Source organism: Folsomia candida, unplaced genomic scaffold, assembly GCF_002217175.1.
Source record: "Folsomia candida strain VU population unplaced genomic scaffold, ASM221717v1 Fcan01_Sc047, whole genome shotgun sequence".
Taxonomy (NCBI): domain Eukaryota; kingdom Metazoa; phylum Arthropoda; class Collembola; order Entomobryomorpha; family Isotomidae; genus Folsomia; species Folsomia candida.
In genome coordinates this window covers 388,897-531,475 of record NW_019091239.1, presented here as the reverse complement: position 1 = coordinate 531,475, position 142,579 = coordinate 388,897, and the positions used below count along the sequence as shown (strand labels likewise).

Genomic DNA, 142,579 nt, shown 5'->3' with positions numbered 1-142,579 from the left:
AAATTTCAAAAATTCAAAAGGCCAAACTTCGGTAACCAATAGAGATTAATGGACTTTTCCCATTTGAAAAATTTGTGAAAAATATTTTGCGAACTAAATACTAGCACTGGAGATGCGCAAGGCAAATCAATTTTCAAGCCAAAATTTTTTGCGAACTTGCGAACTTTATTTTTTTGCGAACGTTGCTAACGATGCGAACTCGAAATGAATACCCTCATTGATTGATAAATAATGTTTTTTAAATTAACAAAACTTTTCTATTTGTCTAATTAACGTATTTATGTAAATGATCGTCTCACTTTTTCCTCATCACTGGTGATGTAATTTTATCGCTAAAGACTTAAATTAGTAAAAATGTGAAAATCAGAGACGAAGAATAAATGCAAACCGGTAAATTTCATACAGTTTTATCAACTTTATTTTACATTTTTGATCAAAATTTTCCTGAATAAGGTTTATGTACATTATGCAAAAATATGAATCGCAACTAATCAGTAAGGAGCGTGTAGACCGAGCCGTGGCCAAGTCAACCGTTAGCCGCTAAGTCAACCGCAGCCGCGACCCCAAAATCTCAAATTATTGCAAACTATCGAATTTCCCTAAAATTTCCAAGTACCCCAAAAATCTTAAATTTCTCCTACATCTCAAATTGCCCCAAAATTTCAAATTACCTAAAAATTCGCATAATTGGGCTGGAAAGTGGAACACTTGGTCCGTCGGCGACGGACCGTCGCCCCCAAAACTTTGGGGGGGGGGGGGGGCGCCACATTTACCCTTCGAAAATGTATGATGATGCATCTAGGTGTGAATAGTTTGTTCGTTTCACGAAACCTTGTCAACTTCGGAAATGCGAGATCGAAACGAATAATAACACACTGGTTTGAAGGAGAATTAAAACGCGACTGAAAAGGTCTTGAGGATTGGATTCGCTCGCATCTTTTCGCTAGCATTTTCTGGACAAAATGTGCCAAAATAGAATGGAAACTAATGTCATAACTTTAAGTTTCGAAAAATGTAAAAAATGAACATGCATGCATTAATTTAAACATTAACGAAAGTTCTAACGTACAAATTATTGAATACCGATTACTAATTTTCAAACAAATGTATACATAAGAGACATTGTACAAATATGTATAAGAGACTAAAATACATTTACATCATTAACCACTAATATTCTTTTCAAAAGGGCAGCATTCAACGGGAAGGAATGTGTGACGTAGTTACTAGGTTTTTCATATAGCTCGCTAGAAAATCCTCGTGCAGCTTGAAATAAGTTCCATTGCTAGTTATTTATGTAATTATCATAATTTCAGTACTTACATTTATTCTCACGAGTAACGCATTGTAGTAACAGTTTACATTTACTAAGGTATCTATATTATAAGCTGGAAATGTCTCTTGGCAACGGAGGTGAAAGTAATTTTCCGGAACGGAAGTGAAAGTGGAGAAAGTTAAGTTCCCAATGGCGCGAGAATTCAAAAATTATAATTTAAAACAAAATTATTTTTCACTTACAACCACTCCCAAATAACCACACAAGATAATCAACATCAAACAACCACCCCCACATATTCACTTTCTGATAACTCCAGATAATCACTGTCTGACAACCACCCCGAGATAATCACTGCCTGACAACCCCCAAATAACAATCCATGATAACGACTCTGAGATAACAGCAAGTGCAGTGCATTCCACTGCACCAACAGTTCCTAGCAGTGTGCGCATGTTTGCACTAAACAAGATTGTGGTGTCATATAATGAACTATTTGTGTTTAGTGCACATGTTTGCACTGCATAGGATCGTAATGCCATGTCATGTCATGACTAGAATCGGCATATAAAGATGGGCTGTTGGTGCAGTGTGCACGACGCTTGATCATGGTTCGTGTTTGTGTCAGAGCATGCAATGCTCTACGATCCAAGGCAGAGCGCCCCACTAAATATATTGAGCCGACAGTACATGTGCTGACAGGGACACCAACGGTCAGAAAGGGTTATCTGGCAATAGTTATCAAGAGGGTTATCTGGAGGTGTATATCATGGGTGGTTATCTGAGGGTAATAATCATGGGGGCTTATCTGGTGGTGGTTAACTTGGGGGAGTTATCCGGGGAGATTATCTTGAAGTGGTTATCCTGGCCACTTTAGTTTAAAGTAAAGTTAAAGTGAAGTGGAAGTCAATCACTGGTAAGCAGGATTGGCCACTTTAGTCTAAAGTGAAGTGGAGGTGAAAGATGACCACTACTAGACAACCACTGTCAGATTACTACCATTAGGCAACCACACAGATATTTACATAAGACAACGACCATTAGACAACCAACTATGCTTCAAGAAGATAACTACCATGTGACATTTAGTTTATTTAGAATTTACGCTCCATTTGAAACTTGACTTTCTTTACTTTCACTTCCGTTGCGGAACATTTACTTTTACTTCGTTGCCGACAGACATTCGCAGTTTCTAATTCTTGCTCGCCCGGCGGGAGACGGGCTTATACGCTAGGATGTACATATGTAGATATGTAAATACATAATGTATGTAGTTAAAAGTGTGGGCATATATATGCACGTGAAAAATTAGTGCTAGTTACAGATGTACATACTCATACCTCTAAACATGTATCTCAACTTTCACTTCCGTTGCCAACAGAAATCCACGTCCACATAAATATGCATGCATATTATAATGCAATAATGTGCACATTATTTATGAGAATCCGAGCAAAACTGGATTTTTAGGGAATAATCTGGGGAATTATCGGCTAGTTTAACATTTGACGCCCCTTCAGGGGAGTGTGGCGGATTTACCTGGGTTCGCGGACCCTAACCTTCCTTCACCCTTTCTACACTCATACATATAACTGCACTGCATATTCAAAAGGCATCAAGATCTGGCATTGCAAAAATCTTTATATTCGTTAGTACATAGTCGGAAACACTCAAGTGTCAATGACATATAGCTTTATTACTTTTGTAATTCTCAACTTAGCAATTTTTGACTTATTTTACCGAAAAGCCAGATACATTTCAATTCAAAAACAATTTTTAGTCTTAAAAATTTCCTCCTCCTGCGTCAATGGCACGCTGAAGACGAGACGACCACTCCTAGATGGAATTACGCACAGATTTCAGGGAGATTGTGTGTCATTCCGAGGTCAGAAATTTTTTCCAAGCCTCTGCACTTCTACGTGGCTTAGAACACACCTTTGTCCCTAACTTGGACCATTTTTAATATTCCCGTGATTCAAATCCAGCAAGGATGATGACCATTTCTGATTGGAGATAAAGACCGGAATTTGTTTTTTTAGCTACGCTTGGGTCATTTTTTGCACTATAAATTCGTGCTGAGTCCTTCTGAGAGGTCCCATCGATTCCATTGAATTGGATCTCACTTAGGGGATGTACCACGAACTCAAAAACATATTTTAAGAAATTTAATTCCCCCACCTCCCCCCAAGTTTCAGCAAAATGTATAGAAATTACCCCAATTAGCTCCCACCTGCCAAAATCATCAAAAAACCTGGATAATGTGACGTTCTGACCTTTTTTCTGTATTGGGGGATGTCTCTGACCGATTTTGAGTAGATTAGGACAATTCTCTAGTTAAAATATTTTTCCGATGTGAAAATCTCCTCATTTGTAAAAAGAATCCTGCTCACTTTTTGGGAGCGTACCGCTTGAGGTAACTCCTGCATTTATTTAATCTGGTTTTCCTTTGGGGTAAGATCAGGATATGGCAAGTACCACATTTCAAACCCTTAAGCCTAAGCTTCAATTTGAGCACTCATTGGATAATTTTCATCGACACTGTCAGCAGTGAGCCCGGTTTCCGTTTGAATTTCGTGAATTCCTTCGGATTCCATGCTTGAGAGGCTTCACGATGGCTGTGGTCCTTGGAGGTTTTCAAAAAATTCTTCTTCGACTGTTCTTAGTCGATACGGTCCCCATGAACCATTTTATAGTCCGTTGGGCTAAATTAAAGTACACCTATGACTTTTTCAACACATGTCAAATTCACTATTTTTCTTCGATTTTTTTTTTGTGAAAAACTATCGCCGCCCGCTTCTCTTCAATTTCCTATATATTTATCCAGATGTTTAAAAATTACAAAGTCCATAGTGAATCATAATGTAAATCGCATGGCGAATCTAATGCACTTATCAGATTTTAATTATGCGGCGTAGTTTTTTAGCAATCAGCTGTTGACATTTGAGTGTTCCTGACTATGTAGATATATTTCATCGCCAAATAAGCCTCATTGCCATTTTCGATAAATATGTATATATACATATGTAAAGTCTTAACATTATTAATTCCTAATTTCGAATACCTTTTAAGAATCTCATTAAGTGATTGCTTTCCTATGCGTCATATTGATTCTATATTTTATGCATGTATATCTTTATATGTATCTGAATATGCATTTGTAAGTTGTCATCAGGTTAACATGCATCTTTACCAGGTTTATCACGTAAGTATGTACCCATCTTTATTTATTGGTCGTAATGTCAGAACACATAAATAAATCAATAACATTTAATAATTGCACTTGACAACATACTACATACATACGTATATAACCGTTATTGAAGCCAGGATAATATTTTTATGTTTCTTACATACCTTGGAAATTTTACGTACCTAATAAATATCCGATTAACTAACAATTTATTTATTGTCCAATATTCGAGATAATAATTATTATACGCTATTAAATAAGTAAGTATGTTCCTAAACTTATCTGGAAATTTTTACATCGAAATGTAGCTTTCTTCAGAGGTAGAAAGATATTTGCATGAAATGTTCCAAACAAGTAAACTCTCACGTAGTCAGTATTAACTTTGCAAAATCTGTTTTTCAAAGTTTTTTAAAATAATTTTACAAACTTTTATAGAATAAAAAGACGCCTTTGATCTGAAATTGCGTAAACTTAACCAAATTCAATATAATTTTCCTTCGAAATATTTACTTGCAAAAGTTTATTAGTTTACCGGAGTTTAAAAACTTAATCAAGATATGGGAGAATCGATACAAAAAATCTGAAGAAAAGTCTGCAAATTTCTGAATTCAAAATTTAATTAAAAAAAATCAGCTCACTCATACCTGAAAACTTTAATATGTGGCGTGACGAAGCATTTCTTCATTTTCGTCGCAGTATTCTAGCCACACATCGAAACTCTTTTCATGCGGGCTACTTTATTTCTTGGGACAAAAAGAAAAGAAGAGCCACACCCCTCGAGAATGGCTGGAAGTATAGAATATATCAGATTTTTGTCCTATTTTGCATACTGGTCGTCTTGCCAACGTTATGTCTCAATTGGGGTAATCTCATCGCCCTTGCTTTCAGTCGTGAGGGTGCGGACGTAGTGGAAGTTTGGTTCGCTTCTTTGGGCATAGTCTACCTTTTGATTGGGATCCAATTTATGTGGAACTTCGTGTGGCCCGAGGGTCCCAAAAAGTTTGTAAATGTGTACGAGTCATTGTTAAATTTGGAGAAGAAATTGCAAGGTGATGCCTTTATTTATTTACGGGATCTCTATTTACACCTGGTTTTACTTCGTTGGAGTTTTTGGGTTTTACCCAGTTTTGCCTCAATTTTAATGAATTAGAAGCCATTTTAACCCTTGCCTAATGTTAACCCCAGGTTTTATCAATTCTGGTTAAAGATTCCTATTTCTCCCATTTTAGGTATGATTCCCACCCAAGTTTTCACCTCTCGCCGAGACGTCATCAATTCCACGACGACACGAAATATTTCCATGGTCCTTACCGCATTCTTCTTTGCCTTTGACTATCTCGTCCCATGGTTCTGCTTCGTGGTGGCGTTTTCTTCCCACAATCCTATCACGTTCGTTGTCACGTCGACCAATCTTGTTCCCGAAAACTATCAATTTCTATCTCGAATAGTTTGTGGCCTTATCCTTGCCTTGGTTGGAACTTTTGTAGCGTCGGTAATAAGCATCGGAATCTTAATCGTCATGTATGGAGTAGTGACGCTCTACTTGTGGACACTTTTCCTCGTCCCTACCACAGAGTTTGGGATATCTTTCGACACAGGAGTCAAAATCTATAGGTCACTCAGGGTCATGACCGTGATCCAATTTGACCTCGCCAGAGACTTCGTGATCCTGCTGATGCACCACTTTTATGCCGTTGTTTGGGCAACGATGGCCATCTATTGTGTCATGATACAGGTCATTGTCACAAATAAAGTAACGCCTTTTAGCATGATCCTTTGTGTGACGATGGTTTTCGTTGCGGGGTCCGTGGAGTGGTTCGCGATTGTGTTCGTGGCCAAGGGCACGACGCTGTCGAAAGAGTTTATTCTTGAGGGGGGACGAAATCATGGCAGGAATAAGTATAGAAAACGTGTTTTGAGAAGTTTGTTACCGAATTTTATCAATTTGGAGTTCGTCAGTTTTGCTGAAACGATGCGGGAGGGGATTGAAATGGGATATTTTGCAAATTTTATGGAAAGAGTGACGCATAACACGATTAGTTTGCTGCTAGCGAGAAAATGAAGGTAATATAGATGACAATAAATTAATGTTGCAGAATATTAAAATGAATGTATTACATAAGCATGTAAATTGAATAGAATTAAATTATTAGATTAATTAGATTAAATTGCATATAATTTGATCCTTTGATTTATTCAGTATGTTTAGCTATTTATTTACATAAGCTTACATAAGATTTCTTATTCTTTTTACATATCACGATATAAATATCTGTGATGTATAATGTGCTATTAATAATTAAGCTTTGAAACACAAATGTTTTTGCACCAGTTCACCTCGCATTTAATGACAAAACTCGACAAGTAATAGAATTTATGCAAGTACAATAGATTTTTTAGTAAAATTTCCCTGCTGTACTAGATTGTAGTCATAATTAAACCTGATTAATTAAAATTTCAACCAGTTTACAATTATTGAATTTCATGATACATAACACAAAAAAATCTACTTTTTAAGATTGGTGGATATACTGAAACTTCTAAAATTTGTGAAGAAAATATCGAAAAACATGGATTTTTTACCATTAAGTTTTCCAAAACATTCCAAAGAACTACGTACACTTCTTTAGGTTCGTAACTTTAGGGAAATTTAAGCAATATACATATTTGTGTATTTCGCCCTGAACTGAAAATACAACACTGTGTAAACATGTGTACTTTGTGTACGAACCTATTAGCGACAGACAATACTTGGCAATACGAATTTAATGAGAACAACTTTTACAAATACGAGGAAAAGATAAGCTGAATTTTACAATATAAATATTTATATTTAATTTCCTAATTTTAGTTTTCACTCTCATACTCTCGAATTTTAGCCAGTCCTAAAAACTTTATTGTAGAGAAAGTTTGTCCGTTGAGTGACTCCTTTATCAAAAATTCTAGCAACGATTATTTGATCATTATTCGAAGTTGAAGAAGATCCCATGTAGAGGTTGTCCAACCCGATTGCATGTATTTTTAGTTGACCTGAAATACAAATTTTAAAATGTTTCATTAAATATCGCCAGTTAGTGAAAAACAATTACACATTTAAAACTGAATACTGGTGGCGTGGGTTCGAGTTGTTGTGCAAGCGTGCAAACGCGTTGCCGGGACAGTGGGAAAGTTTCCGGGAATTTTCGAACATTCTTTGAATATATTGAAAATTTCAGAACATTTATTCGGAAATTTTCTAGGAATTGTTCACAATTTTTAATAGGTTGGCAAACATTTCTTGAAAACTTTTGACGTTTCTCGCAATTGTCGGGCATTTTTAGGGTCACGGGAATTTTCCAGGGTTTTCTCCACATTCCCTCTTCCAATTTTTGGGGAATATGTAAAGCAGAAATCGGACCCACGAAAACCGGAGAAATATCTCAATTTGTCAAAAACAAATTGTAATTATTTTGTTTAACTTTGGTAATTAAAATTAGCAAAAACCTATAAATATGCATGACTGTACTTATGATTTCGGTCGCCGCGTCCCACTTGTTGACTTCTGGCTGCATTTGGAAAAACATTAAACTGCCAAGCAGGAATATGCCTCCGTCATATTGGGTTCCATTTATCTCCATGATGGACCCCACATTCGATCCGATTACTAAAATATCAGAATGAGGTTTTTAATAAACATAATACTTTCTACATATGTATGTATGTAGAAATGCAATTAGAGATCAATATTTTCTTACGCAGCACAACAGAAATTTTTGTTGCAATGCCGTCCCCCAAAAATTCCAAATTTGCAGACTCGCCAGTTCCTTTTCCCTCAAGTTTCTTAAATTCTACGCATGAAGTTTTCTCACAAATTTTTTCGCCCGAAATGGCAATACTGCGCCCAAACGCGGCATCCATAATTTTCCTACGAGGCTGGCACTTTTGGCAAATGTCTGCAAATTATTATCCCCCAGCTATAAATTAGCGTAATACTTATATGGATGGGTGGTTTACAAGGGAATTGAGACAATACTGTATAACTCGAATTTCAAAATTGCTTGGAAGTATTGAATTAGTATTGAATTGGTATTGAATTATAATAAATTACTTAAGTTGCCCAACCGCTTAAAAATTTAGAAACCTTTGACAAAACCTTTCAAGATTCCCTTGTAAACCACATATACTTTGTGTAAAGATTAATCCAACTTATGAATAATCAAAAATAATCAATATGAAAGAAGAATCAGCCAACTTACTAAAAAGTGTGATTTTCATGGTGCTCGTTGACAGCTTGACAATTTTGGAAACAGCTCCAATGGCAAAAACAAAATCTTCGATCTCTCTCTTTGTATGATTTAGAGGTTGACATTTTGCATCTGATTGTAAAACGTCTTCTAACTCTACACGTTCCACATGGGTTTGGAAAAGTATTAGTATTGGATCTGAAAAAAATATTCATTAATTTTGCAAATTTATTTACACATATGTACATACATGCATACATATTTACAACTAATCCAATCAGAAGGTGATGCTATGTGGAAAAATAAATTATTGCTTAAAAATACTTACGCAGAGAGTCAAAGTATTTTGAGAATTCTTTAGAATAGTTAGTCTTTAGAATCAGTTTTTACAATGTCCTCGTTCGCTTTGACTACTAAATCGAGTACTTCACACATTATTTTAGTAGTTACAGATGCATTTGCCACTTGGCACTCGGTACATTTACAACAATTGTTAGTTTGGTTATTTTGTTCTGGAAAATTTCCTAAAATTGGAGCAAAACTGAGATATGATATTAGAATGAGGACTATAACTGAGACAACTTTCATTTTAATTACTGAAAACAACAGCACAACACAGAAATATAATTTCCTTAAATTTCGTAATTAAATTTTTAAAGTATGTCTAGAGCAGCAATTTTATTCTCAGCATGTGATAAAACTAAATTGACTTAAATCCAGGCTTTCACAACTTGCAATTATTTATACATATGTACGTACATACATGCTTCAGCAATGCTGAACGGGATAGAATCAATGAAACATGAAATTTTGGCAGATACATTTATATGCAGGTTTTAGTCTCCTTCCTGGACAGGGTTCGCTACGTCGGGTTTTTGTGGGTTAGGGTTTTTGGGGTTTTACGTATTTTTTCTTGTTGTTTGAGTTGTTTTTGCGAGTTTTGTAAGATTTTGGCCACATTGAACCAAGATTATTTAAATTACAACTTATAGTTAAATCAATGAAAATTAAATTTCCGGATTTAGAATGAAATTTTGATCATTTTTAAATATGTACGACTTGAATCTCCACGTATCATTATATATATTTTTGGTTTCCTATTTGGGTAATGTGTTAAACATTAACATTTGACTTAGATAAAAATCCATGTCAATAAAAGTACGGAAAGTTTTGTGAATGTATTCCAATAAATGAACAAGTTCTGCTCTAAACCTCTACATAATGTGTAATTATATGAATTTTGCTTCAACCTGCCCCATAATCTACAAAAACCCAGAAAAATCCTAAGGGTTTGGTTTTTCTAGAAAAAGCCCGCGGTTTTTCCAGAAAACTCCCGTGGTTTTCTGAACCCTGTTGTTATACAATATGTATGCTCCACCGTTAAGGCTCATCGCACTTGAATTTTGTGCCAGATGCGTATAATATTTGTATTTCGCTCATTTATATTTTCCTGTAAATGCAACTTATTTACAATGGGACCAAAAAGTAGAATTAACTGTGGTGAGTTATATTTAGATGTCATTATGCAATACAGTTTAGTTAATCTCTTGAAGCTGAAATACATATATATATACATATATGATAACTTTGTGCAATTTTATATCAATTGGTAATGAAATTATGCGCTGCAAAAGTTACTCGGATACCAAAAGTTATCACAACTTAAATCATGAGAGTATTTGTGTAATATTTTGTGGAAAACTCTGTGGGGAAGCTTTCCAGTACTGCTTTGCGGAGTCTGACCTAAGGCACATATATATGTATGTATCGTGTCGTAAATAATTTGTGTGTATACATAATTTGTATGTATTTTGTACATATTAATTTTCTCATGGAACAAATCAATCAAAAAAATCAATATTCCAACCCCCTAACTTTGCAAACCTAAAACTTGTCGATATTTACACGTAATAAAATCTCCATTAAAAAAACCCACGGAGATGAACATGTTTAAAAATCACCAAATCTAAATTGAAAATTGGAAGCAAGGAAAGAGGAGGCAAGTGAATCTAAACTTAAACCCCGCATGCAATGGAACGTAAGATATTCTTTGGTAGACAACAGTTCGTTGCCACCGTAAAAGAAAGTAGAAATTCACAGAAAAAGGCCACAGACAAATATCAGTAAAAGTCCCTATAATGTTACTAATTGCCCTAGTAGCTCAGAGGTCAGAGCACTTGACATGAATTCAAGGGAGCCTTGGTTCGATTCCCGGCTGGGTAACAATTTTTGGCATTATTCGGGATTTACGTATTTGATTTCTAAGTAAGATATTCAATTTTAAGTATTTATATAAAGTTTACCCATTTTTGATTTCGACTCCGGCAATTTTGTCCAAAATGAACCCACTCAATTTTGGCACCGTGCATTTTATCCGCGACAAATTCAACGAGTTCCTTCGCATCTTGCTCTTTCGTGTGGTCAAGGGAGGCAAGAACTTGGCGAAACTTCTCCGTGCATAATTCAGTCACCAAAAGATTTATGTATTCCTCAACCGGTTCATCTTCCTCTTTATGCTCGGTGATGTAGTCGCCAAAATAAAGCATAAACAGCATCAATAGTCTGTCGGAATGTTTTTCGAAATTTTGATAACAATCAACATAAAAGTACAAGTCCTTTCGAGCAATTTCCACAAAATATTTTGCGTTTGCTTTCACCGTCTCGGCACAGTGCGTTAACAATTAATTGCTTTTCCACAATTAATTTTGGCCTGCGGGATTTCACAAGTGTGGGCGAGAATTGCGCTGGCAAATTCTGCCTGGGTGGGGTATAATTTTGCAGAAGAAATTTTTAAGTTGATTAAAACTACGGAGAAAATTATAAGATAAGAATTGAGACGAGGCATTTTATTTAGTTTTGGATGGATGTTTTGTACTATGGTTTGTTGGATGCTGACTAAAGAAGGATGAAATAAAGTTTTAGAAGGATTTTAGAAAGGGTTTAATTTGGGTGGGCATTAATTCTAAAAATAAATTATTTAACCCTTTTTCTTTATGAGAAATATGCTAATGGTTATTTTTTATGTTGCACATTTGTATGCATGTATATATGTACATATATATGTAGAACAATGTGATTTATTTAGTTGGAACAAATGCATGCATCGCTAAGTTAGCATAATATACATATTTTCGTCTTTCTCACCTCTCGTTTAATGACCCTCAAAATTCCCCATTTTGTAATCACACATTCAACCACAATAAACCCTTGCAAACGAATACATACAAAATAGTATCGCCCATGTGGATTGCAATTCAATTCAAAATGACATCTTATACGACAAGTTTGCCGTTTTTGACCTGTGACTTCGTTGATACAGGTCAGAGGCCGGATTCAATAAGTCATGACTTAGGGGGCAATGAATATTATTCAACCCTAATTGTTGAACCGGGGAATAATAAAATTCCAATTATTTTGAAATTGAACCAAGCTTTGATATTGGATGATTATCTACCTTCATTAGCATCGCGGTAGACGAGTACTAATCAAATTTTATTTTAGGTAAGCTTTATAACTATTGGACCATATGCACACAAAGTCAGAAAAGAAAATCATTAATAAACAAATTTAAGGGAAGATTGATTACAGTTATGGAAAGCAAAGCGCGATTAAAATCATATTTAAAATATCCGTCTTCAGAAAGCAATTTGTTCAATTTGTATTCATTACAAAGTGGCTTTCACCTGTATGAAATAATTTTGGTGGATTCAAGTCTTCAGGGTTTTTCATGGGTTTTGCTCAAAACAAGACTTTTCTGATGAAAATTCTCATCAACTCGTCAGAAGTAAGTTTTTATGTACCAAGTTTATTACAAATCCATGAGGGTATTCAAGATTCCTTCGTAACCTGAGTATCCTTCGTATCGTAAAATAAGTTACGACGGTTACGTGATTTCGTAAGTGTCTCAGATAAGATTTTGTCAACAAAAATCGTATCACTAAGGAGGGGAGCTTGCGAGGTTGATAATAACAGATCCTGATGCCCTTTGGATATGTGGTAGGGTCCTATGAGTGTACTAAAACCCTGAAGTGGTTTAACTCCATGGCCACATTTGCGCCCGCCACACCCACTCAAAAATACCCAAAAAACGCTTTCACACCAGTTTTCACTCACTCAAATCCACGCCAAAAATCCCATTTTACTCAGATTTTGCAATTTCTTTCACCATTACACTCCCAGATAGTTGCTTTCTTCAATCCAATATCAAACTTAATATTTTCGAAATTTTTAGTATTTTTAAAATTTAAAATTCTGAATGAGCATTGTTGTAGTAATCAACAACGCAAATTATCCCTGCGAAATAATCATCAGCAAAATTGAGTTTGATATTGGATTGAAGAAAGCAACTATCTGGGAGTGTAATGGTGAAAGAAATTTCAAAATCCGAGTAAAATTGGATTTTTGGCGAGGTTTTGAGTGAGTGAAAACTGGAGTGAAAGCGTTTTTTGGGTATTTTTGAGTGGGTGTGGCGGGCGCAAATGTGGCCATGGAGTTAAACCACTTCAGGGTTTTAGTACACTCATAGGACCCTACCACATATCCAAAGGGCATCAGGATCTGTTATTATCAACCTCGCAAGCTCCCCTCCTAAGGTTACGATTTTTACGATGCTCGACCCTCCTTTTTTCTTCGTAAACTAGATATTTCAAGACAATAAGGATACCAAGACAATTTTGAATACCCTCAATATTTTATTACTATTGACCAAATGAGTCGTCAACATTTGTACATGCATATTTCAACGTGCTATAACTACGAAATTTATTGTTTTTAATCAATATTATACTTGCCTGTTTCCCTGACAATTTATTCATAAAGTAATATTCTACCTAATAATTATTATTCCTATTAAAAAATGTCGTTGACATTCCTAGTCCCATAGAGCTTCCAACATCACGATGCGTGTATGCCTAACCGAAAGTATGATCTGCTTAAACAGTAGGGTAAAGTAAATCATCCCGAAAACCGAAGAAATCGTAAGGAAATTTTCCGGAGTATAATTTTGGACTCAATTTTTCTGCAAATTTTCACATTTTTGAAAATCCGTACACAGTTAGAAACCTGGTATAGTTAGCAGGGCCCGTGAGAGGGGCGGGCAAGCCGGGCGGTTGCCCGGGGCGCTGAGGCGCCGGGGGGCGCCTAAGGGCGCCAACAATTACATGATTATATGCTAAGTAATTTATTAGCAATTTATAAGCGTAGTAAATAAATTTTTGGACCTGACTGATGTAAAATTGATCTTTTGAATCTAAAGCAATGAGTGATATTTTTCAGTTGCCTTTGAGTAAGCCATCACTGGTTTTTGTGGCTTAGATTTCTGTGGTTCTTGTTATCAAACCCCCAAAGCTTATTCGGGATTTTGCTTTTGTGGGATTTTTGTACGTCTTGACGCAAATTGAAATAAACTTCTTTAAACTATTACTTTAGTATTAATCAGTGATAATTAAATGTTCAGACTGGAATTTTGAACATTTTCATCCATGACATGAATTTTTAATTTTTTAATGAATTTTTTTGAATTTTTTGTTCTAAAATCTTAGATTCTTGAATAAATCAAATTTTTTAGCCCTGAAGTACTGGTTTTTAGAAAAATCCGGGTTCTTTTCGAAAGTTGCCTTTGAGTTTAATATAGCAATACTCTCGACACCTTTACACAAAAGCACGTGCGCGAAAATTCAAATCCGTTTTCCCACTCACAATGCCACTGTTTAAAATGAAAAATTCAGATTTACATTGGATGAATTTTATTTTATCAAGGTGCGAATTGTAAAAAGTTTTCCAGTCAAAACCTCGGGGATTTTAAAACCCTTGAACTTTTCGAATTTTACTGTGTGTTAAAAAGTTCGAAAACATGTTTCTGTAGAAGGAATTGAATCCTTGATTAATAAAAATCCAACTTTAGCGAAATTTTAAATTAATGATAGCTTTGTAAGTTTATGAAATCTCTAAAAGCAAACTCTGGTGAACTTTTAAATTTCCAAAAAATATTGCGGACGAATTTCTACTGAGGGTCAGGCGAGATTATAGAACGTGTCGAAAACTATTAATTTCTGGGCGAAATATTCGTTACTGGATATTTTGAATGATTTCACCGTATTCCTCATCCTTTTCTCATGAGGAATGAAGTTATCATTTCCAAAACGCCGGGCTTTTAAAGCCAGCAGCTGATTTTCTTTGAACCACTGTTCATCTAAAAGATTACAAAAGGCATAAAAAAAATTGTATGTCCAATTGAAAAAAAGTGTCGATCTGAAGCCAATGTTGGCGTTTCAGTTAGTCAATTCCACATCAATTTTTCTCACGAGCGTCGGGTTTCTTCCAGTTCGGGGGGTATGCGTTCGACGAGTGTGGCACCATAAAATTTCTTGCCTGGTTCCTTTTTTCAACTGAATCCTTTATTGTATTTTAGACATTGGGCCATTAGAAATGATAATTTTTTCATCCTAGAGTTGGTTTAGTATTTTTTTGTACGTCATTATTGCTTGGCAAACTGTTTTAACAGCATGGAGCTCTTTGGGGTCCATTTTTGGATTCCTTTACAAAATTTCTAAGTTGAGTTTTTGGGTCACGACGCAGCTTGAACCAAGCTTCCAGATAAGTTTCAATATTTGGAATTAGCGCCATTGTTTAGCGTATATGGGCAAATAGCTACATGTTCTATAATCTCGCCTAACCAGCAGTAATACCATAGTCAAGTAACCAATCAACATTTTTCGAAATTTTCAAATTGGAAAAGTTCCAAAATTTAAAAAGCTACATGTTTTGACTAGAAAGCAATTTAAAATGAAAGCATTGGACTCAAATTAGCGAATTCTGAAATGCAACAAAATTGGGAAGGCTTATTTTTCTAATGAAAAAAGTAAAATTGGTCCCGTGTGGATCTGGATTTTAAATGTATATAAAAGACCTCCAATTTGATTTCTCTCGCTGTGCTCGTTAAAAGTCGAATTATTGGTTCTTAGACGATTTTAAAATACGATTAAAGCTTTTCGCGCCTGGGAAAAATTATTTGCATAAAATATACGAACCATATTAGACAAATTTGAGGAAATTTAGGGGCGCTCAAATATATTTTGCCCGGGTCAATATTTGGGGTCGCACGGGCACTGATAGTCAGGCAGGTATTGATTTCTCGGTATTAAGGTTGCTACTTATCGGTATTAATATTATGCTGGTCCCTAAGAATTTGGTACCCATCCGAGAAAATTTGCTAACGATATGGTAAAACTTTAATGCCGAGGTATTACTTACTTACGTAATAATATCAGTACAACTTTGGTAGTGTCATATATGAATACCGCTTGGTAGTATTATTTTATTTAATACTGGATTTCTAAGAGTGTCGCACTAAACTCCTTTTTGCTAGGATGTGGCATGAAGAAGCATTTCGGCATTTCCGTCGCAGTATCCACGCCACACATCGAAATTCTCTCCATTCCGGATATTTTATTTCCTGGGATGAAAAGTCGGGACGAGCCACACCCCTCGGAAATGGCTGGCATTACAGGATGTATCAAATCCTTGCCCTATTTTGCATCCTGGTTGTCTTGCCAATGTTGGTTTTCAGGTGGGCTCAACTCCTCTGGCAGGAGAGGGCGGACCTAGTAGAAATCTTTTTCGCTGCACTGAGCACGGTTTACCTATGGATTGCGGCCCATTTCTTGCGCTACTTCGTGTCGCCCGATGGTCCGAAGACGTTTGTAAATATGTTCGACTCAATCTTAAGTTTGGAGAAGACCTTAGAAGGTAAGGTCAAAGTTGACTTATTAAACGTTATCTAAATTCATTATATTATAAGTTTTATCAAAATTGTTATTTAAAAAATCAACCTTAAGATCATTGTTCTTGATTTCGGGACTGTTGATAATTGAAAACTTATTCAATACAATTCTGTACGATTAAAATACTACAGGTAACGGTAACAAGGTATCGGTAACGGCCACTATGGTAACGGTCACAATGGTAACCGTGTGGAAGATGTCCAAGGTAAAAAATGTCCACTTTCGTCTTTGTTCATACAATCAGCGGATAATATCGCATTTGCGATGGTAAAGGGTCAGCTTTTGTACTTCGTTATAGAGGTCAACGCCGACCAAATTTGGTGGTTTTTCGATAGCGCGGCGTAGGGTCAAAATGTATATCGCGGATAAAACTGAAAATCGGCGCTTAAAATCCTACAAATGTCCGGCGGCGCGTAAAAGGCAAGCGAAGTCCGACGAGGATAAAACAGTGGCGAAACGGGCGTAAATTCCTACCCGCCGCGTACCATCGGCGGCGTTGACCTCCGCTTCGTTATTCTGATAACCTTAAATCTTGGCTTAATTTGTGTTTAACTGGTTCCCGTAGGTATGATTCCAGCCGGAATCTTTACCTCACGCCGAGACATCATCAGTGCCACAGTGACTCGTAATATTTCTTTGATTCTTACCGCATTTTTCTGCGCCTTCGACTATATGATCCCCTGGTTTTGTTGGGTCGTCGCATTCTCTCCACTCAACCCAATTGCTGCCTGGACTGGTTTCTGAAAAAAACTTCCTTTTAGCCAAGCTATTTTCTGCCCTTGTTGTCTCCTTGGCGGGAACTTTCGTAGCGTCCGTCACTGCCATCGGAATCCTAATTGTCATGTATGGAATCGTGGCTCTCTACTTGTGGACACTTTTCCTCGTCCCGTCCCGGGACGACTTTGGGATATCTTTCGACACAGGGGTCAAAATCTATAGGGCGCTCAGGGTCATGACCTTGGTCCAGTTTGACCTCTACCGTGACTTCGTGATCGTCTTGATGCACCACTTTTACGCCGTTGTTTGGGCAACGATGGCCATTTATTATGTAATGATGCAGGTTATCGTCAATAAGAAAGTGACGATTTTCAGTATGATCGTCTGTGTGACGATGGTTTTCGTTGCGGCGTCAATAGAATGGTTCGCCATAGCGTTTGTTGCCAAAGGGACGGCATTATCAAAAGAGTTTATTATTCAGGCGGGACGAAATCATGGCAGGAATAAGTATAGAAAACGTGTCTTGCGGAGTTTGTTACCAAATTTTATAAATTTAGAGTTTGTCAGTTCAGTGGAAACGATGCGGGAGGGGATTGAAATGGGGTACTTTGCAAATTTTATGGATAAAGTGACAGGCAATACGGTCAGTTTGTTGCTGGCCAGAAAATAGTGGGTTTGTTAAGTATATAAATATGTTGGGAAGATGGGAGTAATTTCAATGTATATACGTATGTAAATTTATTTGTGTTCTTCTTAGGATGGTGATGATATGTAAATGTGTACCGTGCAATGAGTGTGTAACTAACAAATTACCGTACCTAATTTTTCTAAAAAATCCTGTCCTTCAATTTGTTAAAGTATTTTGGTCAATTTTAATTTTTCATGGTGTAGAAATATTGTCCATTGGCAACGTAGACGTAAGCAGATAATACAAGGTTGTGCAAATCAATAAATTATAAGTTTGTGTCGCACAGGTAAATATTTCGTAAATCGTATAAATATGTAGAATGTTAACCAACAAAATAAATTTAAATATGAACATGTAAAAATGTATCATACGATTATCCATCATGTAATAAATGGCTTCAATTCTGTCCACCACATGTGTTAAATACCTGTTTTCGTAAATGTATGTAGAGCTTTGCAAAGACTCCCATTTATAAAAATTGCGAGCAAAAAATTAATATTTCGTTTGAGGTACCGACTTTCTTTAAGAATTTTGGCGAATCTTGTCTACTCATCTTGTAATTAAATTACATCAGTAGATACATATTTTCATCAAAGATTTAAAAATACTTGTGTTCACGAACATATGAAACATATACCCTTTCAAAGAAATTTGCATTTAATTCCACATTTACTCTTACATAAATTAATACACACCCCAATTTCCTACATGTGTATATATAATTCACATTTGTCATTTAATCAAAATTATAAATAGTTTATTACGATCGGAAACCGGATAGATAAAAAATTTCGACGTCCGTTCAATAACAATAGGAATTTGTAGTACGTTCATGCATACATATGTACACTCTTAGAAAACTGGTATTAAAATATTACTGGCTCAAGTACATGCTTTTCTCTACCAACACGGTAGTAACCAGCATTACGGTTTACTAATGAAAAATTTACCGCTCAGAGACAAACTATTATCAAGCCGGTCGGTAGTTATTACCAGTACATACATACGTGCATACTATACATGTGACTTTACCAGATTTGTAACAGCGTATCAGAGGTCGACGCCGACAAATTTTCGGCGGCGGCGGCGCCAGTTTTTGAGGATTTTTCGGCGGCGGCGCCAGTTTTTGGGGATTTTTCGGCGGCGTAGGTGGCGCGGCGTCGCAATGTTAAAGGAATAGGAAATCAAATTTTTCGGCGGCGGCGGCGCGTAAAATGCATCGGCGTACGGCGACGCGGCGGCGTGAGATCGGCGGCGTCGACCTCTGGTACATATGTATGTATTATGCAAATTTTTAACTGATACATAATTACATACGAGAACTAGTCAATTGTTCTCAATCATGAGGATTCCACATTGAGGAACCTTACATCCTAATATCGTTTATGTTATCTTAATTTTCAGCTACAAATACCCCGACGGCGTCAACACTTTCATTCAGACAACAACTTTTCATATGGAAATCTGTTTTCTTGCCTCTGTGACCTCTTTATTCTGCAAATATTACGCCAAGCACGTACGTATCAAAGCCAGAAGGGATTTTTCACGTAAACAAAATTAGCAAAACAGGAAAAAGAATTGAGGTAAGATTTTGTACTTGATGTAAAGACACATTTTCAGAATTTTTTGCGACTAATAATACTAGATGAACATTAGGCTTAATCTCTTAAAAATCTCAAATTTCCATGAATTCCAGACTAATTTCCTTTATTTACAGGCCTACCTCATGAACTGGACAATCTTCCTCCTCACCCTCGTCATCGGATCCTCCTCCGCCACCTTCCGACGAAAAGATGACACCACGGCGTACACGCAGATGTGCGTCGCGCCGCGTGTCACGGGCGCTTATTTGCGCGGCCTAACCACCAAATGTGGACAAGAGCAGAGTCTCGAGTGCGAAACGTACGGAGGAAACGTGAACCCGATGGTAAACTGCAAAACGAACGGGGATGCCGACAAAAACTACAATTTTCGATTGTGCTGCCAAGGCGGGAAGGATGAAGAAAAGCCGAGCAATTTGAAATGGATGGATTGTCGCGGTGATAATGACGAGGCTTCAAAGGCGACGAAGGGATGCGGGGAAAAGATGGAGTTGACCTGTGACGACGAAGGGTACAAAGGGGAGCCCAGGTGCAAGGTGTATGGGTCCTTTTTGGAGCGGAAATTTAACACGTGCTGCTTCGAAGACTATGGAATTACGACGTATCCCTGGGGAAATGAAGAGGTCCGTCCGTCATACGGCATATAAATCAGACGGAAAAGATGTTCTACTGATTGATCTTAAAATAAATTCATGTTAAAGTTAAAACAATTTTTTTAAGCTTGGGCATTCTGAATTTTAATAAATTTAAGTAAGTGCATGGAGGATTGTTGGGTTAAAGTTAAAAACTTTGCACTAAATTGTTAACTTTTAAGGTGGGGAATGCCCACAAATGATGCCACGAAAAAATACCAATTTTTCAGTCCTTCAATTTGAACAGAGGGGACACAATTCTAGTTTCAAAATGGTAAAATTCCCACTTTCAAATTTTCTAACGATTTTTTATTTATTGTAATTTAACCAACTTTTATGCAAGTTCCACCTATTATTTGGCGAGAATATATAAATATTTACGTCGATAATTTTTACTGTTAGGTTATTGTTAGGTTATTTTTACTATTATTTAGGTTATTATTTATTGAATTACTTAATTCTTATTAAGGTTCCAAATTATAAGACTAATCTAAACCTAACGGCAGCATCCATTGCTCGTCTCTTGTGGACAACATCCCGCATTTCGACCGCAACAGTACCACCTCCCCGCCCACGAGTCCCAGCAACATCGTTCCGAACAATAAGCATTTTCCGAGCAGCGGTCCATCACTGTTTCATTGAGTCCACCCACCCTCAAGCCGGATAGGTTCTTCATACATGCATAAAACAGCCGAGAAATTATGCGCGGAATTTGGAAAAAAATATGGAGGCATTTCACCTCACCAATCTTACGAAACTTTCTGACGAAACTGAAGAACATATTTATGGAAATTTTTGCGTACAGGCTTACAAAACCTTACGATGATATATGTATGTTTTTTGCTCATAAGCTGATCTTTGTGAATGTACGTGGTTACAGACTTACGAAGGAGCACGTGAAATGCTTCATTATTTTAACTTCTCAATATACTTACCAAAGCCAGTTCAAATTCGTCGACGGGTGTGCCCGACGGGTGTTTCTGTGGGTGTGCCACCCACAGAAATATGAGTCCAGATGGTGATAAGTGCCACCAGGAGTAAGATGGAAGTCTGCTGCTTCATTTTTTGTGGCAAAATTCCCAGAAATTTTCCAGAGTTTAATTTCCAAGTTAAGTTTGTATGTATTGATGTGCCTAATTGGGATGAGTAGGTGGCTTTTTATATGGGCCTACCACCCGGAAAAGATTACCAAAGGTGGGCATGGCAACGTATTTAAGAAGTGATTGTATTTTATCGGACAATTTTATCTTAAACAAATACAGGACTTTATACATACATATTTATTCATACGTGGGTGTTTTATTATTAATTTTCAAAATGTATGTTCCACACTGTTTCTGACCAAACTTTTGATGAAATAACAAACTTCAAATACTTTTAGGATGCTGTGATTTTCTTCAGTTCTGTAGGTTAACATTAACACTAGCAATAACTCATTAAAGTTTACCTCGAAAATATGCCAAAATTTACGACTTGATTTCATTATCATCCGAAAACCGTTTTCCCCTGATGTTTTTCTTTAAGTTTCGAAACGAATAATAATCACTAAGGGACAAGTCCGGACTGCACGGGGTGTGGTTTGTGCAGGTAAAGCGATTTTCGTCTGCACTAACCCTCGCAAAAAGCCAGGTATGAGGTGACGCGTTGTCGTCTAAAAAAAGGCCAACTCTTTATTTTGACCCCACGTTTCTTTTCAACCGGAGGACGCAGCTCCTTCGGGGTTCCTGCATACACGGCCCCATTTATTGCAGTATTTCCAGCAATAAATTTTATAAGGAGGGGACCTTTGGTATCCTTGAAAATGGTCATCATCATTTTTTTGTCAGATTTTTGCACTTTTCAATTTACGGGCGGTGGCAACCCCTCGTGCTTCCATTGAGGGAATTATTATTTGGTCACCGGGTCATAATAGTAAACCCAAGTACCATATGCAACTAATAAAATATTGAGCAGGTTCAAGTCTTCATTTAATAGGTTAAAATTGGCATTGCAAAAGTCGACTCGATCCTGTTTTTGAGATGCTGAAAGCAATTTTGGTACCCAACGGGAGAAAACCATTTTCATACCTAAGTCTTCAGTTAACATGGAACAAATTGCTGGTTTTGGAACACCCATCTCATCTGCTAAATAGGACAGTTTCAATCGCAGATCTCTCATTATTTGTTCCTCTAGTTTCCGGAGCCTTTCTGTGGAAGAAACGGATTTTGAGCGTCCTGGCGACTTTTTGCCCGAGACCTCGTTTCGCCATCATTTAAAATTATTGACCCAATTGAATTTGTGTTTTGTGTTGGGCAGTCTTCATCGTAAATTTTAAGCATTCGACCATAAATCTGCGACACGTATTGCCGATCCAGCATTAAAAATTAAATCACACTACGATATTTAATTTGCAAATCTAGCATTTTTTCCGTCGAGGTAAAGTTTGCCGAGTTATTGCTAGTGTTTATGTTAACCCACAGAGCTGAAAAAAATCACAGCCTCCTAAATGTATTTGAAATTTGTTATTTCATCAAAATTTTGGTCAGAAACAGTGTGGAACATACCTTTTGAAAATTAATAATAAAACACCTACGTACATTGCAGATTGATGCTTTTATGCAGTTTTCTCAGATAATGGGTTGGGTACACATACATACATATGTACATATAGTATTTGTTTGGACATAACGGACTAAATTTGGCATTGCAAATTGAGGCGCGTGTGTCCTTTTGGTTAGAAGGTCGGGCTCTTCGGTGATATCGTGCTACCCTTCCGATAAACCTTTTACCACGCGGAACATATTTACATGTGACATATGTTGCACGTGTGCATGCAGTTACTTAACAAAATGGAGGTCGTACCCAATTCGGATTATCAATGGGAGGCTTTTTTCCTGATTCCAGAATCGCTAATTTACATATGCACATAAATCCATAGCTTATCGATGTATGTATGTACATATGTAAATGGAAATAAATACGTGTGTACATACATACCTACATGCAGATGTATGTGTGTAATTGCTTATGTAAACCCATAGCCAAAGGCTTGCGCAATGGTGCGGAAGTCATTCAGATCTTACCGTTTTTATCAATACACTCAAAACAAAACGGTGTCAATATATGACTTAACCGCCTTGGTTACAATTGTGATTCCGAGTAGCAATGAATTTTTTTCTTTCCGGTCATAACATTATAACGACCGGTATCAAAATCATCATAACTCGGATTCAACATTGTAACCAAGGCGGTTCAGTCATTAGGGTGTCCCAACTTTGTAAAAAAAATCGCTTTTTCCGCTCACGATTTTTTCGCTCTTTTTGTAAACCGCACTGCGCATGCGATTCCGATCTTTTTTCCGCTTTTTCTGCTCAAAAATAAAATCTACTTTAAGATGATTTTTTCGCTCTTTTTACTACTTTGAATGAAAAATCAGTCTCTCAGAGACATGTTTAAGGGGACATCGCCCGATTTTGATGCCCTATGGAATATATTGCAATATCAGGTGAGTGTATGAAAAGTGAGGGAGGATTTTATTCCAGTGCCCCACCTGCGCCCGCCACAACCCCTGAAAAGCATTGCAACCACTAAAACTACCGCATTCAAACCTTTGCCAAAAATCCTATTTTCATCCCATTTTGGTAATTTTTGGATTTACATGATCTTAGATAGTTGTTTTATCATATCAAACATGAAGCAAATTTAAATTTTAAAAGAAACTCGAAATTTTCCTGACCACCCATTCTCTGCTCCGGAGTATTCAAGCGATAAAAAATCGGGACAGTCAAGTATTGAGCGAAAAAAGCGGATTTCAGATTTTTTAGCTTTTCGCTTTTTCAGATCTTTTTTACAAACTTGGGAGACCCTATTATTGACACCGGCGGTGTTGATTCGACAAATTTTTATTTTGAGTGTATAAATACATATGTATGTATGTAATAAATACAGATGATTTATTCAATTTGACTGTGTGTATTTATGTATGGACAAATATTAAATAAGAATAAAGGTAACTTTTTTAAAAATAATTACATCCAAATTGAGAATATATGTACATATTTACCTCCTTGTATGCCTAGAAGATGGTGACCGTATTCACTATTATCCTCGTATCCTCAGTATCGTAATAGAAAGTTTACGAAGAAAAAAATCGCCAGCTAAGGCGAGGAATTTGTTTGTATCTGTGTATAACATAGGTGCATGATAAGGACATCGACTAACCATGGGGAAATGGTCCCCGTGCTTCCGCAGCCTCTGGAATTTGGACGTTTAGGTAAGGGCTTCGAATTGTTCTGGGTTTATCATGTGGATCACAATCACACTCAAGGCCGAAATTCTACTCCACATTTCTTAAAATAGATTTGTCACTACATCTTCTCAGTCGGTTGGGGATGTGTGTAAATATCTATGTACATATTTACATACACATTTATGCATAGCAGGTTCAAATACCTTCCCCTTCCACACGCATTCAAGTTACGCAAATAGGGTTCGTATCCTGTTGGTTTTTATGTAAAAAAAATCAAAGCCTGCTTCTATCATATGTAGCAAATCCGAACCCTTTCCCTACATATTTATAATTGAAATGCAATACACCCGCTGGCCACGTGGATTCAGTCAGACGAATTTATTCATTAATATAGGTTTAACATTAATGCCTTACGTACAACATTTAGAGATATTTATGTACATATGTATGTACCAAATTAATTATCAATCATGCGGTGCGTTGTATGTACATAAGTCCGTTAGAAAAATCTATTCAAATTAGCCGTGCAACAGATGTGCGTATATGTGTACATTGTCCAGAAATTTTCCATACATCCATGTCACCATATATGTAAATATTCATATTAATATCGTTTAGTTGGAACCCTTAAGTATGTACATATCTATGTAAATATCTATGTATCTAAAATAAAAATCCTCCCCTCGTCATAAAACTTTCTATATCTCCAGCTCCTCAGTCCACCAGAATTCACCCTCGTTAAAACATCTTATCGCCACATCTGTACCATGTAATACATTCACTCGTAAAAATAATGTTACCCTTTCGAAAAGTAACTTTAGTCTGAATTTTCTATTAAGCAAACTATGACAAAAATCCAGAGTAACGTTAACTTCTATCCAGAGTAAGGCAAAGTTTAGTCTGGATTTAAGACCGTTGACTTACATAATTTTGAATTTAGAGTACATTTACTTTCTAAAAGGGTAACATCATTTTTAAGAGCATTGTTTAAAGCAGGAGTACGACTACCTTGGGAACGTCCTTATATTATGTCATCATAACGGTGGGTAATTTTGTGTCACCCCTCTTGCTCTTCTTAAGCTTGAAATGAGTAGGATACCCGGGTGAAAATCGTATGTCGAATTTGACATAATTCGATAAAACTGCCCGGACTAAGGGTACGTGCAGAAATAGTATGGACGATTCTGCATAAAACTTCTGGCACTTATATTCTGCAGGAAGGTTTCGAACAATTATGCATAATTCTGTAAATTTTGTGCACAAATTGTTTCAACATAAATTTTTCTGCATAAAATCCAGCCAATTCTCTGCATAAAATTCCTTAGATTTTTCACCCGGGATATAGAAAGGGTTGGTAGATTGTAAAAACTCGATCTGATTTTTTGATGTCATAATATTTGGACGTTCCCCTCGATCACAAAATAATGGTCAGAATCCAACCACTAATACTCAGTAAATCTAATCTCATTACAGTTTTAAAAAATGAATCGTCGCACGTTAAGGCGTCTGATATCCGTTCCAGTCTTCCATTTTCTTCTCGCCTATAGTTGTATCAGTCTGACCGTTGAGGAGTTGTGGGGGCGCATACGTGCCAAAATATTCCCCCTTAGGAAACACAGCCTATGGCTGGATTCAGTTACAAGTGTAAATTTTGCCACCTTACGCGCCATGCAAGACCATAGGATAAATTCATACCTGGCATTTTTACAAGACGCCATAATCACGCCGTTCCTTAATCGCGCCTTGTACGAAATGTTGGGCGTTTCCCAGACAAAAATCCCGGTCCGGGTCGTCCTCTATGGGGAGGATAGGGAGACAATGTATCGCCTCGTGTGCGCCCTCAGGACCGAATTGGCGACTCAGTTAGGCGTAAAGGTGAAATATCTCGAGTCACGGCGCCACCATTGGGTCAGGAAGTATCTAAAATTGTGTTATTTTGGGGACGCTCAAATGCGGCAAGATATATTTAAGCTGTTCCATAAGGAGGGCGAAGTGGAGATCACCTTCGTGGAGAGTGCACAAGAAGGGTGGAACCCGGATGGTGAGTAATTATAATTTCTATTTTTGCATACTAAATTTCTTCAAGAATGGATTTTCTAATTTTTCAAAACACCAAGGTTTTGTAGTACCAAAAATTAGCTTTACATTAAAATATCAAAAGTCCCATTTATCTCAATTCTCAATACTCTTGAATTTGATGTTATTTTAGAAATTTCATTTAAAGACATTGAGCACGGGTTGAGTGAGACTAAACACTCGATGAGAATGAAGTAAATGGAACCTTAAACTCCTAACTCCTTTCTGTCAATTAAAATAAAGTTACACTTTTAACAGATGACAAACCTTGCAAGCCCTTCCTGGAACTTTACAAGTATGAAACGGGCCATGGTTTCTACATTTTCACAATGCCCCATATCGAGAGTCCTTTACTCGCCACCGTCCGAGCGGATAAGCATCAGGGTTCAGAAAACCCCGGGGTTTTTGTAGCAAAACCCAACCCCGTGGGTTTTTCCGGGGTTTTTGGGGTTTTTGTGGGTTTTTGGGTTTTTGTGGGTTTTTGTGGGTTTTTGTAGATTTTGGGGCAGGTTGAACCAGAATTTCTAAAATTATTTATTAGAGAAAAACTAATTTAATATACAATTTTAACATGCAATTTTAACCGTTATCATTGATTTGGACTGTTACATCCAAAATTCATGTTTGACATGTAAACCTGGAAATATGCTATGATTTTTGGAAATTCAAGTCGCAAATGAAAATTCTCAAAATTTCAAGATGAAGCAGGAAAGTTAATTAGCATTGATCTACGTAGTAGTTTAAGGGATTTTATTTCAATCTGCCTCAAAATCCTACAAAAACCCCGCAAAAACCCGCAAAAACCCACAAAAACCCGCAAAAACCCCATTAAGCATTAGGGTTTTTCCGGAGATTTGATACCCCAAAAACCCACAAAAACCCCAAAAACCCCAACCCACAAAAACCCGGGGTAGCGAACCCTGATAAGCATCACTTGACCAGATTCCTGCTGGTTTCGCGACTCACGGTGGAGCAGAGAATGAAAAACATTTTACAAAATGCGACCTCTTCCTGGAGGGTTGTTCCATGGGACGAAATTCTGGATGTAATCGCGGCAAAGGCGGCGGAATGTTTTAAGGAGGAGACTGAAAATGTGGTTAATGGATTAACCAGGATAAGCCGGGCTGCGTATTGGCATTGCGTAACGCGAACTTTTCCGGATGATAATTTTGAGCCGAGAAATATGGTGCGCATCGCCCCAACGCTGTCCGATTGGAACGTAGCGATCCACAAATTTGTAGAATTTAGAGGAAATTATGCCACAAAAAGGGAAAGAAAGAGGCAAGACGACGGTAAAAATGATGCACTCAAAGATTTTTTAAATTGTAAAGCAACTGATGCTGGTTTTTGAGAAAAGATTTTCATTCACATTCATTTAATTCGTCATGTATGTACATATATTAAGTAGTATAAGTTTTAGGTAATGAAAAATTTGAATCAGTTTCATTTTTTTAAACGGAATTTTCATTGAAAAACCTGTTCACTTGTACTTAATCCTCTTAATCTTCTGACGTCGAAGAATTTTTCATGAATTTTCACCGATATTTTAAAGTTATGACATGGCATTTACATATATATGACATGTACATATATTGAAATACCCATTAAATTGTAAGGGTGACGGTGTTTAAAATTTGCAGCGTAAATATGTTCAAGTATTTATTTACATATGTATGTATCTAGGTATCATATTTATGTACATATGTATTTATGTAAATACTTCATAAATCGAACTATAGTTATGTATGAGTGTGCATGTACACATGTAAAAGTATGCAGATAGAAGTACAAATAAATGTATGTAAACAAGCGAAATGTGTTTTAAAATGCGTACGTCTTAGTGCACTTGTATGAGTAAGCATTTATAAAGAAATTCCTGCGTAAATTGAATCCATCCCTTATTTTGATTTTTACATATGTAACATGTGCATACATACATACATATTTCCTGCCGAAACCTACCCCATAATTTTCTTAAAATAGAATTCTTACTGCATCCCCTTCGTGGGAGATTCATTCCCCTTTTCGCCATGCATACACAACTTACGCACGGAAACAGGGTGCTCAACAGTTGTCTATTGCGAAAAGAACACTGTGTTTTCTGCCCCGGGTAGTGGGAATAACTGATACCCGGCTACCCGGGCTTAGGCCTGAAATGTTTGTAAAGATGTACAATGTACATACAACATTTTTAAGCATTTTCGTTTAAACGTTTCCTCGCGAATGATTCTAGATAGAACACAGTAAATATGCACGTGTACATAGTTACTTACAGTCCTTAATTCGCTTCTAACTTTCAAAGTTTCAATATTTCTAAAAAGAACTTGAGCAAATTTAACATAATCTGTTCATAACGTACATACATAGATATGTATGTACTCGAGCCATCAAGGGAAGAAAATTATGTTGGTATTTTCGCCTTTAATTCATAAAAACCATCATAAAACTGCATAATTTCTTATGTTACGGAACCCTTATTCGAAATCCAGACGTATAATTCATCCCCTCTCCACACAAAGTTTTCTCGCTCAATATCAGTCTCTTGTCTCTCAGGATAAATTCTCAAAACATCTTCACAGGCCCACAATTTTGTGAAAAAATTCAGATTCTACAACCAAAAATCAATTTCACATTTCAAAACTCACCAGTTTTAAAATGTGCGACCTCTTTTTAATTGAAATCTTACGCATTCCAATTCACATCTTTCTCACCACCTACAGTTTTATCAGCCATGCTCTAGAAAACCTTCGGGACTACATTATTCCAAAAATATTTCCTTCCGCGAAACAAAAATCGTGGCGAGATACAGTTACCAACGTAAATTTTGCGACATTGTGCGAAAAGAGGGACGACAGGATAGACTCATACCTCACATTTTTACAAGACGCGTAATCACGCCGTTTATTAATCAGGATATTTTCGACGCTTGCGGAATTTCGGGGGTAAAAATCCCCGTGCGCCTCGTCCTCTATGGTGAGGATGGGGAGACAAAGGAGCTCCTCGTGGCGGCCCTTCGGACCGAAATGTCGTCCCAGTTATGCAAGATGATTAAATACTACGAATCTCGGGGGGACGGCTTTATGAGAAAATATTTGCGATGGGTTAATATCGCGGATTCTGCCATGCGATACGAGTTGGACGGTTGGTGGTGGGACCCGGAGACTGAATTGTCAATCAGTTATGTGGAGGATGTTTATGAAATGTGCGAAGGAATTGGTGAGTGGGGGGAAAAATCTTTTATAAAATACTGTTTTGAAAAAATCTGTCCCCTGAAAACTCCATTTTGTTCTACATTTTCATTTTTTTAATCACTTGCCTTATCAGAAATTTTTCAAATTATACAATTCATAATTTTAATTTCCAGAGAATTTTTGGTATTTTATCCCCCGTTTAGATCAGCTCGCGTATGAAATTGCCGGTTCAGGCATTTACGTCGTGACGTTACCTCACCTAACGGATAAGTTGTTATCCACCGTACGAGAGGAAGGTAAGGACTACTTGACCAGATTCCTGCTCGTCTCTCGACTCACGGTGGAGCAAAGAATGAAAAACGTTTTGAAAGAGGAGACCTCTTCCTGGAGGGTTGTTCCGGGGGATGAAATACTGGATCAGATAGCGGCAAAGGCGGCGGCATGTTTAAACGAGGAGAAGGAAGACGTCGTCGAAGGGATAAGCAAGATAAGCCGGGCTGCATATTTGGCCTGCGTGATGCGAGCTTATCCTGATGATAAGGGACCGCCGACTAGTGAAACTGCAGAAATCAGCCCCAATTTGGCAGATTGGGAGGACGCGTTCAATAAGTTTGTCGTGTGGAGGACAAGTTTTTTAAAGAAACGAGATAGAAAAAATCAGAAGGAAGAAATCGACTTACAAAGTAAAATGCTTAAGATTATTTTTAATATGAACTCGGACAGTGATGAATCCTCGGAAGAAGAGGAAGACGATAACTTTTGCGTAGTCAAGGTGGAAGAATAAGTAAGTGGAAAATGGAATGTTGCAAAATGCTGTATTTAAGTTCAAATTAGCGAAGAACTTTTTTAAGCACTTTAACATCCTTTGAGTGGATCATGTACCACATGTAATTATGTAACTGTGCGTAACTTTTTTCCCACATTTGTTTAGAGTTTGACAATATTTACATACATAAATACGTATACCCATAATTTTTGTCAGTATGTTCCATAGTTTGTTATGAACTAATATACGATTGCCCAAAGTTCTTGAGCTTTTCTAAATACAATGGGCGTTCATTCCCAAACTAGTGTTGCGTTAAACTTTGCAGAATTTCGGCTTAAAATGTTATGTCGGTAAAATCTCTCCGATAGTCGGTTAATTCTGTAAAAACCATGCAGTTGTATAAATGTGCATACAATTTTTGCTCTTTACACACAAAATTATAATTAAGTTTCTAAACTTCATAAACCAGTAATGGACAATTTTACATGTTTATACGCAAAAATAAATATTTACATAAAAAATGAAAAGTGTCAAAAATTTCGAGGAAATTATAACTTTTTACATCAAAACCCCGATTATATAAAAATTTAATCACGTGAAACATTTGCATCGTCGATTACTTAGTAATTTCATGCATACTTTATGGTTTTACTTGGAATAATGACTTCCATTAAGCTTAAAACAGCTTTTTTTACACCGGCAGTGGCCCATCTTCTTAAACCAGAGTCACATTAAGAACCATCAAGGAAAAAAAACCTTCGTGCGTCACAGATTTCATGGCTTGTTCATTAACGTCACATGACAGGACTTCATAAAAGTGACATATATGTACGTATGGATAGACATAAATATGTACAGAGATATATACATGTATGTAAATATGTTCATACTCGAGTAATAACTGACTCATGACCAGGGTTCCGTACTCCAAGTTTGTATAATTTCCTCGAATGTGTAAAAATTTCATGCACATAACACAAATATATTATGAATAACTCTAACAAGGGAACATACCGAGGTGTCCAACGAGTTAAGGGTCGACACCTATGCCAAAATGACCACAATACATGACTTATTAAACAAACTGAAGGAATTTCCGTGTAAAATTCACTTTTCGTCAAATTTTGACGATATTTGTGACGAGCGCATGACCATCGGGTTGCCAGCGGGAGAGGTCGGCCGCTGAACGATCAGGTCGAACACAGGGTTCGGAAAACCCCGGGGTTTTTGTAGAAAAACCCAACCCCGGGGGTTTTTCCGGGGTTTTTGGGGTTTTTGTGGGTTTTTGGGTTTTTGTGGGTTTTTGTGGGTTTTTGTAGATTTTGGGGCAGGTTGAACCAGAATTCCTAAAATTATATATTAGAGATAAACTAATTTAGTATACAATTTTAACATGCAATGTTAACCGTTATCATTGATTTGGGCTTTTACATCGAAAATTCATGTTTGACATGTAAACCTGGAAATATGCAATGATATTTGGAAATTTAAGTCGCAATTGAAAATTCTCAAAATTTCAAGATGAAGCAGAAAAGTTAATTAGCATTGATCTACGTTGTAGTTTAAGGGATTTTGTTTCAATCTGCCTCAAAATCCTACAAAAACCCCGGAAAAACCCACAAAAACCCGCAAAAACCCCATTAAGCATTAGGGTTTTTCCGGAGATTTGATACCCCAAAAACCCACAAAAACCCCAAAAACCCCAACCCACAAAAACCCGGGGTAGCGAACCCTGGTCGAACACAGAGAAGTGTCGTCGTCTTCACGTCAGAGATTTCAAATTCTATCAAATTTTGAAAAAAAATTGAAATTTCTTAAAAATTTCACAAATTTCTTCAAAGTTTCAAAATTTTCTCAAAATTTTTTCAAAATTTCAAGATGTTTTCAAAATTTGAAAGAATTTGAAATCTCTGAAGACGACGACGCTTCTCTGTATTGCACCTGATCGTTCAGCGGCCGACCTCTCCCGCTGGCAACCCGATGGTCATGCGCTCGTCACAAATATCGTCACAACTTGACGAAAAGTGAATTCCTTCAGTTTGTTTAATAAGTCATGCATTGTGGTCATTTTGGTATAGGTGTCGACCCTCAACTCGTTGGACACCTCGGTATGTTCCCCTGTAAGTTGCACTAATTTTCCTGTAAGTACATATGTATGACTATGACACAAATTTTGAGCACAACAACATACCTACGTATGTATGTACATGCATAAAAATGAAATTATTAAAGACATTTAACTAAAATTTCTTCAGGTTTTTAATCACATTGGTGAACAAATTAAATAATTAATACCACACCATACGTAATTACACCAAGTAAGCATGCACATAAAACACAACGTTGCAAACCTTGCTTGTTAAAAAAGTATATATTTTTCCTTTATACCAATCACGCTCATCTTTGTTTCTCATCCACCGTCTCGCTGTGCTAGACAAGCAGTGAAGGGCCGTTCTAACACAACGTCATCAAAAATTCGTCCAAGACCCACTGCAAGATTTCCAGATTTCGTGTGGTAATCAAAAACTAAATATTCGTTACGAAGGACTAAATAAGTAGATTTATATACTGACCAATTAATGACATCGCAGTTGCACGTCATCTCAACCCTAAACTTTTTCTATTTACTACCTGTACATAGTTTTACTACGTATGTACGGACCCAGAAAGGTTTAACTATGTTTGCATGTACAAGGTAACCCATTAACAATGAGATATCACCCCCGTGCAAAATTTTTCATTACAGGTGGATGTGGATGCATGTAGATAGTGGCAGGTGAGTCATTTTCGTTTCAAGTGTACTTACTGTAGTAAGATTGCATCACAAACGAACGTCTGGTAGAATTTTATTTGTGCCGTTGCAAATATATTTTGAACAAGGAGAAAGTTCACGAAAATATTTATTTGGTGCATAATTGTGATTGTGACCGGTTAACTAGACATAATTTCTTGAGCGACATTTTAACTAAATTGGATAATTAAATACTTGTAGTTGGAATGAACCATTTTGTGGAGGAGATAACGTAAATTAAGTATGTCACCAATCTCAAAAATATTCCAACTCTGCTCAATCGCATGGATTTCTGTGGTAACTTGTGATTCCAATTCGATAAGCGAGACAAAGTTTTCAGGTAAGTGGTGTGGAAATTTGTAAAATTATGAAAATTTGGTATTCACAATTGACTTTAGTATCGTAAAATAGTTTACGAAGAACAAACAAATGGGAAAGCTTAGGAAAAATTGCGTTACTAAGGTTTTTACGATTTTTACGAAGCTTTGCTCCCTATTTTATCTTCGCTAACTATTTTTACGATACTTGATAGAACTAATTAATATCATAAATGTTAAAATTCAAAGTTTTCAGAGTTAAGTACGTATTTAATATTATTGTTGTATTAAAGACTTGAGATTTTTGGAAATGATTCAATTTTCGGGGTTAAATTGATCATTTTCATATCGAATGCATATGTAATTGAAAATCTAGTGTAGTCACAGCGGTGTTGATTTTGTTTTGATATTTCTACCGCTTGGTATTAAAATTAAACGGATCTGTAAAAATTTGCTGCCGAAATGATAAAAATTTAATACCGAGCTATTAAGTACTACATACCTATACATATTTACACGGTATTGCTTATCAATATCACTTTGGCAGAGTCCTATGAATATCGATTGGTATGATTTTAATACCGGATTTCTAAGAGTGTATCACTTATAGTCGAAAAAAGCTTCTAAATATACATTTCGGAATTTTGACTTTTCCTAAAAATTTCAGATTCTCTGACAATTCCTACTCAAGAAATTGAGTCAACTACGCAGGAAGCACCTGCCCAAAATGGGTACAACTTTATGGACAACATTTTCATAAAATTTCCCTCCTTGTGGAAACATATCAACACGAGTACGACGGATTCGGGGACGAGCTACTATTTCCGGACTAATTTCAACTCGTCGAAATTCAACAATTACCTAGAGCCAGATCTGGAGCACAGACAGATTTACTACCAGGATGGAATTGGGTACACGTATCAGCGAAACCCGATCGAGTCGAGGTCGCCACTTCCGGCCTATGCTATCCTACCAATTATCGTCATTATCATCCTCCTCTGGTGAGATTAAGTTTCTGAATGATTTTTCGAAAGTTTAGATAAAATATACATGTTTGTATGACAATGTATTATGGTACGCTGAGCGTACCCACGTCAACTATCGCAAACATACTCTACAAATTGAGAATAAAAACATAACGTGCCGAGATTTCGAAAAAGTTTGCTATATAGGAAACGAATGAATTTTTTTACCCAACAATTATATGTTTTTAATTCGTAAAATTAATTAACAAAGTCTTCATCGCCTCCACTGGATTCTAGAAATCCATGGAAGCAACATAAAAAAGTATTTAGGAGTATCATTAGATTTGCGAGTTTAGTTTGCGAAGTTGTATTTTGCAAATCTCCTTACAACACAAACTTTATACAGAGCATCGCAAGTTTGCTAAATTAGCTGCGAATTGAGATGAGAAATAATATTTTGTAGTGAAAACGCTCACGATTTCGCTGCTGATGTACATAGATAGAAAGACTTAAAAGTAATAATTCTGCAGCTTTTTGTAAATTGTCGGCACATTTTTTTTCGAAATTTTGATTCTTCAAGTGTAAATTTATTTCTGTATTTAATAGAACAACAATTTTTTTACATATTTAATTTTATACGAATGTGTAAATGGAAATGATAAAAATTTTCATTTTTTTCAGGAAACGTTGCCGACGTCCACCCACCAACAGACCTTTTCTTCCACGACACTGTACAGAGCGCGACCGCGCAATTTCCACATATTTGCGCACGCTTGGTCGACGGGATGGAATTTCTCCACAAAACCCGATTGTCACCGGACCCACGACAATATTTGCACTATCGGGTGGACAAATTTGGCTCGGTGATGGGCCCAGTGCTAATCGCGAGGTGGATAACAAACCTCCCCCAGAATATTGGGAAACCGTGGGGAAGGAAACGACCGAAATTGCACCCCCGACGTATGAAGATGCCGCCAAAAATGAGCAGACCGAGGTGAAAATTGTGTGATAAAGGTGTGATTGTTGGATTTGAAACGAATTAATAAATTGAATACTCGATAATATAATTAATTAATGCAAATTGTCTTGCACATATGTATTAATTTATTTATGTACAAGCATCCCATGATAATTTCCCTGTCATATGTATGTACATATCTATCTATGTATGTATGTACATATGCTAATTTGCATAATGTATTCGTATCCTATTTATATTGGCAAAAACAATTCGATTACATGACAAATCAAACGCAATAATTTGTATTCCATTCCATTGGAGGGTGCGGCTTGGAATGGTAAAATTCGTGCAAATAAAACACACCCAATGGGTGTGTAGCATAGCCGTTGTGGTGTATATGTATGTATATGTATACAAATATTCATGTACATATGCAGATATTTGTGTATGTAAAGCAAATAATTATATAACTATTTATGTATTTACATTGTACATATGTACCTATGTATGTGCCCCTATTACGGGATTACATAACTTAACCACTAAAATATGGGTCGCGTACATTCATACACAACTAAATAGATATGCACTGGATACGTTATCCGGAAACAATTGCCAAATTCTGAACCAATTTTTCAAACCACCAATATTCTAGTTTTGTAAGCGTAGTACAAATATTTTTCGAGTTGTAAAATATCTTACGTAATATTTTGAAAATCTCATTGGTTATTAATTCACCAAACTTGCTTAACCATAATTTCTTCTCTACCTACAATTTAAATTTGATCAATGTATTTAAACTGCGTTGACTTTATATATATGTATGCTCCAATTTTATTCTTTGTTCATAAAGACTAGAAAAAATACAGTTCTCGGTAAATATCCAGAATGCGTACATTTCTTAAGTCCAGGATTCAAACTTTCACCACGTTCGAAGCCTTGCCGCATTACTTAAAATTTATTGGAACCTTTGTCTACCACCAATATTTAACCTGGGATAATAAAAATCAGCACCCAACGCCAACTCCGAAAATTAAATTGATTCCGTGGTACGTTCAATCCGTCCTCGTTCTTCTCATGGCTTGTGTCGTCGCGGTGAAAGCTATCTCGGAAATTTTGGCGTACACCAAAGATCCGGAAATTACGGTCATCACGTGGTTAATGTTTGTCCTGTATGAGGGCATGTTCGTACTTTGTGTAGCAAATATTTGGACATATCTCTTCAAAATGCACGAATTTTGCTTCGGACTACCAAATCTTTGGAGGATGAAGTACGCAGCGGATGCCGTAATTAGACCAAGTAAGTGAAAGCATATGTACAGGCATGTTCAAACGATATGTATTCATTCAAAATTATAATATAATAATATAATAATAATTTATTCAATGAATAATTCTTACAAGGCTCATGGCCCATAGAATTACAAGTTAATTCTCAGCATGTTTAACAATATAACAGGTTACATTGTATCAACTACAAATTTCAAACGAACAATTTACGACATAACATCATAACCGCAGAATAACAAGTTGCATCCCAAATTCGCCTTCTTTGTTGAATTGCTGAATATACCCACGTAAATCTAGAATTATGTAGGATTTTGTCACATTTTCAATAATTTTTCAGGTTCAGAAAACTTCAAGTTTGACTTTGTGGGTCTAATCTTTCACGGACTGATCCCTTCCGCCGTGACCTGTCCAATCACCGTGGCCGCGCTAACATTCCACCTTGAACGAGACGATCCCACATATCACATTTATCGTCACGTTACATTCCTCCCCCCTTATTTACAGTTATCCGTACGCGTCGCCACCATGTTCTTCACATGCTTACAGTGTGTCACAGTACTATTTTTAAGCACAATATTCTGTCTCACCATCGTCGAAGCCTTTCTCACGTGTCAAACCACGTTAGTTTCAAGTTCTACGAAAAATTTGTTCAATTTTGACACAGATTTTGCGAAATATCGACAATTGACCATTCTTGCCAAGGTTACGAACGACATTATGTACTACCCGATACCTGTCGCTTTTCTGACCATATTGCTATGCTGCATAGTGTGCGGGCACATGTTGCTCAAGTTGACGGGCGTTGTCCCAATCGAGTTGACATTGTTGGCAGGGATCGTCCTGACCATTTTGATCTTGATTCTGCTCTATGTAGTGCGCCAATTTGGAGATGTATTTTACCAATCTAGTGACATTATTAGGGCGTGGAAACTTAGGGCGGCGGGAGAATCAAAATGTAGAACTAGGCAGGTTCAGAGTTGTAGAAAAGTGACGATAGAAGTTGGGCCGTTCTTCTTTGTGAGGAAAGAGACGACATTGAAAATGATTTCGGAGATAGCGTATTACACGATTTCGCTCGTAATTTCGGTTTAATTTAAGGGTTGGTAATAGTTTTATTCTAAGTGGTGAGTTTTCATCACCGAAACGGTTTATATTTTTCACTATGCCGTGATGCCCGTTTTCACCGTGCCGGTTAAGTCATATACCTATTTACATATGCCCTCCGTTCGGTGATGATTCAATACCATTTCGCTAAGACTGTAGGTGAGAAAAATTGTTAACAATTTGTACAACATCACCCTTGCTAACGTGTCAAAATGTGAAAATGTGGTGATATCCGTAAATAATTCCACTGTATCTCCCGAATCCTATGCAATTTCGCTAAAATTACTTATTAGTCTAGAATATACTTGTGTGCAGAGGGCCGTGAAATGTATGTAGTTTGAAAACCGAACGAGTCAACTATGTAATAAATTCATTTGTACAACATGAAGTAACGTAAATTAAAATGAGATTTATTCAATAGTTAACCTACAAACTGTTTAAAAGCATAAGCATTTCAAAAAGTACTTGAATGGTATGGAATAAAAAAACATTAAATTAATTCATATGAAGAAAAATGCAAGGATTTTAAGGACATCGCATTTCTTGTAAATGTGACACTAACTTCCAGAATGCTTATTCCTTCATCAGGAGGTCTTTAAATTAATTAAACTTGTGGTTGAATTTCTAATTTTCAAAGTTACAAATTTTTGCAGTAAGAAGCTCTAACTTTATCGTTCCCCGGTAAAATAATTTAGTACAAAGTCAAAATTCGAAGCGGTTCTTATTCGGAATTTGCTGAAATATCTTAAACCTCCACATTTTCTTTGAGTCGATGAGTTTCCACATGTCTCTGGCGGATTTGTGGGTACACTGGAAGCAAAATGAATATTGGTAATAATATATCGAGGGTATTCATGATTCCTTCGTGTCCTTAGTATTCTTCGTATCGTAAAATAAGTTACGAAGCTTACGAGATTTTCTCAGCGTGGTAAGATTTTGCCATCGAAAATCGCGTTGATAAGGTCACGACATGAAGAAATAATGAATACCCTCATTGTAATATCGAATTCCTCAACATTATGTACATACTTATGTAAATGGAGTGTAGTGCATAATGAATAACTTACATAAAAGTTTTGAATTTCAACCTCGTCCATTCCATCCAACGCGAGGAGCAGTTGTTTAAACAGGTCCATCTCGAACTCGGTCAAATCGGATGGACAAATAAACCAGTAGTATGTCAACATTCTCAACGTTTTCAGCTCTAGTTTAGATCAGCATAAAATTAACAATAGCATTTAATCAGCGATAAAATAGAAGTCGGTCAGTTTGGCGAAAACACTTTTGGAGAAAAAATTTCGCCATAAAAAACCCCATTTGGCGAAAAACAAATTTGATGCATTTTTCAGTACATTACACTTAATGTTTTTAAAGTACCTTTTGGCGAAAATTATGTTGCATTTGGCAAAAATGAGGATTAGGCATATGAAAATGGTCACTCATGAAGATCTCCATGACTCATTTCATGCTATTTTTTACCACATTGGCGAAAAAGTTTTTTTCGCCAAACGACCGTCAATCGATGAAATAGTAACTAGGTATTCATACGTTTAGATATGATACACATATGTAATGCTTCATTAATAGATTTACATATGTATGTATGTATGTATGTACACTCTAAAAAGTATAGTTACGATTATAACCGCAAAGTTATAAACACATGTATATGACTCTACCGCCATGGTTATAAATTTCTCACCAACTGGTTATAAATCTATCCCCAAAATTTATGACCAGTCGGTGACAAATTTATAACCATGGCGGTAGAGTCATATATCTTTACTTTCTGGTTATAAGTGTAACCACATTTTTTAGAGTGAATATTGCATTAGACATATTAGCCAGAAGAGGGTTCGAGGTACATGCATGCATACATATTGCCTACCTACAATTTCATAAATCTGTCACCCACCTTTACACAATTTCAAGCAATCCAACACAGGCTGAAGGAAGTCTTTAGCTTCCTTCGGATACATTGGCAGTCCTAATTTCAAGTGTTTCAACCGTCTCCAACCCCCACACGTGTTAAGCACCACGCCCAACTTCATCCCACTCTCCTCCCCGCGGTCATCCTCGATATTATACGTGTCCACCTCAAACCTCTCCAAGTTGGGAAACGCTGTCTTCAATCCGGCAAAAAGAATGGCGTCATGTATCTCAAAGATCTTCAAAGTCTTCACATTCCCCAAAATCTTCCCCGCGGTGACAATAGCTTGCAAAATTTCGTGCAAACGTGCAGAATTTGTTGATTCTGTCTGTCCAATCACCAGCGTTTTCAGGGCGGGCATTTTCTCAAAATCTTGAAAGACGTCGTCACACTGAAAAACGTCGATCAGCAGGTTTCGATACTTTTTCAATTTTGGCATTTTTCTTGGCAACCGGAATTCTTTCCTTATCCAGGTTTTCGAACCGGAGATGGATTTCCGTCGATCGTATTCGCCAAAACATAGACTGACCAGTTCACCACCAACCTGATACAGCACACGTGACAGGTCTGCCGGGTCAAAGCGACCGATCTCAGCTGCGTCGAGGTTATCCAGGGAGATCGTTAAGTACGAGAGAAATTTAGAATTTTTAAAATCGGGATAGATTCCCCATGTAAACGTGACCTCCTTTAAATTTGGCGAGGCGCTGATAACGATCTGAGCAAAGTTTTGAAGAACATGTATCGGCGTCTCCGATGCAGAATTGAGTACAAACGATGTCAACTTTGGTTTTGGTGGTAGCGACTTGAGCAAAAGGTTGTAGAGATTGGGATTAATTTGGCAATAAATTTGCAACTCTTTCAAATTCGTGCAGCCTTTGGTTAAGATTTGATGAATACATTTGAAGTAGTGTTCGTTATCGAGGGAAAGCTCCAAAATTTCCACGTTATCGCTAAACTTATCACAAAAATGGGTAAGCTTGCAGGTGATGTCGTACATACCCTGGGAGCCATGCCTGGCGCTTATATGTTTCGCAAGCCGGGCATCGGCTGAGGAACATAATTCGTAAAAGGACAGAGGGTCCCCATTTTTGTCATATTTGGCGTCCAATCTTAAAGAGAGTCCTGTATTTGGAAGGGAGAGGACGATTTCATTCCAGAATTGGCAAACAAGTCGTGCAGTTTTCAAGGGGGCGGAGGTCTGGGTAAATATTTTGCTCAAAATCTGGAAATTTTAAATATTTTAATAATTAAAAATTTAACATTATTGTGTATTTATTTCAGATGTGTAGTAGTCATCTACTTTGTGGTACCCTAAATCCCAGATTTTGAAACTCAAATGACCCCCACATCAAATTGAAGGTCATTGAAGATCATTTGTACACACAAATTTACACCTTTTTCAGGAAAAATTATAATATGCACAAAAATCAGAAAAATGTGATTTTTGTACATATTTTGAATATGGATATTGGAGATTTATATTCTTTGGATATGTATGCATGTATATAGGATCATGACAAATTGTGCGAAACATTCGAATTTTGATGTTCTTAAGTACTTTGCAACAACTGAGATTTGAAGGATATTTTAAGATACGGGATTGAAAATTTGCAAGACTGAAAATATTTGGCTTACGATCGGATTATTTAGTGCGGTTTCCTCTACGCTTCTTTCCTCTGGTGGAGATTCGGGGAGAAATTGTCGGGCGATACGAGCAACCGAATTTTATTATTTAACAATGTTTATTAAGTATTAATCAATACATATAATGCGATGACGCCAGCGGTCACGCTCCGATTTTGACGGAACCATGACAATTATGTAACCTTAGATAAATAGTTAAACACGTGTTTCAGGATTTTTCATAATGCTCCCTTTAAACGAATTTATGACGCAATCCGTAAGCGACGATCTGTATTTCTCTCCATCGCGAGAATAATGTCATGGTAAAAATGGAAATTCTCGCTTACGGATTCCGTCATAATTTCGTTTAAAAGGAGCATTATGAAAAATCTTGAAACACGTGTTTAATTATTTATATAAGGTTACATAATTATCGTGGTGTCGTCAAAATCGGAGCGAGACCGCTGGCGTCATCGCATTGTTAGATAGATAAATATGTATGATTTTGTATTTCCATTTATAATATACATACTTTCAATAGCAAATACTCTGTATTGAGACAATCCACGGAGTGATGTTCTAAAATCAGTAAATTCTGTAAGCTTGCACACTAATAAAAAAATGTACAAATATTTCTAAGCAGAACTTGAAAATTTTTATAAGCTTGCTTAGATCAAGGGTGTATTTTATTTTACAAAAGTTGGCAAAATTATTGTACAAAACGTACATATTTTACAAAGTTACCAATCATTGCGTGAATTGCGTCATTATTTATATCTGAATGGTCTTACCAAGAATTAAAGTTTAATAATATTCAGATTAGTGAAACTAATTAATTTTAATTTATTTGAAATAAGTGGAAATACATATATTCCTACTTTTTTTATTCCCTTCAAACGAGAACACATGTTCAGTGTTGACTTGATTGTTTATCTACATTTGAGGGCTCGACATTGTGAACCTTTTTATTTGGGACCATGCATGATGGATTTGATTACGAAATACGGGTACATATTTATGGGGTTTGATTTCAAAGACCATGTTGACTTTCCAATGATATTGAGCATAATTACTAGGCACATTGCAGGGTAAAAAACATTGTCACCTGCCTTATGCATGACCCCCTTTACATGATTTTCCGGGAAGATTATGTAAAGGGAACGTTGGGTACATAAATGCAGAATGGCAGACCCTTATTATGCAGTTAGAAAGACTGGCCAAACTCGCATGCACTGCGAGGGTAGGGTACATATTTTATATTTCCGAACTTTCTGAAATTTCAAAAATGTATTTAGTTACTTAGTATTCTAAAACCGTTTGGTCAACAAAAATTGAGAACACACAAAATAAATTCATCCACGCCGACGGCAGTCTTAAGGTCAGTTGGATGGATGGATTCAGCTTATTTCTTGAACTTTTTCAGGCAAACGCCTATAAAGTTACATTCAGTGGTTGATCAATTCAATTACATGATAAACAAGTTACAAATCGTTACGTCAAGTTTCATATCACAATCTTACGTACAGTTACGAGATCTTAAATGTTATAACATTACAACGTAATATATACAACAGCGTAACTGGAGACGTGTGCTTTAATTATAGCTAAAGTCCAATTCTTATTCTCAACGAAGTGACGTGGTGGTGCGAAGTTGCTCATAATGTCGGTACAAATCACATTTTGCAAGAATACATATTCATGTAGGTTAAGTACGTATGTATCTACGTAGGGGTAGGCGTTATTCAGACGGTGTTAGGTTGCACATTCCAGACATGGTGAGGTCAGAATCCCAACAGAGAATGATCCACCCCCAGCTTCCGACAGAAATGATGCATGCCAGGTTCCATGGGTGTGACCAGGCGTCCTCAGAGACCCGATGGTTCCCAGCGGGTGACCCATTGGGCGTCCCCTCAAGGTCGAGGTGTGGAAGGCAAGGCGTCCCTGTCCCCGCCACACCCAAAAATATATCACGGTTTGTAGGACGGCAGCCAGGGAAGATAGAAGTGATGCGACGTATGTAGTTGACAAGAGTTTTTTACAATACAACAATTTGATAACAATTTTCGAATTCAGTTATAAAGATACATGAATATTCAACGTATTAACAGGGATTAATGGGATACATTTCTCACCAGCTTTTATGAAAATCTCAAGTTCAAAATTGATAACACAGTTGGAAATGTACAAACAGTTTCGTAGTATATTATCGACAAGATAACAATTGCAAAATTTTCAAACAGTGAGTAATTTCTTAATTAATTAAATATTCCCACTTATACAGTCGAGGAGAGCTGAAGATAGAGCAACCTCACACCACCACGTCTCGCATACGTCTCCTTAAGGTCAGTTCTCGTCCTGTTCAATAAGGATCTGTGATCCTCTGTATCCAAAGTGTGAATTAGATTGAAACTGTTCAAAAATTTCTTTAAGGTTATAGTTAATAATGATTTGGTGTGACATGCATGTAAGTATTTTACCTTTATTTAATGTCTTGAATGAAATTCAACTTTCCATACTTTATTGTTACGTTACCTTTTGATACTGCGAACTATCGAATAAAACGATCTATAGTTTTGTAGTTAATAATTTCGAATTGAATTCTGATGATTCTGAAGAAGAAAATACACCACCTCTCAAAACGCAAAAACATATCCATAACTGGAAGAGGACAAAAACTTTTTATACCTTGGCCGAGGCAAAACTTTATATTAAAAACCGTGGCCTTGAGTCTATTAACGCCTTAAAGAAAGATGGCACTTATCGCGAACGTGTACCACTACGACAATTTTTCGGCAGAGAGTCCAGACTACAAGTGCTTTAACTTGTCACCGTCGTTGTCTAATTCACTAATTTCTAAATCATACACCTGGGCAAGAGGTAAGAAAGGACTGTGATTTAGAATCATTATTGTGACTTTTTTGTAGAAGTTTTGAAAAATTCCAACACTAAAGTTTGGTATTGGACAAAATACGGTTTTACATGAATTTTAATTCTAGGATTTTTGATTTTTTTAAGCCAAAATGAACATTGCCGACGATCTTGGTTGGGGTTGTGCTACTGGGATTTTTCGGGATTAATGTAATTCCCGGGAAATGGGATCCCGAGATTTCAGAATTTTCCAATTTGTCGTTCACAATTTGAAATTACTGCTACTTATTACCGGGTTTTCTGGTATATCATTGGTGTTACTTCACGAGTCATGGTAATGGACCTCATGTCGAAAATCGATTTTTTCGAAATCATTCAAGTATGTGTTAGAGGACCTTAAAATGTGCCGAAAAATCATTTTCCCCGAATTTTTAAAGTTTCAATAGAGCTGATAGGAGGGGGTGTGGCTTCCGTTGAGATACCACCTTTTCGCAGCCGCTATTGCGCGCAGGGACTCCAAATTTCACATGTGGGTACCATGGGCCAATACAATTGCGGGTCTTTTTCTCTTTTTTTGAAATTAGGTCACGATGACCGTTTTCAGGTCAAAATTTACCGCATGTCAAATGAGTATGAAAACTTCAGGTCGCACATAACCCCACAAATGGGGTATCATTGGAAAGGTCTCGGCAAGAGGATTAAGAATATATCTACTTTATGGGGTCTGGGACCACTCCCTGGAGTTCCAGAGGCAGAACAATATTTTTGCGTTTTTGCCATCTATTTCTATGTTACCTCTCCTATCTGCCGCTGTGTTAAAATCTGGGAAATTGAAAATCCTCATTTTTCTGCCAGGGGATGGTCATACACCATACAAAGTATATATATTCTGAATCCTCTTGCCAAGACCTTTCTGATGATGCCCCATTTACGGGGCTATGTGAGACGATTTACAAAAAATTAGATATTATGCACATTTTGACCTAAAAACGGTCACTATGACCTAATTTCAAAAAAAGAGAAAAAGACCCGCAATTGTATTGGCCCATGGTACCCACATGTGAAATTTTGAGTCCCTGCGTGAAATAACGGCTGCGTAAAGGTGGTATCTCAACGGAAGCCACACCCCCTCCTATTAGCCCCATTGAAACTTCAAAAATACGGGGAAACTGATTTTTCTGAATATTTTAAGGTCCTCTAACACATACTTGAAGGATTTCAAAAAAATCGATTTTAGACATCAGGTCCATTACCATTTCTCGTGGAGTAACCCATTGGACAGTTTCGACGAAAATTTTTACTGATAATTTCCATTAAACTCTGAAATAAAAATTTTGGGAGACATTCGTGGCCAAAGTTTTCTAAGTCACGTGTTTGAATTTTATAGTTGGGTGCAAAATTTTATTGCAACTTTCTTATTTCCAAATTTAAATGTCAGATTATCCTTTGAAGGAGCAAATGAACTTTATTCTCGGCATAATTAGAGAATCTGAAATCAGCTACAGTGCCCGTTTAGTGCTCATTTCCAATATGTTGGACCGTAATTTCTAATAGACGAATTTGGGTGTAGAACCAGGTAATTTGTATATTTGAAATTTGAAATTTTGAAATTCCCAAAGTAGAACTACTTTTGGAATTTCAAAATTTCAAGTTAAAATAATTTTAAAACACGCAGCCCTGCTTGTGCAAAAATTATGTATGTACATATTTACATACCCCAAAAACTTAAATAATAGCCGGGGGCTACTATTTACAAAATTATAAAAATACAGACGGCTACTATTTGAGTTGTTACGGTATGTACAAATCTTGCCCGTTGTGTACAATTTAAACAACTGCACCTTTTTGTACTTCCCAAAATGACCAATTTCATGTTATAAAGTAATATTTAAATTTCATGAAAAATCCTGAGAGTTTGTTGAGACAAAACAAAGTGAATCAAATTAAGCATTTTTTTATTATTTGCCCCCGCATTGTTGTATGATTGGTATATTTTCACTTTCACTAAAATTTAGATTATAAAATCAAAGTTACCAAATTTTACCATGGATTTTTATCATAATGACATGGTAGTGGCGAGTGGAAGAGCTAGTAATGGACCCATGCCAACGTGAAATTTTGTGCATTTTTAGACTGGATATTATATTTATTGAATTCTTATTGAATTTGTTTCAAACCCTAATCAGATTACGAGTTAATCGCGGTGGCCAAAAAACTAGTAATCGTTTCTTGTCTTCGCTCACAAGCTGCAAATATCTGGGAAGGCTGAACTAGAAAATTTTTTATGCTTGTTAAAAAAAAATATATTTCCGTCTCAATGTCTTTGAAAATTTCATTTCAAAAACGTTTGCATGACTTGGTGTTTGGAAAAATTTTGCAGGGCTCGAAATACATAACCTATTAATTTTGGTACAAGTTTTAAATATTTTAAAGTACCAGAAAAAGAACTTAGAAACCCAAGCCCTAGAAACGGGATGGGTTTGAACCCCCGATTTCTACGTTTCATGTGATTTTGAAAATTTTTCTCTCGAAGCAAAGTTGGAGTAAAACAATTAAATATTTTTTTAAGCAACACCAACTTGATCAGGTAAGTGGTAGTCTGAAAATGTCGCTGTAACAGAACAATGATTTAGTTTAGTTGAAAAATTAGCAGTTCATGAACCGACTATCCTAAAATTATAATTTTGTGCTCGAATTGTGCCCAGATAAATTACGCAGACATCAGTTTCAATCTGATTTTAAATGGTAATCAAGGCTATCGATGAAAAATGAAAATAAAGCATTCAAACATGAAAAATCGTGATTAATGCTATGTAAACGGCTTAAAAACTTACTCCTACTACAAAAGATTGCCAACGATGTCTGCATAATTTATCTGGGCACAATTTAAGCACATAATCATAATTTTAGGACAATCGGTTCATGAACGGCCAATTTTTGAACGAAACTAAATCATTGTTCTGTCACAGCGAAATTTTCAGACTACCATAAAGGTCGGAGTTAATAAATATGCCTCCAAAAACTATTAAGACTTCATGCTAGTTCCAAACTTTTTTACATAAAAAATGTTTTAAGATTGAAAGTTTTTGAAAATTGGAGTTTTTTAATTGATGAATAACATTCTGAACGAACGTGTTGTTTTTGAACTCGAATTGAAATAAGAAAGTTTACAGCGTTCGAAAAATTTTCATTTCGCTGAAAAATTTATTTAAGAACTCCTCCACTGACAAAAATATTTAAGTGCATTAAAGAAAATTCAAAAATTGTCCTTCCTCTTTCTGAGCGTGAATATGTAATTTAAAATTAGTCAGGTCAAAATTCGAGATAACTACCTAAGACCTTCTCCTTGTGAGAAGAGCGCAATTTTCACACCTCTTTTTTTCTTTGCCCAAGTCTGAAAATATTCTAGCCTAATCATCAATCCTTGTTAATGAACCAAAATAAAAATTTGTATGATAAGAAAGTGCAAAGGCCTAATATTTATACTTGCATTTATTGTAATGTGCGAAGCGAATCGTGAGAAGATCTAGCAAATAGATAAGTTTCAGGCAACTAAAACTTGGAGTGATTAAGCCAACTGTGTCCTTATCTGGTAGAACGTTTCTTGTAGGAACTTTTGACTTTATGAACAAGTTACCAAATTGTTAATTTCGATAAATTTCTGGAGTAGTCCAAGGCAAAAAATAGAATTATAACTGAAAATTACAAAAATGTAGACTTCATTGAAAATTCAGTACCTAACGTAATAACCGCTGATCCTTTAATTTAATTTCCCTTGCGCACCACGCTGATTTGATAACTATAATTGTATGTACATTTGGCAAAAATCAAACGTATTCAAGATGGGGGATTTGAAGCACCTCATCTGGCAATTTTTTTTAACGAAAAAATCAAACAAACCAAGTTTTTACGATACAGTTTCCCACGAAGACGCATAGAAATTTGATTTTTTTTAGAAACTCTAATATCAGGGTCCCCTAATTATAGCAACGGGTAGGAATGAAGTGGATTTCCCCTATTTTGGCTAATTTTAAATTGTTCAGAAATAAGAACATGGGAGCCATTGAAACTCATGCAAAAATAATCACAAATGAAAAAGAATTTTTCACCTACCAGCCAACTAGCTTTCAATTGGTACTAGAATTATCAGACCTCCATCAGCCTGGAAATGTATTTTTTGTAATATGTCTATTACCACATATCAGTTATTATTTCTTTTGTATGTATATTTCGATCTTTATATTTTCGCTACCTAAATTAGTTGATAATGTTTTATGTATCACAAAGCTTGAGCTATAAACCAAACAAATTATTTGTCGATGTGCAGAACGACTTAATTGTTCGTATAATCGATACAAATATGGATGCATAGTTTATAAAAAAATAAATATGCATTAGCGAAAGAAAGAAACCTACATAAGTTAAATTATATTGAAGAAATTCTGACAAAGCAAGCATTCAAAATAGATTGATACTGCTAAAAAATTGCATCACAGGAGCGCCGCCGATATCTTACTAATTTCCAAGCTCGGACGCTGTATACCTATCCCCGTAATCAAAAATAGCCGTCAAGATCAAATGAGGATGGTCACGATCTAATTTTCAACATGGAGGTTTATTTAGCTTCGCCAAGTTAAATAAAGCTCCATGGCGTCAGCGGCTTAATAATGCTCCAGCGCTTTATTAATCTCCAATGGTGCTAGAATAATCTCCGCGGGCGCTTTTAAGCACAAGCGTTATGAGCTCTTTCGTAAGCGTATATTTGCTCGAACGATGCGATCCCTGCAATCATCCCTGAATTTAAGGGTTACACCATAGCTGCCCATCTGACGTATCGAGCGGGGGGGGGGGGGGAGGGGTGTTAATGATAATCTCGTTAGATTGGCGGACCTTTTTTTTTTAGGGTCCGCCATTTTCCGGGACGGGCTGTACTCCGGTTCCCGGGACAGACACAGAAATCGAACCCACGGTATATAACTTACATAAAGGTTTGGACTCTTGCGGGAAACTTGAATGTGTGCATACGTGAAAAAAGTGCTCTGCTCCCAAATTTTCTGGATTTTGGAGGAAACTGGCATTTTGAAGGTAAGACACACCCCCCACAGTCACCACGTAAGTGGGAGGCTGTGGGGAGGATGGGGAGAGTGAGAGTAGCAGTGGTGGGGGGTGGGAGATAGTGTCGGAGGACCTGCCGTGAAGGGAATATGGGAGTGAGTATGGTGGTGTGGAAGGGGGCGTTTTTCGCAACTTTTTATGCTGCCACCACTCCCACTTCTAGTACTGTCACCACCACCACCACTGTTGCTATTAAATATGTACATACATATGTACATACATGGAATTTAGCTGCAGGGAATGAAAAATCCCTGCAGAGAAAGGGTAATGAAACCGTAAAATACCACCGATCAGCACAACCATCACGGTGGGGAGCTGGTCGCTGGTGGAGAACGGAGGAAGAAATGGTAGACGTGAGGGTAGCAGTGGTGGGGGGTGTGAGGTTGTGTGGGAGGGCCTGTCACGAAGGCCAGATGGGAGGGTACATGGGGGTTAGGGTGGGGGCAGTTTTTGCACCCTCCTTCACCCTCGCTACTCCCACTTCCGGTGCGGCCACCACCACCACCACAGTTCCTCTCACAAAGATAAATAAATATGTAAATGAATTTGATGCAAGGGATGTAAAATACCTGCATCAAAAGTCTCACGAGGCGGATAGCGGCAGACTAGTCGCAGAAATATACTACTATAATGACCTGCTTACACTTAACTCTAAACCTCCCCCTCTTGAGGGGAGGGCCCTATAGGGGAGGAGTAAGTAGGGTAGCATAGGGGTTTAGTAGTATATTTGTTTTGATTTAATTATGAATCGAAGTAAAATTCATTCATTAGTGCAAATTAACCTGCACCATTCCAAAGCTGCATCGGCGAACCTAAGCCGGGTAGTATTTGATAAGGGGCAGACAGGTATATGCCTCATTCAAGAACCTTATGCCTACAAGGGCAAAGTGAGGGGTCTTAATGAGGTAGGAAACTTGTTTGCGTGTGGGGACTCAGAGAAGAACCCAAGATCATGCATTCTTACAAGTAAAAATGTCAAAGCATCGCTTATGCATGAATTTTGTGGGAGAGACCTTGTGTCAATTACCACTGAGTGGCGGCATGGAGTGATTGTGTATGCTTCGGTGTATATGCCGGGCGAGGAGGAGTGTCCCCCTAGAGGAGTGGTGGAGCTGGTACAGCATTGTAGGAACAATAACTTGTTATTGGTACTTGGCTGTGACAGCAACGCACATCACACTCTATGGGGTAGCTCAGATATTAACGTAAGGGGGGAGAAGTTGTGTGAATTCATAACGGAGAATGACATCTGTTGCATTAACAGGGGTCATAAACCAACGTTTGTGGTTTCGAATAGACAGGAGGTACTAGACGTAACTTTTGTCTCTTCGGGGGTACTTCCTTTGGTGAGGAACTGGAGGGTGGATGATGAGGAATCATTATCCGACCATCGGTTTATCAAAGCCGATATACGTATGGGTTCACCGGAACCAATGTATTATCGGAACAAAAAGAAAACGAATTGGGAGCTCTACGCGGAGCAAGTGAAACCGAAATTGAGCACTATGGCCGGCATGGAGATTTCCTCCACGGAGGAAATAGACATGCAGGTCGATAGGATCGTTCGGGTTCTGAAAGAGGGGTTTGACGTAGCTTGCCCTCTGAAACTAGTTAAACCACGGAAACGCGTAATTCCGTGGTGGTCTCGGGAATTGGACCTTTTACGGAAGGCATCGCGTGTACAATGGAAGGTGTACATGGGGGATAAAAATAGGGACTCGTGGGAGGCTTACTGCGCCGTCAGGAATAGATACACATCTGCACTCCGGACGGCAAAGAGGGACTCTTGGAGAACCTATTGTGGAGAAATTGAATCCACGCATGAAACATCTCGGCTACATCGTGTACTGAAAAATGACCAGGTCAATCGACTCGGGCGCATTCAGGACGCGAATGGTGGGTATACCGTGGATGTGAAACAATCATTGCAACTTCTGCTTGAGAAACATTACCCACCGGACCCGAAAGGGGATCAACGGGGAATGTCTCAAGTAGTAGAAACCACTGCGGGGATCGACAATTATGTCAACCCGGAGCTGGTGGAAAAGGCCATCAAGTCATTTGGTCCTTATAAGGCTACGGGAGTGGATGAAGTGTTTCCCCGAATGCTCCAAGTGGTCAGCGGAAGTGTGAGTGGACCTCTGGCTACGGTCATGAGGGCCTGCTTGCACTATGGCTACACTCCGAGGGCGTGGAGGGAGACTAAGGTCATCTTTCTACCAAAGCCAGGGAAGGATAGTTACGAGAGGGCTAACAGTTGGAGACCCATCTCGTTAACTTCCTTCTTTCTCAAAACATTTGAACGTCTGATTGACTGGCACATCAGGACTCCCGAACTAATAGGGGGACTGATGGACAACAACCAGTACGCGTATATGAAAGGTAGGTCAACGGAATCCGCAATGCACCAAATCGTTGCAAGAGCTGAAGGAACCCTGAGGACACGTGAGCACGCAATTGTTGTGTTCATGGACATTCGGGGGGCGTTCAGTGATGCAACGGTTCGGTCCATTGAAGATGGTATGTACAGGAATAAAGTCGATCCGGTGTGTGCAAGGTTAATCTCGCACATGCTTAGAAACCGGGTGGTGCGTACAGCATCTCACGGGTTAAGCAGAGTGGCGGAAAGGGGCTGCCCACAAGGTGGCGTACTTTCTCCCCTGCTCTGGAACCTAGTGGTGGATGAGGTACTCAAGAAATTGAGGAACTCTTTACCACAGGTGTATTCAAACGGCTATGCCGATGATATAAGTACTTTGAGTCGCGGACTGGATCTGGGGACAGTGGTACAGGATGCTCAGCGGAGCATCAATATAGTGAATAGGTGGAGTCAGCAAGTAGACCTCGGCGTTGAGAGCGACAAGGTGGCTGCCATTCTACTCACGAGCAAGCGGGTAGGGGGCGAAGCTTTACTTAGTATTGCTGGTAAACCTATTCCGTTTACTAAATCTGCAAAATATCTTGGGGTCACAATTGACAACAATCTATCTTGGAAACCACATTGTACGGACAGGGCTACGAAGGGTATGATGGCCCTGGCTGTCTGTAAAAGGGCGATTGGACCCACTTGGGGACTTAGACCTTCTACAGTGATGTGGATGTATAAAACCATAGTCCGACCGACAATGGAGTATGGGGCAGTGGTGTGGTGTAGTGCTTCGAAAGTCAAATGCCATATGAAACTCCTGGATAGGGTACAGAGGGTGGCAATGTTGTCGACCTCTGGAACCATGAGGAGTACTCCATCTGCGATTGGTTTATTAGAATTATTAGAATTTATATTAATTGGAATTATCTGTGTTTGGAGTGTCTATTCGGGCTTGAACCGATGGACATTCGGATTCAAAGAGTCGCACTTTCAACAATGTATCGTTTGCAAGTGAACAACCAATGGTTCGGATGGTATGGGAGGGGATTCAAAGGGCCTATGTCACACATGGACCTTTGCAATAACCTCTCTAGTAAAGTAACCGTTTGCGGGCCTGGGAAATCGGACCGTAAAAAGGCCTGTAGAGAGTGGGCTGAACAAGCACACAAATCTAGGTGGCAGGACACCCATCTGTGTAAGCAGACCAAACTCTTTCTTAAGGAGCCATACCAGGCAAACTTGGGGAACATTGTAAAATTAAACCGTAATTCACTGCGCCAACTGGTTCAGGTAATAACGGGGCATAATACTTTGAACTCACATCTGTATAATTTGAACCTGGTGTCGTCCCCTGGCTGCTTATGCGGACAGGGGAAGGAAACAGGGTATCACTTTATTACAGAGTGTGATTGTTTTGCGATGACCAGACTGGTAGTACTCGAAGGGCTTTATCTGACCTCCGAGGAATTACTTGAAATGCCGTTTGCCAGATTAGCAAGGTTTATTGCTAAGTCTGGAAGATTCTTAAAGGATCGCGAATGGCAGAATTCGCAATATTAAACGCAAGTGTTCTTAGGGGAGTCGGCAATTAGCCTTAAATGTGCTACCGCCGCTGGCCTGGCTATCTCTATTAATGAGTAGTCTGGTCACCCCACAAAGTACATACATACATAAAGGTTTTGAATTTCGACCTCGTCCATTCCATCCATCGCGAGGAGCAGTTGCTTAAACAGGTCGATCTCGGTATCGGTCAAATCGGATGGAAAATTGATATTATGGTATCTCACCATTCTCAACGTTTTAAGCCCTGAAGTTTAGATCAGCATGAAAATAAAGGAAATTAGCAATAAAGGTTAATTTTAGCGATGAAATAGTGACTAGGTATTCATATACGTAAATATGATACGCATAATGCTTCATTAATAGAATTACATACATGTAAATACATATGTACGTACACTCTAAAAATTGCAGTTGCGATTATAACCACAAAGTAAACACCTGACATGTGTCACATGTATATAACTCTACCGCCATGGTTATAAATTTGTCACCAACTGCTTATAAATCTGTCCCCACTAGTAACAAATGTATAATACTAGTGGTGATAAATTTATGAACAGTTGGTGACAAATTAATAACCGTGGCGGTAGATTCATAAATATATCTTTACTTATTACTTTCTGGTTATAATTGTAACCAAGTTTTTTAGAGTGCATGTCGAATTAGATGTATGTATTAGCCAGAGGAAGGTCCGAGGTACATGCATGCATACATGTTGCCTGTTGAATAAAGGGACGTCAATAAATTATGTTACCCCTGAGGGGGGTGTTTTGCGGACAGGCCTATTTGTGCCACATCACATTTTAAAAGGCGATATAACGTGCGACAGGCGGGGAGGGAGGGTTGGAATAATTTGAATTTTTCCCTTGCATCATTTATGGACGTTCCCTCACAATCTCAAAAATATGTTACCAACCTTTACACAAGTTCAAGCCATCCAACATAGTCTGAAGGACGTCTTTAACTTCCTCTGGATACGTTGGCAGTCCTAATTCCAAGTGTTTCAGCCCGCTCCACCCACCACACGCGTTCATAACCACGCCCAACTTCATCCCACTTTCTTTTTCTAAGAAGTGATCCTTCTTAGTACACGTGTCCACCTCCAAGCTCTCCAAATTAGGAAACGCAGTCTTCAATCCCTCAAAAAAAATGACGTCATGTATCTCAAAGATCTTCAAAGTTTTCACACCCCCCAAAATCTTCCCCGCGTCGACAACAGCTTGCAAAAATTCGTGCAAACATACCGAATTTGTTGAATCTGTCTTCCCAATTACGAGCGTTTTCAGGGCGGGCATTTTTTCAAAATCTGCCAAGACGTCGTCGCACTGAAAAACGTCGAGCAGCACGTTTCGATACTTTCTCAATTTCGGCATCTTTCTCGGCAACTGGAATTCTTTCCTCGTCCAGGTTTTCGAACCGTAGATGGATTTCCGTAAATCGTGTTCGCCAAAGCACAGACTGACCAGTTGACCACTAGTCTGATTCAGGACACGTGACAGGGCTGCCGGGTCAAAGCGCGCAATCTTAGCTGCGTCGAAGTTATCCAGTGTGATGGTTAAGTAGGCGAGAAATTTAGAATTTTCGAAATTGGGATAGATTCCCCATGGAATTGTGACCTCCCTTAAATTTGGCGAGGCATCGATAACAAGCTGAGAAAAACTCGTAAGAGTCTGCATCGGCGTTTTCATTTCAGAATTGAGTACAAACGATACCAAATTTCGTTTTGGGGGCAACGGTTGGAGCACAATGTTCTCGAGATTCGGATCAATTTTGCAAAAAATATGCAACCTTTTCAAATTTGGACAGCGATTAGTTAAAATTTTATGGATGCATGTGAAGTAGTTTGCGTCATCGATTAAGAGCTCCAAACTTTGCACGTTATCGCTAAATTTATCACAAAAATGTGTAAGCTTGCATGTAATGTCGTACATAACCTTGGAACCGTGCGTGGTGATGACCTGTTTCGCAAGCCGGCCATCTACTGTGGAAAATAAATCGTAGAAGGACAAAGGGTCCCTATTTTCGTCGTATTTGGCGTCCAATTTTAACGCAAGTCCTGTATTTGGATGGGAGAGGACGATATCATTCCAGAAGTGGCAAACTAGTCGTGCCGTTTTCAGCGAGGTGTAGGACTCGATCAATATTTTGTTCAAAATCTGGAAATTTTAAAAGTCCAAGACTTTTAATTAACCGAATTTAACATGGTTGTGTATTCATTCCAGACCGCCACCTACTGGTACCCTAAATCCCAAGTTTTAAAAGTAAATGACCCTCACGTCAAATTGGAGGTATTTACATATGTGCGTAGATCATTTAAACACAAAAATTTCCAACTTTCACGCTTCAACTTTTTCAGGAAAAATCATAATATGCATAACATTGAGACAAATGTGATTTTTGTGTATGTTTTGATTTTTTCTACATAAATAATTTTGAGCGTGAATGTTGGAAATTTTGGATGTAGAACTGGTCTACTCATTAACACCAGGGGTCTGCAATAGGTCCAACTGGTGCCCTGCGCAGCTGGATGTCTACCCCTATGGGTAGGAATCCTCCTCACATAATACAAATAACACCAGGGAAGGAATAAGCATAGATTTTGGATCAAAATTTTTGCTTACGCCTTGCGTAAATTACAATTGAATTGCTCCAGGGATTTAAGGTACCATACGGGTAGGGGGTTCCAGCCAGCGATACACATCTGTATAGATATGTAGGTTCACGACAAATTATTCAAAACATTCGAAGTTTGATGCTCCTAGGTGCTTGGCAGCAACTGAGATTTGAAGGATTTATTAAGATAGGGGAGAAAATTGAAAATTTACAAGACGAACAGTCTGAAAATACTTGGCTTACGATCGCATTATTTAGTGCGGTTTCCTCTACGCTTCTTTCCTCTGGTGGAGATTCCAACTTCGGGGAGAAATTGTCGGGCGATACGAGCAACCAAATTTTACTGTTTAACAATGTTTATTAAGTATTAATTAATCAATACTTTCACTGCGATGACGCCAGCGGTCTCGCTCCGATTTTGACGAAACTACGATAATTATGCAACCTTAGATAAATAATTAAACACGTGGTTCAGGATTTTTCATGCTACTCAGTTCAAACGAAATTATGACGGAATCCGTGAGCGTGAGAATTTCAGAGCTTTTTAATTGGCCACATTTGTAATTAATTAGTAATTGATAATTAGAAATCAAATATTTTATCTAATTAATTAGTAATTAGTAATTAAACTCAGGTTACTAATTAAGCCAATTAATTAGCTAATTAATTAGAACATTGACCAATTAATTGGTGATTTTCAGTGATTTTCTAATTAATTAGTAATTAAAATTAGCTTTGGTAGTACTAGTTAACCTTAATTAGTAATTAATAATTAGTTTAAACATGCTATTTAATTATATAATTAATTAGATTGACTAATTAATTAGAAATCCTTGGAGAATTTGTATTTTTCCCGTGAAAATTTTCTAGGGAGGGAGAGAAATACAGATCCTCCTTAACGGATTCCGTCATAATTAAGTTTAAACTGAGCATTGTGAAAAATCCTGAAACACGTTTAATTATCTACATATTTCATAATTCTTGTGGTTTCGTCAAAATCGGAGCGCGATTGACGCAAAATCGTCATCGCATTGTTATAGATAAATATATATGACTTTGTGTTTCTATTTATAATTTACATACATACTTTCAATATCAAATATTGTGTATTGAGACAATTCACGGAGTGATATTGTAAAATCCGTAAATTCTGTAAACTTGCAAACTAATAAAAAACTTTAAAAATACTTCCAAGCAAAATTAACTTAGAAATTTTTATAAGCTTGCTCAGATCAAGGGTGTATTTTATTTTAGAAAAGCTGGCAAAATTATTTTTACTAAATGTACATACAGATTTTACAAAGTTACCACTGATTGCGTGAATTGCGTGTCTGAATGGTCTTACCAGCGAGTTAGATTTATGGAATTCAATTAATTCAATTAATTACTTTTAATTAATTTGAAATAAGTAAAAAGAAATGTGTAAAATACTTGTACTTTTTTACTCCTGGCTAGAACACATGTTAAATATTGACTTGACCGTTTATGCATACTTGTCTTTCTTGGGGACCGTGCATGACCGATTTGGTCATGACAAATAGCTAGATATTTATGGTATTTACTCAAAGCAAGTTTAATTTCCAACCACATTGAGCATCATTACTAGTCACACTACAAAGGTAAAAAATTGTCACCTGCTTTATGCGCGTTCCCTATGCATGATTTTAATGAAAATAGCGTGGGGAAAATTTTTCCCACTCGACTATTTACTATGCAAAGCTAAAATTTGAGATTTGTAATCTCACTCTGCAGTGTCTTCTAATGCAAATTTCTTAATTGGCATCAATTTGATCATCAAATTTTGATGAGTTTTGGGACAAATGCAACTTTTCCTACTTTAATGCAACGTTAAGTTTTTGGAATAAACGGTCAATTTACAAACGGTCAATTTACAATTTACCAATAGTTTTGTAAACTCTGTTTCACGTTACTTGAGTAGCTCAAGTGAATTACATTACCCAAACGAGCCGAATTATTTTATTATTTGACACCAGTTATTTTATTTTGGCGTTTAAATTATTCAATTTTGCATGATTTAAACGCCAAAATAAAAATAACAGGTGTAAAATAATAAAATAATTCGGTTCGTTCGGCTAATGTACTCAACGCAGTAAATCAAGTAGCTTGAAACGGAGTTTAGTATAATACCAAAAATTAACTTTACAATAAAGTATAAAAATTAGCACTTACATATCTCATCTATTTTCTTTGTCTCACTTAACTCCGACTACGTCCATAACAGTGCAGGGACGCTTAATTTCATTATATTTCATCTATAGATTCCATATAGATTCAATTTCAGTAAAAATCGCATTGTGCCCCCCATCCCAGCCCCTCGCCTCAAGTGGGGCTGGTCCGATCAACCCCATGGATCCTCCCCCTAGGGTCATCTGTATGATACGCCAGTGAACCTATCTCGATTATCTTTATGCAATCTCTCGATATCCTCTTCACAGTCAGACGGACCGACAACGTCTTCACATAGAGTAGCTTAAGCTACTTAATAAAGTTAAACGATGTAATCAAGTACTAATCAGTAGCTTCAATGCCAAGTATTTTCCAACATGTTTTTTGCAAAATTTATCCACAACTGTATCGCAAGTTACAATATGAAATAATTTATTCACCCAGTTCATCTCGATGTTACAAAATTAATTTAAAACAATTAATTATGCCAATTCCTAAAACCAGGAAACAATTAATTTCATGAATATTACCCAAACAATTTTAGTACGCAGCAGATATCGTCGGTTCAGACCCAGACATTGTCGTGGTTTCTTCGGGAGCAATAATTTTCGCCATGATTGTCGCACACATGGCGAGCACACCTGACGCCTCGTCCGAGACGGCGGACGTGATTTGGACCGTGTTCCCGATGGGGACCGCGCCTGGGGTGACGGACCAGGCCAGCGTGTACTGCACGTCCGGAAGCACGGTCGAGTTGGGCACGACGGCGTCAATCACGGGAATATCGATGCCCTGGTAGCGCACCGTCACGGTGAGATGGAGCGCATCCGACGCGTTGGCGGGGATGATGTCGCCTTCGCAGAGGTATTCAACGCCCGGAATCATTTCTGCGATTGACCCTTCGCAATCGCTTATCCTAATTTGGACGACTTGTCCGTCACCACCTACATGAACAATTTTAGGAAAATTAGTACACTTTTAGATAGAAATCTGGGATAAGTATGCGGGATGTGCCGTCATGCGAGATGTCAGTGAGATGTCATCGATGTCAGATTGAAATTATGTGTTCCCTCGCTGTCGGGGGCGAGGTTGGGGTGCAATGAGATTTTAAAAGTCGATGGCTAGGGTGAAATGAGATAAAGTAAAATCGATGGCTGGGGTGAAATGAGATAAAGTAAAATCGATGGCTGATTGTACTCATAAAGTCTCCTCCAATAAGTCGCTGAAGCTACTTCTTTATGTGCACTCTAAATAAAGTTGTGGAAATTCTGCTCTAAAGGTGACCAAATTATACCACAATATTGTGTGAAATTTGGGACTGCTACGTTGTTATACAAATTTTACCCAACTCAGTTGGCCAATCACTTTACTCATTAATTGTGTAAAATTAACTAAGTATATTGTTAAATTTTGACCAATGCCAGCTGACAAACTTCATGCAATAAGAGAGTAAAATAACTCCACTGTCAAATCTCCAACACTCTCAGAATTTTGAGAATTGACGCTAATATTGTTGTCAATCTGTAATAAAAAAGATGGTTTAACAACCAATTACATAGCTGTGAATTAAAACAAAATTTGAATGCAATAAAATTTATGGTTCTTACAACTATTATTTTCATTGTTTCCTCCACTTGTGCTCGCTCTGCTCGCTGTTCAGTCTCTGAGCTTAATTTCCCTAACTATATATACATATGTACAAAAAATTCTTTTAAACTAATTCAATTGGGCAACAAATTAAACCATCACCATGCGGGTCATCCAGGTTGTTGACAACCAATAATGGATATTCTAACTCTAGGGTTTTAGGGTCAATTAAAATCGGTTTCCCAAAATCAGATATTTTAAACAAAAATGAATTAAAAAAATATTCTTCACATTTTACCAGCTTTCCAACAACATGAGCCTTCTCGTCATAAATTAAGCACAAACAAATTTGGCAAAATTGCAACTCGGAAGCAGAGTCATTCAAAATGAAATAATTTCCAGATTTAACTTTTGTGCCATTAATTGTGAGCGAGTCAACAATAAGTACATCGTCGTTTGGATTGATGGAGAGTTTAGAAAAATCGAACACAACCTTCAAATCGTTAAACATTGTCCTTGACCCGGACTTGTAATTTATTCCACTGCCTACTTCTTCACATAGTGAAAATGCAATGTTAAGTGATATGCGCCTTGCAATAGTCTTGGAAATATTTTTGAAATTGTACGAGTTTTTGCCAATAGTTTTTGCCAATCGATGCTTTGCTTCAAACCGCATGCACCAATATTGTTTAAGAGGTCCCAAGTGCTCTACAGCGTTGGCGTAGTGTAACAAGTGATGGAATTTTGGGGTCAAGTTACTATGAGCCAAGTTAATGAATGTTTCATGATGCTCAGAAATTAAATAATTTAGCAACTTGATCCCTGGCCTACTTATTTGTGGTGCCATTAAGATTCTAATAATCCTACGTAACCGTAAAACTAAAATCCAATGCTTATCGTCGTTAGACAATTTATCACCAAATATGGCGGGGAAAATTAAGAAAAAGTGGCTCATTTCCGATGCAGAAAAGCAGGTTTTTTTGTCTCCTTCAACAAAACCGATGTCAATTTCTGGTAATTTGGAAATGGAATGAGAATAACTTTTAATGGACGATGATATCCTGTGGTTAATTTCTGTAAGAGAGAAAAAGCCGTTTTGGCACACATGCTTTAAAAACAGTTTTAATTCCGTTATACAAATGCCCTCCAGTACATCATGCATAATATCTGGAGCAAAGTTGGATGTAATGTGAAAACCTTTAATATCATTTAAAATAGTCCCTTCCCTAATACCTGTCAAGCTAACATTATTAATTTGTAAATCATTTTCATAGTCTTCTAGGCTTCGTCTTTGTGCGATTACTTCCTCAATGGCAGTGAAAGTCTGCTGCTTACCCATCTTACAAAATCTACATCTAAAATTTGCGTTAAAACTTTCTGTGAACCCAAATAGTGTATGCAAACCGAGATTATCGCCACAAAATTGAAGTATTTGTACATGTGTAAATGGAGTCTTTGATAAAAAACTTAATCTGGTGGAATTTATGTGTAAGGAGTTTAATTCAATTACAATTGGTTTGAGAATTAAATTCATTCCATACTCCTTTAAATATTTAGACTTTACAATTAAAAGTGGAAAAATGTTATGTAACTGAACTTTTAAATGTGGAAGAAAATTGGAAATAGTAAAATTTTACTATATAATAATATACAATAATCTTTAAAAGAGGCAAAATAACTTCCGCAAATACTACAAGAAAAACGTTGTAAATTTAATTTGCTTGACCTCAACTGACTAACCTCTCTAACAGCTGCAATTAACTTTAGTCGGTGACCAACCGATGGTACAATTTCAGCTAAGAGACGCTCCTCCATGGACCCAGCGGCACAATCCGTCAAAGTCTTCAAGACGTTGTCGTCGACGTCATTATCTATTGAGAATTTGCAAAATTTTTATTATGTAAAACCTTGGTATAATAATTATTTGTGATGTCCTTACCCTTAAACTTCTCAAGATAATGCGTGAGAGCACAATTATGCAGAGCACTTTCTAATAGTTCTGTCATGTTTGATTAGTTTTATAATTAATTATAAAATTTTAAGTGGTGAATAAATTATAATCTCTTCAACTCGGTCGTTATTTTTAAGTCTTCCACCTCGCGGTGGCGTTTGGTGGTGGCATACTGAGCAAACTTTTTTTAACCACTTGTTGTCCAATATTACCCCAAACTGTTGGTTAAATTTTACCCAACAATTGTGTAAACGGAAATTTACACAACTTTTGCTTAAAAATTGGCCAACTTATTAGTAATCTTTACCCAATAATCACCAAAAATAATTTTAGCCAACACGAAGACAAATTTAGACCAACATAAGTGCAAACTAAAATTACACAATCCCGTTGTGTAAATTTTGACTCCGTTACAACTATTTATTGGCCAAATTTCTTGCAAAAATTACCAATTTTCTTTTGCACAACTGGTTGTGCACAACTTTATTTAGAGTGTGCGTTTGGTGCGGTTTATTTTAATACTGGATTTCTAAGAGTTCTGACAAAAGTTATGAGAAAATGATCAATATATTAATGTCTCTCTTACCACAATTTTGATGGTTGACGACGCCCGCAAAGGCGACAGCAATGCAGACAGCGAGGATGGCGAAAGTTTTCATTTTTTACTGGTTTTCAAAAAATTGGAGGATTTTTATTCGTTTGGAAGAAGCGGATTAAATTTTGAGTGCATCCTGAGTCTCCTTTTATACCCCCTCTGATCAGTTATTGATGGTATTTTTAACTTTATTTTATCTGCTCCATTGTTCTCGTACTGACACATTTGTCACTCTTATGTAACCCTCACGGACATAATGACATAAGTTTTCTTATCGTATCTGACTATTTCATAATGCGGAATCTGTTATGAGGAAATAGTTTCAAGATAGTAAATAAATAGGAATTTAGTTTTGGTAAGGTAATCAAGTACATATTCCAATTATATAATTCGGCTTCTACGTTACCAGGGTTTTGATTGATAAGTGGGACAAAATGTGAAATATGCACGTTTTGTCAACCATTCGAAAAATCCACAATTTGTAAAAATGAGGAAAAATCCGTTTGAAAAATTCCTAACTTGAATACACTTAATATTTCCAAAATTTAACCCCGTATACTTATTCGGCATTTAATTCTGGGAAAATATGTATTTAAGTTGGTTATACATACGTTTCAGCTCGAATAACCTTTAAAATTGACATTTATTCATACATATATATGAAAAAACGAAGAACGTGAAGTTTTACGTATATAATCGAAACTGTTCAGGAGTTAGGTTTCAAAATTTTCAGAAATTTATGACGATGACGAATTTTAGGTTTAAAGCTGGAAATATTGATTATAAAAGAGGCTAGTAGATATCTATTACCCATAAATGCGCCCCTATATTTTCCATATTGGACGTTTAAAACCATTTCAACCATTTTGTCCACCTGCCCTGGGAAAAAATAGTTTTGGACGAGAACACTGGTTGTTACATAAAACATTTCATAATCCAGGGATTGGTCATCGTTGACACAAATATCTAAATGAATATGTCAGCTTGCACTATATTTAGAATGGCATTGACTATCGAAACAGTTATGTAAGTTGGTAAATAAATATGTGGGTGACACAATTATGCATGAGGATGGGTTATGGTTGCCTTGTCAATATTTGGGTACAGGTATGCAACACGAGATTGAACAGTGGCTTATTATGTGACAGAGAATTTAAATAAACAATTTGGAATTTAATCTGTCTGTTATAAATAAGTTGCAAGTAGAGGTTTTAGGTTAATTGTGTATCAATACTTCCATATGGATAAAGATTCATTTTTTACGACGTATGTAATTCTAATTAAAATTAGTTGATGACGGCATCAACAAGTTTTCTGGGTGGCGGTTGATGTTTGACATCTGATGGATATAAGTAAATATGTATGTATTTTAAATTTTGACGTTAAGTTTTTCCAAAAAGTGTGGGTAGATAGGCTGAGAAATGAAGAAATGAGGAATTAAAATTTGTAGACATACAGCGAAACATTAATTAATTAGTTTAAACATACACATATGTATGTACCTCTAGGTACATATGTGCAGACATAGGTCAATAATATTTAGCAAAACACGCAAGAATTGGTTACCCATTCTACGTAAAAGATTAAATTCTTACAAAACCAATTATTTGCATTGTAAGAATTTCAAGACTTTTATTATTTGCATGGTTTATAAATAACATACATATGCACGTGCATACATGGATACGTGGGTGTTTTATTATTGATTTTCAAAAGGTATGTTCCGCACTGTTTCTGACCAAACTTTTGATGAAATAATAAACTTCAAATACATTTAGGATGCTGGGATTTTTTTCAGTTCTGTAGGTTAACATTAACACTAGCAATAGCTCATCAAAATTTACCTCGAAAATATGCCAAAATTTACGACTTGATTTCGTTATCATCAGAAAACCGTTTCCCCCTGATGTCTTTCTTTAAGTTTCGAAACGAATAATAATCACCAAGGGTCATGTCTGGACTGTACAGGAGGTGGTTTATCTAGGTGAAGCGATTTCCGTCTGCAGCAGCCCTCGCAAAAGCCAGGTATGAGGTGGCGCTTTGGCGTGCTAAAAATGCACCAACTCTTTTTTTTGACCCCACGTTTTTCTTCAACCACAGCACACAGCTCCTTCGAAATTCCTGCATAGGCTGCCCCATTTATCATAGTATTTTTACCAATAAATGTAATAAGGAGGGGACCTTTGGTATCCTTGAAAATGGGAATCATCAATTTTTTGGCAGGTTTTTGCACTTTTGCTTTCATGGGCGGTGGCGACCCCCTGTGCTTCCATTGTGTGAATTATTATTTGGTCTCCGGGTCATAATAGTAAACCCAAGTATCATATCCAACTATTAAAATATAAATCAAGTTCCAGGTTTCATTTGAAAGGGCAAAAGTTTCATTCCAAAAGTCGATTCGATCCTGTTTTTGAGATGCCGAAAGCAATTTTGGTACCCAACGGGAGGAAGCCATTTTCATACCGAAGAATTTAACATGGAACAAATTGTTGGTTTTGGAACACCCATCTCATCTGCTAAATAGGGCAGTTTCAATCGCGGATCTCTCATTATTGGTTCCTCTAGTTTCCGGAGCCTTTCTGTGGGAGAAACAGATTTTGGGCGTTCTAGCGGCTTTTTGTCCGAGACTTTTTTCGCCATCATTTGAAATTATTGACGCAATTGAATTTGTGTTTTGTGTTGGGCAGTTTTCATCGTAAATTTTAAGCATTCGATCATAAATCTGCGACACGTATTGCCCCTCCAGCATTAAAAATTAAATCACGCTACGATATTTAATTTGCAAATCTGACATTTTTTCCGTCGAGGTAAAGTTTGCTGATTTATTTCTAGTGTTCATATTAACCTACAGAACTGAAAAAAATCACAACCTCCTAAATTTATTCGAAGTTTGTTATTTCATCAAAAGTTTGGTCACAAACAGTGCGGAACATACCTTTTGAAAATCAATAATAAAACACCTACGTATATTTACCAATTTACGATGTAATGTTGGAGGGCTCGATAATTTATTTAATCCATATACATATACCACCTACATACATCTGTACGTATTTAATGCTATGCATGCACTGTCTGGCACCCTTTACGAGGATATTCATATTTATACGATCATTTTAAATTTGCATTTTTTCCAAAGTTGCTTCACATATCGAAATAATTACGTAGAAACTAATTTTCTATTCAGACTGGCCCGAAATTATTGAAGATTGATTATAAATATTACCTAAATATATCGGAGATATAGAATTTTTATTGCTGAAAAATATGTTGTATTAAAATTGGTATCAAAATCAGTTTTTCGTAAAATTACTAATCAACTACAACTTTTTAAGTTAGTTTAACCTGTACTTAAAATAATTGACCTACTTGCACTATTCTACATAAATACATATGTATTGAACTTATTATCATTCGCATTTCCAACGAGACGTCGGATAAGAGGTGTTGCCAATATTTATGCAATTATTGGAACAGCAGTCTCGACTCTGTTTGCACTGCGACCCGCTCGGACTTCCGTGTGAGCACTGTTATAAAGAAATTACAGGATTTTTATAATTTTAAAACTTCGAAAAATTTGATAAGTATACATATCTGTACATAGTATTTAGGTCTTACGCTGATATTCAATTCGGCAGAAATGTTTGGAAACAATAAAATAGCTGTAAAAATAAGGCCAAACTTGAGCCACATTTTAAGCAAAAATTCCGGAGGTAATTCGTAATGTGGAAATATTCGGAAACGATGTTGCAAAATCCGAGGGATGTTTATGAAATTGGTTTCACGTAAAATGGTGGGCTTACATACGATTAGTGATAAATCCAAGCATGGTATATTTACAATGAGCAATAAAATATTTTTGACCGGATGTGTACGCATAACTCGCATTGTAAATTAATTGTATGCAGGATGGAGACTAGTATTGTGTAGTTAGAATAAATTCACGACACGACATGCTACGTATTCATACCAATTAATTATATAGCTTATTATTTGAACAGTTATTTGAGTGTTATATTTAAATAATTAAATGCATAGTAAAGTTTCAAAGAACTTTTCAGCTAATTATGCAAAATTAGCAGATCGAAATTCGGCTTGTTTTGGCTAATAAATAAAATTTGACACACTTACACAGTAAATGTTTTAATAATTTATTAAAAACACATATATATTACACAAAATTTTACTTTATTTAGCATTAAATCAATTCACGCAGTCATTGGGAATTTGCAAAATACGCAAATTTTGTAAAATTGTTTTACAAACTTTCACCCACCAAATACACTCCCCTGACCTGAGCAAATTTGCGAAAATTTGTACATAGGATAATTTTTCTTAGAAATATGACCAATTTTTTTTAAGTTTAAAGAAAATACGAATTTTACTACAAACCTTAGTCAGTAAATAAGTACGGCTTAAATCGTGTCATTATTTTCTACCAGTAATCTCCTTGACCTCTCCTCTCGGCTGGTAAATCATTTGAAAGATATCGGTCGCATTAAGAAAGTGAACTCTGGTCTCATCATTACGAAATTTGTCTTCTAAACGGCGAGAAAACGAGGAGAAATTTGACGGCGTCATTTCCAAGTGGATGAAGGTTTGCTGGGGATTGATCGCTTTGGAGATGACGCGCTGTCGCAAGTCGAGGATCCTGGCGACCAAGGCCTCCTCATCTTCGGACGGCTTCGGGTACATGATCACGGCGGGAATGACGGTGAAGCGGGAGACTAAACCGAGCCCGCCTTTGGTGTAGATTTGCTTTTGGTTGAATTTTGGATCAGAGCTAGTCGTTATCGTGACAGGATATCGTTTCCTGGGGATTAAGATAAGGTCAAATTAAGTGATGGAATAAATATGCAGAAAATTAAACCAGAAAATACCTGTGTAAAATTTTAAATAACAATGTTTAGATTTCTACATATTTAATTTTCGAAAATTTATGAAAGGATTTTATGTATGCAGTTCAATTCTTACGAGTACTCTCTTAAAAATTCAGTATTAAACTAATACCAAGCGGTATTCAAATCTCTATCTGGTATGGATAAGTTATACCATTTTGTTATATGTACAAAATTGTAGCTCGGTATTAAAATTTTCCCATCTTGGCAGCAAATTTTGTTACGCATTAATAATTTTAACACCAAGCGGTAGCCAATTTAATACCGAGCAATCAATATCTCCCTGATCAGGTTTCTACCTAACATTGTAATTATTCCCAAAAATCTACTAGTTTGCATTTAAATAGTTTTGGAAAAATTTTTAAAATAATGTTATGCGACTTAATACATAAGTCTTATAGATGGCAACTAGTTATAAAACAATTTGCAAAAAAGTTGGCCAATTTATATATGTACATACTTTTGCAAATCTGCGATTTCATCATAATACAGGTCGAGGAGGTCTTTTTGTTTGCAATCTTTAAAATTCCAGACGCCCGTTCCTTTCTTGAGGCTTTCTTCGATTTCTGCATAAAATACGATACGTGTCTCGTTCGTGTTATTTGAATTGGTGTCTTCGTCAGGCTGCTCGTCGACAATATTCGACACACTGTACACGGAGCAGGACGACGTCACTAAATTGATCGTGGTTTGAGTGACGAGAAGGAAAATCAGCAGGTTTTTAATTTTTCTCATTATGCAAATTTTTCGGAAACTTTTATTTGATTTTTTTCGAGAACGAAAAGCTGTAACTGGGATTGACGAAAATTAATCTCAATAGAATGATGGGGAGTTGTCAAACTGAATAATTTGTTGTCGTGCGATCAATGTCATGTCAGCATAAAGAAGAGTTTGTCATGAATCGTGACGATTTTTCACGAGATAAAAACGTTACAATAATTGTGTTAAATACATTGCGTGTATTTAGAAATGAATTTAGTTATGAAATAGATTTAACAAATATATTTTCGAGGAAAGCATGAACAATGCGTATACATAATTTTTAGTTGCGCTTATTTTACACAATCCTAATGTCGATTTTTTTGCAATCGTACATACATAAATACATACATATGTACATTAATGATATGAATTATCTATTTATGTGTCTAAAGCATCGTTTAAAACGATTCGTTTTATTTATAAAATTAAGACGCATTAAATAATGAAAATTGTCTGTTCAGCTAAAAATTCTAATTGTGTACATATGTACTGTTTATGTTTCTACGTAGTTTTATACTTGCTCGGTTTAGGAAGCATAAGCCCAAACAAGTTGAGAATTTTTTTGGCGAGGATAAAGAGCACAAAAAGCGAAGCAAATATAATGACCAGGTACGCCGCGACGACATCGAGTGAGTGGTATTGAATTAGGGATAGGTTTCGCCCCGCCGATCTGAGGTGAGGAGCGCCTGAAATTGTGGCGTCAGATAAAGTTGTTATTATTGACTTTAACCTTATTGTATATTTATTTTAATTCTCACCATTGTGACGCATGACATATTCCACCCAGAATACTGCCCTGTCCAACGGATTGTCGACCTGGTCCCGGAAAATGGCGGATAATTCCTGCACACTTTTCCGATATCTATATATTCAAGTTAATGACAAGTGTATTTATTAGTCGACCTTCATAAAATAAAAGTGTACGGCTTATCACATCATGCTTTAGATACTAAAAACTGCGGGCATGCTGATGTATGTACAGGTCACATACTTTATGAACGTTCCCTTTACAAATGCGTGATTAAAATTCAACAAACAAAGTAAATTTTTTGTAAAGGGAAATTCAACTTTTCAACTGAAAAAAATTAGTTACGCAGTCGCACCTAGGATTATTGAGGACTTCATTTATTGCCTCCAGGAGTCTGTCTTCCGTCAAGTCGTTCCACTCTAAACGGACGAGGTAGCCGCGATTCTCGGCGGACTGTGCGTTAAGAGGTTGATCTCCGTAGAAGGGGATTCCGATAAGGGGAACTCCATGGAAGACGGCCTCCTCAGTCCCTCCACCCCCACAGTGCGTGATGAATAGGCGAATTTTCGGATGTCCGAGGAGCCCCTGCTGGGGAATCCACTTGCTAAGAAAAACGTTCTTTGAAACGTTCATTGGAACATCGTCTGATTCATATTTCCAAATCACTTTCTGCTTCAGACGGGCAAAAACGGAGACAAAGACGGCCCGCTTTTGAGGAGACATCGCGCTGGAGAGAAGGTTTGTCCCGAGGGAGAAGAGGATAAAACCTGCGTCGTCGGCGTCCCCTCCTCTTCCGGAGGCGAGAAAGTCGTCAATTTCCTAGATAAGTATCAATACTGTCCGTTATTTATTTTACTAAAATATGTATACATACATACCTGATCACAAAATATTGTTTCGGTTAAATTACATTCAATTTAAAAATTGGAAAAAAATATTCGTTCAATACTATCCATTTATTCAAAATTTGAATATACGAGTTTGTAGATTATTGATTTTTTATTCACTTTATCTCAAAGTTAAAGTTCAGAAGATGGATGGTTTTCTCAATACACCCTATATAAGTGGGTGTGGCTGGCCAATTTTTTTATGAGCATGTCCTAAACACGGCAGAACATGAAATGTGCAAAAATATCATCGGAGATGTGCTCTGGGAATTTTGCGCGAATAATTTGGACATATTTCGCTTAGTCCAATTCCTGGCCTGTAGAGTCATACATACAAATATACTCACTCAAGTCAGTAACGATTTAATACCGGTTTTCTAAAAGTGCATATTTAAATAAACCTTCATTCCAGTTTTTTAAATAGATTTCTTCTAGTTAAGTACTGAAATTCCCAAAATGCTACCCACCTTCGGCAGTGGCTCCGCCTTTCGGCAATGCATCCCGCCAACGTCCACCACATCGGGGAGGTTTGGTTTGGGTCGACTAAGCGAAAAATGCCCATTCGACAAAATCAGGGAAGTCATGCCCAAAATCTCTTCGGCTCGGGGAACATCCCGCCCAACCTTTTCCTTGTAGACGTCCTCCATCACGGGAACATAGTACAAACTGAAGACCGCTTGGAAGAAATAGTTCACCCCAAAGTTCACAAACCTTTCCGTGAAGGTCATTTCATCACCAAAGTTGAGGAACGGATTGGACACAAACGAACTCGGGTAGTGACCCCCGACATATTTCACGATCCCGTAATGCGCACTGATAACGGAGAAAAGCACGAGCGGGGTCGATTTCTTGGTCCCGTTTCCGGTCATAATTTTATACACAAATCCGAGGGAACATTCATTAAATAGATTTTGGAGGATGATTAGGTCGAAGTCTTGTCCATACAGGGATTGGATTTCGGGACGGTCATACATTTCCCGGCAATATTTGGGAAGATGGCGGGTAAAGAGGGTGAACGGATTCATGTGCTCGTTCCTCTCTTGCAGGGCGAAGAGGTCATAGTCTTTCCAAATCAGGTCAAAATCGATGCTGTGGATTTGGTGAATGTTGGGCTCCTTGGTGAGCCCTTTGGCTGGGGCGATTAGCGTCACCTGAGATTTTTTTTATAAAACGAGAATTGTCTTTGTTACACTGTAAATAAAGTTGAGTAAAATTGCCACCTAAGCAACTATTGAGTAAAATTTACCCTGACAAAGGTAAAATTTACTCAAGGTTGAGCAAAAATCTTTCAACCTTGAGTTCATTTTACCTTTGTCAGAGTACATTTTACTCAATAGTTGCTTTGGTGGTAATTTTACTCAAAATGGAGTAAATTTTAATCAAATTTATTTCGAGTGTACGTACGAATCAAAGGGTTAAAATAACCATCACTCACTCACATTGTTCCCCTTTCTCGCCAATTCCTCCAGCAGGGGGAGATACGTAAGCACGTGGCTTTTCCCCCCGAAAAACTCGACGGACAAGATATTCCTGCACTGAACATTGTATATCGACGCCAAGACGAGAATTAATTGCAGGATCACCGTCTTAGAAATTCTGCCACCACGAGAACTTTGCATCCTGACTGGAAAGAATTAAATGTGCATTGCGTCAGATTGTTGTCTTTTCCACCTACGACTTCGTGGTCAGGTAAGTCGAAATATGTGCACTCTTAAAAATAATGTTATACTTTTGAATAGTACCAAATTTAAATTCAGACTTGAGTAAAATACACCATACATATGTACTAAATCCAGAGTAAACTTTAGTCTTTATCAAGTTAAGGTTTCTCTGGATTTTGAATAGTTAAATTAATATTTTTTTACTTATTCACTTATTTACTTAATTCTGAGTGCATTTACTTTTCAAAATGGTAGCAATTTTTTTAAGAGTGTGCAAATAAATGAGTCAAATTCTTGGGCTAAATAAATCAAGTCGTGATCAAAGTTCGTCTGGTCGTTGCATATGTGCGATTGTGATTAAAATAATATGCTAATCGTTTAGGCAGTTGGCATTGAACTTATTATTCCTCGATACAAATAATAATAATAATAGATTTATTTCAGCACACAAATTTTGTCAAATAATTTACAAAAATGATCAAACCCTATCTAGTAGGAAATATCTTGATCATCTACGTCGCTTAAACAATATCAAGCTCATCTTGATTTAACATAAATATATTGTTTTACAAATAATAGTTCGAGTTGATTAAATTATTTCATCAATAAATACCTTAACTTATTTCATCAATAAATAGGTCCTTAACTTATTTTTGAACGTAACATAACTCAGTTCATCCTTAATGTCATTAGGTAGTGAATTCCATAATAATATTCCCCTAAAGTTAAAAGAGTTTCTCCCAAATTCTGTCCTTGGCTTCATGGTACTACGAAAATTATTGTTGCTCGAGCCCCGAGTCATATGATTGTGAAACTCAGATAGTTTACAAAAATAACCGTCAAAAAATGGAACATTATTGAGCTTAACAATTTTATACATAATACAGAGTGTACGAAAAATTGACATATCCTTTGGGAATAACCAATTTAAATCTAACTTTATATCGGACGACACTGGATCAAACTTTCTTTTGCGCAACACTAATCGAGCCAATGACCGAATAACTCTTTCTGCAACAATAAGGTTTCTCTGTGAGGCGACACCCCAGACACAAGACATGCAATTTAAAATTGAGATTACTACAGCCACTCCAATAGTTATAAGTGATTTTTGTGTAAAATATTGCCTTACAGTGTACAAGCTTCTTATTCTAAAATAAGCCCTGTTAGCCATGTCATCAATATGATACCTCCAGCTTAAACGAGAATCAATAGTTAAACCCACACATTTTAACCTGTCACACGGAACAATAGTAACACCACTAACAGTAACATTAAAATTGGACATTAAACTGAGATGTGAACGAGACCCGAGTAACAACATTTTTGTTTTACGGTCATGAAGTGACAGGCTATTATCCGAAGTGTACCGTACAATATTATTCATGTCTTCATTTACACAATTTTGTAACTCTGCTAGTCTTCTGATGTGTCCAAAATAAGCAAAAGTTGAGTCATCTGCAAAGTAGTTAGGTAATGCATATTTTAACGCTTTCGGCATGTCATTAATATACAAAGAAAACAATCTAGGACCGAGAATACTACCAGCTGGAACACCCGCCATAGTTTTTAATACTTTTGACTTTTTACCATCTACATCAACAAATCGTTTTCTGTCTGACAGATAATCACGTAGCCAGTGGTCAGATATACCATACAAATCATGTAACTTTTGTAACAATTTTCCTCTATGAACAGAATCAAAAGCCTTCTTAAAATCAACAGTGATCAAAACGCACACCATTCCCTTATCCAAATTCAGACGAATCAAGTCCGTGAGTCCTAGTCCTAAGTGCTCTGTTCTGTGATATTTACGGAAACCGAACTGAGAACGGCACAATATTTTATTTTCGTCTAGATATTTTTCAAGTCTATTGCTGAAGACTTTCTCCATCAACAGCAAAAGATAGGGCGTTAGAGTTATTGGCCTAAATTCGTCTGGCTTCGTAGCATTACTAATTTTGGGAATGGGGACAACACGCGAACACTTTAATTGGTCAGGGACTCTACCAGAGGAAAATGACTTTTTGAAAACTGAAACAAGAGAATCCCTAAAATGAGGAATGGGAAGAGCAAGCCCTAACATGTACATTGACATGCCTACAGTATCTGGAAATTTGGAAGATTTGTGCTTGAGGCCTTTCCATGCAGAAACTATCTCAAACGTTGAAACGGATTTCACCAAAAATTTTGCTTACTTGGAAATATCAATTGGGCTAAAATTTCCAACAGTATCAAAAGGTGCCACCCCTTCTGGAAAGCCCATTGAGCAATAATATTGATTAATTTGATCTAGACTAATGTTGGCACCTATTTCTCCCTGGATTTTGCCAAAGCGCAAGCCAAATAACTTGAGAGTATCCCAAGGGCCTATCTTGTTTACTAAGCGTTGAGTGTTATCAAAAGTATCTACCTTCAAAGAGTTGCGAATTGACTTATTCAAAATCTTAAACTCACAAAAATCATAAGTACTACGTGATTTCTTCCACAAATTATAATGAAAGTCTCTTCTCTGTATAAGTTCTTGTGTGCGCTTTGATACACGAGTTGAAGTTCTATCCAGCTTGACTGTAGTTGTTTCAATTGGAGCATGTCTATCAAAAACAGAAAGAATATTATTGGTTAGTGCGTGACACAAAATATTACAATTACCATCAAATGGTAACTTCTTGACACTTTCAACCATATCATTTACAAATAGTTCAAAATTTATACTTTTATAGTTACGCTTCTTTATCTATTTTGATCTATTTATCTCGTTACATACTTTGACTTTACAAAAGCAGAAACGATGGTCAGATATACCCTCCTCTGAAACATTGATCTCAATAATTTTTGAAACTTGATTATCTTTAACAATAACAAAATCTAATAGACTGTCGTCTCTGGTAGGCATTTTAATTAGCTGAACATAATTATGTCGATCAATTAAGCTTATCATTTTCTTTGACTCGGAAGAATTAACCAGCATATTTACATTAAAGTCACCAAGTATAAAGCTTTGATTCGACATCGTGTTGAGAAAAGAGAGAATTCATATCAAAGACATATCAGAGACAAATCATATGTCTGGGAATGTAGAATACGTAGATATGTATATCCTCGAAGTGCAACATCGCTAAAAAGTGCACACATTTGCAAAACTTTTGAAGGTGAAGTGGTCAATAAAAGTTGTCCTAGGCGGAGCTATTTTGGAAAACATGGAAAATTATTGGCAGGTCCTCGGCTGAGCATGTGCAAGGTATTTCTTGCGCCCAGGATCGCGCCCCAAGCGACAGGATCGCGCCCCAAGCAACAGGATCGCGCCACAAATTTCCCTAAATACAGAAAGTACTTAATATGTATGAAGTTCCATTAATGTTTGTACTTTTAAAATCTGAAATTTTACACACCCTCTCATGAATTTTAAGAAAATGTATTTACAGTGCTTCACTCACTATCTGAACAAACATGCATACAATTACCATTGCCATCTCTTAGCTCGCAATGTTGTGTTCGCAAAAACTACCTGACACGTATTTACATACACACATAAATATGTAAGTAAATACATACAGTAAATCGACAAGTGCCCCCGGTTGGCACACAAATATGTAGATGCGTAAAGAAACAGGCACAAAAGAAAATCCTCCGTATTCACATACTTATGTACATACTTAAGTAAATATGTATACATATTTACTTATAAATATATGTTTGTCTGTACATAATTGTATGAATAATCTTCAACTCTAACGACAACTATGAAAATAAATATCTATGTAGTGGTCTAGCAATCAATTCACGTCCATCGAGTGGACTACTTCAACAGGGAAAGATATTTGCAATTAATTCCTGCGAGAGTTGGCACCATTTTGAAATCTGTAAATTATGTAAACTTTTACAAAATTTTGCAAATATTTCCAAGACAAATTAGCTTAAGTTTTTTGTAGAATTATGTACTCATATCCATGAATTTAGTAAAAGTTTGTAAAATCATACTTAATTTAGGAAATTACTTACATGCACACAAGTGACTTGAACTGAATTGTGAATTTCCCCGGATTTATGTAAGAAATATACAAAAATCAATAAGTTTTTGCGAAAATGGCAAACTTGCGGGTCTTAACGACCACCCTAATCATCATGCTTATCATCCTGCCCCTGTGTTTCCCTGTACTTGTTGGACTACTCCTTTTAAGGCAATTTGTCGCCCTGGCAGCAAAAATATTTAAACGGGAAACGCTCCTCAAAATGCTCACGACAGGAGGTACTTTACTTGGTAAGGTCACATGACAATTTACTTTTGTTAAGTTTCTTGCAAATATTTACATATTTTCTAATAAATTTACCTTCAAGATGGGGCACACACCTTTACTCGGAACGCACTTACGATTTTCGCTATCGTGGAAATTGACCGAGAGAAAATTGTCATGGACAGATTCAAGGACGATTTCGAAACTAAAGTGTTGCATAAAAAGAACGGGTCTCAATTTTTATATCCGGAACTCAAGTGTGGAATGGTGGGGATACTACTTTTGGGGGAAATGCGACAATTTTGATCTCAACGAGCACAAGTTTTTACCAGGTTAGTGATAAATATGTAAATTAAATTAAAAAATGTTATCCCATTGGGGTCATCCATAAATTATGTTGTGCTAAAATCGGGATTTTCTACATATGTACATAGATCCCCATGTCCCTCCCCTATGTGTGTTTAACATGGGGGAAATATCATTGAATCCTAACATACCCTTCTCCCCCCACCCAGATTTACATAATTTATGAACGGCCCCATAAAAAATTTGATTATTCATCTTCCTCAATTTCAGACTCCGAATATTCGGGACGTGACTTAAAAAATCCTGGGGATTTTAACAAACTCATTAACCACGTGACTCATGAACGACTCTGGGTCAGGGATAAACCACTCTGGGAAATCTTAATTATGGAGAATGTCACCACGGAGAGAGCACGTGGACAAACTCTGCTCATTTTTAGGTGTAGTCACGTCCTTTGTGATGGGAATTCTATACTAAAAATTACCGCGAATTTGTTCGAAACGAAAGCTACCGAGACAAAATTAGTGCCCGATGATCCGGATAGATTGTCAATAAATTGTATGAACTTGCTAAAATTTCCCTACCAATTTGTCGCTTACGTGAAGAATGTTTCCAACAATGTGACACAAGTCCCGGCTCCAAGTATGTTGAAAATGAATGGGGGTATTCATTTCTAGTTCGCAAAGAAACAAAGTTCGCAAATTCGCAAAAAAGTTTGGCTGGAAAATTCATTTTGTGAACTTGCAGGTCTCCAAGCCTAGGCAATTTTTTCAGAGTCATGAAGCGATGCGAGCCTGCTAACTGCTAAGTCGTCGTGAATACCCCCAATAAAATATTTTCCTAAATATTTTTGCATATATACGTTTGTGCAATTGTAATTCGCAAATTTTAGACCCAAGATTAAACGAAATTCCGGAAATCTTCTCCAAAACGATGGAGTCCATGCCAATGTTGGAGTTTAAGAAGGTTAAAAACGCGTACGGCGTGGATCACTTATCCCTTCTTCTCGCCGGGGCGGCATTCGCAATAAGACAGACTTATCTCGAACAAGGGCGCGAAGTGGATGATCATGTCCAAGTCGGATTCATTCAACCACTTCCGAATCATCCGATGAAATTACGGAATCATTTGTAAGTTATTTATCTGTACAGTTTATGCAGCAAAGGGCTTGTTTTAATTATGAAAAAAGTCGCAATCAGGGTTAGCAAAAAAAACCTTAGGTTTTACAAAATGTTCGGGGTAAAGTAGTACAAAGGTGGAGTAACGGTAGATTGAACGGGTCAACAATCTGACCTAGCCTTCATTCCTAACATAAACTCGACTAAAATTATTTGTACTTGTGTATGTATGTACGAGTCAGTGGCGTTCCTTGGATTGGGACGGCCTGGAGCACATATTCAGTTCGGCCTTTTCAAAACTGGTGCAAAATATCTAGTCATTGCGACATTTTATCTTGCTTCAAAGTGGGTCGTAAAATTAATTATGACATCTAGGCGTCTACATACTCTATATCCACGCAGGTTTGAACTTTCACAGAAATTGAGAATTATGCGAAACCACGCCACTGCAAGTCTTAAATTCCCTATATTTAGCATAAAGAAAATTCTTTTGAAATTGGCAGCGGCGTAGTTTCTCAAAATTTTCAATATCTGTAAAAGTTCAAACCTGCGCGGATGGAGATATCCAAATTTCAAACGGCGGAGTAAATTTTACATGACACAAATTTTCGGCTCATTTTAATTTCCCTATCAATGATATTAATTTTAATTTGCAGAGGAACTCATAAAGTTAGAATTTTATAATATTGGTGCTAATTCCACTCTCTTTGTCCCTTAGAATCAGCACTAAAAATCTCAAAAAACGGTACCGAGGCAGATCTATAGTTTAACCTTTTCAGGAGTATGAATGAGGAACACAATGATGCATTAATTCTGTAACAATATAAGTACATACGTATGCTACGGTAGTGGTATGGGAGGAAGAATTCATTGATTCAAACAAAGTCTAACAAATACAAAGAGTCATTCCATTAGAAATGACATTCCATTAGAAATGTCCAAATTTTCAGTGCGCAAGGAAAATGTTCTTATTAATATGGTCAGCATACAACCTCGACCATCACGTGCTCGTATCCTTCCCACACTGTTAGTATGGTAGGGATACGAACGCGGGAATCAAATTTTGGCCGAGGTTGGATGCTGAGAACTATAACACTCAATTGCATAAATGCAATTGAGTGTTAAATTTTGGGGGATTCTCTTATAATAGAATCATCTAAAATCAAAACAAATTTTACATACATGCGTCGCGGAGAGAGAATAGCGGAAATAAGTGTCCTCCCAGTCTGGGAGTCCCAGAAACAACAATTACCTTTGTCTTGCACCATGACCACAATTTTTCAGTGCGACTACTCTTCTTCCCAAATTAAAACGTTTCATAAAACGACAATTGTCTTTGCTCGAATCAAACGATTAAAGCTTAGTACTCAGGAAGGAATTTTGACGCGAAGCGGCAGATTCTTTGATTTCTATTAAATTACACCTTCACAGGACTCCGGAATTTAAATACAATGTGTACCAAACATTTGTGTTTATATAAATCAACCCGAAAGTGTTCCCAACTTGCTTTTCCTATTTCATGCTAAACATTTTCATGCCAAAAATTCGCCCTGACCAAGGACCCCTGAGCACTAAATAGGTTTAAGCTCAATCCAAATTCCGCCCAATTAACCAGAAATCATGTGCTAGCTTCACAAATATCTAAATAAGGCGTCCACAATCGGAAGTTTTTATAAAATAAGTTTTTCGCTTATTCCGTTTTTTCAAATTTTGGTAAAACCGGTTTTCGATTAGGTAATCAGGTTTTGGAAAATTCTACGAAACCAGGTTTACCAATATATTAATCGGATTTTGGAAATTCGTAGGAAAAATGTGTTCGATTCGCACAAACCGGGTTTTGAAGACGGTTTTATTCCAAATTTTGAAAAAATTAGCAAATATAATAACCACAAATTGAATGCAAAATTCAAATTAAATGTAAACTTGGGAATAAAGGATTACAGCACAAATAATTCTTATCTCAATAATTAAACATTAAACATTAGATCCAAAAACATTCGTATTATTAAAAACCATAACCCGGTTTATCGAGTGTGTAAACACCGGATTTTTATAAAACCCATTTCTTCGAAAATTGTGAAACCGGTTTTTTGGAGAATTGTAAAAATTGTGACTTGTTTTTGCTTAAACCAAAAACCGGCTTTTACCTTTATATCAGCTTTTACGAAATTGGAAAAACCGATTTTGAATGCCTCCCCTACGTACCCGACGATATTCACTTTATTAGGGGGTGAAGCGAAGCGAAATCCCTTTATGGAAATGTCTTGTCTGTCTGTCTGTCTGTCTGTCCGTATCCACGATAACTTTAGAACGGGTTCGAATTTCGACATGCGGTTTTCGCCGACGTGTTTCTAATTTTTGAGGACGGGATGAGTTCGAAGATGGGCGTTGTAGGTGATAAGGTCACGGCGCCACGGTGATGACGCCAACGGTCAAAGGTGTCGAATTTTTTGTTTCGATCGTTTTAGATGTATTTTTGGACGGTGATTTCGAAAATCGCCATCATTTTGACGTGCGATGACCCCATGACCGTGTAGACGACGCCAATGTCGAAAATTGTCGAATTTTTTGTTTCGATGGTTTTAGATGTATGTTTGGACAAAGATTTCAGAAATCGCCATCATTTTGACGTGCCATGACCGTGTGACCGTGTCGCTTCACCCCTTTGCTACATTTCGTTTGCAACGGTTTATTTGAAATTAAATTCCCTAGCTCATTTCTTGAAATCAAATGTTACATGAGATTATGAACTCGTGGAGGGAGGTATGAAATTGTATGTAATACTACATTCTGTATGACACATTAACGTTCTCATGAGCTAAAGATCTAAACCCGTAAGAGCAGATTCGGGTTTATAATCGTTAGATTTTTGAGTAGGAACACACGGCTTGGCAAATGAAGTCTTCCTTACATTTTCCGACACTTACAATTTACTTTGTTGGTATGCAATTATCCTGCGGCGTGTGATAGGACAATTATATCTAGTGTATAGGACGTCCCGGTACGGCCCTTTGGGCCGTACGGCCTGGAGCCAGCGCTCCACCTAGAAGCATCGTCGGAACGGGCCTGGTACGAGTTACCTAACAGATAAGCCTAACAATGGAGAGGTGTAAGGTGGTTATCACCAATCGAGACCCGTATTTTTGCGTTTTCTCGAATGGGCATGTCTTGGCGGAATTAAAAAAAAAATTTCAGCCAAAATCTAGATTTTTTAAAATGCTGTAACTTTTCGAATTTTAACCCGATTTCAAAAAATAAACCCAACTTGTGTTCAGAATTACATCCCTGAAAATATAAAAATTCAGTTTTAATTTTTTTAAAATTTGATATTTTTATGCTGTTTCTGAATTTTTAGAAACCCGAAAAACGATAATTTTTTGAAAATTACAAGTTTTTTAAAAATTAGTTGTTATAATTTCAGGGATGCAATTCTGAACACAAGTTGGGTTTATTTTTTGAAATTGGGTTAAAATTCGAAAAGTTACAGTATTTTTAAAAATCCAGATGAAATTTTTTTTAAATTCTGCCAAGGGCGTAAACATGCCCATTAAGGAAAACCCAAAAGTACGGGCCCACTTATTTCTGGGCCTGAACAATTTAAAGTTAGTCCGTTGGATATCGGCGATAACCACCTTACACCTCCTCAATGAGATGTCGTCGTGGGCTTGTCTGTTGATAAAAAAACCTTCCTTCAGTACCGTGTGCTGCGACGAATAATGTTTAATGCGACCACGTAAAGCAAAGATTGATAAGGAACATTTCAGGGTTTGAGCATTCTATTTGCTAAATACGCTGCTGCAAAATGTTTCTATGACTATAGCCAAACTACATATTTGTGCTAGTCACCTCATTTGCATATTTTGACGCATTCGCGAGAGACACAGAGTGTATTCAACATGGAAAGCCCGTATCGCCGAAAATGGGCATAGTGAGATTTATGCAAATGGGGTGACACGCCAAACCAAGGATAAGAGGATAGTTATTTTATGCCCATTCTAATTAACCTTTTATTCCCACGAACAGCACGGCAGGGTCGATCCTACTTCCAATTGGAGAACCTGATTCGATTAAAAGATTGAAACTGATTTCCGACCGAATCCGCGCCTACAATTCAACCAGGCTCGCAGTACTTGGGGCGTACATGTATAAAATATGTATGTCTGCCTTACCACTCCCAACACTTCGGAAATTTTGGAAAAATCCCCCCACGCAGGCCCCCGTGATGGTGAATAATATTTATGGACCGCCACAAAAATATTACTTGTACGGAGATCCAGTCCACATTCCATTTCTTGGGGTTAATATCGCTCGAAATCAAGGTACAAAGTTGCACTGTCAAAAATCTGGTACTGATTTCTAGGTATTAAAGTTACTACCGTTTGGTATTAAAGTTATAGCGGTTCATAGTAATTTGCTACCGATATGGTCAAATTTTAATACTGATTTATCATACAATACACGGTATTATCTACTTATGTATCAGTACCACTTTTGATAGCGTCATTCATGAATACCGCTTGGTATTATTTTAATACTGGATTTCTAAGAGGGTTCACATCAATAAATATGTATGTAACAAAATTGTTGATAAGCTAAGTTACCAATTCATATTTATGTATGTAGGTTTGGCGTACGATACTCGTTTCTATAGCTATGGCGGGACCGGATATCTCGGAGTGAGCGGATTTGAAGAATATTTTTCGAACACGGAAGAAGCATCGAAATACCTCAATAATTGTTTCTCTGAATGGGAAAAGCTTTCCAGAATGACGGATGCTTTTGAAGTTTGACTTATATTTTTTGTTACCGCTGAATGTTCTGATCAACAATTGTATGCACCAAGTTTGCGCAACCGGTGTAATACGCATTGCGTGTTTACGTTCTGCATAGAGAATAATGCAAAGTATAAAAAACCATAATTCAGCTTTTGTCCACTAAATGAAATGCTTTTTTTAACAAATGTGATCTATAAATGGTAAAATTTGAAAACGAGCATCAAATAAAAATATGGTTTCGTTAATTTCTAAGCGTGAATAATTTAAACTTACGGATATAATCACCTTACACCTTCCCATTGTAAGTGAGAGCATAGTAATGCATTGCTAACAACAGAAAATGTGATGCATATACGAGCAATTGATATGTATGTATGTGTATACATATATGTATGTACCTGATTAATTTTATATGCATATATATGTACCTATATACGAAATGGTGATATTTTTGTAACGATATTTACGATTTTCGTTTGAAAGATATTATAAAACACTTTATCGGCCAGAACCTAATTGCTGTTATAAAATAATTTGTAACTTGCCAAATTGGGCAGTTAATGAATAAACCAATTTTCATTAAACGGTTGGGTGGGTAAGTTGTCGGATAAATTTATCGAGTGGCCTGTTAGCTCAATCGGCAGAGCGTGGTGCTAATAACGCCAAGGTCCTGGGTTCGATCCCCAGACGGGCCAGTATTTTTGCCTCCTTAATAACTTTTTTAACATTTCGTCAATATACCTCAGGGTGACATAAGCATGCCATTTTGTCAAAATACTATACTATTGGGACGATATTGTGACTTTAATCCTAGTCATCAAATTAGGATTCTAAAATATAAATTTTAATTTTCGTTTTAAGTTGTTCTTAACCCGACAGTAAAAAATAAAAACAATCGGAGGTTTGGGAACAAATACTTTTCCAATTTTTGATTTTATTTTTGCAGTATTTGATGTACTGTAATTTCGAAAAAAATAAAAGAACAGTTTGATTTCATTAAAAAATTAATGCATAGTTCCGCAGAAAATAAATATGATTAAAGAATCTGTACACATACATATCTATATATTTCCTACAGCACAATTTATTGTCGTACTATTTATCTAGTTTTCGGACAAACAAAAAATTTCTAATACATTTTTTCTGATAGGTAAGTTAATTTGTTAACTAAATAAAATTATTGTAATTGGACGAATTTAAGTTTGACGATCTTGCCCCGCAATCCAGCACCAATAATGGGGGTGGATTATGGAGCAAAAACGGCAAACTTAAATTCCTCAAAGTACACTGAAACGTTGGTCAAAGGCATTCTCATCTGTTGGCGACGGAGGTCGGCTGGATAGTCAATCTATTCTAAATGGTCCACATCACCATCTTCTCAATCTCACGAAGGGTCGGGATAATGCCTGCAAAACCATGGGACATTTATATGCATGGAAGTAATTTACGTGATAGATAAATTCTGTGAGCACACTTTACAAACTTGTCACCGAGTGTGTGTCATGTACCATATGCACCGAGTTGGTAAATATTAGCATTAATTATTCTCAGAATTCTTGCAAATGAATAAATATGTGTACGCAAGTACATATTTGTTACGAAGCTAGACTAGCTTCGTAATAAATATGTACATACGTACATACATACGTATGTGTAAGCATTGTACCTAATGCCGTAGGCATGTATTACCAATAATTTACATATTATCATCTAACGAGGCATACGTACATATGTAGGCGTGCTATTCTTTAACCACAATCGGTGACAATTTTATGTGTACAACGTTCTTGATGAAAAATCTCCGTCATTTCTGTACCTGATTGGTACCTCCATATATTTTCTACACGGTGGCTGCGTAGTTAGTAACGCTAATTTATGTTTTTCACCTAAAAAAAATAAATATGTGTATACATATTTACAAAATTGCAAGACTTTACATGACAATAATTATTTTTGTGATGTATGACGATGAATAAAGTTTAATAATTTACATACCGTTTCCACATACGTGATGAAATATGACCCCTACATTTTATCTGTCACCATGCCGATACTTTGTAATATTCGAGTAAACGTTGCTACATTACTGACGTGGAAATGGGAATGGTTTCATTCCAGTAATAAACCAACGAACAAAATCACATTCGTAATGAAAAGGTTGTCACGTTTAGAGCACGACTTTAAGCATGGGAACATCCACGCAGAATATTAGGTCTTACTATGCGAATAATAATAAGACTGAAAAAAATCGATGCTTGCTCCTTAACAAGTTTAGTTTGGCAAGGCAGCACTCCACAATTTTTGGAGGAACGTTTCTCTCATAAATGATACGAGTGGGGTCGGGTGGATTATAGGGGGCGGTGAATGAAGGATGTCATCAAGTTGATGAGATGGGGGTCACTCCATTATTATTCAAGGTATTTTAATTATGGCATAAAATTTGCAAATGTACTCTACATATGTAAATGAATATGGGTTACATACTTTATGCATGGTCCATAATGCATGTTATCTGTCCTAAAAGGAGCACTGGTCCCTCTCCAGTTTTGATAAGACGACACGTGTCAACTCCATGGATATGGAGAGAGAGATAGAGATGAATAAAATTCTGGCTGGATCCGTGATAAGTTTTGTTATATTCGGAAGAATAAGAATAATTGAAAGTGTGGAATTATGAGTTTCATGATATTTGTATATGTTTTTTTAAGTTCTGGAAAAAATTGATGCAAAGATTATATAATGGCGATATTTTGTTACAGATTATGGTTCAGCATGCACAAATTAATTGCCATTCCAAGTTTAGTATGTACGTAATTAAAAATATTTATTACATTATCATCATCATTGTATGTATCATATTGGAGTAAAAATCGTATTTGCACAGTGTCCATTAATTCATTTTACTTGATTTTATGTACATATCATTTGCATATAAAATCCTGTACGACCAATATTACATTTTATTCTGTAAAACTAATTAATTAATTGATCCCTAGTTAAACAAATTTTTAATAACATAGTGATCTTGTTACTATATTTGTCAAAATTTGTGCAAATCATCCACTTTTAAGCAGTAACCGTTATCTATCGTTTCACAGATAACGATGAATGCTTAAGTTTGCCGTTTTTGCACATTTCTCAGAATTAGGAATGATTACACTCCATTTGAAAAATGATGTGTGAGACTCACACTGTGAAAAAACTTTTTAGTCGAAAATTGTCTCTCACGTTGTAACTTACAACTTGTAAGAATGACATTTTTCAGATACATTGAAGTACCAGCGAAAGCTTGGACACTTCACTTGCACGGTTTATGCAAGATTTATGTATTTGTTTTTGAAAACTGTCTCTGCATTTACAGAATGACATTTTTCACTTTCCATGAAACGCCAGCGAAAGCTTGGTCGTTTCATTGGAGTATTTGCACGATTTATGCAGAAGTGATTTCCTGATCCAGTTCTGGATCACGGATATCTGGTAAGAAGACGGTGTCGTCAATGTCGAAGGAGTCATTGAGCGGTGTGACCTCAATGTTATCGAGGTCATGATGACCACCGTCCATTTTTGACTCAGCGTCCAGTCCGCTGTTGATAAGTCGCTTGGCGTTCTCCTTCCGTAGATGTTCTATGATTCCGTCGGAGACGACTTTATCCGCCAATAACTTAAGCTTTTCAGCTCGCAGGGTAGCATTTTCCCTTTGCAGGGATTCCCTTTCCGCAAGCAACTCGGCCAAGCGTTGTTTTGCCTGGTCCCGATTTTTCTTAGCGGTCACGGCGTTGCGTACCTTTTTATCTTGAAGGTTAGGGTCGTTATATTTTTTTGGTTTTTTGGGAAGTGGTTCCTCCGGAGGTATTTGTTTGCGGGGTCGGCCAGGTTTTCTCTTCGGTGGCGGGGGTGATTCGTCCCTTGGAGAGGAAACTGCTTGGTCGAGAGGAGGGGATAAGATGACATCCTGAACCTGTTCCGAGTCTGCAGCAGCCGATAAGATGATATCTTGGCCTCCTAGGTGCTCGAGAAGGGGGGAAGGATTGACATCCGGAAGTTGTTCCGAGTCGACACCCGGAGCTCGTAATAGCTCAAAATGCACACCGTCTGGAGGGTCTTGACCTTGCCCGTCCAGTGCGACTGGCCGAACGACGAACCACACTGGTTCGGAAAGGCTTCCGTCAAGGTCATGCTGGACCGCTTCCTGCCTTTCCATGTGCTTAAATAAGTCATCGAAATTATCACAGAATTCTGAACTTTCTTCCTGTTCCTGCATAATCTGTGGGGGCAATTAATAATTAAATTGTAATCAAAATTACAAGCTTGAAGGTGTACAGATAATTATTTTAATTGTTATGTCATTACCTAAATACGCGTGTTTAGGTTGAGTCCGTTTAATCAAGTTGATAGTATTTTTCTTCCTAAAATTATTTCAGCACTGAAAGAGATATAACAAAATTTAGATATTTCGCCAATATTTCTGTATAGCAATTTTAGTGAGCATGTGTGTACATATATAATTCCTCTATTTCATGTATAACAATGTATGTAAAAATTAAAAAAATATGTGTGCTATGTACATATTTTTTATTATGACGTGAAACACTTTCTTGGCGATTTTTTAAATTTAGATGTTCTTATTGATTTCAGTTGAGTTTGCAAAGGTAAATAGGATTTAAAATTTGCGAGTCGTTACCATCTAGATTTTCATCCATATTTTGAACAATGTTTTTTATATAGATTTGCAACCTATTTCATACAGTAATGAAATATTTAATCATAAAAAATTGCACACATTTATCATATGTCGCATGTGTGAGAAACTTTTTTTAATCTACAATTCTAAAAAAATATTGAAAAATATCAACAAATAAAAATACTCATTACATACATGACATTTTATCGGAACTCATCGATGAACATAAATTGTACTCACTTACATATGTATGACGAGTCAAATTTGTATCAAAACTTACGTCTCGATCGCCTTTAATTTGCTCCCATTTCGAAAAATATTGCTGGAACAATCCGGCCGTTTGTATGTGGATGGTAAACCCCACTGAACAATAATTGCCGACAAGTTAACCAGTGTGCAATTATTTGTGAGAGAAGAGACAAGACGTATGCAAGAATTTAATTCGCAATGACTCATTTAGCACGCTGTCACACCGTTTTGCAAGGGGAGCGAACGCATATTAAAAAATGAATGTGCGAGACGATTGAATTTTTATATGGTGTGCAAATTGGTCATTTTTTGGTAATTTGGTCTTGATTTAAATTAGTAGTTTTATAACATTCATAACAATACAATGGATGGATGCTTCATTGCAAAAATGGTTTGACAACATTCGAAATATCAATTTCTTCAATAACGTAATGCTTTGTTCAAGCCAAGTGCAAATTGGATGAGGGAATGAGGCAGGTTTGGGGATCGGGTGGCTGAGTTTGGTTTGCGAATCCAGTTTGCAAATCAAAGCTTACGTGGCGTTAACTCTGATAAAAAAATACTTGACTTTGTTCAAGGACTGTGCAGAAAGTATGTGATCGATTTGAGAAAGGATAGAGGTTAAGGTATCCTATCCTTCTCATGTTAATTATAACATGGGGCGTATAAGTTGGGTAGAGGTCAAAATTTCCAGAAAACCGGTCACATGTTTTATGTACGGCCCCTCATCTGCATAGACTGGGAATGCATGCATCTTGGTCAGCTTTTCATGCATCTAACAATAAGTATCATGAATTTATCTAAGCTAATTTATATTTACATGCATACTTATTTAGTCACACTTAAATGACGGAAGCTGATCGGTAAATTGTTTTCTCCGCGTAAATAAACCTCTTCTTGACACAAAGTTTCATGTTACTTTGTTAACGTTTAATTATATATGGCTATTTAATTTGAATTTTTATACCTCAACTTCCCTTTTTCCATGTATTTATTCTAGTGGCGATTTTGAAACCTGATTATCTCTCTGCAATTTTAATAAACCGTTGCAAACGAAAGGTAGCATAGGGATGAAGCGACAGGGTCACACGGTCATCACACGTCAAAAGTATGTCGATTTTTGAAATCATCGCCCAATACTACGTCTAAAAGCGTCGAAACAAAAAATTCGACATCTTTGAGAGTTATATCTCAAAAATACGGGATGGGAACAAAGCCGAGTTCAGAATGACAAGAACATTTGATTCATTTAAATATATAAAATTCATGCAAAACTTCAATACAAGCATAGAAATAATATGCTTGACAAGAATCAAAGCAAGGTTAATTATTTTTAATGAATTTTGGACTCTATATTATTTTGCAATTTTTGCACCTTTAAAGCTCTGCATTTGCACGATTCAAAATAATTTTGTCTCTAGTTCCTCAGCTCAACTCATTTAATCAGCTTGATAATACCAAATTGGCTTACTAACTTCCTCCCGGATTGGTAGTAGTTTGCTTCTGACTGGTACATACATAAGTTTTCATTACCCTGCAAAAAGCTTGACGGCAATAATGCACTATTGCCGTCAACAACGGGAATTATCATACGTAACTAGAGATTTCAAATTTTTTAATTTAATTTATACACTGGCAAAATAGATAAATACATAAATGATTAGAAAGTAAGTTCGTAGTAGTCACATGAGCATGGAAATCAATTAAGCCTTCAATTAAAAGATATGGATTTTGCATAGGTCGTCGTGATGTACTTTGTACACACGTACATACGTACATACGTTCGTACATTATCTGAGAACACCTGCAAGTTCATATCGATTTAATTAGAGCTCTCAAGTGGAACTTGGTTTAGCCCGATGTGCATTGTACATAGAAAAAGATCACACTTATTTAACCGCGCAAATTATTTGTGAAGAAACAGAATTAAGTACAATTCACTCAAGGTTACAAGTGGTATATATCACTGAGTGAGATATAATGATTTATATCAATCATACCAGTTGGGGCTGAGTGAGAACTATGAGAAGTAATGAGACAAACTTGTAATTCATGACCCCATCCGCTAGGTGGCGCTAGTGCATGTCTCATAAATCTCACTAAATTGCATATTTCTAATGTCTCACTATTTGTCATTATAGATATCTCAGTTAGATTAGATTTCTGCAACCCTGATGTTAAATCTCATTTTAGTTTAGCATAGAGTAAGAATTTGAGCTTCGTTTCAGAATGAGAGTGCAAAGAGTCTTGGTGTGAGCGTGAGAGAGAGAAGGCATGGCCGTGTGTAATTATTTTAATCTCTTCTCAATTTTAATAAATAGTCTAATTAATTTTCGTGATTAGTGGTCACTATTAAATGATAAGTCAGCCGATTCATGTTATATATTTGTTGGTGGAATTGGGACAATAAAATCAGTTTAAAGTGAGCTAGTCATCGAGTCTTGTGTCACTTCATATAACGACAGGATAAGCCATTTTTTCCGAGACGGGTCCCAACGGGTAGTTGGATAAACAGCGGTCTCAACACCTGAAATCACTATTCAATGTGGCTACATAACTTGGACAGAATAAAATAATGTCTTCGCACCCTATAAATATGTATCTATGCAATTTAAATCGTTGTTAAAAAACATTTATCTATATCTCATCAAGCAATTCTAGAAGAGATAATTATTCCTTTCCCAACCCTTCTCCGTCGTTACGACTGCAGAACCTATTAAATAATTTAATGAATTACTGGCTTTATTTTCCTGAAATCTGTTTATCCGTTTTTTAATCCGAAAGTTCGAATTTTTTCTTACTTCACTTGTATAAAAATGTATATTACAAATTTAATTCCTAATACTTTTTTCACCATTTATTAACCTCCTAGTCGTTAAATAGTCCATCCCCGATTTTTGAAGCATGTAACGCTCTTGCCTGTTAACAACCATTTTGTCCTATTTACATGCTTGCCAATAGAAAGCTAATCCTACAGAATGTTCGGCACGTCGGGTCACCTAAGTCAATACGGACTACATAAAACGCCACCCTCAGTCCAATTCTGGGCAGTTATTTTCCAGCCGGACCACCACCACCACTGGTAACGAGTAAAATGACCACAACCAAACATTTCGTTCTGCTTCTCTCCATCGCTTCCCTTCACCAAGAATGTGCCGCTGGTTGGGACACTTGCAACGCCACGGTTCCCTGCCCCTTAAGTAATGGGATCCAAAAGAATTGCGAGTACCAAATGGGCATTGGTGGCGGATGTGCCTGCAACACGTGTCTATGTCCTCGTCACGCACCGGAAATTCTCCCCCTGGGCTGCATCCTACTTCCTATGAAGGTCGGGCAAAGCTGTCTCCACCAGTCGTCCCTCGACCCGCGAAATTACACGCTTTCCTGCAGTTTAATTCCAGGCAATCCAGAGTGCCACCCAATCTCGAAGACTTGTCGGTGTAAAACCGACCTTTATCCGAGTGACGATTTGACAGCATGCATTCCAAAACCGGTCGCGCTTGGAGAATCCTGCTCGACCGAGGCGAAATGTGAGGACAACATTTTCCGCGGAATTTGCAACGAGGAAGGTCGTTGTGCATGTGAGACAGGTTTCTTCCCGCATGTGGATGGGAGGTAAATTTGTTGAGATTTTGTGGGTATTTTTGAAAAAAAGTGGGTAAAATCAAGGTTTCTACGGTTTTCAGATCATGCATCGAAGCGCCGAAAATTGTAGGGGAAATGTGCGCCGAAGCAAATCCGTGTGACAATATTCCATTTGCGGAATGTGTTCTTGATGGGCAAGGTGAGATATTGACGTGTCAGTGTCCCCCACTGTACAAAATTCCACACATTGGTGAAGCAAATAGATGTCTAGCGTCACAGATTGGCCTCCCGTGCTTGCGTGAAAGTTCGAACTGTGATCTTCTCCGAGGAGCGCGGTGTTATGGGAGTGAGGCCAAGTCAGTCTGCCTTTGCCCCAATGGTTTCCCCAATGAGGAGTTGACCACATGTGGGAGATAATTCTATATCCTTATGTGTACTTTTTTTCTTTTTTCAAATCTTTTCCATGGTTCGAAAATCAAAATCGGTATTTAATATTATTTAGAATAAATTCGATTAAAGTAAAAATTATTTCCATGCAGAAAGTAAGATCTATAAGCTTTGTTGCTTTTTTAAACATCCAAACAACAATTAAGCCTTACCCTCACGCTCGGAGAGAAGTTGGAGTTGGGGCAGTCTTCCCAGTTTCATCCTTCTCTCTCGCTTTGCGTAATGCATTGAATCGCCTATCTCGAAACTTCGCATTGACCCTGTGGGGGGGGGAGGAGTCGACCTCAGGGAAATGCATCCACCGGTGTTCGGAATTTGGTTTTCTGCGTCTGATGGTATTTTTTTCAAATTTTTTGGACTGGCGCAAGGTACTCTTATGCCCCTTACCATCAAGTTGTGTAACCTTATGTAGACTTTCGAAGTGCTATCTTGCTAATCGATATCACCTCGAAAGTCTCGCAAAATTTATTTTGTGAGGTGATACGAATTCCGGCAAGAAATAACTTTGTTAAGCCTAACAAGTTTGCTAAATGATTGCGATGATGTCGTGAGTACGCTCTTTGTGTGTCCAACATGATTCTTGGATTTCTGTAATATCCACATTCTAGCTCGAATTATTAGCTTGAGAAGTCGACATTTTTACCATATGCATATTGGACAAAGATATTGGAAACAAGTTCAAAGATATGCTACATCGGTCACCTAGTTGACCTGTGGGGGCCGTATTGGGTTGGTGTGTAAAGCAAAGTGTAACCATAGAGAAGGTGACCCATCAATTAAAAAAAATATTACTTCCATCTGAAATTTGGTATGGAGGTTGAAAATGAAGTCTGTACTGTAGAAATGTAACTTGAAATTTGTAAAGCTTATAAAATTGTTGCAAACTCAAGAAAAAGTAGAAAAATTCCAGTTATTTTAACAATATACATGTTACCCGGTACCCGGCCGGGTAGCCGGGTACCCGGCAAAAATTTTAGGCCGAGTACCGGGTAGCCGGGTACCGGGTAGTAGCACTACCCGGGGCAACCCTATTCATTTCAAAAACCTTGGATTTAAAAAATTAATGTTTTTTTTTAATTTTCAATAATTTAGAATGATATGCACAACATTAAAATATCAAATGTTTAAAACCTTTCAAAATTATTTTTTTTACAATTTCAGCGAATTAATTCTTAGAAAAAATTTTGCTTGATTTTTGAACTATGGTTAAAATTGGCAAAGTCAGGACTTTTTTGGTCGTCCAACATTTTGAAAGCTTAATTTTCATGCATGCAATTTTCATGCATGGTGGGACAAAATAGGTTATGTAACCTATTTATTTTGTCCCACCATTTTCGATCCATCTCAAAACAAACCGAACTGAGGAACATGGTCTTCCTGCCCAAAATTAGGTCAAGGTCACAATTCCACCCCCCAGGCTTGATGTATCCCCCTGTGTCATCCCGACCACTTGAACTCTATTTCTAATTGTCCAAGCGACCAGCTCCTCTTCCAATCTTCCATATATCCCCGTGGACACATAATATCTTGTAAGATTTGAGATGCCTCCATTCTAAAACACAAGCCCTACCAGGGTCCGCTTGAGAACTCCTTTGTGCAATTTTTTTTAAATAATTCTTTTCCAAAAATGCCACCTCCATCTCAATTTGCTCACGCTTAGTGATAAGCACACTTTTCCCGCAAGTCCCTAACTCTGTCCCGACAAAATCTTGGAGTTGTTGCACCGTGTAGACGGTCCCATTCGTATAGTCGACACCGTTCGGTTCATGGGCATGCCGAGGGTTCAAAAGCCTCAGGATTTTTTCTTCATTAACATGATTCGAGTTCTCCTCCACACTCTCAATAATTTTTTAACAAAAGTGTTACCGGCGGAGATACTATGCAACTCTACCGCGTGGTAACAATATACATAGTCAGAAACACTCAAGTGTCAACAGCTGATTTCACCAAAAGTACCCGTCAGAATTAAAAACGGATACGTACATTAGAAAGCCCATGCGATTTCGATTCCGAATCACTTTTCCATTCCAAATTATTCGAAAAAACGGCCCAAATAGAAAACTTTGAAATGAGGATGTCGGCGATTTTTTGCTCACTTCGAGAATGAGCAAAAATTCTTCAATTGAAAAATCTTTAAAATATCTCAAACTCAAGTCTGACGTAGCCAAGTGCATACTTAAAATGTGAGTAGAACCTTGGGCTACAACAAAACGTAAACCACACCCACCTAAAAAATCTTACATTGCCCCCAAAGCTTTCAAAGCCAGAACCTGGCAAATGAACGATATATTTGTTAAAAGTGACCCCAGAGACCAGAGGGTCAAAATAAAAAATCATTATGCAGCGCATAAATAACCTTGTGGTCAGGGTTTCGAAATGCGGTAACCATCATACGCTTACTACTTCTCAAAATTGAGAAAGATTAAAAACCCCCAAAGTTTTTTTGCGAGGTACGCGAAATTTGTTTTCTTCCGAAGAGAGTTTTCCACTTGAGATCTTTCTTAGTTTTAACGTATATTATAACCCCCAATCAAGTTTTCTATACGCTCCATATATGTGAGTTGTCTATCAAAAAATAAAATCTTCACAAATGTCATCCCTGGATTTGCATGGAGCAAGTTAGTACAAAAAGGGGAAAAATTCCCCTTTTCTACAGAAATCATTAACCAAGGCCAACCATGACGCGGAAGTTGGCGTCTTTTATGGTGTAGAATCCGGGATACATGTACTACTCAAAAATAATGGTAGGACCTTTTAAGCGGTAGTTGTTCCAAAATACGATGCAAAAGTTGTCAAAAAGCGTTTTTTTCTCATTTTTGTGACTTTCACACACCGCATGGATATGACCACAACAAACAGACCACACCCCTTTCAGCAACGACAAAGGGCTTAAATTAAAGATAATCGCATGGTCTAAATCCCCCGAAATAATAAAGCTTTAGAAAAAATGATTACTCATATTCCCGAGCATTTTTTTCATGAAAACAAGTGCGTACTTTTGGCAGGGTCTGTTTGGCTCTTTTTTAGTTGGCCATTTTCACATAAGATATTAATTTTGATGATTGAGCATTGTTTCTGGATTAGAATTTCATTGGCTTTCCAGTGCAGGGAACCAGAAATTGATAAATGGAAAATTAGAATATTTATAGCGTATTGCATCATTGACACTTGAGTGTTTCCGACTATGTAGTAACAAATTGTCTTCTGAGGGTAAGAAATTGCCTCCGATATCGGTAATATTTTTATTATTTGAGCGTTGACATTGGGGGTCGGGCAGAATTTAGCCTCTGTATATATGCTACCCTTCGGTGATAAATTATTACCCGAGCGGTAGAATTGCATAGTACCTCCGCCGGTAACAATATCGTCAAAAAATTATTGAGAGTGCATTGTCCTCATTACGGCATGAAACAATTAATCAGATCAACGGTTGATCAGAAACATTATGAACTACATACATACATCAATTTGGCATGTTTTTATTTTGTAAAAATTATTTCGTAGGTTCATCCTCTCTTTAGAAATGCTATTGAAATTGTATACAGACAGTCCATAGAAATTAATTAAAATATGTACAATTATGGTATTGTAGTGATTTTCTAAATCTGCGAAATCAAACTCTCACACGTCTGACATCCGACATTCTCAAGTGTGATAAGCAAATGAGTTGAGATACTATTTTAATAAGACGTTCTACAATTACGTGCTTTTATATTTGTACATTTTTGGACATCTTTGTGTCCAATATGTGACGAAACTGATACTATGTTTAGCAATGACAAAAAGCAGGAAAAACAAGGCGAATATAATGACCGCATACGCGGCTATCACATCGAGTGAGTGGTATTGAATTAGCGACAGATTTCGTGCCGCTGACCGAAGGTGAGGAGCGCCTGAAATAGTGCAGAACTATAAAGTTATTATCATTAAGTTAGGCCTTATTTTAATGGGTTTCTTACCATTATGCCGCATGACATACTCCACCCAGAAAAGCGCCCTGTCCAGCGGATTATCGATCTGGTCACGGAAAATGGTGGATAAGCGTTTCACATTGTCACGATACCTATGGAGAGAAAATCGTTAAAGGATTATCCAGATCGAAGAATTGTGAAAGTGCTTAAAATGAAATGATCATTTATCAAACATTGTCGCAATAATTTTTGTCTCGAAAGGGAGCAAATATGGCAAATTAGTGGAAGAGAAGAATGGTAAATTGTAAATATTTTCAGAAAATATTTTCGCAATACCCTGGACTTTTGGATTAGAAGAAAGTTTAGGTAGGGTTTATAATGCATGTGGAAAATTCTATGCAACCTGATTATCCGGCCGCGTCTTATTTATTTATGGCATGAATCCGATCCGAACAGTCAGGTCCGACAGTATCTGATCTCTCCGGATCGGATCAATGTTTCAGTAAACGGCCAAATAAAAATATGCTCCGATCCGACCCGAAATTTCCGGATCGGATCTAATAACTCTCATGCTGAATCATAAACCGTGCGACTTGCATACTTTGAATTATTGATGACTTCATTTATCGCCTCGATAAGCCTTTCTTCCGTTACGTCCTTCCACTCTAGTCGGACGAGGAAACCCTGCCTCTCGGCGGTCAACGCGTTGAGGGGTTGGTCTCCAAAGAAGGGAATTCCGATAAGCGGCACCCCGTGGAAGATGGCCTCCTCAATCCCTCCCGCGCCACAATGCGTGATAAAAAGACGAATTTTCGGATGTCCGAGGAGGTCCTGTTGGGGAATCCATTTGCTGAGATAAACGTTTTTCGGCACGTTTTCTATATCGTCGGATTCATACTTCCAAATCACTTTTTGCTTCAAACGGGAAAATACGTTGAGCAACATGGCTTTCTTTTGAACAGACATCGCGCTTGAGAGCAGATTTGTCCCGAGTGAAAAGAGGATGAAACCATCGTCGTCGGTACGGTTTCCGGAGGAGAGGAAGTTTTCAATTTCCTGAAAAAAGTGGACAATTAAGCCATCCTGCCAAGATTAAATTGCTATGTAGGGCATTAAAAATAAGCCTTCCGATTTTGTAGAACCGGTTACATAACAACCGATTTTCGATTTAACGGAAAATGCAAACAATCGAAGATACGATTTTTGCAAAGTTCTAAAAATCGGAATAATCCAATACTAGATTTTCAAATGTTGCTAAAATCGAAATAATCGAAAAATGGCTTTTCCACAAATAATTCAAACTGGCATACCCGAAAACCGATTAGTATCAAAATTGTTTTTCAGAATTTTCCGATTTAAGATGCCCTAACCTTCGGCAATCGTTTCGCCTTTCGCGAATGCATTCCCCCAACTTCCACCACATTTGGGAGGTTCGGTCTCGGTGGACTCGTGGAAAAGTGGCCGTTTGACAAAACCAGGGCCGTCTTGCTTAGCACTTCCGCCACGGAGGGGGCATCCCGCCCAAGCTTATCCTTGTACACGGCCTCCATCGCGGGAAGGTAGTAAAACCTGCGAACCGCTTCGTGTAGATGATTCGCCCCAAAATTCACCAACCTTTGCGAGAAGGTCATCTTATCGTTGAAATCGAGGTAGGGATTCGACACGAATGAGCTGGGGTGGTTTCCCCCGACATAATTCAAAATTCTGTAATCCGCATTAAGCACGGAGAAGACGATGAGTGGGGGCGCGGTCGATTTTGTCCCATTTTTAGTCAAAATTTTGTCCACGAAGCCAAGGGCACACTCATTGTAGACGTATTGAAGAAGGACGAGGTCAAAGTCTTGCTCATACAAGGCCTCGATTTCGGGGCGGTCATACATTTCCCGGCAACGTTTCGGAACACTTCGCGCCAATATGGAGACCAAGTTGATGGCCTCGTTCCGCTCCAGCATGGCGAAGGGGTCGACAGGATTTTCCTTAAGGATCGCGTCCCCATCGAGGCTAAAAATTTGGTGGATGTTGGCCTCCTTCGTGAGCCCTTGGGATGGGGAGATTAAGGTGACCTGAGAAATGTTCAAGACAAAAATTATTTTCGCAACGATGTACCCTTATGTCAATTCGCTTCGCTTGCGTAAATTCACAATTCCAATTTTGTACACTCTGTGTAAATAAAAACGTGCAAATCATATAGTTTGCTAGTTATTTATTTTGGATAGCTTATACACATATCGTAAAGACTCTATTTATAGCCGGGTCTAAAGACGGCACAAATCCGAATACAATTTCAAACCGGGTATAATTAGAGACCCGGGTAAATTATTATTTGGTTATGCATAACTTGAAGCATCTAAAAACGGACACTAAAGTAATGCCATAATTAGGGACAAGCTTATTAAATTTTTCAAACTTGGGCTCAAGACCCGGCTATAAATAGACTCTTTACGGTACATGCAATTAGAGGAGAACGTGAAATTTGACGAGGCTTAAACCCTCTAAGAAAATCCGAGCGATAAGTATGTTTGTACTAATTTCTGACAAATTGAATATTTCTATTTGAATAAAAAGTGGTAAAAATAAAAGAAAAGTTTCTATAGCGGATGGGAAGGTTTTTTGGGGGTGGTCAGAATCTGACCGTCAGATACTATGTATACGTACACCTTGTATGCATAAAGATGCATAATAAAACCTTACATTATCACCCCTTCTCGCCAATTCCTCCAGGAGGGGGAGATACGTAATTACGTGACTTTTGCCTCCGACAAACTCGACAGACAAGATGTTCCTGCCCTCAACTTTTCCAAATGGTAGCGTCCATCCGAGAAGAAGAAGGAACAATAGCAGCGCCACAGTTACACCATTTCTAAAACTTTGCATCCTGATTACTTTATACCCAGGGATTGATTAGTTGTCTGATGAGATGACTGACTCCATGTGGGACCCGGTGTGTAGATATATATATTAGAATTTTATCATGGTTTGTGCGATTTTGAGAAGGTGAATACCAGTTAATCAAGTATTAAAATTGATCTGATTGAATCAATCATCTCCATACAGGGAAAGTGATCGCATTATGTATGGGCTAATAAACCTTAGCAAACGCACATGTACAAGTAGCTTCAGTCTCGATCCGTTCCCCCATTCTCCTGCTGAGGGACGATTTGACAGACAGACAGAGTCTTCACAATAAGTAGCTGAAGCTACCCACTTACATACATACTAATTCAATACGCGGAAAGTGATCGCAAAACGTGTGTACATACTTGGATATCAATCTATTAATCTTGTAATGGCAGTACTTTCAATGATGGGTACAGGAAAAGTTGTTAGACTTGGAGTACATAAGTACATCCCATAATCCCATGTCGCTAATGAATTAATATGCAAATATGTGTAGAGGAAAAGTACTGACAATACATATACAAGGCCTCAAGAAATTGGTACGTATATTGCATATGCACATAGGTTTATCCACATGTAAAATTCCATCTCCAAGCACAGTCAGAATAATTACATGCATCTTCTAACTGCACGTGCAGAGCAAAATATTTTTCCCATTGATTAATCATATTTAAATTTCAACTCTGTTTTTTAAACGCCCTTGATACTGACATGTGCATGTATGTACGTAGCTCTGATCTAAATAAATAAGCATGTACGCATGTATGTAACTAAAAAACGAAAATAATTTTTTTCAAAAGTTCTGGCACAAAATTGGCTGCAATAGTTGACAATTTATTTAACTTTGTGCATGAAAGAAAAAACTGCTGAAAAACTTGATTTATTTATTTAAATTGCCAAATTATTAGTATGTATGTAATTGTACTTGCATCTAATCTCGTAATCTTGCATCGCATTATAAACTTGTTTTCGTCTAATAAAGGTGATTGACAATTAGGACCAAAACGCATTACTAGTTTAGAATTAGAATACAAACTTCCCAAGTTACAAAACAAACGTAAGAAAAACACGTGGCACGTTATAAAAAATGATGAAACAGAGTATGCCAAGGGTAATAAACCGTTACAACGCATGTAACCAAGGGGTGAAAGTAGTGCGTCATACGTCAAAGTGAATATCAAATTTTTCGAAAATTTGTTAAGACTGATACTTCTAACGTGTTTTCGACGTTTGTGTCTTATTTGTGTCAAATTTAACAGTCGATAACCCTTTTTGTGACCTTTATATGACCTCTGAGGTCAAAATGGAGGTCACCATTGAATTCGGGGTTAAATTTCAGTTCAAATTGACATAGATATGACCTATAATCTTTACATGACCTCTGAGGTCAAAATGGAGGTCACCATTGAATTCGACGTTGAAAAATAGTTAAAAATGATGTGTCACCTGTCAAAACTGACACGTGACACTTTTTCGTCACTGTGACGACGTCTTCGTCACAGGTGACGATGTCACAGTGTCCATCTTCGAACTCGTCCTGTCCCTTGACGTTAGGAGTTTACGTTCAAAATTTCAAGTCTCTATGTCTTTCCGTTCAAAAGTTATCGGAGCTACGGACGGACAGACAGGCAGACAGACAGACAGACAGACGGACGGACATAACGATCTTATAAAGGGCTTTCAGCCCTTAATAAATATGTATGTAAAGTAGCAAAACTAGATAATTATGTGTACATCAAACTTCAAAAGTATTCGCCATTCCGGAAAGCTTTTCCCATTCGGAGAAACAATCAGCGAGAAATTTCGATGCTTCTGCTGTGCTCGAAAAATATTCTTCAAATCCGCTCACTCCGAGATGTCCGGTCCCGTTGTAGGTGTGAAAACGAGTATCGTACGCGAGACCTATTAACAAATTTTTACTTTGTTTAAACCAGAGTTAACTCGGTTGTCCCATTTTTGGATAAAGTATCCATCCGAACCGCATCCTATTCGGTGTGGAAATTTATGTATAATTTCCCCAAAAAATTCAAGTTTGGTTTGGATGTATAATTCATCCACAAAACCGGATACCCGCCTCAATTCCGTTTTAAACGGATTTGGTCAAACTCCGAAAGTCGAAGCTGACTACATTCAAATAAAGGAACGTCCATATATTACGCCACAAAACGCTTATTTTTAGACCACCCGCTCACCCCTTACCTATCCTACACATTTTAAGTTTAACACGTGTAAGATAGGCGACCCAAAATCACTCACCCTACTATTTGATCACGTAATATCTGGAAGTTCCCCATACCGAATTTTTTTACTACAAAATCTTACTCCGCTGCTAAAATCTTCTGCCCCTCATAACTTACTCAACGATACGAAAAATGCTAAGAACATGAAGAAATCATGAATACCCTCAGTACATAAAAAACATTTACCCCGATTTTGAGTTCGAGCCATGTTAACCCCGATAAACGGGATGGAAACTTGATCCCCGTACAAATAATATTTTTGTGACGGTCCACAAATATTATTCACCATTATGGGCGTCTGAATGGGTGGATTTTTCCAGAGTTGTCGAACTATTGGGAGTGGTAGGGCGTATATCATTTTGTAAATGAATGCGGCAAATATTGAGACACGTGTCGAGCGAAATTTCCGAATTCGGGCGGAAATCAGTTTCAATCTTTTGATCGAGTCGGGTTCTCCGATTGGAAGAAGGATTGATCCCGCAGTGCTGTCAATAAAGTGAATAAGTTAATGATTCAGAGGGAATTAGAGGATCTTAAATTATATTCAATGCATGGGAGGATTTCGGAAATTCCGTTACGAACTGTTATGGAGAGGGTTTGAGCTAAGCGTTACAAACAACTTTTTTTGCCGCCCATCCATGCTTTTTGAGAGATTTACGAAACGACTTACAAATGATTCCTTAATTTCATCGGATGACTCGGAAGTGGTTGAATGAATCCCGCTTTAATTTCGTCATCAACCTTAAGCCCTCGTTCGAGATAAGTTTGTCTTATCGCGAATGCCACCCCGGCGAGGAGAAGGGATAAGTGATCTATGCCATACGCGTCTTTAATCCTTTTAAACACAGACATCGGCATGGACTCCATTGTTTTGGTGAATATTTCAGGAATTTCATGTAACCTTTTGTCTAAATTTAGAAATTTTTGTTTATGAAATTTTTTGCATGGGTTGTAAATATTTGTATGTAACGTACTTGGTGGCGGGACGCGGTTCACGTGACTGGAAATATTTTTTACGAAGGAAACGAATAAATATGGAATTTTTAACAGAAGCCAAATTTGTGATGAAATGTTATCAAATTCTTGTGGCACAGATTTGTTAGCGGGAACGTCCGTTTCGAACAGATTGGAGGACATTTTTAATACCGAGATCCCATCACAAAGAACGTGGCTGCATCTAAAAATCAGCAGCGTTTGTCCACGTGCTCTCTCCGTGGTGACATTTTCCATAATTAAGATTTCCCAGAGTGGTTTCTCCTTGACCCAGATTCGTTCATGGGTCACGTGGTTGATTAGTTTATTAAAATCTTCTGGATTTGCTGAGCTATCCTTGGAAAAATCAGGTTCTAAAATTTGAAAATTTTGAACAATTCAAAAAGTTGAAAATAATTATGTTTGTATGGGTTAAATTTATACGATACATACATTCTTAGAAATGTGGTATTAAAATAATACCAAGCAGTATTCATGTATAACTCGGCAAAAGTGGTAATACCCTAATAGCTTCGTATTTTTATGATATCGGTAACAGATTTCAACGGACCTGTGTAATCTTAATACCAGGTAGTAGCAACTTTAATACCGAGAAATGAATATCTTCCTGATCAAGACAATACCAAATTTCTAACAGTGTTTCATTATCATTACATATGTATTTACAAACCTCTCAAAAACTTTATGTGATCGTTCACATCGAAATTGTCGCATTTTTCCCAAAAGTAATATCCCCACCATTCCACAAGTTTACACTGCAGTTCAGGGTAGAGAAGTTGAGACTCGTACTTTTTATGCAACACTTTTGTTTCAAAGTCACCCTTGAATCGGGACAAGTCAATTTTCTCCCGGTCAATTTCCACGATGGCGACGATTGTTATAGCATTCCGAGTGAAGGTTAGTGTCTGATCTGGTGGGTACATAAATTTATTCCAAAATTAATGAGAGACTTCAGTTTGTAACTAAAATTGTAACTAACGCATGTTAAACTTGTAAGTTTACGTATGTAAATAATTTTGACGTGAGTTGAGTTTGTAAAGATTTTCGTAAACATTTTTTGCAAAAAAATACCTAGCCGTAACCTAATTTCAACTGAAAATGCAAATATTAAACACGCGAAGTACATATTTGGTGAAATTTTGTTTACTAACAAAAAATGCTTTAAGTTTCATAAAAGTTAATTTTCCTTGAAAATGTGCGTAAAAGTTTGTAAGCTTATATAATTGTTAGAAATCTAATCCATTTACGAAGGTTATGTACCTATGTACGTTGTTACATACGTACGTTGACGTGAGCTCTCTCAATATTTATTGCAGAAATTAAATATACGTACATAATTACCTAGTAAAGTACTTCCTCCCGTCACAATTTTGACGAGCGTCCCCCTCTTAAATATTTTTGCTACAAGTGTAACAAATTTTCTTAAAAGAGAGAAACATAATAGCACCGGGGAACACAATGGGAGTATAATTAAGAAGATGATTAAGGTTGAAATTAATATCCGCAAGTTAAACATTTCGGAAAATGTGTCTATATAAAATATGTGTATCTTTGACAAGAAATGTTATACATACGTTCTAGATTATACGTTCTGCACGAATTACATATGTATGCATTATTTTGGGAGGACCAAATTCTCGAAAAAGATTTACATTTTCCTCAACCTGCCTTGCCAAACGTTAGCATGCATTGACATTGCTGACCATGTGCATCATCATGCTTGGATGCATACCTAATCCTAAGTACATATGCAAATATGTAAACAATTATGTATGTATTTTGGAAGTGTGGTTTAAGAGTATTGTTCATTAATGCACGCGGTGGTGTGCTAATAAATGGTAATCATACGTACGTACATAAGTACATTCGCATATGTATGCATGCATGTAAATGTATGATCTTAAATTTACTTTAGCTACATATTTACATAGATATATACATATGTACATGAAACCGGTCAAGAGATGTGACTATATGTAACGATAAAAATTGTCACATCGGGGGTACTCATTACGTACAGTTCGAATGTTCATATCCCAACATAATTTTGTGAAAAAAAATTGTGAAACAAATACTAGCCTTGGAGATGCGGTCATTGATTCTTTTCTAAATTTCGAACTTTTTTTTCTTTGTATTTTGCGATGCAAACTCGCAATAAATGCCCCCATTGATTTTGTTCCAAGTACACAAGTAAATATGTCCACTTTTGAGAACGAGGAAAACGCAATTTGTTTATCAAAACGCAAGATGTGCTAAGAATACACACATTTAATTTCATCCCAGAGTAGGTAAAAATTACGATATTACGATTAGTCGCTCAATACCTTTTTTAACTCATGCTCCGAACCGGAATTAAATTTATATCTTGTATCCATAGTTTAATCCACAAATGAGTATGGACTAAATTAAACATCTGTACATACAGTGGGTTCGCAAAAGTATTGGTGGTCCATTTTGCGCTCGGTACCATGTACTATATTTTTGCCAAGGGATAACCATAGATTAATTCTTCAAGCGTTTTTTGAGGCCAAACTAATGGGCTAGAAAATACTTCAAACAGAATTTGAAAATCTGACCCCGTTCGGGGGAAATTGAGAAAAGAGTGCAGAAACATGATGAAAAATTGTTGCAAAAGTATTGGTGGTGCCATATTTTTTTGAATCTGCAGGCCACGCACATTTGAATTCTTAGTCTCATCATTCGTATTAGGCTTTTTTATGTCCACTATAAAACAAATCTATGAAAAACGATCGAAATACGTGACTTGAGCATCGCTGAGAAAAATTTATCGCCAGCATGCACACAGGATGTCCTGGACCTCAAAATTATGACCCTCTGCCCTCACTTAACCTTCGGAAAACTCAGAATGTGTTTAGACGGTACCAGACAACTGGTACGGTGATCAGCAAAGCAAGAAAATACCGTCCAAGAGCCGCAGAACCACACCTAGGTAGAAAAATAACCTATATCGGTAACGACAACCGTCTTGCAAGGGTCTCAGATGTCACAAAAATAAGTAACGAATTACACATTGTAAAGATTCAATGCGGTAATAAAGAAACTAAGGTTCCCCACTTTATTTGACGGCATGCACCCCACCCCATCACTGAATCTAGTCCCAATATAGACGATATTAGATTCCGAACATGCTAGGAAGTAAAACATAATGGATTATCTCTATCAATGTCACCATTTACTTTCGAGCAGTCGATTCTATGTTGTTTAGCTGATTGTTCCAGATGGTTCCAATGTCCACTGATTCAAAAAAATGGAATTTATCTTTATCCGATAGCAGGATCTTGTCGCAATCATATTCCCTCATGGTGCATGATTTTTTGTCCATTGATATATTTTAAATACATTCTTCTACCTATGCATAAATTGAGATATCGGCTTCCTTCAATGAAAATTTGTTTCAGGTAGCCTCCCACACTCAGTCAACTATTAAATTTTGCTATCCAGTATTATCTGGATTTTTTTTGTGACCACTGAGACCCAAGCCATAGGGTTGCCGTTACCATAATGGGTCATTTTTCGACCTATGTGTGATGCGGTGGCCCTTGGACGGTATTGTCTTGCTTTGCTGATCACGGAACCAGTTGTCTTGTACCGTCTAAAGACATTCTGAGTTTTTCCAAGCTTAAGTGAGGTCAGAAGGTCATAATTTTGAGGTCCAGGACATCCTTCATGTATGCTAGTGATAATGTTTTCTCAGCGATGCTCAACTCACCTATTTCGATCGTTTTTAATAGATTTCTAGCATAGTGGACATAAAAAAGTCTAATACGAATGACTAATAAGAATTCATATATGCGTGGCCTGCAGATTAAAAAAAATATGGCACCACCAATACTTTTGCAACAATTTTTTATGATTTTTTTGCACTCTTTTCTCAATTTCCCCGGAACGGGGTCAGATATTCAAATTCTGCTTGAAGTATTTTCTAGGCAATTAGTTTGGCCTCAAAAAACGCTTGAATAATTAATCTATGGTTATCCCTTGGCAAAAACATAGTACATGGTACCGAGCGCAAACTGGACCACCAATACTTTTGAGAACCCACTGTACATACACAGTTATGCTCACGATTGCATCTTAGGGGTCGTTCGTAAATTTTGTAACGCTAAAATCGCGATTTTCTAGGCCCCCACTTCCCCCTTTAACATGTGTAGCATAGGCACGATATCATTGGAACCTTAGACCCCACGCCTCCCTCCCTCTCGCGTTACGTAATTTATGGACGGCCCCTTACCCCAAAATATGCACTTTGCCTTTTCAACATAAGACAGCAAACTGATAAGTAAGCACAGAATCGAGTCACTGCTAAATATTAATTAATTGCAGACCATGCATTAAGAATGTGATGGATTGATGTGGAGGTGAGGTTAAAGCATCTTATCGCAGATGCATAACGTGTCTTGCTTATCTTTGGTAATATGTATCGTCCCTAAGGAGATAGCCAAAATGACGAGAAAACTTACCACATTCTTCACGTGTGGTCCCTAAATTAGTGCAAATACTGAGGTTGACATGCAGCGAAATGCAATCTTCAAGTTCAAGAGCCTCTTACATAAATATTATTTATGCAGATTATACAGACAGAGTCACAGTTGCATCCTGTCCATGAGTCGAGGAGGATGCATAAGGATAAAAATTTGCTAAAATGTTTCGCAATTTAATAATCAACCCATCTTTTTTGCTGATTTTCAATTTCTTTCATTGCTACATAAGAAAGTTTAACACGTGCAAATTTGCTGCATCGATGGAAATTAAGGATGTGAATCTCACTTGATTTAGTTATCAAACTTGTTGACAAAATCTTCCCTAAAATTTGCAAAATTGTGAAAAAATTAACTCCATGAATAAGAAGTGTTTATTCTTAACTGTGTTGACTTTGGGTATAAAATGGGTGCAGATGTTGCATTATATTCACACTTTAAGAACTCATCTCCTGCCGAACTGAAGTAATTTGCAAATTTGCAAAAAAATGTGGTCCGATTTTGCGACCAACGTCTTCCACGTCCTCCTTCGCGTTGGTCTTCACCAATATCAGCCCAATAATGGTCAGTTGGGGTGGGTAATCATTTCTGAAATTTTGATGAAATGGAAATTATAAAATTTTGAAAATTTCCTATTTTTTGCAGGCAATATTACTCGACGGGAAATGTGCACTACACGCCAGTAATTGTCCCACCCGAACTGGTCAGGAAGTTGCCACCAACACTGCAACCCAGAAATTATGACACGGAAACATTTTATACCCAGTAAGTGGTCATGTTTAAATTTTCGAAAAATTATTTTTCAAAATTTCAGAATTTTGCTCACCAACGGAGTGGTGATTTTTTCAAGATTATTCTTATTTTGATTTTCAAAATTTAATATTTTTTAACTCCCGAAGTTCGTGGCAATATTTTTAAATAATTTTTATCCTAATTTATTTCATGTTAAAAATTTTGGAACTTGTTTTTACTTCTTGATTTCGGAAATTAACAAATTCCAAGATTTTGAACGTCAAACAAATTAGGATTAAAAATTTACGAAAATTTTACCAAAATGTTAGCTAATTTTTAATCCTACTCTTTTTATGTCCATATTTTTTTATTTTTTAGCCTCTAAAGTTCGAAGCAATATTTTTAGATAATTTTTAATTTAATTTATTTTAAGTTCAAAATTTTGTATTTTTTTTAGCGTCCGAGGTTCTGCCTTGCGTCAAGGATCCTCCGGTCTTCCTCTGGATTCCTTAATTCCCTTCGGTCTGGACAAGGGTGACGCCATCCTGGCCAAAGCGGACGACGCTTTTGCCCCCATCACCCTTACGAACGGGGACCCCTTCATCTTCTCTAACGCGACGCACTCCTCCCTCTTCATTAATACGAATGGAGGCATCTCTTTTACGAAAGGTGAGTAAAACAAAGTGTCCTTTGTAACTTTGTGAAATCCATGCGTTTTGTAAAATAATTTTACAAAAATAATTTTGTCAAAATTATACGAGATTTCACGAAAATTCGTAGTTTAATTATCCGGTTAATTTTCACAATTAGTAAATACAGATAATTTTTATGTCAAAGTAAATTCTGAAAAATTGATAAAGTTTTAACACTTTTACAAAAAATGGCGAAAAATATAAAAAAATTATGAGGCTATTCACGCAGTAATTTGCAATTTGTGTAAATTTTATAAAATAATTTTACAAGCTTTTATAAAATACTGATCTGATTAAATAAGTTTACAAAAATTTCTAAGCAAATTTTCCTTGGAAATATTTATAAAATCTTGTAACTTGCAAAATTAAAAAAATTACGGATTTTATAAGATTATTAATAACTGCGTGAATTGCCTCAACAATTTATTTGTAAAAAATAAACTCTTTTGAAGAAATGAGATTCGTAATAAATTAAAGATTGTCAAATTCAATTTTCCTTAATATTTCCCATTTTCTATGTTCAAAATTTCCGCTTTACAATTTGTATTTTCCGTCAACCAAAATTTACTTAAAATTGAATATTCCAACGATTCAAACATCAACTAAATATGTAAGTACTTGTTATTATCTTAATTCGCCATACATAGATAATTCTACAAAATCAAAGCCCCATACATTTTGTTAGTCAATGGGGATACTCATTACTAGTGAGCATCGTTAGCAAAAAAAAACAATTTCGCAAGTTATCCAGGAAATTTGTTTTTTTATCAAAAAAATTAGCTTCATTTCCTACCTTGCAAATCACTTATTTATCTAATCCGCTATTTAAAAAATTATGTTGCGATGCTAACTCGTACCCCAATGTAATTAATTATATTTTTTTCATTCCAGGTATCGCATCCTTCATCCCATCCTGTGGCCCGGCCCCAGCCCCGATGATCACGCCGTATTGGGCCGATGTGGATACCCGTTTAGGCGGAAATATCACTTACCGCCAGGCCACGGATTCCGCCACGCTCGGAAAGATTGATGCCTTCCTGCAAAAAGGGTTCCCCGGGCAGACGACGGGGCTCAAGTGGGCCTTCATCATGACCATGGCGGACCTGCCGTTCTGCAATGCCAAGGCGCACACGGATTCCTGCCCGGGACTTGCCCTGCGAAACACGTTCCAAACCGTGCTGGCTCGCGGGAAGGAGGAATCTTACGTGATCTTCTTGTACAACAAGATCCAGTGGACGGCAGCCCCCACGTACACCTACAACGACGGAGGAGACCCTTGCACGGGTGAGCAAATTATTTCAAAATTGCAAAACTTTGCAAAATTGTAAAAATTTGACGTTCTGAACCATGCATTTATTGAATTTAGGGAAAGAAAAGATATATATTACAAATTTTATCAAATTTAAGTCTTCAAAATTCAGGAAATTGGAAAGTTTGCCAAATTAAAAAATTGCAAAATTCAATTCTTTACAAAAAAATAACTAGAAAACTTTTTTTATTCGTTTTCTCCAGAAAAGTTAAAAATTATCAATTCAATTTTCCAACCTTCAGGAAATGACAAAATTCATTTTAAAAAATTCAAAAGTTATTTAAAACCTACCCCAGTAGTAATAAATTTAGTCGCTCGGCTTTAAAAAATTTCTTCTAAAGAAAATCAAAAACACAAACATTTTATGTGATTTTAATTCCTTAAAATCATCATTTAGCGTGAAAAATGTTACAAAAAACGATTTTAAAAAATTCAAAATTTACTGGAAATATTAATTTTCAAGGTTAAAAAATTGAATGCTACCATTAATTTTTTTAGGACTCGGCGGGAAGCATCCTCCCGTCGCCGGATTTGACGCGGCGGACGGTTTCACCCGCTTCCAACTGCCCAACTCTTGCTCCGATAAGTTATTAAACATCGCCTCCACGACCAACATTAATCTTCCTGGCGCCTGGGTTTTCCGCGTCACTTCCGGCCCAGTGACGCCCTGTGACGTCCGATGTCTGCATAACGGTGACCTCCTGGCCGATCCCTACGACTGCACTTCGTACTACCAGTGCTCCAACGGGACCCCGATCAAGCACGTCTGCCCCTTCTACAAACCCGGAGAAAGGCTCGTTTTCAACCCTTTCAAGCAGGTTTGCGTCTGGAAAGACAAATACGCCTGCGAACCAATCTGCACCAAAAATTGAGATGCGATTCCACTTTATGAAATTATTGTTCAGATAAATAATTTAGAATTTTGGCAGCTTAATTATTAAAGATATGTCGAATGAAAAATGTAATTGTATGACAAAATTATTGTTTGGTGTGTAAAATAAATTTGTATTTTGATTGGGCTCAAAACATTATTGGTTAAAATTTTGGAATAAAATTGGTTGTTTCATTGGGCATTATTGTTTCAAATCCGAGAATCTACTTTCCTTGCAAACCTTTCCATACTCCAAATTAAAAAATAGCAAAATGTTTACCAAATAGATATTTGTGTGTCATGTAAAACAGTGGATAAAAATTGGCACAAATATTTGCCAATTGCATAATCCAGTCCTTGTTTACGCATTTCTGATTTTCACTTTCGTTCATTACTTATTACATACATACATATGTATAGCATAAGTAAAATAAATTGGCATAATAAATAAATTTGCTGTTTCAGCAAAAATTAAATACATAAGCAGCAGCATTTATCCCTTTAGTTTTCCAATTGGTTTGCAAAGTTTAAAGCAAAATTTGCAAGTTTGCGAAATAATTATCTTAATGAATATAAAATGCTTACATATTAACTACACATTTTATTTTTGCTTGTATGTACGTAAAAGACGTGTTAAGGATTCTCACATTTCGTGCAATAATATTACTACCTCTTTCGCAAATTTTCCAAAAATGAGGTCCGATTTCTTAATCAGTGTGTTCCACGTCCTTCTCCGTGTCGCCCTCCACGACGACCAAGATTCAGCCAGCAATCATTTGGGGTAAGAATTTTGGTAAAATCCTACACTGTTTGAAATCTGCATGGTATTAATTCCCACAGATATTGATTACTCGATATTAAAGTTGCTATCATTTGGGATTAAAATTGAACCTTTCCCCGTAATTGGAAAATCTTGAAATTAAAATTTTCAAACTATTTGCTATATATTTATTTTTCCAGGCAATACTACTTTCACATCCCTCTCATCGACTTTTCCGGCGTAAAATGTCGAGTTCAATGTCGGTACGACGGTCAACAAATTGCCGACCCGTACGACTGCCACTCTTTCTACGTGTGCTCCAACTGGATATCGTACAAGCACATGTGTCCCTTCTATAACCACACCGATCGCCTGATCTTCCACCCTGTCGACTGGGCCTGCGTTCCACTTGAGGACTACCCATGCAATCAACCGTGCCGAGAACCGTGAAAATTGTGTACAGTAAAATGTTATATTTTTGATAATAAATTGAAATTTAATTCGGAAATTTGAATGCCTACCTACCTACTAATTAATTATTAGTTCATGACAGACTTGACTTTTTGGTTGGATAATCATAAAAAAAAACTTTGGGTCATACATACCTACATATATATATATATGTATGCATTATTTTGTTGAGTGTTTCGCACATATGATAAGGTAAACTTGTATATTTATGCATCAAATTGGGATTATTTGTGGACGACAGATCCTTGACGCTTCGTAGTAACTGTGAACTAAAAACGTATCCATCAGAATAATCTATTTCCGGACATGTCTTTATTTACTTACAGTCGTTACTACATAATTCCGTTATTTATAGGTAATAATTACATAGTATAAATTTTTTCCGCTTGAAGTCTACAGATAATATCTGTTAGATAGTTATGTATGTAGGTATGTACATAGTACATACACATACATAGTGGGGTCATAAGTTCTCGTGAATGCATTTCCGGTAATAAATCCCAAAGTATTAGAGCTATCTGTTCGAAATTTTTATGGATTAACAAGGTATTAATATTGTTTAGAAATCATAACTTCTTTGTCAAGATTTCGTCCACGGGCAATTAGACAAGACATAACTCGTGACGGCCACAGGTTGATCGTGGTATGCGCCAATTTTCGTGCAAAAAGTATTTCAGACTTTTCACCGTTGGCAAAAAATTTAATAGAAAAAAGGCCAGATATTTGTTGTACAGAAGTCTGACATCCGTTTAAGTATGCGGAAGTCAATACGAAGTCATCACCGTGGTGTGCATGGGAGCAAGTTGGCTGGAGAAATGAAATCTCTGTTTTTTACCGCAAAGGGTACAAGTTGAAGCCAAGAATTATTTTCAGAGTGTCCTAAAGCCAAACGTTAATAACCTGAACCCTGGACCCTCCGAAAATCGACATTGGACCTTTCAACAAGACCCTGTTCCTGCGCAAGGTGCAAAATTGTCCAAAACTGGCTTCAGACGAATTTTCATGACTTTTTTTCATCCGTAGAACGGTGCTCAGTATCTGCAGACCTTAATCCCCTAAATTATGACTGGTGGTGAAAATTATAGGTACAAGTATGCTCTAAATTTCACCCAAGTGTGGAAGGGCTGAGGTCGCACTTACTGAAGATCTGGCGCTTTTCCCTGGAAATCCGTGCGTGCCGCGATCGAGCAGTTTTCGCCACGACTTATGTCTTGTGTACAAGCCCATGGAGGAAATTGTGAAAACGAAGTTATGATTTCTAAACAAGATTAATACCTTGTTCATCCACAAAAATTTCTATCAGATAGCTCTAATACTTTGGGCTTTATCACCGGAAATGCATTCACGGGAACTTATGGTCGGACTATGTACATGACTTAATTAAATATGCAAAAGTGTCAATCATTGTGGTGGAGGGTGCTGGGACAAATCCTTGATGCACCGTCTGAACACTCTACTATAATGATATCCCTCTGGGCATCCGTTCCCTTGTGCTTGGCTGGGATGGCCGAAACCTGGATTCCACGGGTAGTACCCGGCCCCACCTCCTACGGAACTCTGGCCCCTACTCACATACACATTGCAATAGTAGCAGCTTAACCATCCACTCGGTGCAGGAATTTGCTGTGAAACAAGTTCAAAATTCGGGAACTAGTTCCTTAACAAGTTATGTAAATCACTAAATTGCAATTTTATACTTACACGACCTCCCCGTGTCACAGAGAGCGTATTAAAGTCACAAACCACCAAATTCGCCAGAGCTATGAGAATAATTGCATAATTAGTGACAAACATCGCAAAATGTGCGAGGTTAATAGTCAACCTAAAACAAAGCCTAAATATGGGTTTTGTAGTTTACTGATTTGGCAATTCTGTACATATGTGATGTGTTTTTTATTTAAGAATGATCAGTGTTTAAATATGCTTGCAAGACAAAGGTTTCCCAGCGACTGGGAAAGGTTGCCAATTTGATGAGAGTCAAATTATCCATAAGGAATTTAACAGGTACTTATGTATCAAATGTTTACTAGCCGTTTATCCACTGCGATTTACGTAAGATTTATTTATCAGTTGTTTTCATCGAAGAGGTTACTACATAATCTTTTGATTTTTTTAACAAACCAGACTAATTTACGGTGAATATACCTCAAACACGACGTATGTATGAGCATTGAGAGGGGTAGCTTTGATGAAACCAGACAAATGGAGATCTCCCAGCGTATGCTCACATGGCTTGAACATGTTCATTTTGACCATGATCAGATTTTAAGTCGGGATGCCAGTGGGATGAGTTCATCTCATCTGAACTCATGAGAAGATGAGTTTGGAATGATATAAGATGGCCTATAAATGAGTTGAGAACTCACATTCATCTCATCTTATGTATCAGGTATTGAGGTGAGTTGAGATGAGGCCGATCTCGCTTCATCTCATCTCGCTGGAAACTCTAATTTTGAGTCACTCGATTGCAGATCTAATTAGTAGGACCTTTGCTAAGGGAACTAACTACCAGCGGGCAGGATTCGCAGTCGAAAAATTCTACACTTTCAAAATTTATTCCATACTTTCTACTGCAAACGACGCATGATGCATCATGCGTCATTTGCAGTTTTCATGTTAATTAAATTTCACTCTAATTTGATCAAAATCGAGGCGCATACGTTGGGAGACGTCCATCGTGACAGTCGGATGAGTGTAAGGAAATGCGGGTGAAGGTAGGAAAACTAGTTTGACAAATGACCAAATCGATCTTATTAGATTATGATGATGATGTCTGCAACATGTTTTTAGTCATTTGCACCATGTCCTATTAAATGTGTGTGCGAATTAAATATATTTACTGAAACAATGTTTAAGTATGTAGTTAGGTTATTGTGCAGACTACATGCGTATGTATGTACATTCTCATCAAACTGGTTTAAATTAAATCATTACTCACCGGAGTACTTATGTACATGCAGTGGTAATAACAACATACAACTTATACTACAATGAATAAAAAGATTTCAAGTATGTACTAAAAAAAGTGGTAATAACGGGTGTTACTGTTTAATAATGTTGTGGTAATGGAAATTTTACCACTCAGAATAAGATTACTTACTACCAGTCGGATGGAAGTTGTTACATGTTGTACTAAAGATAAGTATAAATATGTGACTTCATCACATTTTTAAGAGTGCAGCGTTGGGGTTATAATTCATCGCATAATTCTTACTCAATTTCACCTTATTGCACTTTTCCTCGTCAGCTAACTGGTGAATAAGCACAGAATCCAGTCACTCAATAAATAAGAAAGAGGATCAATTCCATTTAAGCCAGTAGTGCAACATATTAATTAATTATGGACCATGCATGAAGAATATGACAGATTTGCGTCGGATTGAGGTCAAGAAATCTCATGGTTGGCACTTCGTATTTACTTATCTGTTGCATATATTTATGTATCACGCATAATCAAAATTATAAAAAAATTGACCACATCCTTTACGACTGGTCCCTTAATTAATGGACATGCTTACATGAAATGAAAAATACAATCTCTTCAAGTTCAAGAACCTTTTACATATTATGTAAATATTATTTATGCAGATTAGGCTCACAGAGTCCAACCATATGTTGAAAGAAAGCCATGCATTGAACATATCCGTTAATTAAATAAATGGAATCAATTGGTATAAAACTTAGTAAAAATGTTTTCCAATTTAATAACCAATCATTCTTTTTTGCTGATTTTCAATTTCTTTAGGAAAGTTCAACACGTGCAAATTTGCTGGATCAATGGTATTTAAGGATGTTAATCTCACTTATCAAACTTGTTGACAAAATTTTCCTTAAAATTTGCAAAATTGTCAAAAAATAGGGTCTATGAATAAGAAGTGTTTATTCTTAATTAGGTTGACTCTGGGTATAAAATGAGTGCAGATGTTGCATTATATTCACACTTTTCAATCGAACGCTTCTCCAGCCAAACGGAAGTAATTTGCAAACTTGCTGAAAAATGTGGTCCGACTTTGCGACCAACGTCTTCCACGTCCTCCTTCGCGTTGGTCTTCACCAATATCAGCCAAATGGCCAGTTGGGGTAAGTAATCATTTAGGAAATTTTTATAAAATGGAAACTATGGAATTTTGAAAATATATTTTTTGTAGACAATATTCCTCCAACCCGACTGGACAAATCCACTACACACCTGTAATTGTTCCACGCGACGTGGTGGCGAAGTTACCCTCACTATCACCCGAAGACTATGGTGAGGAACGACGTCATACTCAGTAAGTTAAATTTAAGAAATTCTGAGTTTTCATGTCCAAAATTTTCTAGTTTTTTAACTTCGTGGCAAAATTTTTTGATAATTTTAAATCGTTTTTTATGTCGAAGTTTTTTTGTTTTCCCAACTTGGCCAAAATTGAAATAATTATTTGCTCTAATTTGTTTTATATTCAAAATTGTTAATTTTGACCCGAAAAATTTTCCAATAGTTTTTAATCCTAATTGATTTCATGCTCAAAATTTATGGATTTTTCAGCATTACAAGTCCGTGGCAAAATTTTTGGACGCCCTTTTAACCCAAATATTTTCATGATCGAAAGTTACTGAACCCCCCAAAGCTAAATTTTGGATAATTCTTAATCCTAATTTTGTCAGGCTCTGAGTTTTTTGATAACTTTGAGTTTTCGGCTTTGAGTGAGGCTTTGAGTTTTTTGTTTTTTGAGTGGCAATTTTTTTTTTTAGAAAATTTATAACCTTAATTTATTTAAGGTTAAAAATTTTATAACTATTTTTAGCTTCGGAGGCTAAAAATTCCAAAGATTTTTAAATAAAGTAATAAATCAAATAAGGGAGGATTCATAATTAACTAAAACTTTGGCAAAATTTTAGTTACTTTTTTGGCCTACTTTGTTCAGGCTCAACATTTTTTTATTTTCAGCCTCCAAAGTTCGTGGCAATATTTTTCGATAATTTGAAATTTGAATTTTTTCATGTTCAAAATTTTGCATATTTTAGCGTCCTCCATGAAGGATCTTCCGGTCTTCCACTTGGTTCCTTGATTCCCTTCGGCCTGGGCAAAGGGGACGCCATCCTGGCCAAAGTCGACGACGCCTTTGCCCCCATCGCCCTCACGAAGGGGGACCCCTTCACCTTCTCCAACGTGACGTACTCCTCCCTCTTCCTGAACACGAATGGAGGCATCTCTTTTAAGAAAGGTGAGAAATTAACAAAGTTTTGATTTATTTAATGTTAAAAATCCCTTCCTATTTGATAGGAAGGGATTTGAAATCAATTAAATATTCCAGTGTAATTGAAGTCTTAAAGAAGACAATTAAATTTGGAAATTTTGAACAGAAGATTGGCGTACATATTTAGCTTGGAAAGTTGGAAATGAACTACCTAATAATGGAAAAATTCATTTAAAAAATATCGTTTCACGATCACAGAATTTTGTAAAATGTTATTTTTTTAAAAAAAGGCCGTTTATAAATTACGTAAGGCGCCAAGGGGCAGGGGGGTCTCAGAAGGCTTCAGTGATATCGTGCTAATGTAACACGTGCAAAAGGGGGAGAGGGGTTTAGAAAATCGAGATGCACAATTTGTGAACGTCCCCTTTTCGTAAAAATTAGTATCTTAAAAAATTCTGTGATCGTGAAATGATATTTTTGCGAATTGTAATCCGCGGATTACAATAACGCGTTATTAGTTTATTTCCAACTTAAATATATACGCCAATCTTATACTCAAAATTTCCTAATTTAATTGTATTTTTATTTTCCCATTTTATGCTTTTAACGATACGATTTTTTTGACAGCGAATAATTGACTTCCCACTTGAATAATTATTTACCGCAGGTATCGCAACCTACATCCCGTCTTGTAGTCCGGCCCCTGTCCCGATGATTACGCCGTTTTGGGCCGACCCTGACACGAGTTTAGGCGGGAATATTACTTATCGCGAAGCCGCCGATTCCGCCACGCTTGGAAAGGTTGACGCCTTCCTGCAAAAAGGGTTCCCCGGACAGACGACAGGACTCAAGTGGGCCTTCATCATGACCATGGCAGACCTACCCTTTTGCCATGCCGGGGCGCCCACGGATTCCTGCCCAGGACTTGCCTTGAGAAACACGTTCCAAACCGTGTTGGCCAGAGGGAAGACGGAATCGTATGTGATCTTCTTGTATAAAAAGATCCAGTGGACGGCAGCCCCCACGTACGCGTACGGTGACGGAGGAGATGCTTGCACAGGTGAGGAAGTTATTTAGGGCGAAAAAGATATGAAATCGTAAAACATCATAATTTTAAAATCTAGAATGCAAAGCTTTTACTAAATTTATGAAAATAATAAGTTTATAAAATTACAAGCTCAGTTTTTTGCAACATTACAAAAACTACAAAATTAAGTATTTTGAAAAATTATAAAGAATACAGGATTTTGTAACAAAAGTTCTAAAAATGTATAAAATTTTAAATTCAAACAACTACGAAGTTTACAAAAATTATAAAATTACAAAATTTATAAAATTCCAAAATTTACATAATTTATTTTTTTACATACTTAAAAAATTATAAATTTAACTTTCAAAATCTGTTCCAAGAATTTGCAAAATTGAGAAATTTTAATTCATAAGATTTACTCAATCTATAACAATTGTAAAATTATAAAAATTTGCTTTAAAATTTTTAAAGTTTACAAAATTACGAACACATAGTATTTATTAAATTAGACAGGTCGGTCTATTTTAAACAATTTGCACCCCTTTAAATATATAAATTCAAAAAAATTACTAGCATTATTAATTGATTTCTGAAGATCTAGCAATCTAGTACGTAACGTTGCCCAAATTCGAAAACCTTAGCACAATAGCATAAAAACATCGAGAAATATTATTTTTTTTATAAAAAATGGATCACTAAATCTCTTTAATTTTTAAGGACTCGGCGGCAAACATCCTCCCGTTGCCGGATTCGATGCCGCGGATGGCAAAACGCGCTTCCAACTGCCCACCTCCTGTTCCAATGACGCCTTAAAAATCGCCTCCACGACCAACATTAATCTTCCTGGCGCCTGGGTTTTCCGCGTCACTTCCGGCGCAGTGACACCTTGTGACGTCCAATGTCTGCACAACGGTGACCTCCTGGCTGACCCGTACGACTGCATGTCGTACTACCAGTGCTCCAACGGGACCCCGATCAAGCACGTCTGCCCCTTCTACAAACCCGGAGAAAGGCTCGTTTTCAACCCTTTCAAGCAGGTTTGCGTCTGGAAAGGCGAGTACGCCTGCGAACCAATCTGCACCAAAAATTGAGATGCGATTCCACTTTATGAAATTATTATTCAGATAAATAATTTAGAAATTTGGCAGCTTAATTATTAAATGTGTCCAAATTTGGAAAACAATAATTTAAAAAATTTAGATTTATGATAAAATTATTATCTGTTTGTTTCTCGGATTAACTAAATTTTTAAACAATTGGGTTAAAAAACTTAAATTATCTTGAAACTTACCTTGAAAATAAACTTGATTATTTTATTTTGCAATAACTTCCCAGAAAAATTTTTCCATGACCAGGGAATCAACTTTTCTTCCAACCTTTTGTGTTCTACACAACAAATTTAAACGATTTACGTATCTAGGTAGTTATGTGAAACACTCGATAAAAATTGGCACACATCGTTGTCAATTGCATAATCCCGTCCTTATTTACATATTGCTGATTTCACTTTAGTTCAGTACCTATTACATGCAGAAGTAAAGTTATAAATTTGCTGTTTCAGGAGAAACAAATTAATAATCAACATTTATTACTTGAACCATTTATCAATTTTTTTGCAAAGTTTAAAGCAAAATTTGCACATTCGCGAAATAATTATCTCCATGAATATAAAATGCTTACATATTAACTACACATTTTATGTTTTGGTGTATGTATGGGTGTGAATGTTTCATTGGATTCGCACATTCGTGCAATAACATCCTCGCATGCTTCTCATCCCTTTTTTGGAAATTTGTGAAAAATGAGATCCGATTTCTTAGTCAATGTGTTCCACGTCCTTCTCCGTCTCGCCCTCTACGACGACCAAAATTCCACTGGAATCATTTGGGGTAAGAAGGTTTATACATAAAATTTTAAATGTTACACAGTCAGAAATCTGGTATTAAATTCCCGCCCGTATTGATTTCTCGTATTAAAATTGATATCGCTGGGTATTAAAATTTTACCCGTCCCTAAATAGTTTCAAGCGATATAGTAAAACTTATGTACATATCGAGCTACTACATACATAAATATGTCGTATTACTGATCAATACCATCTTGGTTTAGTCATGTATGTATGAATACAAATACCTCTTGGTATTATTTTAACTCTGGATTTCTAAGTGAAATTAAAAAATTTTGCAATTAAAATTTGCAAACTATATATTTATTTTTTGCAGACAATATTACTTTCACATCCCTCTCATCGACTTTCCCGGCGTAAAATGTCGAGTTCAATGTCGGTACGACGGTCAACAAATAGCCGACCCGTACGACTGCCACTCTTTTTACGTGTGCTCCAACTGGATATCGTACAAGCACATGTGTCCCCTCTTTAACCACACCGACCGGCTTATTTTCCACCCTCTCGACTGGGCCTGCGTCTCACTCGAGGACTAGCCATGCAATCAACCTTGCCGGGAGCCATGAAAATTTCGTAAATTAATAAGTTAAATTTCCGAAAATAAAACAAAATGAAATTCTGACATAATTGATTCGATAGGCTAAAAAACCTTATGTAATTATGTACTTACAAAGCATAAATTTGAGAATTTAAAAGTGGAAACTAAAACCACTTGGGATGAAAGTTCGGAATTTTTTGTTCCAGTATTGAATCTTAGGGAATATCAACATGAAATAAAATAATTAGGTACATGAATATTTTTGTATTTACGCGTAAATAGAAAAATATGCATGTACTGGCTTCGAATTTATACACGCGTGTATAGATTCCAAGCCAGTTTTTGAAAGTACATAATAAATATGTATGAATTGAATAGAGTATAAAATGTATCGGATTCTGGTCATGTACATATTTTATTGCTATGAACATGAAAACTCTAGCTTAAACTTGTCACAGCTTAAAATTTTGTTACAAATTTTGGAACAAAATTTGTAGGCTTATCATAAATTTAGGTTGAATAGCATCAAGTCCTGCAAAATTTAGTTTCTTAGTGTTTACTTTATTATAAATCTACACATATTTACGATATATACATTTTAAATACTCTCGCTTTAAATTTACTTCACAAATTGTACATTCATCCGAGTCATATGATCCGACTAAATTATGTAAAATTGCAAAATTATTAATCATCCAGTACCAGGTGGGATTCCCCCCCAAATCTGGACACATCGTCCTAACTTTTGACTATAGTCTTGTCCCACTGGACATCTGTTCTGAAGAGTGTTCCCCTGTGATTGACTCGGATGACCGAAACCTGGATTCCAAGGGTAGTACCCGCCCCATCCTCCCCCGGTACTCTGGCCCCCACTCGTGTACACATTACAGTAGTAGCAGTTCAACCAGCCACCCCCAGTTGGGATTTGCTGTAAGATAATTCCAGAATTCAGCAACTCGTTCATTAAAAATTTAAAGTACTTGTACATACATTAAGAATTTATAAATGAAAATTTTATACTTACGCGGCCCTCCCGTGTCACAGATAGCCGGTTAACACCACACATCACCAAATTCGCCGATGCGATAAGTATAATTGCATAATTAGTGACAAACATTGTGAAATTTGGGAATTAAGTACCTCAAAAAGAGCCTATGGATTTTGTACATAGGTTTATAAATTTACAGATTCGTCAAGCAAAAATTGAAAAAAATTGTCAATTCTAAATTACTCGGTTCACTAAAATGTGAATTAAATATGTGACGTATATTTAGGGATGATCACTATATATGGGTCATATTGCGATTGAATTGTTTGCTTGACAAGGGTTACCCAGCGACTGGGAAAGGTTGGCAATTTGATTAAAAGTAAAATTCTCCACGCCGAAATTATGTAAGTACATACATAAGATGCATTTATATGTAAGTTGTTTGCGTCTACGGGGTTACTATCCTTCCCATTTTATCAAAAAACCAGACGGATTTACGGTTAATATACCTCAAACAAAATGTATGTACTGTACATATGATAATTCAGAGGGGTCACTTTGGCGAAAACTTGCAATTCAGGTCTCCCAGCGTATGCTCACAGATTTTGACCATATACATATTTATATAATCAGATTTTGAGGATAGGGTCACTACTGTCGCTAAATCAAAAATCTATGTAATATGAAGTTTGAAAAAGACAAAATCTCCCAACGGTCACGATATTTGCATCCAAAGAGGAGAAAGCGGGACCTAAGCTCGAAAAATTGCACACATTCAACATTTGTCCCTCATTACGTAGTTTTCAGATGAAAATATCTCTGCTCAACCTACGAATTGGCAGATAGTATCATTTGCAATTTTCATGTGAAGCAATTTGAATTCACCCTAATTTGGTCAAAATCGAAAAGTACGCGTTGGGAGACCTCCATCCTGAGAGCTGGACGAGTTTAAGGAAATGCGGGTGAAGGTAGAAAAACTGGTTTGACAAAGTACCCAATCGGTCGTATTAGATTATGCATAATGATGTCTTTTGCAGTACATAATTTGCACCTTCTTGACAAATCCCTCAGAATGGGTGTGTACATACTTAAATCGAATAAAATGTGTTCGCTGAAAAAGTAAGCGGTTGGGGCAGATAGTTGTGTGTATACATATGTATGTGCAAACTATGTACATGGGTACGCACACTCTTAGAAAACTGGTATTAAATCATTACTGACCGGGTAATATACGTATAACTCTACCATCACTGGTAATAACGGGAATTATATTAACTATGGGATACAATTATCGAATGATTTTTGCCCACTACATTGTGGAAATTAATTGGCCCTCATTGATATGTATTTGTCCCTACGTTATTCATTTTTTTACATATATGTACCTTCATGTATGCAAATTTGAGTATACAGCTACGTTTTATTCTTGGAGCTTGACCACAGAATTTTAGAAACCGTATACATGAATGATTGTAATAAAATTTGTTGAAGAAACACTGCAAGGTTGGGAAAAATAGATTTACTTTTTCACAGAACAATTTTCATTTCCTGGTTTTCGAAATACGGCAAATAGCACGTCGCGATTAAACTGAAATTCTTGATCTCCATTCAGCACGACATCTCCCTTGGCAAGGATCAGCTTGGCGTAGTCCGCCTTCAACTCGGGATACAGAGAAGAGGGAATCTGGCTCAAAAATGGATTCAGCGACATGACCACGTCTGCAAAAATATATAAATGAAAAGTTAGTAGTTCGTCTAGATAGGCGTGTTTGGGGTAAATTAAGCCCGTCTGGGGCAAAATAAAATCCAACCCCATTAACCAATTTTAATAGTTTGGTTAAGCGCTTGGGGGCCAGTGTGAAATCCCAACGACAAATTCATACGATAACACATACTCTCTGTGGGGAAGAAAGTATGAGTGAGATTTGACGGGTGCAATCATGTGCCTGGCTTCGTAGTTCAAAGGCAGAATATCTGGGGCTATACCGGAAGATGCTCCTTTCGAGTGGGGCCGGGGTCACCTTATTTTTGCACAATACCGTTATTTCTCATTCCTACATCTCAATCCATGTAGGTTTTGCGGAAATTGAGAATTCTGTGAAACTACGCCCCTGTCAAATTTTCTCAAATTATGGTGACGGGGGAATTTAAGACTGGCAGTGACAGTTTCTCAGAATGCTCAATTAAATTGAAGGAGAGTATATTTATCCAATTTATATTTACATGCTAGAGCCGTGCATTTACGTCACCCGAAACATTAAAATTCTTGTTACAAGGCCGATATTAGCAAATTAGCGATAAATCAGTAGCAACATCGAAATTTTACACGACACTTTATGCTTTGTTTATCGGGCCATTTACCAAATTTCTGACATCTTTAACAAAGACTCTTTATGCCAATTTCTTACCCGTGAAGGCCTCCAAGGTTAGGTTCGCGTTACTCTTGTGCACGAAACTTTCCACTTTCTCGTACCCAATTTCTTTACAGGATTCTTCCAACTCTTTCTGCGCATCTTGAGAGTACTCAATCCATTCCGGGAGATGATCCCGTATTTCCTAAAGTGTGAATTTATGTACAAAGGTTTAGGGTTGCCGCGGGTTGCGAAAATGCTACCCGTTACCCGACCCGCTACCCGCAGCACCACTACCCGTACCCGCACGGGTACCCGTGCGGGTACCCGTTACCCGCTACCCGTTATGAGAATTAAGTTAAAAACTAACCGAGCATCAGAATAAGTTTGATTTCATAGATTATTTGCCCATTTGGGTTGATAAGTAGTTTTAGATAATGTTATGCCTGTAACTAATGCTATAATTTGCTAGATGTCATTAGATATTTCGGAAACCAAACTTTTCGGCTTACAATGTAACCTTTTTCAAGCTACACCGGAATTTCCTAGCAATTTATATAAAAAAATAAATTCAAAAATTTGGAAGTACATGACACTTAACTTTCCGCTGAATTTTCCGATTGTTGAAAATGTTATTAGGGGGCAGAATTCAACGTTCACCATGGTTTTCGTCCATTGCAGGAAATAGATGGAGAAAGTTTACTTGAGAATTGAACTTTGCCGCCAATATTTTTCTTCAAACTGGCCAATCAACGGAAAGATAAGGATCATGTGATCCGTAATTTTTGGCTTGATATTTTGATATTATGTACTAGCTACCTACATATACACAATCTGGTGTATACAGCTTGTCTCAAGGTTCTATCTGAATTGTTAGTTTTATTTTTTGAAATTTTGGTTTCAATGAAGTATTCATTAAAAATTCGTCAACAAATTAAATTTTTGTCTGCAAGCGGCTTGAGGGTTTTCACGGCGCAAATTAATGTCAGTTTTACATTAATACACACAAATACAAGTCAAATTAGTCCAGTTATTTTATAGCAGGCAAGTTATTCTGGAGAAACAATAATTTATCCGCATTTTCGGGACATTAAAAGTATTTGTGGCTGCCGTAGGCTGCTGTGGCTTCCGAAAAGACACGCTAGCTATAAACGCTTATTATTGGCAAATGACAAATTTTGAAGTGAATAAATAATACAATCATACTTGTGCAAATGGAGGGACTGATGAGCTTCTAACTTTGTTTGTGAGTTAATTTAGGCCAAAATTGAATAAAAACTGAACTACCCGTTACCCGTGCGGGTAGTTCTCGCTACCCGCAGATAACGGGTACCCGCAAGAATCGTGCGGGTATGCGGGTAACGGGTACCCGACCCGCTACCCGCGGCAACCCTACAAAGGTTTTTAACCCATGAAAAAGAAACGTTTTTTTATACCTTCATATATCCCGTCCACTTTGGCATTTTGCCAATTTCCTGGTGCAGTAAGAGTGTAGCTTCAATTACGTACACGAGGCAAGTGTACCCTCCCGGTTTAAGCATGGAGTAAAACTTGGCCAGAATTTGTCCGCGGGACGGGTTAAAAAACTAATAAATTTAATTTCTCATTGAGCGTGCTCACGACAAGGTCTTATTTCGCATTACAACTCATTTAGGAAACTTGTGAAGGTAAAAAAAATTGTGTCGTGTCATGAGGAGATCCTAAAAATCTGACTTAAGAAATCATTGCCACTTTACTACGGTCATATTTACAGGGTGGTTAAAATGTCACCCCACAATGGAAAATTTTTCAATGGGAAAAATCCACAAATTTCCATTAGTTACCGAAATTTTGTCTCTAAAATGCAACATTTTAAGAATTTTGTCATCAGTTTTGATAATAATTTATAAAAATCTCAATCCCAAATCTTGTAACTAATGGAGATTTTGGGACTTTTCCCATTGAAAAATTTTCCATTGTGGCGTGACATTTTAACCACCCTGTACATAAATACCTCTTGCTATTATTTTAATACTGAATTTCTTAGAGGGCAAATCTTATTTGGGAAGCGGGAAGCCTCATTTTTCCATTTTCCCTGCATAAATAAAATAAAAATCCTCCCTCACTTACTTGTATTCCTTGCACCAGTGGAGACAGTAGAACGAGAAGATCTTGTCGAACTGGACTCCCACGTGGGGAAAGCCGCCATCCTCTAAAAGGTTCCCCACCGCGTACGACAAGTTGGTCACTTTTGTTCCCCTCGTTCGCCGCGGTGATCATAGAGGAGGATTTGTCCTAGGGTTGCCGCGGGTAGCAAAAATGCTGCCCGTTACCCGACCCGTTACCCGCAGTCCAACTACCCGTACCCGCACGGGTACCCGTGCGGGTACCCGTTACCCGCTACCCGTTATGAGAATTAAGCTAAAACCCAACCAAGCTACGGAATAAATTTGGTTTAATCAATTATTTGCTCATTTGGGTTGATTAGTAGTTTGAGATAACGTGAAGCAAGTAACGCATACCGTAATTTGCTAGGTAGATGTCATTATTTATTTCCATTTAATACATAACATTTTTCTTACAATGGAACCTTTTTGAAGCTACACCGGGTTTCTTAGCGAGCTGTATCAAAAAATCAAGCCAGCAATTAGGAATTACATACACTTATCTTTCCAGTGAATGGCCCCTTTGAAGAAAACTATGTGGGGGAGGGCAGGTCAAAGTCCAGCATGGTTTACGTCCAGTGAAGGAAAAAAAAGAACATTTACTTAAAAATTGAACTTTGCAGCGACATTTTGCTTCAAAGTGACTAGTCAGCGAAAGATAAGAATCACGTGATTTCTAATTTTGACTTATCTTTTTGATAGAACTCGCTTAACAATCCTGGTGTAGCTTGAGAAAAGATTCCATTGGTAGTTTGATTTTTTGAAATTTTGATTTAAATTCAGTTTTCATTTTAAAAAATTGCCTCCAATTTTGCTTTCAATATTATCGACGATTTTCACCCGAAAAAATTAAGATATCGTCAGTGTTACATAAATACGCAGAAATACAAGCCAAATTAGTACCGATATTTAAGAAAAGATGAATTCTGCTTGAGAAACAATAATTTCTCTGAATTATCTGAACGCAAAAAGTGTTTGAGGCTGCCGTAGGCTTCCGAAAAGACACGCTCGTTACAAACTCTAATTGCTGGCAAATGGCAAATTTTGAAATGCATAAACAATAAACTGACTCTGTTGTTGGTAAATAGACTAACTTGATGCTACCTTTCTTTGTGAACTGATTTATGTCCAAAATTAAATAAAAACTGAACTACCCGTTACCCGTGCGGGTAGTTCTCACTACCCGCAGATAACGGGTACCCGCAAGAATCGTGCGGGTATGCGGGTAACGGGTACCCGACCCGTTACCCGCGGCAACCCTAATTTGTCCACGCCAAAAAGCTTGGAATTTGTAGCCATCGTTTTCGGGAGGAGGAACGGAACCGTGGTGCGACCAGTGCCACACCCGTAATCCATAACGACCTCTCCCTCTCGCCAGGGAATCGCGTCCAATCGGTCGGTCAGGGTATTCAGGCATTCAGGAAGGTTCACGATAGCTTTAACGAAAGTGTCAGGATCCCACATTCTCAAGGTGTAAAGTAGTAACCTTTAAGGGAAAATTGAGACAATTAGTAGCAAGAATTAACTGGGTACATAAGTATTTAAATCTAACGAAGTTTAATAAATTGAATTAACAAATAATTGGCAGATAAGTGATTGGAGAATAAGCCTTTAGGGAAAAATTGAGACAATTTAGGCATTTATCCACTTAAACCCTGATGATTTTAGTAAATTATAGCTTATTGTTTTGTAATTATGTGAATTTTGTGAGTGTTACAATGTTATACAGCAATCAATAGATTAAATAAATATTTACGAAATTTACATATACTAAAGTTTACAAATTTTAATAAATTCTCTCTCTCTCTCTGTCCCTAAACTGGCGAAAAACTTGACGCAAATTCGTTCACTTTTATACGCGTCGGTGGCCAACCGTTTAATAATTTTAAATGGTGTAATAACGCCTGAAAATTTATGAAACCACAAACCACCCGCAAGTACAGTAAGTATTACGAACCCTGACAATATTATATTACCTACGTGGTTTTACCAGGTGCAGGTAGTTAATGATTTAGTCCTACATAAATACGTGACGACAATACTAGTATTTATACTACGTAGAAAAACAACTTTCTACCTGTAATAAATACTGCAAAGCTTGTGTTGCCATTTGCACAAAATAATCATGATTTATTTCCCTATACAGTGTGCTCAAACCACAGAGTTTGATGTTTAGGCAGAGTCAGTTACTCTGAGACAAATTGGACGGATTTTAACGAAGAAATATGGGTAATTATCAGAGCTGGGTGATTATTGGTTTTTGAGGGTGGATTAAGGATTAACCACAAAACGATGCGATTGGATGCAATGTGGATTGTGATTAAATTATTTTCGTGAGATTAATTCATGTCAGGATTAATCCGGATTAATCCATAAATTCTGAAAATTTCGGGATTATGATTATGGATTGATAATCCGGATTAATTTGGTGATTAATGATTTTTACACTATATCTAGCGCAAAAAATTTCAACTACGTGGTTTCACATAAAAATGACGCCAGTTTCAATTGATATATGTATGCAGCGAGAACATGTTGATTCTTCAAATGGTAGCTGACAGAACAACATTGTGAGAACTTGAGACTTCAAGCTACACTGTCAACTGTGGGATGAATGGAACTATGGGAAGTGAACTGAGTAATCCAGATTGAGAATTAATCATGAATACGTAATCATGATTAGTAATCATGATTTGGATTAATCTGGATTAATAATCATGATTAGTAATCATGATTGGGATTAATCAGGATTTGTAATCCGTAATCACGATTATGGATTAATGAAATCAAATGGGATTATTCCCGGATTAATTCTAATTCCAGAAAAATCGGGATTATGGATTGGGATTAATCTACAAAAAACTCAGGTTGCCGGATTAGGGATTAATAATCCATAATCCGGGATTAAAATCCATAATCCTTAATCAGGATTATTCCAGCTCTGGTAATTATGGATAATCGATAAGGCATTGAAAAGTTTCCGTGGTGGTGGTGGCAACCTTAGTGAAAATTTCGAAGCTTAAAATTAATAAAAATTACTTTCTTCTTTTTTTAATTCAAGAAAATTCAAAAATAAAAAGCAAAAAATGGGAACAAACCACCACGAGGCTTGAACGCTCCTGACTGCTTGATTCTTCTTTTGAAAAGGGGGGTTGACACAGGTAAATTCTGTGCCAATGAATCCCAAACTGTGTCCAGCTTTACTCTAACCAACGCTGTACAAGTAAATCCCTCTTCCGAAATATCAAACTCTGTGATCAACACGTTTATAGCACTTTTTCCAACTAAAATGTCGAGGTTAGGTTAAGTTCCTCGCACATTTTTGGGGCTGAATTGTTGACCACCTTGAATTTCTTGATGGCCGTGACTGTATGGACGCTGGTCCGGTTCGTAGATTTAATTACAGGTACATATTCAGCAGTGGCTGGAGACAGATATGATAGGTATGGACAAGGAGACATTTGTGGAGACGAGGGTATAATGTTGAGTATGGTTATGACAGATTAATATACATATGTACAGTCTTAGCAAAGTGGTGAAGTCATATATGTATACACTCCATGTGGTATTGATCACAGAATATAGATTCTACCAGAAGAATCGATCTTATGTATTCGAGTGACGCTTATGGAAGAACGGGGAGAGCCAACCAAATAACTCGGTGTACATTTGGCCCACCTGGGGGATGGCCCTCCGCATCATTATCATCTCCTGGCATCAAAAAATGATGATGAAAGCACATAGGTGGCGGTGGCACCCCCATTTGTGCACCAGAACACACCCTCGTAGAGCATCAAATTTGTGGAGACGCAGCTCAGAATGGTGTGTTCTGGTGCACAAATGGGGGTGCCAGCGCCACCTATGTGCTTTCATCATCATTTATTGATGCCAGGAGATGTGGCGATGATGATGATGCGGAGGTGCCATCCCCGAGGTGGGCCAAATGTACACCGAGTTATTTGGTTGGCTCTCCCGTTCCTCCATAAGCGTCACTCAAATACATAAGATCGATCCTTCTGGTAGAATCTATATTCTGTGGGTATTGATTTGGTAATAATTTCTCCCCGGGGTTGGTACACGGTAAATAAAGTTGAATAAAATTGTCTCCAAAGCAACTGATGAGCGAAATTTACCCTGACAAAGGTAAAATTCACTCAAGGTTGACCAAAAATCTTTCAACCTTGAGTAAATTTTACCTTTGTCAGGGTAAATTTTACTCAATAGTTGCTTTGGTGGCAATTTTACTCAAAATTGAGTAAATTTTAAGCAAATTTATTTAGAGTGTAATAGTTTGATTCCAAGTGGTGAGTTTTCATCACCACAACGGTGCATATTTTTCACTATGCGGTGTTGCCCGTTTTCACCGCTCCGGTTAAGTCATATATACACTCTGTTTGGTGATGATTCAATACCGTTTTGCTAAGAGTGTATGAATGCTCACAGCGATGCACATTTAAAGGTATGCTCCTGCTGGAATTTCTTGTGAAAAATATTTATGACTTTCATATACATCAAATTAACGGCCTTGCGACGACGACAGCGGTCTCATTCCGATTTCGTTGTATCGCAATAAGCATATATGTAGGCTTAAATAACGTTAAAAGTAGCTCACCCTGTCATAATAATTTAGACAGAAGTTTGCACCGAAGGTGCGGAATAAGCAGACAAAATATATCATGACTCGTATATATTATTGCGCCCATGGTGCAACATACCCGGCAGGCCTTTGCACCATTAGTGCAGCATTAGCGACCATCCGTGTTACAAAATTTCGAAAACTTTGTCAAAATTATATGATCATTTCTCGCGGATATTCTGCACTATTGGTGCGTTTTCCATCCCATCCCCCAATTATTTCGCATCATTTTGTGTTACCGATTGTTAGATATCAACTGTGCTATTAATTTATTAAAAAACTCGATTCGATTTGTTCAATACCAATGGTGCGCCTAACATATTCACTAATGGTCAAGGGGATTTTTAAATAGCATCAATTCATGCAAAAAACTCGTTAACAGACAGACGGACGGACAGACAGACAGACGGACGGACAAGAGGAATTCAATAGCTCCGGTGCTACGCAGGGTGAGCTAATAAATAATTAAATACGTTCTTCAAGATTTTAAATGATCAGTTCATGTTCATAATGCTCAGTTTAACCAATAATACATGCATAACCAATTATAAAACAATACACTGCTAAAAATGTGGTGAAGACGAACCTATGTATATACACTCCGTGGTGGTATTTATTTAGAGATAACTACTAGCTGGTTGGTACATTTTTAATACCTATGTACATATTTGTGGGCGACCCACTGCTGATGCGCTTTCCACTCACCGGTGCCCTTTGACACCAAATCGTCAAGGCTTGATAATACGAGTGAACTGGTATTAAAGTTTTCCTCAAATCAATACTGAGGTTCGACGAGTACAGGCAGAATCCAATTGAGGACATACTAGTAAATATATACGTACCAGGTTTGTAAGAGGGAAAGGGATTCTTATTTTAATCCGAATTCTGCAATTTTACTTACAAATGTGTACATACTCAGGTACTTTGGTCAAACTAATCCCACTAAAGTCAAATAAAACGCTTTTTCATCTAGACAAAAGCTCCTGCATACGTATTAAGATATACAATCTGACGAAATTATATAAATAATTTTAAATAAATAAGTTGTTGAAATGAAGTATCGATCAGTCAAACCTTTATATATATTTTTTTCATGCCAGTCTATATGCATAAATATATACGTGTACGTATGTATGTATGTACGTACGTATGTACATATACCCAAATGAATTAGATTTATCGTCAATTTCTTTTAATATTGGCAACTTAAACGATTCTACATCAGTTTTTTTTACCTACAAAACGATTAAATTAAATTGATCTTTGTATCCTGCTTTTTCGAAGTACATTGGATTTGTATATTAAATACGTAAAATATCAGTGGTACATATATTGAAACTAAAATCATACAGATAAGTAAGTACGATTACATGCTAACATTTATACACGTATGTTAAAGGCTGCCCACTTAGACAGTAAAACAGTGCTCCATGACCTTAATAATTCGACCTGATTGTAGAAGACTTTTATAAAATCCTTGGAAAACAAGTTGAGTATAAAGCCTGTATTAATTCTGCTACGGCTTGATTTTAGAATTATACTGGTCTGTAGAAATTTTATAAAAACTTTAGTACCGACCTATTACTGCATCGTATTACTTATAAGTACCACTTGGGTACTGATATGAATACTGTTTGATATTATTTGGATACTAGATTTTTAAGAGTGCATATGCTTGACTTTAGCACGAATTTAATTTCATTGGTTACCAACCAATCGAGTTAGCCTGGCCCAGCGTGAATCACACCGGTTTTGTGCAAGTAAAGTTCGAAAGTTTCGAATTGAAATTGCAAAAAAATGCAGAAACTTATTAAATTCCTAACTTCAAGACTTCACACATTCACCAGATTTGAAACGTTGGAACATTTCATTATATTTCTGGAAACCTTTCTGTACCACCAACGCCTTACATGGGACCGTAAAAATAAGCACCCCATCCCTACCCGTAAAACTAAATTGATTCCCTGGTACACCCAATCCGCTCTCGTTATTTTTGTAGCTTGTGCCATTCCGGTTAAAGTTGTATTGGAAATTTTGGCGTACAAGAAAGATCCAGAGTTTACGCTGACCACGGGCTTAATGTTCTCTTTGTTTCAGTCGATTCTAACAATCAGCGTGGTAAACGTTTTCACCTATATTTTCAAAATAGACGAACTCCGCTTCGGACTGGGGAACCTTTGGAAGATGAAGAACACAGCTGATGCCAATTTTGAGCCAAGTAAGTTATTATATACATGGGAGTAGCCATGGACATGTAACTTATAACTTAAAAGTATGACGTATGACTTATTTGATAAGATATAAGTCATAGAAACGCTATAATATGGCATACTAATTCATAAAAGACCTAAGTGCAGTCGGTGTTTAATTCAGGAAAGACCTAAGTGTACAAAAAAAAAGTAAAAAAAGACCTATGTGCAAGTATGTATGTATTTTACTTATGGCTATATCTTGTCAAAACGATTCTTCGTATATCGCGAGATTTAGCCATAAGTAAATTCATACTTGCACATAGGTCCTTTTTTACCTTTTTTCTGTACACTTAGGTCTTTTCTGAATTCAGCATCGACTGCACTTAGGTCTTTTATGAATTAGTACGACGATATGTCGACGTATACTTCTAATTAATTATTACAGTCAAAAAAAGGAGTAATCGTAATGTTAAGTTTTGCGTCCATGGCTGCTCCATGTATCTAATGTGTCAATATAAAGTGTTATATGGATGTCCCCTAAATTTTCAGGGTCCGACCCCCCACAATATGACATGGTCGGTATAGTTTTTCACGGATTCATCCCAAACGTGTTAACATATCCAATTACAGCGGCAACCTTGCCATTCCTGCTGCAACGAGACGATCCTTTATACCACATACTTCGTCCCGCCACATTCATACCTTCAAATTTACGGTTGCTCTTACGTGTATGCTTCCTGTTCTTCGGAGCCATGCATTGCGCAACGATACTACTTTTGGGCACAATATTCTGTCTCACGATCGGCGAGGCGTTTCGCACCTGCCAAAATGTGTTACTTTTTGGCACAAAAAATCCTAAGATAATGTTTGGACGAAATTTATTTTTCCCATTTTCTATGGATCTTCACAAATATCGACAATTAAGTATTATTGCCAAGGTTACGAACGAATTTATCTATTACACGTTACCCGTTTCATTTCTGGTCGAAATACTGGGTGGCGTCGTGTGTGGCTATATTTTAATCAAGATGACCGGACTTATCCCAATCACTTTGACGGTACTTGTGGCCAATTGTGCGATACTCATGATCGTCATTATCCTTTGGGTCGTGCGTCAATTTGGGGACGTCTTCTACCAGTCGGGAGACGTTATTAGGGCATGGAATCTTAGCGTGGGGGAATCCAAGTATAGAAGTCGACAAGTTAAGAGTTGTCAAAGGTTGAGAATTGAACTGGGACCGTTCTGTTTCATTAAGAATGAGACGAGGTTGGAGATGATTTCGCAAATGACGTATTACACTATTTCTTTGGTTATGTCGGTGTAATTTTGGCAGGTTTAAGGCATAAATGATTTCACCCGCTTTGCAATTAGTAAATTATTCAGGATATGCAAATGTTTAGAAAATAATCAGCATTCTTAAATTTTACATACACTCACGTACCTTAGTGAAATTAATTTCAATAAAGCAAAATCAACGCGCTTTAGGAACATACATATTTAGACATATAGACATATATACCTAAATACCATGGCGCACATTCGTAGCTACTTAACTTTACCAACTAGAAATCAATCTTAAGTAAATAAGTTGTTGAAATGAAGTATCGATCCATCGTATCTTTGTTCAAATATGTACATATGTACATGTTTACATGCAATTTCATTTGCATATGTACGTATGCACAAAGAATATGCCCAAATGAAATGGATTTATTGTAAATTTCTTTAAACATTGGTAAACATTAAAGGCTTTATGTACTTTGGTTGTGTGTGTACTAAAAAATGTAAATTGAACTGTATCTTATAATTACATATAATGTAATATCAATAGTATATTGAAACTAAGATCATATCTATCGTGCACACTAGGTATATTTGAGCATTGAATATTAATTTATATATGATTGTATGTATTCGTGCTAAAAAAAATTGTAACCTGAATTTATTTTGTACATATGCATATCGGCTAATCATACATAAGTAGGTCGCCATCAAATCAATCTGTAATATACGTACTGCCAATCTACTTACCTATCAATTAAATGTAAGTACATACATACCGTAAATACTCTATTTATAGCCGGGGCTAAAATCCAAAGCTGTGGGTAACGGACCCGGCTACAAATAGAGACCGGCAATAATTAGAGACCCGGCTAAATTTTAGATGTTACAAGATCATGCTGACCCAATTTGAGTTTTGTTATTGAGCAAGATATGACTTTAGTAACCCATTCACATTAAATCTACATCTTGAAACGAGGTTTAGCAGTTTTTTTTAAGTTTCTGTCATGATTATATAAATTATTAACTTGAAATTAATGGGTAAGAATCAGTAGGTCAACTTATTCGTTGATTAGCATAATGTGCTTAATTTTTCTTGAATGGGCAATGAACGGCCATAATTAGAGACTCCGGGTTATTTTTAATCCACCAGACTTTTAATTGAAATCACATAACTAAATATATTGAAATCGCATAACTTGAATTTCCAGTGCTTTAATTCAATTTAAAAACTGTAAAATTGAAATCTGCCAGACTTTTCTGAATCATACATTTTACTCAATTTCGAAGATTTGCCTTTAGAAATTTTAGGAAAAGATGAGCCATTTCTTTGAATTTTTTTATAAAAAAATTCCGTCAACAAGTAGGCGGCCTGCCGGCCTTGGCAGGGCAGACCCCGAAGGCTCAATGTCCCAACAGGAACGGTCATGGCGTCCTCTCTCTGATGTTGAAACCTTTCCAAATTATTGCAATTCCTAGACCGCAGGAAACAACGGTCCCCGGCACCCCTTCTCACTTTTTAGGGAACTAGTTTCCGGTTAATGCTCCAGTTAACCTACATAGATAGCTTCTTTAAAGTTGGAACGAGGTCATATGTCGGTGTAGAGCATTATTTTGCAATCTAACGAGACGAAGTCCCTGTCCAACAACGCTCATATGCTTGAGGCTTACCATTATGTGGCTCACCACTGGACTCGTTTTCTAAAAGTGTTTTCATTTATTGACTCAACTATGTACATGATTTGTGCTTGGGAATCCTGGAGCTTAGGCCCCATACTTCTGGTTAACAAATTTTGTTTCGAACACCCTTAGAAATCCAAGATCCAAATAATACCAAGTATTCATTATCAGGCTATCATAAATGTATGATTCTACCAAAGTGGTATTGATAAGTAATACGGTGTAACACATCACAGTTCGCTATTAAAGTTTTACAATGTCGGTAGGAAATTATGATTTTAATACCAAGCGGTAGCAACTTTATAATACCGAGAAATCAATACCAGCCCGAGTATACCAGATTTCTGACAGTGAAGTGGTTGCAAAATTCCTTGGTGTCTCCGATTTCTACTACTGTGCACTCCTAGATTATGATTGTATGGTTTACCATTGATTAGAAGAGCAAGGGATACCTCAAGAGTAACTATTTTGATGGATTTTTGCATATCAATGAATTCATAAGTTATGAAATTCCGTGTCTGATGGATTCAGTTATAGAGGTTGTTTTAGGGCATATAAAGTAATGGAAATTCAAGTTATGGAATTTCAATATATTTAGTTATGTGATTTCAATTAAAAGTCTGGCCCATTAAATGAGACCCTAGAGACCCCGGGTCTCAGACCCGGCCATAATTGGGGACCCGGCTATAATTAGAGACCCGGCTAAAATTTTATAATCTTGGTCTCTAGATCCGGCTATATTTGGAGACCGGCTATAATTAGAATATGGCTATAAATAGAGGTTTTACGGTATATTCTATATACATTTTTATATTTGCATATTGGTCAGCTCTTCTTATTGTATGTCGGATTGGCCAGACATTCCTAGTGAACTTTGACTTTTCAATACCTCCAAATTCCACAATTCTTGACTTTCTTAGAAAATCCTGTGGTAGGTATGTGCACACATATTTACTGCAGGATATTACTTGGTGATAAAAATTCGAATAGTGTAATTATTAATTTGAATATTTGTTTTGAAAAACGTTATACAGGTCGTAACTATAGTTACGACCTGTGTACATATGGTGCATAAATGTGAAGATTTTAAATTTCTATTTAAAATTTATTTACGAGTTGGAATATGATTTTGTAACGTAGGCATTGATTTCTCTGTATTAATGTTACTACGGGTGGGTATTAAAATTACACCGGCCGGTAAACATTTGCCACAAAGATTGCAGGACTTCAATATCTACATAGCTATTACTCCTTATACTTATTTGTACCTCATTACTTATCAATAATTCCATACTTATAGAATCAATAATTCGTATGTAAATGAATAGCTACTGGTACCGGATTTCTAGGAGTGTACGTATTTGACTTTAGCGCTAATCTAATTTCACACATTACCCACAAATCGAGTTAGCCATAGCCGCCACTTTCGCATTCCCCTCTTTACTACAATTTTCACCCTGACTGAAAAGTAGCCCGCGTAATCGCCTAGGAATCGCATAAAAGCTAGTACACTCGCCAGACCCCTTTTGATCACAAGTTTACACTCAACCAGCAAAGCTACCACCGCCATCGCTATCACCGTCGCACACAAACCGAGAAAGTAAAACAGCGCGGGAAACGCTCCCTCGTGCGAATTTGAGACTTGAACGTTTCCCTCTTTAAGGTTGGAACTGAATTTTCGAAATAACTTTGATTTTAGCTCTGGTCCAAAATACGCCATGAAACGTAGCTGCACCATCATACTCTCAAGGGCACCCCATCTCCCCGATATCCCTGATTCCCCTAATCTTACAAGACATTTATATATTTTCGGCGAAACATGGTTTTGTTGGTCGTCCAATGTCAATCCGTAAAATTCGAAAGGTACGTCAGAGTGAGCAAAATTGACGTACATAAATGTCACTAAATCAAGGAGGAATATAGCCCCGAATTCGGCCTTGTTTTTAGGGAGCTTGCGCATATCTCGGTTAAATTGAATTAGAATGGTTACTGTAATACAAAAGGTTAACAGGAGAATCCACGTCGAATGATCAAATGGCGTTAAAACGTTCCCATAACTACTTTCGGCTTTTGGAAATTGCGTAACGATTGAAAATCGAAATTTTCTAAGGAACAAAGTAACTAATTTTTGCTCGAGGTAATCAAGCTTTCCTATTATTTTACTGTTTAAAACGAAATTAAACTTGATATTCGCGATAATCAAGTCGTCCGAAGCTTTGAAGTGATCTTCGTGCGCAGTAGTGCAATTTAGATGCGTTCCGATCACGTAGCTTAGACACGGATTTAAAGTCTCCGAAGGGTAGAATGTCCTTGGGCTCGGGCCACAAGAATTCGTTCCGTCGAACTTGATAGGATTGTGACCCCGGGGATCAGCAAGGAGGATGTTTCATTGCATGTTGATCTCGTTGTGTTCGTGCCAAATCGAGTTGATCAGTTCGAATGAGAAAATTTGCTTGTTGAGAAATGTTCCAGGTCGAAAAGTGCGACAGGGAAAGCACGGAATGAAGATGTCGCCTTTTCTGAAAAATAATATTTTGGACGACCCAATGAAACGGGGAAGTTTGTCGTCGTACTGGACGGAGTCAGATCGAAAGAGAAATATATATTCCGGTGTGAAATATTTGTAGGTAAAATGATACGAGAATGAGAATGATTTTTCTGAAACTAGTACTATTTTTGGACGATTGGACCTATGAATATGGTTTTCGAAGTAGGAGAAATTTAAATTAAAATTCCGTATGCTTTTAATACTGTGATGGTACGAGAGGGGTAAGTGATTTTGTGTAATTCTATGTTCAGAAATACCCTCCTCGCCCTGGTCCAGGATGAAATGAAGGTTAAACTTATCCACGAATAGACTGGTACTACTTCCGATTGCAAAGAGGATAAGTAAGGGATACATTTTTTAATTGGGAAGATAGTTGTTACATGTAACATAAGTTTATGTATGAAATTTATTGAATACGCGTCTACAATTGCCCCGTGTCGTGGTGGTGGTTGCCATGGAGACGACGGGGGTGGGATTTTTGGGTGCGCGTCTCTCTTTGTTAAGTCGTAGTAAGTAAGTAGGTAGTAGAATTCTACACAGTCGAGTTTTAGTCGTTGTCAGAGTCAGACATTTTGGATTTAGTCGTCGTGGTAGGCAGTCAAATTTATGAATTGTTAGTTCTTTTTTGTTGCCCACGATCAATTTATAATTAAAGTAAGTCATCAATCAACTCGTGTTGTTGCAGAGCTCTGAATTGTGTTGACCATCGTTTAATTGATTTAAATAAAATCTAGTTTAAGTAGATAAAATAATCGTATATTCACTCAGTCACTTTCTTAATTCCAACGAGCAAAGCACAATTAAATATAACGTAAAGACACTATACTCCGGGTAGGTGATAGCTTGGTTTTTACAATAGTCAAGTCCGATTCATGCAATTTTCGTTTTTTCTTCGTTACTGTTTCAAAATTTTCAAGAGTCGAATGTAACTTATTGGCTTCTGCAGACCACTCGGAGAATTACATATACATATGTTATGAATAGAATATGAATTGGTTTCAAATATATGTACCATTTGCGCAGTAAGTTATAAATTTATGCACTCTTAGAAACGTGGTGTATTTAGATAAGGTCTACTCAGCAGTCAACTTTCCACCAATTGGTGGTAATATTTTACCACTTGTTGATAATTAGTTACCGTTGGGGCAAAACTTTAATTTTAGTAATATGCAGGGTTTTGGATACATAATATATAATTTCTAATATTCATAATGCGATGACGTCAGCCGTCTCGCTCCGATTTAGGAGAAAACACGATAATTCTGTAGCCTTCGACAAATGATTAAACATGTGTCAGGATTTTTCATAATGTTCAGTTTAAACGAATTTATGATGGACAACGTGAGCGAGAATTTTCATTTTCACCGTGAAATTTTTCTCGAAAGGGAGAAAAATACATATTCTCGCTCACGGATTTCGTCATAACTTCGTTTAAGCTGAACATTATGAAAAAATGAAAAATCCTAAAAAATGTGTTTAATTATTTGTCTAAGGCTACATAGTTATCGTAGTTCCGTCAAAATAGGTGCGAGACCGCAGGCGTCATTACATTTCTAGTGAAAATTACAAAACACTAACTTTAAAGAATATGTATATGTAAATATGGCCGTAGGATTTTTGAATATAATTTTGAGTACTAAAAACTATGGAAGCGTACATACATAATTCGTATCATAGCACTTTATTACCAGATTTCTTAGAGTGTGCCCATCGGATAGGATTGTGAACAGATACTCGCTGATATTGAAGGCCGATTAGTTTTTCATATCCATATCGGTCGGAAAAAGGCTGAACTTTAAAGTAAACTAATTTTCTAAAAGCACAGGTTTCATGCTAACCGCTAGGTAGGATTTCAAACCAGGTTGCCATTTGCCTTTTAGATACATAGTTGAGTGTTTCCATGTTTCTAGACTTGAGTCGAATGTAAATAAAATATGCACACACATACCTATTATCTATGTATCTGTGCAGGTATTGCCGTAAGTTTGTTCAAGCAGACCACACGTTTAAAACTAATCCTAAGTATGTATATTACCCTTTTAAAAGTAAATGAAGTCTCAATTCTACATATAATAAATTTGTATCTAAACTGTCCATACATATCTACATATGTCCAAGTTATATGAAAATGTCAATCTATGTTTTGCTTTTAGCTAATTTTCTAATAGGATATGTTTCGTGATAACGGCTAAACACGAGTTCAAACATTCTATTTAGTCGTGTATGTCTTACAATGCGATGGTGTGAAGTGTAACCCCCCGATTTGGTTGAAATTTTGAAATTAGGCGATCCATGTCAATATAACCAACGTTTCTACAGCCAGTTTGTGCGATAGACAGAATTTTCCAAAATATTTGAAGGCAAAGTTAAAAAATATGCGATTTTTAGCACAGGAAGAGAATTTAAATTGAGTTTGGTTCCTCTGCCTGGTAAAAATCGCCCGTTTTTCAACTTTGGCCTCAAATATTTTGCCAAATTCTGACTATCGCACAAACTGTCTGAAGAAACGTTGATTGTATTGACTTGGATCACCTAATTTCAAAATTTCAAACAAATCCGAGGGTTACACTTCACACCATCGCACTGTTAGATATGTATGTAGCGAAATCTAGTTATGCACGTACATATGTATGTAAAAATAACAGATTATGAAAAAACTCATGATGGAAACTAATTCTTAAAAATAGATTTAAATACGTAAAAACGTTGTAAAATGCGCAAACATGTAAAAAAAGTCAAAACAATATTGTACACACAAATTACCAAAATGATTAAAAATCATTGCATAGAATAAAGAAATCGTTCCGATATTGATAAAATCTTGCCTTCAGAATTTGATTGAGTTTTAGGGAACAACAATTTTTTTCGTATTAATCAAAACAATTGGGCATAATTTGTCGAGTGTTTTGTAAAATTTTCTCAACCGTTCAAAAAATTTTAATACTTGTTACACATCTCATCCTCGTTTTTTACTCAAACTTGAGTAATGTTAACACTGCTTTTATTATATTTATAGTGTATACAAAAGTCATGGAAATGATTAAAAATCATAGCACAAAATGAACAAGTCGTTCCTAGAAAGGGGTATACATTTTGAACATACTCATAAGTATTTTGTATGATTGAAGGACAACAATTTTCTCAAAAATGTCGTCTTGCTAGGGATACTTTCGAGGTGATAGTCGTGTCCAGGGTACTCACTATGTTTTTTATAATCTACTAGGACACCAGATGAAGGATCCATTCTTATTTCCGTGCAAAACTCATGTTTGGCGCCGTAGCGTGGCGCTACATTCGCCAAATTTGAATGTTTTTAATTTTAAAAACGTTTTTAATTTGATACCAATTAAATTACACTAAGGGGCCGTTCATGAATCATGTAATCAGGGAGAGGAGAGGGGGCCTAGGGCTTCAATGGTATCGTGTCTGGATATGGGGCTCATGTTAAAAGGGGGGTCGAGAAAATCTCGATTTTTGCTTTACGTAATTTATGAATAATTTATAACTGTTGACTTAAGCACAGCAGAAATTCATCAATGGGAAAAGATTATTTTGATTTTGTAATTCAATAAAAATTGATTAGATCGCTCTTTATCCAGAAATTTAACAGTCCCCCGCCTCAGTTAAGAGCAATTTAAAATTCGAAATAAAAGTCCGTAATTATCGCTCTCTTGGATTAAACTTATTGGCCTGGGAGAATTATGTCTATTGGACTATTACTTAAAACTCTAATAGCTAACTTATTTTCGAAGATTTATGAAAAACATTTCATACCTGGTTTAATCGAATAGTCAGAAATGTTCAGGGTAACATTATTTTTTTCATGACTCGCTTCATCGAGAGGGATTGTAATTGGGAAAGCGTCCCTTAAGTCCACCATGTCGGCCAGTACCTTAAAAAACTAGGTATTACAATCCCCACTGGAACATACCTGTTCACCTTCATTCATGTCACTGATTATGAATAATTTTGAACGAAAATGAATTTCGTGTGATTTGAATGAAAATGATTGAAAGATTCCGTCATTCCAAATGAATGACTTTGAATCAAAGGATTTTTCACTCCTTTCATTTTTCACCCATGCTTAATACATGGAACGAAGTAAGAAATGAAGTTCGATGAAGTGAAATGAAATGAGTTTAAAAGAAAATGGGTGAATGTGAACGAAAATCTTTCTTCAGAAATCGAGATGACTGATTCTTGGATGAAAATTAAATTTTTGAACAGACTGTCATTCAAAATTTATTCATCCTTACGACAAATTGACGGAAAAGTGAAGTAATCTGTTTACCTCGATGATTCCGACTAGTCCGATCGAATCAAATGGAGAGATTTATGAATATATGCACAATAAATATGTAAGTATGCAGTGAACTAACTGCGCAGTTTCAAAATATTTACATACAGTGATTGACTGAAATTTAAGAATGTGGTAATACATAATTCATTTAATTGATTGATTAACGATAAGTTTGTTTGTTCTTGTACCCCTTGGTTAGACTTGTGCAATCGTGTAAATATTTTTGTATGTAACAATTGAGTTTAATCAGACTGACGTCAATTTATGTATTTATGAATTATTTAATTATCACCCAAAACCATTTTAAACAAGGATATGGATACTCGAACAAAACAATGTATTGGGTTAAGTGGACAAGATATTGAGACGGATGACGGCGTCAACATGACGCATCCTCAATTCGTGGGAAAAATTCAGTAAAGTGCACGTAACCAAGGGGTGAAACCTGCGTGTCATACATAAAACCTCAAAATGAATGTCATACCCAGTGGGCAAAAACACAACGAATCTCTGCCATATCGTTGCGATGCATCAGCATCGAATCGTAGAGAATCTCTATCGAATCGACGTCGAAAACAGAGCTAAATGACCGCCGAATCTGTGCGAAAGAGCAGCGAATTCGCGGTGTATCGTTGAGAATTCGAGATTCATTTTTGTCACGATTTCGGTCTGAGTCGTATCGATTTCGATTCGTTTCGTCGTGATTTCGCTGCGAATTCAATGTCACCTTTTTATTCGTTTTTTCTTGTCGAAGCAGTGGAAGATTTATTAAAACGCAATATAAATACATACATGTTAAAGTATAAAATACAAACCAAAATATTAATTAACATTCGAATTTACAATACCCAGGGGAGTATGATTTTCGATTGTTGAATTTCTGTATTCACTCGTGTCAGGCTGGAGTTGGATTTTCGATAAAATAACGTCATGAAGTTTAGAACAATTTGGCACAATCCTACTATGTAAAATTTAAAATTGCTTACCATTTTTTTCCAATCTCTGCTTTTTTCAAAAATTTTGGGAGAACGGCGTCCACGGATTTCTTCGTAACCGACATGACACTTCGGTTCATTCACAGACTCTATAAAATGTGAATTATTGGTTGATTTAGGTAACATTTTATACCTAAATAAGGTTTTAGTCAAACAAAATATGACTTATGTGGACCTAACTTTGCAAACACAGTTTCCCCAGTGAGCAAACACATTTTGTGAGTAACGCTAGACCATCTTCTAAAGATCCAAGAAGTATTTCCTTCTACAATTTACTAAATGCATAAGAAATATGTGAGGTTAAGTTAAGTGTGGTTATTTGTATCAACTACCCACTTACCAAAAGATTTCAGTACCCGTGGATTTCACAAATTAAATCACTAATTTATTAATTATTAATTTGCACTAGAGGAGGATTATTTATTAAGTTTTCTCCGTTGTGATCGTTACTTAAAAGATCCGCCGGTCGAAGGGCACGTGATCTAAACGCGAGGAGTAGTTAATTGCGATTTCGGTGTGAAATCGCTGCTAAAATTTTATACGGAAAATAAAATTCTGAAGTCGTTCCGAATTCGTTGCGAATTCGCATGAACAATTCTTTCCTCGAAAAGCCAGCGATTTTTCGTGATCGAATTCGTAGCGAATTGTCTTCGATTTTTCGATGAGAAATATATCGTGGCGAAGTCGTAGCGGGTTCTAGGCGAAATAGCCCTCGAAGTCGCAACGATTTTTCGTTGCAGCGAATTCGCTCTAAATTCGGCGTGGTCGCAGGGAATTCGACCAACGAATTGCCTACTGGGTATCGTTATTTGAGGGTTGAAACGCCTGACATGTTTTCGACATTTATGACCTTTGATCTGGTTCACACTGTCATTTAGATGTCGCCG

The 142,579-nt window shown here is 36.9% G+C and overlaps 15 protein-coding genes, 5 long non-coding RNA genes and 1 other non-coding gene across 25 annotated transcripts; 7 read left to right on the top strand and 14 right to left on the bottom strand.

The window, feature by feature from the left end:
- Positions 1–6,641: 6,641 nt before the first annotated feature.
- LOC118433299 lies at positions 6,642–11,569 on the bottom strand. Its single transcript, XM_035845090.1, has 5 exons — positions 10,993–11,569; positions 8,702–8,887; positions 8,201–8,398; positions 7,972–8,109; positions 6,642–7,496 (listed from the first exon to the last, which is right to left on the bottom strand). Exons 1-5 carry the CDS (start codon positions 10,994–10,996, stop codon positions 7,342–7,344), a joined length of 681 nt encoding a protein of 226 aa, XP_035700983.1. The 5' UTR covers positions 10,997–11,569; the 3' UTR covers positions 6,642–7,341.
- An 8,838-nt stretch (positions 11,570–20,407) lies between these two features.
- Positions 20,408–21,222, bottom strand: LOC118433321. Its single transcript, XR_004833319.1, has 2 exons — positions 21,044–21,222; positions 20,408–20,778 (listed from the first exon to the last, which is right to left on the bottom strand). It is a non-coding gene; the product is annotated as an uncharacterized LOC118433321 (long non-coding RNA).
- Positions 21,223–33,127: 11,905 nt separating this feature from the next.
- Positions 33,128–35,523, top strand: LOC110861920. 2 transcript variants are annotated; one of them, XM_035845118.1, is made up of 4 exons: positions 33,128–33,145; positions 33,362–33,500; positions 34,145–34,478; positions 35,124–35,523. In XM_035845118.1, exons 2-4 carry the CDS (start codon positions 33,404–33,406, stop codon positions 35,449–35,451), a joined length of 759 nt encoding a protein of 252 aa, XP_035701011.1. In that variant the 5' UTR covers positions 33,128–33,145; positions 33,362–33,403; the 3' UTR covers positions 35,452–35,523. The 2 variants fall into 2 exon arrangements, with proteins under 2 accessions (XP_035701011.1, XP_021966747.1); XM_022111055.2 differs by lacking the exon at positions 33,128–33,145 and having other exon boundaries at positions 33,164–33,500.
- A 2,663-nt stretch (positions 35,524–38,186) lies between these two features.
- On the bottom strand, positions 38,187–41,551 carry LOC118433324. Its single transcript, XM_035845128.1, has 4 exons — positions 41,363–41,551; positions 39,713–40,949; positions 38,865–39,001; positions 38,187–38,607 (listed from the first exon to the last, which is right to left on the bottom strand). The coding sequence occupies exons 2-4, from the start codon at positions 40,722–40,724 to the stop codon at positions 38,500–38,502; spliced, it is 1,257 nt and encodes a 418-aa protein (XP_035701021.1). The 5' UTR covers positions 40,725–40,949; positions 41,363–41,551; the 3' UTR covers positions 38,187–38,499.
- A 293-nt stretch (positions 41,552–41,844) lies between these two features.
- LOC118433336 lies at positions 41,845–44,592 on the bottom strand. The gene is made up of 2 exons (XR_004833326.1): positions 42,694–44,592; positions 41,845–42,621 (listed from the first exon to the last, which is right to left on the bottom strand). It is a non-coding gene; the product is annotated as an uncharacterized LOC118433336 (long non-coding RNA).
- A 9,262-nt stretch (positions 44,593–53,854) lies between these two features.
- LOC118433314 lies at positions 53,855–56,215 on the bottom strand. Its single transcript, XM_035845115.1, has 2 exons — positions 56,121–56,215; positions 53,855–55,420 (listed from the first exon to the last, which is right to left on the bottom strand). The coding sequence occupies exon 2, from the start codon at positions 55,193–55,195 to the stop codon at positions 54,173–54,175; it is 1,023 nt and encodes a 340-aa protein (XP_035701008.1). The 5' UTR covers positions 55,196–55,420; positions 56,121–56,215; the 3' UTR covers positions 53,855–54,172.
- A 2,264-nt stretch (positions 56,216–58,479) lies between these two features.
- Positions 58,480–62,338, bottom strand: LOC110861979. The gene is made up of 2 exons (XM_022111111.2): positions 62,189–62,338; positions 58,480–59,008 (listed from the first exon to the last, which is right to left on the bottom strand). Exons 1-2 carry the CDS (start codon positions 62,259–62,261, stop codon positions 58,605–58,607), a joined length of 477 nt encoding a protein of 158 aa, XP_021966803.1. The 5' UTR covers positions 62,262–62,338; the 3' UTR covers positions 58,480–58,604.
- LOC118433340 lies at positions 59,021–61,313 on the bottom strand. Its single transcript, XM_035845152.1, has 2 exons — positions 59,672–61,313; positions 59,021–59,585 (listed from the first exon to the last, which is right to left on the bottom strand). The coding sequence occupies exon 1, from the start codon at positions 61,183–61,185 to the stop codon at positions 59,776–59,778; it is 1,410 nt and encodes a 469-aa protein (XP_035701045.1). The 5' UTR covers positions 61,186–61,313; the 3' UTR covers positions 59,021–59,585; positions 59,672–59,775.
- Positions 62,339–66,367: 4,029 nt separating the features above from the next.
- On the bottom strand, positions 66,368–67,907 carry LOC118433309. Its single transcript, XM_035845111.1, has 2 exons — positions 67,556–67,907; positions 66,368–67,010 (listed from the first exon to the last, which is right to left on the bottom strand). The coding sequence occupies exons 1-2, from the start codon at positions 67,828–67,830 to the stop codon at positions 66,626–66,628; spliced, it is 660 nt and encodes a 219-aa protein (XP_035701004.1). The 5' UTR covers positions 67,831–67,907; the 3' UTR covers positions 66,368–66,625.
- A 451-nt stretch (positions 67,908–68,358) lies between these two features.
- Positions 68,359–71,111, bottom strand: LOC110861895 (UDP-glucuronosyltransferase 2B7). The gene is made up of 5 exons (XM_022111029.1): positions 70,932–71,111; positions 69,960–70,643; positions 68,961–69,424; positions 68,616–68,719; positions 68,359–68,543 (listed from the first exon to the last, which is right to left on the bottom strand). Exons 1-5 carry the CDS (start codon positions 71,109–71,111, stop codon positions 68,359–68,361), a joined length of 1,617 nt encoding a protein of 538 aa, XP_021966721.1.
- Positions 71,112–82,209: 11,098 nt separating this feature from the next.
- Trnai-aau lies at positions 82,210–82,282 on the top strand. Its single transcript has one exon. It is a non-coding gene; the product is annotated as a tRNA-Ile (tRNA).
- A 367-nt stretch (positions 82,283–82,649) lies between these two features.
- Positions 82,650–83,723, bottom strand: LOC110861956. The gene is made up of 3 exons (XR_002549114.2): positions 83,583–83,723; positions 83,404–83,473; positions 82,650–82,993 (listed from the first exon to the last, which is right to left on the bottom strand). It is a non-coding gene; the product is annotated as an uncharacterized LOC110861956 (long non-coding RNA).
- Positions 83,724–84,392: 669 nt separating this feature from the next.
- LOC110861938 lies at positions 84,393–86,702 on the bottom strand. Its single transcript, XM_022111069.2, has 3 exons — positions 86,549–86,702; positions 85,938–86,010; positions 84,393–85,851 (listed from the first exon to the last, which is right to left on the bottom strand). Exon 3 carries the CDS (start codon positions 85,846–85,848, stop codon positions 85,018–85,020), a length of 831 nt encoding a protein of 276 aa, XP_021966761.1. The 5' UTR covers positions 85,849–85,851; positions 85,938–86,010; positions 86,549–86,702; the 3' UTR covers positions 84,393–85,017.
- Positions 86,703–89,567: 2,865 nt separating this feature from the next.
- Positions 89,568–90,648, top strand: LOC110861922 (platelet endothelial aggregation receptor 1). The gene is made up of 2 exons (XM_022111058.2): positions 89,568–90,132; positions 90,204–90,648. The coding sequence occupies exons 1-2, from the start codon at positions 89,612–89,614 to the stop codon at positions 90,517–90,519; spliced, it is 837 nt and encodes a 278-aa protein (XP_021966750.1). The 5' UTR covers positions 89,568–89,611; the 3' UTR covers positions 90,520–90,648.
- Positions 90,649–94,012: 3,364 nt separating this feature from the next.
- On the bottom strand, positions 94,013–97,494 carry LOC110861894 (UDP-glucuronosyltransferase 2B14). The gene is made up of 5 exons (XM_022111028.2): positions 97,152–97,494; positions 95,831–96,523; positions 95,062–95,516; positions 94,509–94,612; positions 94,013–94,442 (listed from the first exon to the last, which is right to left on the bottom strand). Exons 1-5 carry the CDS (start codon positions 97,332–97,334, stop codon positions 94,249–94,251), a joined length of 1,629 nt encoding a protein of 542 aa, XP_021966720.1. The 5' UTR covers positions 97,335–97,494; the 3' UTR covers positions 94,013–94,248.
- A 1,451-nt stretch (positions 97,495–98,945) lies between these two features.
- LOC118433315 lies at positions 98,946–102,187 on the bottom strand. The gene is made up of 6 exons (XM_035845117.1): positions 101,933–102,187; positions 101,262–101,501; positions 100,573–100,944; positions 100,269–100,506; positions 99,785–100,083; positions 98,946–99,260 (listed from the first exon to the last, which is right to left on the bottom strand). Exons 1-6 carry the CDS (start codon positions 102,105–102,107, stop codon positions 99,094–99,096), a joined length of 1,491 nt encoding a protein of 496 aa, XP_035701010.1. The 5' UTR covers positions 102,108–102,187; the 3' UTR covers positions 98,946–99,093.
- Positions 102,188–105,505: 3,318 nt separating this feature from the next.
- LOC110861911 (sushi, nidogen and EGF-like domain-containing protein 1) lies at positions 105,506–108,897 on the top strand. The gene is made up of 5 exons (XM_022111045.2): positions 105,506–105,664; positions 105,736–105,855; positions 106,280–106,491; positions 107,406–107,798; positions 108,322–108,897. The coding sequence occupies exons 1-5, from the start codon at positions 105,579–105,581 to the stop codon at positions 108,693–108,695; spliced, it is 1,185 nt and encodes a 394-aa protein (XP_021966737.1). The 5' UTR covers positions 105,506–105,578; the 3' UTR covers positions 108,696–108,897.
- Positions 108,898–109,203: 306 nt separating this feature from the next.
- Positions 109,204–109,962, top strand: LOC110861971. The gene is made up of 2 exons (XR_002549123.2): positions 109,204–109,475; positions 109,655–109,962. It is a non-coding gene; the product is annotated as an uncharacterized LOC110861971 (long non-coding RNA).
- A 3,883-nt stretch (positions 109,963–113,845) lies between these two features.
- On the top strand, positions 113,846–117,327 carry LOC110861914 (sushi, nidogen and EGF-like domain-containing protein 1). Its single transcript, XM_022111049.2, has 5 exons — positions 113,846–114,005; positions 114,074–114,196; positions 114,930–115,129; positions 115,770–116,162; positions 116,850–117,327. Exons 1-5 carry the CDS (start codon positions 113,923–113,925, stop codon positions 117,221–117,223), a joined length of 1,173 nt encoding a protein of 390 aa, XP_021966741.1. The 5' UTR covers positions 113,846–113,922; the 3' UTR covers positions 117,224–117,327.
- Positions 117,328–117,357: 30 nt separating this feature from the next.
- LOC118433304 lies at positions 117,358–118,665 on the top strand. Its single transcript, XR_004833303.1, has 2 exons — positions 117,358–118,021; positions 118,355–118,665. It is a non-coding gene; the product is annotated as an uncharacterized LOC118433304 (long non-coding RNA).
- A 2,299-nt stretch (positions 118,666–120,964) lies between these two features.
- On the bottom strand, positions 120,965–140,805 carry LOC110861942. Of its 4 annotated transcripts, XM_022111075.2 has the most exons (6): positions 140,689–140,805; positions 140,172–140,289; positions 124,025–125,545; positions 123,352–123,501; positions 121,973–122,120; positions 120,965–121,283 (listed from the first exon to the last, which is right to left on the bottom strand). In XM_022111075.2, the coding sequence occupies exons 3-6, from the start codon at positions 124,172–124,174 to the stop codon at positions 121,084–121,086; spliced, it is 648 nt and encodes a 215-aa protein (XP_021966767.1). In that variant the 5' UTR covers positions 124,175–125,545; positions 140,172–140,289; positions 140,689–140,805; the 3' UTR covers positions 120,965–121,083. The 4 variants fall into 4 exon arrangements, with proteins under 4 accessions (XP_021966767.1, XP_021966770.1, XP_035700993.1 ...); XM_022111078.2 differs by lacking the exon at positions 123,352–123,501; XM_035845100.1 differs by lacking the exons at positions 140,172–140,289; positions 140,689–140,805 and adding an exon at positions 130,639–131,154.
- Positions 140,806–142,579: the final 1,774 nt, after the last annotated feature.

Coding starts and splice junctions, on each gene's coding strand:
- LOC110861922 (XM_022111058.2), top strand. CDS start 89,612: ATGACCACAACCAAACATTTCGTTCTGCTTCTCTCCATCGCTTCCCTT. Junction 90,133..90,203: donor TTCCCGCATGTGGATGGGAG/GTAAATTTGTTG, acceptor TACGGTTTTCAG/ATCATGCATCGAAGCGCCGA.
- LOC118433299 (XM_035845090.1), bottom strand. Junction 8,399..8,701: donor CATGAAAATCACACTTTTTA/GTAAGTTGGCTG, acceptor AATAATTTGCAG/ACATTTGCCAAAAGTGCCAG. Junction 8,110..8,200: donor AAAAATTTCTGTTGTGCTGC/GTAAGAAAATAT, acceptor CTGATATTTTAG/TAATCGGATCGAATGTGGGG.
- LOC110861895 (XM_022111029.1), bottom strand. CDS start 71,111: ATGCAAAGTTCTCGTGGTGGCAGAATTTCTAAGACGGTGATCCTGCAA. Junction 69,425..69,959: donor AGGCGGAGCCACTGCCGAAG/GTGGGTAGCATT, acceptor ATACTTATCTAG/GAAATTGACGACTTTCTCGC. Junction 68,720..68,960: donor GAAGTCCTCAATAATCCTAG/GTGCGACTGCGT, acceptor TTGAATATATAG/ATATCGGAAAAGTGTGCAGG.
- LOC118433340 (XM_035845152.1), bottom strand. CDS start 61,185: ATGAATTTAATTCTCAAACCAATTGTAATTGAATTAAACTCCTTACAC.
- LOC110861894 (XM_022111028.2), bottom strand. CDS start 97,334: ATGCAAAGTTTTAGAAATGGTGTAACTGTGGCGCTGCTATTGTTCCTT. Junction 96,524..97,151: donor TGGCGAGAAGGGGTGATAAT/GTAAGGTTTTAT, acceptor AACATTTCTCAG/GTCACCTTAATCTCCCCATC. Junction 95,517..95,830: donor AGGCGAAACGATTGCCGAAG/GTTAGGGCATCT, acceptor CACTTTTTTCAG/GAAATTGAAAACTTCCTCTC.
- LOC110861942 (XM_022111075.2), bottom strand. CDS start 124,174: ATGATCACCGCGGCGAACGAGGGGAACAAAAGTGACCAACTTGTCGTA. Junction 122,121..123,351: donor AGTGGACGGGATATATGAAG/GTATAAAAAAAC, acceptor TTCACACTTTAG/GAAATACGGGATCATCTCCC. Junction 121,284..121,972: donor AACCTTGGAGGCCTTCACGG/GTAAGAAATTGG, acceptor ATATTTTTGCAG/ACGTGGTCATGTCGCTGAAT.
- LOC110861911 (XM_022111045.2), top strand. CDS start 105,579: ATGTGGTCCGATTTTGCGACCAACGTCTTCCACGTCCTCCTTCGCGTT. Junction 105,856..106,279: donor ACGGAAACATTTTATACCCA/GTAAGTGGTCAT, acceptor TATTTTTTTTAG/CGTCCGAGGTTCTGCCTTGC. Junction 107,799..108,321: donor CGGAGGAGACCCTTGCACGG/GTGAGCAAATTA, acceptor TAATTTTTTTAG/GACTCGGCGGGAAGCATCCT.
- LOC118433315 (XM_035845117.1), bottom strand. CDS start 102,107: ATGTTTAACTTGCGGATATTAATTTCAACCTTAATCATCTTCTTAATT. Junction 100,507..100,572: donor GAACCGCGTCCCGCCACCAA/GTACGTTACATA, acceptor TTCTAAATTTAG/ACAAAAGGTTACATGAAATT. Junction 99,261..99,784: donor GGCTCGAACTCAAAATCGGG/GTAAATGTTTTT, acceptor ATTTGTTAATAG/GTCTCGCGTACGATACTCGT.
- LOC110861938 (XM_022111069.2), bottom strand. CDS start 85,848: ATGCAGGAACAGGAAGAAAGTTCAGAATTCTGTGATAATTTCGATGAC.
- LOC118433309 (XM_035845111.1), bottom strand. CDS start 67,830: ATGAGAAAAATTAAAAACCTGCTGATTTTCCTTCTCGTCACTCAAACC. Junction 67,011..67,555: donor GAAATCGCAGATTTGCAAAA/GTATGTACATAT, acceptor CTTAATCCCCAG/GAAACGATATCCTGTCACGA.
- LOC110861914 (XM_022111049.2), top strand. CDS start 113,923: ATGTGGTCCGACTTTGCGACCAACGTCTTCCACGTCCTCCTTCGCGTT. Junction 114,006..114,073: donor CAGCCAAATGGCCAGTTGGG/GTAAGTAATCAT, acceptor TATTTTTTGTAG/ACAATATTCCTCCAACCCGA. Junction 116,163..116,849: donor CGGAGGAGATGCTTGCACAG/GTGAGGAAGTTA, acceptor TTAATTTTTAAG/GACTCGGCGGCAAACATCCT.
- LOC118433324 (XM_035845128.1), bottom strand. CDS start 40,724: ATGTACGACATCACCTGCAAGCTTACCCATTTTTGTGATAAGTTTAGC. Junction 39,002..39,712: donor TTGCTTGAAATTGTGTAAAG/GTGGGTGACAGA, acceptor GATCTAAACTAG/AGCTGAAAACGTTGAGAATG. Junction 38,608..38,864: donor TTGAAATTCAAAACTTTTAT/GTAAGTTATTCA, acceptor TTTTGCTTCCAG/TGTACCCACAAATCCGCCAG.
- LOC118433314 (XM_035845115.1), bottom strand. CDS start 55,195: ATGTACGACATTACATGCAAGCTTACACATTTTTGTGATAAATTTAGC.
- LOC110861979 (XM_022111111.2), bottom strand. CDS start 62,261: ATGAAAACTTTCGCCATCCTCGCTGTCTGCATTGCTGTCGCCTTTGCG. Junction 59,009..62,188: donor CGTCAACCATCAAAATTGTG/GTAAGAGAGACA, acceptor TTGTTCATGTAG/GTGGTGACGGACAAGTCGTC.
- LOC110861920 (XM_035845118.1), top strand. CDS start 33,404: ATGTCACCAATCTCAAAAATATTCCAACTCTGCTCAATCGCATGGATT. Junction 33,501..34,144: donor AAGCGAGACAAAGTTTTCAG/GTAAGTGGTGTG, acceptor TAAAAATTTCAG/ATTCTCTGACAATTCCTACT. Junction 34,479..35,123: donor GTCATTATCATCCTCCTCTG/GTGAGATTAAGT, acceptor CATTTTTTTCAG/GAAACGTTGCCGACGTCCAC.